This window comes from Atractosteus spatula, chromosome 1 (genome assembly GCF_055471065.1).
Source record: "Atractosteus spatula isolate fAtrSpa1 chromosome 1, fAtrSpa1.hap1, whole genome shotgun sequence".
Classification (NCBI taxonomy): Eukaryota; Metazoa; Chordata; class Actinopteri; order Semionotiformes; family Lepisosteidae; genus Atractosteus; species Atractosteus spatula.
This window is the reverse complement of record NC_142706.1, coordinates 6,923,972-7,065,123: the sequence shown is the minus strand read 5'-3', so window position 1 is coordinate 7,065,123 and position 141,152 is coordinate 6,923,972. Positions and strand designations below refer to the sequence as shown.

Genomic DNA, 141,152 nt, shown 5'->3' with positions numbered 1-141,152 from the left:
CCTTCTTTAAAGTGTAAAGGGTGATTGTCCTTATAGATTATTTTTAAGAGAACGATATTACAGGGGGTAGTACGGATATCATTGACCAACAGTTCCTCCTTTAGTTTAGCAGGTATTGTATGAGCAGGCAGAGGAGATGTCAAGTGTCAGGGAGGGAGACACACCTTCAGAAATATGCACTGAGCTAAAGGAACTGGAAAAACTGCATGATCACTGTGGGGAGTGTGAAGACAATAAGGGATGGTGATCCATTTCTATACAGAACAATTTTTTTTCATATTTAACCTATTGAATGCCAAGACTGGTGAAAATCAAGAGTCAGCACACTGCTCAGGCATAGTAAAACATTACAGGCAAACCAGTTCCCATCACTGATAGAGGACATGCAACCACACCTCTGGAAGATCGTTATATCATCACTGAAAGTGGGATGATCTGAGCGGTCTAGTCACTTCACTAGGAATAACAGCACCCAAGAATTAAGTGTATTGAAAGGTTAAGGTAAAGGACAATAATAATAATAATAATAATAATAATAATAATAATAATTGCTTACACTTATAGAGTGCTTTCCTGGACACTCCACTCAAAGCGCTTTACAGGTAATGGGGACTCCCCTCCACCACCACCAATGTGCAACCCCACCTGGATGATGCGACTGCAGCCACAGTGGGTAGACCGCTCACCACACACCAGCTATCAGTGGGGAGGAGAGCAAAGTAATGAAGCCAATTCATAGGTGGGGATTATTAAGAGGCCATGATTGGTAAGGGCCAATCGGAAATTTTGCCAGGACGCTGGGGTCCTCACTCTGCACAAGGAGGAAGGGACCCTTGTGCAGAGTGAGAAGGGACCAAGGGGCAGAGGTGGGGTGCAAAAGAGAACGAGGATAATGTAAAGTATTTATTACGTTTTAGGTGAGGAAGTAATGTCAGAAGGGATTCCGTATGACTGACGGCCGAGGCTTATTGAGCTTGGTTGTTGTCCTCCCTCCTGAACGTTCCTTAGAAACTGCATTTGAAATGACTGTTGGCAACCGTACTGCATGGTGCTACATTGCCAAGTCCTGGGATCGCACTCGCTGCACCTTCCTGCAGGCCCGTTCCGACCTGGCAACATTCCGGCAGGGCGACACGCAGCCTGATGCTGCCGGCTTCCCTGCAACATGAGAAATCGCGATGGGACAATTATGTTGTGCATGTCCTACTTCCATATTGAACATTTGTTGGATGAGCTGGGATGATGTGGCATCAAGGGCAGAGTGACCAGTGGACAGGCATACAGTATGCTTGTCCGGATTGCACATGCGGAATGGGAGAGAATCCCCCAGGACAGCACCTGAAATCCGATACACAGTGTGCGACACAGATGATAAGCTCATATTGCTTCCAGTGGTGCTCATACATGCTACTACTCTGTGACTTTCACAGTAGAACTCTTGTTGATCAGCTCTGTTTGTGGTAAATGTTAATCAGCATGATGTGTTTCCCTATGCTGCGTCTGTCCAAGACAATCTGTTTGCCCCTGCTATTAAAACAAGAACATCTTCATGATAGCAAGTGTGAAGATGCCAGAGAGGGGATGACGTCATTCTGTGACTTGCTCAGCGTACTGAGCTATGTTAGATTTTCTTCTGACAGATAAAACATATTGGCTGGTCCATAACTGTGCCTTTGTTCCTCATGCTTTTGACAGCAGTTTCATGTAATAGGCATCTTTAGTGCCAAGTTCCAGATCTTGGTCTGAAAGGTGTACAGAGAAATTGTTGTGCCACAGATATGTAAACGAAGATGTCATAAATGTTTGATATAATTTTTTGGGAATTATTCCTGCAAAGGCAATCAATGAAAAAGTGATGAGATTTTAAATTACATTACAAGATTACAATTACAAGATTTTAAATAAGTAAAAAATACGTATTAGCTTTTCACAACAGGCAGTGTTCCCCTACACATCAGTCAGGATCCCTGATCCCGTGGTATTATTAAAATATACGGTATATATTCTGAAATAAAAAGTAAGTTAGAATAAACATGACCGTCTTGATTTGCGTTTGTCTTGCGAAAGTAAATATGTAAACAAAAATGTTCCAGACACAGTACACACTGACATCATCACATATTGTACAGCTTGGTGTCATTTTTTATTTACTAAGACGTACACAAAATACGGCGCAGATAAAATCACCTTTCCCACGTGAAACGTACGCTTTCTATTTAGCGTTTGCGTTACATTGTGGTTAACACAGCAAGAGAGTAGCGATGTGAGAGAGCAGCCTTCTGTCAGTGGTTCATTGGTTCTGCCTGCGCTTCCTGGTAACGCAGTGTTGTCTGTCAGAGAAAGCAAACAGACGCCTTAAGAACAAAACAACAGGACTCAAAGGACGTTTCAGAAAGGGCATTAAACATATAACTGATGGATATTGGAATCAATGGCATTTGTAGTTTTTTGAACGCTTCTTAATATTAAATCCCCAAAACATACACTCTCTTGTAGCTTTGAACTCTTTACGGACCTGATGGAAATCGGGATACAATTAGAAACCTTGAAGGTATTTTCTTATGCACAGCATAAGACATTATTAAAATAATTTAAAAAGGCATTTAAATAAGGAAAGTGAGTCGCATCAGAGGGTGGTCTCGGCGATTTGCCCCTGTCCTTAAATAAATTTGCCTAAATCAAAAGCCATCAGAGACGTTATCTAGTCTTGTCCCCCCCCCCCCGAGGTCACAAGCGTGTAGCGTGGGCTGTTTCAGTGTTGTAACCTGCGGATCTGACACCTGAAACGCTGCACTGCCTGAATAGACTGACATCGCCCCTATTCAAGTATCAGATTCCGCAGTGTCTTCGGCGTCAGTGCTTTATTCTCTGGTCTCATCACGAATCCCCTGTGTCAGCCGTCCTTACCCCCTTGCTGAAATCATGATTCCCTTTCGTCTTTTGTGGACAGATTGGGACTTGGGGTTCATAAATATTAACTTTGTTTTGTTAATACAAGTTATTTTTAAGCACAGCCTGTACTTGTTTCAGGTTACATTGTCCGTCGACATGATCGATAGTAATCCAGAGATGAAAAATAAATCACATTTCTTACGGAAGACACGATTGTTTTCTAAGTTATTTTGTTTTTCTTAACCTTACGATATCTGTTTTTCTCAGTTTTGTGTCAAAGATGGTTTACTGAAGTTGGATTGTGAGGCTGGGGGTGAGTAACCCTTTTAGAGATGTCCCTCAGTCAAAAATCTCCCATTCGTTATTTCCTCAATACCCAAGGGTCACTAAGGTGAGTCTCTCCCAAGAACTGGGACAGGGATAGCTCTGGCACCTTCCTTGAACTTGCCTGCACACACAGAACACAGAGGCCAGAAAAAAAAGCCTCCCTGAAATTTTAATACTATTTTATTGATAAAAGAAAATTGTTATTTGCCTACTGATGTACCCACTGAATGTGCACATTCACTGATAAAACAAAAACAAAAATTATATCCACAATACAGGTGCACCAGTACCGGCAGGTGTTTGTGGAATAGTATTACTCTGATTGTCTCTTTTATCTCTTCCCTCTCCCTGGCCTGTGATTGGCGAGCTTCACAAAGGGGTTGCCCCGAGATACGATAGACGCAGTGCAGGAAGCTGGTTTTCCATAGAAACCAGGCACTTGGGCGCAGCTAATGCAATTCAAATAGAGGCCTAGAAATAATTTCCCTCATTCAGGTAAAACAAAAGCTTCCATAACATAGTGAAGAGAAAATATTCTCTCTCTCTTTCCTTTTTGAAATAAATAATTAGAGAAACCTTTCTGAGGAATGTTCAGGCTCCCTTTCTTGCTCATCTCCCTCTTCATGAACACATTTTGTCGTACATTAGGACATTTTATCCACAACTCCACTTTTGAGGAACACATTATTGGTGATTTAAAAGGGAAAAAAATATCAATTTATGATATTCAATTGCAGAAATAGGCTACTGGTGCTTTCAATTCTTTACAACCTAAAGAGCAACAATGGCTCTTTCTTGGTCTTGATCAGAGCTTTATTATGAAAGACTATGTTTTTATTATAGCAGAGAGGCAAATTGCGATCGAAGTAGATACACTATACTGAATAGTCACTGTGTGACTGAAGGAATAATTCTTAATTTGTTCCTTGGGGTATTCCAGAGATCTTGCCATTTGAGTATGTATTTAATACAATTACTTTTAGTCCAGAATGGTTTATAATACATTACATACACAATATATTATGTCAACTATTTCAGCTTGACCAGAATTAACAAAGGTTCAACTAAATTTAGTTTAACACGATTCCAGTCATATTCTTTGGACCTGCATGGATAATTGTGAGACACAATTAAGGTAATTACTTTCAGGATGACTTAGATTTCCGCCACTAAGAGTAGTCAGAATTTCTGTGCCACCTCTGTCATGACCAATGCCACCCCCTGAGAAACTGAAGTGGCGTTGTAGGTGGTACAGACCCAGGAGTGAAGGCACAGCAGTCCAGGGGGAGTTTTTGGCTTATCTTACCATGGACGTCTGTCACTAACACCCCATTCGTTAATTATTAAGAAGTAATCATCTCTGACTGGAAGATCTAATACGGGGTTTGGACATTAATCCACAGAATAGAAACATGGTCACCCAAGGTTCAGATTCCAGTTCGGGGATCAATAGCAGGTCATAGTGCAAAGGACATGTAAGAATATACAAAGATAGTTTATCTGCTTTATAGATCATTATACATTTAGCAAGGAGTCAACCCATTTACACCTTTGTATGGTGCAATATGGTGTTGTGAAATTGGGGGTGAGAAATCACACACTCATGATTTCTTAGATACCAAAGTGCCAGTGAGATCTCTCCCAAGACTTGGGACAGGGGTGTCTTTAGATCATTCCTCAAACTTGTCTCCCTATATATTTAGTAAGGAGACAAACTATTTACACCTTTAAAGGTGATCCAGCAGTACGCTGAATTTCTGAAATCCAGTGCAAGAAAACTCAAACTGGGTCGTTACGTTCATGTATTTTATTTAATATCTGAGCAGCAGAGTTTTGAACATGTTGCAACTTTTTAAGAACATGTTTGAATATACAATCAAGCAAGCACTGCATTACAATAACCATTTCGGATAAACGAAATGTATGCAGATTTTAGTATGAGTAATGTTACAAAAAGACACCTTCACAAAAATGATAATGTGAATTTCAAATACAAGTCTCAGATCTAAAAATGACCCCAAGATTCTTGAAATAAGTACCTGCACTGATTCTAACACCATCAATTGAATACCAATATAATCAAACTTAAATTTCTAGTTATGAAGTTGACAATGAGAGACAATCAGAACTTTGTTTTTTATTGGAGTTACAATGTATAAAAACAGTTGGCCCCATTTTTAATTATGTGAAGAACACTCACCTTAAAGAGGAAAAAGGAACATTTAATTATGATTGGAGAACGAAAACAGCACAACATATATTCATTTTCCCATTTTGTTACATCAGAGAAACATATTTCAGGAGATTTAAAAAAATACTGATCAGTTTTTAGAAAATGAAAGTAAGGTAGAAAGATATTTACTCTCACAGTTAAAATCCGGTCAGTTATTTCAAAATGTAAATTTATTGAAGGCACTCACAGTTTCTAATTCTGGATCATAGAGTAAACATTACCATAAAGCTTTGAACTATTTCTGCTTTTTTTCTCAAACGCAGTGTTCAAAGAGGACTGTGCAATCAAGCACCTACTGTCTGTTTCCCGGAAATTAAGACCCAAGGGCAATACATTGTAATAGATAATTGTCATCACCCAGCCTATTGGCATTTTATTAGCACTGTATCTGATTTTTAAAAAAAAATATTTTTTGCATTTTGTGTAGTAGAAATTGCATGTGTAGAAAATACAGATAAACATCACTCAGCCAGTAGAAAGCTGTACTAGCACAATGATGTAGAATGTGTCAGTTTGGACAGACTTTTCTTCATTTCCCAAATCTATTTAACTACCCCCCTTTCTTCCCTCTTGTTAATTTCTAGCACACTTCTCATCTGATTCTATTACTCTATTTTTACGTTGCATTCAAAAAAGTTTAATTAACTTTTGTCTGGAAAAGAAAAAAATGACCCAGTAAATTGGGGAATTTTGTGCACTGGATTTCCCCCCCATCATTTCCTGTATAGGTTCGGCGTAAAACCAGCTCGTCTGATTAGTGTAATTAATTCAGACCAGTAATGTATCATCTACATCACAGGACAGGTTGGAAAGCCCAGTGTTTGACAACACCTACTGCCTCAGTACTACAGGGGGCTTTGCGTTCCCATCCGCTGGTCTACCGTCTGTCGAGATGAGCACCGTTTCCTGTGTTTAATTAAGTGTTGACAGTGATTCCAAGACATTTCCCAGTGGAGTGGAGACCTCCAGCACCAGAGATGCCCACCAGTGCTACTAAAACCGAACGGTTCGGGAAGTGGAAAAAAACGTCTCGCCCAACGACACTTGACCGTCACGCCCGAAAGGCCCACCACCTAAGGGTTAACGTCACAGGTGACGCAGGTGACGCCCAGGAGCTCCTCTCAGGCCTTCACGATGGCCTTTCCCGTGTTCTCTCCTTTCAGCATGCCCATGAAGGCTCTGGGCATGTTGGCGAAGCCTGCGGTGATATGCTCCCGGTACTTCAGCTTGCCCTGCAAATGAAATAAGGAAGAGACATCTTTGTGTTGTCCACAGGTCCTCTGCTGTATTTAACAGACAATCACAATCAAGGCACAGCCCTGCACAGGGTCCGCTAACGTTCTGACTCCCCTTACAGCAAGCGTTCACTCCTGAATTAGAAAGATCTACAGCGGGTTTCTCAACCTGTGGACTGTGGGTTTGTTATAGGGGGTCTGCGGCAGGCACAAATATCAGTGATATAATCAAGCAGATGGAAATTTGATCTATGTTATATGCTTCACTTTTAAATTCATAATAAACTGAAAATATAACTACAGCCTGTGGATGTCTTGCGCCGTCGTCATGACTAGACGGCACATCTTTCAGGAAGTGGTGTCTAAACGCAGTATCGTTCACAAAATAGCGTCTGCAGTGCCGATACTCAGTACTCCCTCAGTCTCGATCCTGAGTCAGCATTGTATCTAATTACACAACAAAACTGAATGTCTCGTTGTCTATTTGTGAAGTAATTTGTATGTACTTATGATAAGCCTAAAGTGTAAGAATCAGTCATTTAAAATTAACTCTGATATTGACCAGTGGCTTCAAACTAGACCTTTGAAACAAAAACACAATGCTAATTTTAAAGATTGGATTTTAGTTGAGAAATCAGTGATGTTGAAATGGAAAGACCTACTACAAGTTCTGAATGAGCCAAATACTGTGAAGAAGATAGTCAGGAGGTATGATGACAAATATATAAAATTAGGCTTTACATGGAATGAAATCAAAAGAGAACCTAAATCCTAATGTGTTTTGTGCTACGATGTTTTGGCAATTGAAAGCTTGAAACCTGCAAATTCGCTTTGCCATTCAGAATCAAAACACCCCGATTTCAAAAAGAAACCCCAAGATGTTTTTAAAAGAAAACTAGGCAAATTCATGAATGTATGTTTTGTTTACGAATGTATTTATGTACAGTAGGTATAAAATGTTCTGATGGCTGAATTTTGCTTTCTTTTAAAATGACCCATAGTTTTTGCCAGCCAGCGGTGCGATGAGAATTTTTTTCTGGGGTGGTGGTGGGGGAGAGGAGTGTGAGAGATGGAGAAAAAAAGGTTGTAAAACTGACAACCAAAAAATTCCCAAAACGTTCCCACGAAAACAAAACGAAACTCCCCTCAGTGGCCTGGGAAGGGGATCGATCTCCCCGTCTGTCCCGCTCACAGCTGAGCTGATGCTTCCTGATGCTGTGTGCTCCACGGGCAGTAAAGGAATACTTAAGGTGTCCATTGGCATCGAAAGGTTGAGAACCTCTGGTCTATTGTATTCGCTGAACTTCAGCCAGTTTTCTTGCACCATAAATTCATGACAAGGGGTCATTCTGCAGGCTCGAATGCACAATATTGCTTTTGAAATCACTACCAACAATCTAATGCTATCAAAGGGATAGTTTTCAAAAGCTAAGATATCCCCAGGCACTGCAGGATAAGAATACCAAGTGGTATTCTGTGGTATACCTGAACAAAATTCCACCACCAAAACCTACTGGAATCCAAGACAATCTCGCCAAACACTAAAAAGAAGTTTTTTCATTGCGTAATCTTGCCCAGTTCCCAAAGTTCACTCCTCCCTTGCCTGTCCAGCATGAAACTTTCAATCTCCTTACCTCTTTCACCCAGGTCATAAGCTGCTTGAGAGATTCCCCGTTTTTGTGCTTCCATCTGTAGACAAGGAATCCTTCCATGCGGAGCTGTTTGAAGAGCAACTGGGGGTGGACATATGGGCCTGAACATCAAACAACAAGGAGTAAAAACACAGACAGCACAAGGGAATTCAAGTCCAATAAAAGCAACAGTGCAGTGCAGTATGCATATTTTTCTCCTTTCATTTACAGCCAATATAAGTCACACTCTTGACCTTGCTTTAATATTGTCAAAAAAGGTAAAAATTATTTCTAAGCTACAAAATGTTAACAATATAAATGGGTCTTAAAACTCTCTACAGAGAAGAGTAGAGTCAAATTCAGTTTTTATCAAAGATTAGATACTGGGTCTGAGAGCTTGGCACGAATCTAGTAATTAGCTAAATATTGCCCTCTAGTGGTAACAAGGAAAGGTGAAAACCTATACATACAGTATGTTAAAACCTGAAACCCCTGTGAAAGCTTGGAAAAGGATGTTTTCACATCACATCACAAGAAGATACGAGGGTTCTGTTCCCTTTTTGCCATCTATAAGTAGCAACTATGAGAAAGCACATACAGCATAACAAAAAAACGACACTGACACCAATGTCAGCATCAGCTCTACATGTACTAGCGCAGTAATGCTTGTACCAGCATAGTATGGTCTACGTGCGTCTAGGACCACCTTCACGTACTAGTTCGCTGTCAGACCTTAGCCCAACTCGTGGGATGAGCTGGACAGACCAAGCTCCAGTGAGCTTTCAAGCACAAAGTCTCTACTGGGCTTTGACATGTCAGGCCTGCACATTGGTTAATAATACTTTATAGAGCGCCTTTCACGAGACCATCTTAGGATGCTTCACAATAAAACAAGAGACACTTACACACACACACACACACACACACACACACACACACACACACACACACACACGGAAAACCAAGCAAAACTAAAAGCGACATTACAGAAGTCAGTCATACAACCGGATTTAAAAGTGCTAACAGACGTGCGAGATCTACCAGTAGGTAACTCTGGGGATCTGGAGTAACGGATCAGGACATCACACCAAAGCCTCCCCGTGGGAAAGTGAAAGAAGGGAACTGGAACACGAGGCCACAGTGACAGGCAGTGCACAGAGTGCTAATAGTTCACTAAGTCAGGGGCCCTTGAAGATGAGCAGCAGTATTACGAGTCTTAATTAACAGGACCTGTGTTTGAACCAACACTGGACACAGAAGGTACTGATCACTTGCACAAGGGCAATGGATCAAATGTACTGTGTGACCCCCATCAAAAGCGGGTTTTAACAACCTTATATTTTTATTTATTTTATTTTGTATTGCTGTACTTATTTTAATTTCAGTCTATTCTCATGTCTGTCATCTTGGGCTGGGCTGTGGTAACACCTGAATTTCCCTGCGGGATCAATAAAGTCTTATCCCTCATTAACACGTACACAAACGTGAAAATTTTAACACAGCAAAAAGTGAACACATCCAGGTTTATCCCCTATCTGGTTCATCTTTTAACCAGTGAGGTATGCGAGTACAAAAAAAACATGAAATTAGGATGTTATTAGAACACTAAATGTTGAATTAGTTAAGATTTTGAATACATCTGTGTAGATAGATATCGAACACAAGGGAGCACCTACCTGTTTGTGGAGTTACGTCATTATACACTGAGATGCAACCACACACTGCAATCCTTCCAAATGGTTTCATTTGTTCAAGTGCAACAGTTGAGAATTGCCCTCCAACCTAAAGTTGACAGAATAAAACTGTTTTAACATTTCTAACACTCTGTAAGGTTTCTCTAACAACACTATTCTGTTCAGTGTTTTATCAACATATTAAAGTTGATCCATGCATTTACAATTGGAGAACTGTCTTTGTTAACAGAAAGTGACACTTGGAAAATTTCTGAACGCTTTATGGCTGGTGTTTTTAAAGTGCAAAATCTTCATGAGGAGAGCACATGTTTTATTTTTGTCAGCATCAATTGTTGACCTACCTTGAGATAAAATAAATGGGCTTATTGAACACTTATGATATTTTTCATGATACTCAGACTGCATCTGTTCAGAGTGTGCTTACTGCATTCTTGAAATGAAAAGATGTGTTTATAATAGCCCTCATAAAACTACTGTATTATAGAATAAAACCTATGTAGGTTCCTCCAAATTTGTTTAAATCACAGTATGATCACAGAATATGCAGGGCATGACATGGGTGAGGTGTGGTATCCATTATCTGCTAACAACTCCACTGCACCTCAGATCAGAGCACAGTTGTGTTATTTCTCTCAAAAAACAAATCCTCGGTTTGCCATCTTAAATCAGTAAATAAGAAACCCTACTTTTGTGCATTCCACTGTGGAAAAAAAGCATCAATTTCTTAATCCAAGTTTGGATTAAGCACTCTACCTGGCATGTGAAGAAGTACTCTCACAAATTCACTCCAGTTACATTAGCCAATAATTGTGGACAGTCTATTTTTATGAAGACTCGAGGAAATCTCATATGAGCCGAAAAACATCCTTTGGATATTATATAGGAACAACAGGAACTTCTAACAGATCACTCACATTGTATCGTCAATAAAACCCCTTGCCACAGTTCTTTTTAATTGCTTAATCGTGTTCATAATAACCTTGCAGAAAAACAACTTACATTTTCAAAGAAGCAGTCGTAACCTTCCGGAGATGCTTTCTTCAATGCTTCCTCTAAAGAGCTCACTGTTTTGTAGTTGAAAGCTTCATCAAACCCCATTTCTTTTAAGTAGGCAACCTTTGAATCAGATCCAGCACAGCCAACTGCTTTACAGCCCTGAAACAATGAGTGAAATTAAAAGGAAAATAAAATGAATAGGAGGAAATAAAAAAGAAAAGAAAATGAAAACTTCAAATTTAATGACGGTATTAAAGTAAATACTGAAAGGCACGCCTTAGACTGCAGCAGATACAGAACACAGGAAAAAATGTAAGTCTTTCTGGAGTGTCTGCCTGAAAAGACAGTTCTTTCAAAACAGACACGCACAGGGCAGCAGCATAATTAGTGCCTTAATTATGTTCAAGCAAGCAGACCTCCAGATGGAAGCAATGTAATGCAATCCTGCGTTACGAAGGAACCACACTCTGTGGAAACATCAGGTTCACACCAACCTTAATTTTGGCAATCTGCCCCACCACTGAGCCAACAGCCCCCGCGGCAGCGTTAACCAGGACCACATCTCCAGGTTTAATCTGGCAGACTTCCGTCAGGCCGTACAGAGCCGTCAACCTGAAACATGCGAAAGGAAAAGGCTCAGGCCAGGTGGGACTTGAGGGCTCTTCGGTTACACTCCGGCTATTGGTTGGCATATTACAACAAGCTCACACCTGAAGAAGGCTCCACGGCCGAAACGTTGTGTTCTCTTTCTTCTTTTTTTCAGCATGGAATAAACCTATTACTTGTTCCTTTGCATATTACAACATAGGTCAGGTGGGTAGCTGCTGCGTCAGCATGCGTAGGCTGCAAAGGAACAATAGGTTTATTCCATGCTAAAAAAAAGAAGAAAGAAAACACAACGTTTCAGCCGTGGAGCCTTCTTCAGGTGTGAGTATATTACTACATATACATACTGTACAGTATTACTACCGATATGACCATTGATGCTCTCAGTCATTCACAGCCCAAGGCAGCAGATGTGCTGCGGTTTGTACCATCTACACTGTAAGATGAAGCAGCTTTTCTATTGCTGTAGGCGTTATACTCATTCAGATTTTAATTTTGTTTTTGCCGTTAACACCGATGGAAAACCAACACATAATAAGCAAACGACCCACTCTTGCCTGTAGACCTCTGTAGCTGGCCTGTAAATTGCCCTGTGCTCCTGTGAGCTGACAGCATGATCTGATTAAGATCATTGGGAGAACGGAGCTAACGATCCCACTGTGCTTTGTGTTTATCAAGATCACAATTTATCCAACATATACTGTAGTTGTATATACTGGTTACAATGTCAATCGTAAAAGCAGACCAGCTACAGTACTATAGATCACGTCTTGCACCTTCTGTACACCACATGTCTCAAGACCCCACTGTGAGAATCCGCCTCTTTCAATTTCTGTTTTAAAATGGTAAAAGAATTTGGTAAAAGACTGCAAAAGCTCATCATTTCCCAGACTTATTTAAATATGAAATTTAACTGACCAGCTCTTAGGCTTGACACCTCCTGACATGGAAGAGAACGTAACTTTCAACTAATTAAATCGCGCTGTCTCCGTCATCTAAAGCAAAATAATGTCTTCTCAGTTTGCCATGGTTAATCCTTCATTTCAGAAGAACCGACCATGAAAAGGAGCAAGCCTGTTGTCACTTTTATTAAACCACGCAGCTGTGCTTAGTCCTTATTTTTCAATAAAGTCTTGGCTCGAAACCGGTCCATTCACCACACTTACAGCCACAGCAACGGCATCCCCTGCAGAGCTGGGAAGCTGGTTCATACTTTACCCTGGCATCCCAACGGTGCCCAGCGCCAAGGACCTGGGGATGTTTTCCGGCCAGTCGGAGAGAAGTGCTTCCAGCTGATCTCCCGTACAGATCGAGTGAGTCCTCCAGCCACAGTTGGAAACCACATAGCTGCCAACAGGGAATCGGGGATCTTTGCTCTCAAGCACCCTAGGGGAAAAAAAAGATGCTTTAGGGTTCTAGTTCTTCTTTCAACAAGCAGACAAACTTACATTAACAAAAACTAAAAGCTGTGCACTGTGGAGCGCTAAAACTTGGCACATACTGTAAATGTGACCATGAGTGTCCACCAGAGGGCGCACAGCGCCTAGCAAGGGTATGACATCTAGTTTTACTGGATGTTGGCACCCTGTGACCCTGTGATTATACCAGGAATTAAGCAAAAGAACAGAAATGAACAGAAGCAATGTCTGCTTGTGAGTGGATACTACTCACAGATAACCTTAAATATCATTGCAGTGTGAATGACAGGTGTGAGCACTGAAATGTGGTTCTCTTTATAGGAATATCAGAATATCTGTAGTTCCCTTTAGCTGTACAAAACCCTACTTAAAATCAGAGGTTAAGGAATGACCATGGTTGAAGTTAAAGTTAAGGACGTGCAATGAAACATCCAGGAGCCCTCAGCATGTTCTTGTAGACTTTGTAAATGGACAAATTATCATCAAGGTGTTAGACGGTTCAGGTACTGAAAGCAAATACAGTGTTTGTATAAAAATAGAACAAATCATAACATAACACTTTAAAGCAATTAAAGGTCAGCAGATATGCGATTTGAAAAGAGCGCACCCAAAATAAAAACTTGTGTACAGGCATTGATTATCTTGATGGATTTCTTGCATTTTAAAAGAAAATATGGATTTTTTTACATTTTAAAATTAAATAAGCAATCTCTGCTACACGATTTCACTTTCTGTAAAACAAATGTAGGAAATCACAAAAACGGCCCTTTTTTGATACCACAAACTGTCATTACCTAAAATATTTAGATATCTTTATTGGCAAGTCTGTAGCATTAGAACATTCAAAGTACAGATGCAGCCATTCAAAGTGCGCGGCACAGACGCGTACCGGAGGTAATCGGCTACGGCCTCGTGCATCATGACGCACGTTGACGATAAAATACCGCGGTACGTGATTGGTTGACTGACAGGGGCACTCGTGGCGCGTTGGTCGGTCGTAGGAAGATTTAAATGTCTTTACTGTGCCCGTTTTAGTATTGAATATTTATATGGAATTTTACCACTGAAGGGAAATCTTAGTAGCTGAGCATAAAAAGAATAGGAGCATACATGTGGGAGTCAGGAACCTAACCCACAGCGCCACCGGCAAGGTCACATGAGGAGTGTTGAAAAAGCCCTACAAAACATTATCAACAGACATCGCACAGCGTGTACAATTCTTGTGTTGCGGTACATGAATATAATTATATCGTTATTCATTTCTTTAGATACGCAATTCCATATTATATTCCCTTTTAATCAAATTCTAAAAGTATGCTTGTTGACTCCGGTATCACGTTAGTTAAAGACTTCGATGCTTAAAATGTTTAGGGAGAAATGGAATACTGGTGTGTATGTTTTCTTTAAAGTACCGAGACCAGCCATATACTGTATGTTTATGTTCCAAAATTAATATCGTTTATGGCCTTCACACGCGTTACAGTATGCTCCTATTCTTTTTATGCTCAGCTACTAAGATTTCCCTTCAGTGGTAAAATTCCATATAAATATTCAATACTTAAACGGGCACAGTAAAGACATTAAATATACATATACATACTGTATACAGTACAGTTTGCATACAGTAATATGTTTATGTTCCTAAATCAATCTCTTTTATGAGCATGTGAAAGGCATGGTGAACCGGAGATTCTCAAAAATGACTGTACTTTGCATGATTGGAAACAAATGCGTGATTAAGAAATGCTGTGGTGTTACTTTTACAAAGACGGTCAATGAAAAAAAGAATGTGGACCAGGGCAATACTTTGAGTTTACAGCTTGTCCAAGGTCATTCATTATTAATACTATTATTAATATCTTCGTTAAAGACTTTGATGGCGACAGCTCAAATATGAGAGGTCGAGCTTTATTAGCTCCACCTTGCGGAAATTCCGGATACTATTATTTTACTTGCGGTACTATACGAGAATTTACGGTAACTCGCGGTAGACTGCGTAAAGCGTACCGCAAAATAATGCGGTATCGCCCGCTTGTTTTGAATGGCTGCATCTGTATGAAACAGGATACATAGTTTAGCAATCAGGTTTTCAGATCTTACTTGGCAACTTGACTTCCAATCATCACATCTCCCTCCTTCATCTGTACTCTACTGTATGGCCTAGAAAGAAAAATGAAAGGACAGAATTATTAGCATGACCCATCACCTAGTGCAGGCTGTAACATAGTGTTTTTCCATATCTCAGCTCTGTTTCCTACTACCACTGTAACTGAATTGAAAGCTATGGTACATGAGGCTTCTGATTGAGTTCATGGGCTGAACAGCAATGTAGAATCTCTTTGGACAGGGCAAATGAGGGCTGCCTTCTATCCACATGGACTTCAGCAAGACCTGCTAACTGTTCTGTTCTGATTCTCTTCTTGTTGAGATGCACAGTTGTTTGGGTCTTTCTGGAGTGACTGGAAAGCCAACCAAGTGAATGTCAATACAGTTTCTGTATCAGGACGTGTGTAGACTCTTCTCATTTTCGCATTTGTACCTCATATAGGGATCCACACTGAGGAAAACTGCCTCAAGCAGGACTTCTAAAACAGAACAAAAAATAAAACGTTAATGTATCCACTTTTAACCTGCTTTTGATTATTAATTTCCAGTAGTGACAGAGTAAAAAATATTTTAGAAATAATGCTGACTACCCAAGAGACTTGCTTTGATCTTGTGAAAGTCAAGTCTCGAGAACAAGTGCAGTCTTTAATATTTAGCTGAAATGGAATCTAAAAAAAATGAACACAGGCTTGTTTTCTTCAATTTCTGGTTTCGTTTCTGAAAAGAAACAACTGGAAACAACTCAGAAAACAACATTTATTGTACAATGCAGGATGAGAAGAAAGTTAGAAAGACAGGTGAAATGGCTGCTTCTTGTATCTTGTGTGGTTACAAGTAGCAACTTGATCTAAGGATCTCATCCATCCCCTTCTTGAAAGGCGTCAGGGTGTCAGGTTTGACAGCATGGCAGTATTGCACAATTTTATACACAATGTCTTGATCTTCATGAACAGACAGGTTCCACTTTAAAATATATGTAAATATACTGAGGCCCTAATCAATTCATAAAAGCAGCTCCATATCTCCTTTCTCTCCTATGAAAGCGTTAGACCTCAGAAGAGTGGGTGTTGTCTGCCTAATCAATTGCAATGGCAATCCTGAATACTGTTGTTTCAGCCAGTACAAGGTCTTCTCTTAGAGGAAGTGCAACTTGCTATCAACTATATAAAAGATGTATATTTTTTCCTCACATAACACATTAAAATTGCAACATTACGAAACACTGCTGAAAGGTAGTTAGTTTAAAACACCATTTCAGCAGATTTTTTACCATGTAACTGCAATATTTTTCCAAATGTTTGGGGCAGGCTGTTTGCATAACAGACATAACTCGGTTTGCCTTGTTCTAAACACTTTTACATGACGCCTTTCAAGAATACATTACTTGGAAATACACAAAAACGCAAATGCAAAAACTCCCAAACTGACAAGCAAACAAAGCATTTCAGTTGCACTGCTGTTAAGTTACATTTTGGACACAATAACATGTGAAAACAACATTTCACCCACATCCCCTGGAAGTTGCACTGGTCTACGGCCAAAGTCAGCTGCTTGTACTAACATACGGGCAGGAAATCGAGCACAAATGAAACACAAACTGCAGATCACCCAGGCTCGGAATGGCAAGAAAAGACACAAATATGTTGCAACATAAATGAGATGACAATGAGACTAATGTGTTCGAGCACAAATAGCTATTGACTTTTTTTAAATGAGACAATGGACATGGAAAAGGGCAAGCCATAACATGAACATCAGATTATTCAACAAAGAAGCAGCTGAATTAAATCCCAAGGGACCTGAAAACAAAAACAAAAAAGACTTCCAGTGAAGTGTCAAGATGATATCAGTAATTTTGCAAGAACAAGCTGGATGAGGAATAAAAGAATGCGGAAAGGACTGATAAAGGCTGATGAGGACATATTGCTTTAAAGTCCCCAGAATTTGTAATATTTTAAGTTGAAAGGCTGAACTATATGCTTGCCATCTAAGACTGAATAATTTTACACTGACACAAATCTGCTGATATAATCACTTGCTTCAATAAAATGATCTGTCTAAACTGTTTTGAACAGCTATGACTCTGCAACCTCCCACGCCATTTCTGAAAACTTGTTTCCCATATTGTTTTCTGTGACTCATATGTTAAATAAGACGTGTTAATTTCCTTTCTCAGGTTTTCACTGAATGCTTCCCTGCTCTCCAGATCACTATAGGTCACCTGTCTACATTTGGGGTGTGCAGTCTGGTACCTCCGGTATTTTGTTACTTTGCATAACATAAATCTGATGGAAACCTTTGTACCAGGAAGTTGAATATCACTCACACCCATATAACACACAAACTAAGATGAGATAAGAGAGAGATTGGATCGCTTTATTAGCCATATACAATTTCTTGCATTAGGAATTTGTCTTTTCAAATTTTCCCTTTTCTCTCCGTTTTCAAAGGGAGAGAAGCTTGGGGTCAGAGCGCAGGGTCAGCCATTTACACGGCAGCTGGGGTTAAGGGCCTTGCTCGGGGGCCCAACAGAGTAACAGGTTTGATTTAAGGAAAAATGTAAGACGTTTTGCCACAACAGCAACTCTCTACTTGCTGTCCAATACATGTGATAAAGCTATTGATAGTTTACTTGTAGTTTTAATTTTGACCTTATAAAGAGGGCACCTTCCCACACATGGGATATACAACCTGCTCAGCTTTCTCTGCCGAGTGTGAAATCAAGCAGATGCATAACATCACAAGCAGCTCCAAAAAGCAATGGAGACTCGTCACAGTGAGTACTTAATTGGTTCTGATTAACATGTCCCTGCCATGAAAGCGACAGTATCGGACGCCCATGAGAGCAGCACCCGACGAAACGCAAAACAAACAGAGGACATGATGTCTTTACACAGCACCTCCATCCTTCGGTTCAGGCAGCTCTTGTTCCTTCAGCTCAAAGTCACTGTCCTGGGGAAACCCCTCAAAGTGCTTGCGGAGTGTCCAGGTCTTTGCTCGGACCATGTTCCTTTCACCTCTGGGGAAAGAAATCACAAAGATGTCTTAAGTTTGCTCTCTAACCACAGCTACCCAAAGAGGACTGGCACAGACAGGAGTCGGTAAAATTACTGGCAAATGCGTTTTCGACGAACCAGCTAGCAGCGACAACCCCCAGGGGCCAGACGCACAGGGCAGAACGAGGTAGGCAGGCAGGCTCCTCCAGCACACCAAGTGTGGAGCCATTTGCCCTTTTATACACATTACGAGCCCCTCAGACAGGCTCAGATATGGGTACCCCTGCGTCAAAGAGACCGAACAACCGTGATGGCTAGGAAAACAAAAACCCTGACCAGGACCTTCAAATCTTTACTGTAAGGAAGAGTTTCTTCCAAGAGTTAGTGAAGTTCCTAAAAGACTGCCTGACGAAGGCTAACAGAACTGTGGACTTTGTACATTATGTTGAATCGATTGTTATTGCCATGAATCGCCAGTTACATGCTGGTTAATTGCAATTAAGTTACATACTGGTGTTATTACAAATGGATACTGTATAATATACTGCTGGTGATTGAGGTATGATATAGTGTCAAGGGTGGGAGCTTGTACGGTATCACGTGACCTGGGGGGGGGGTTAAGAGACGCTGGGCTGAGCTCACCATAAAGAAAGTTAACAATCACCTGGTCGTGTGTCCTATACATGCATCGCAACAGCTTCCACCAAAATTTCTGCTGGTTTAAGAAAAACCAACCAAATGATCACTCAGCCTGCCCCGCACTAGGTTTAGTAAATGTATTATACTCTATGACTAAATCCGGTTATACAGGTGAACACTGGCGGGCGCACAAAACATTCCCTGCCCTTATCAGCGTGTATTAGCCCAAGAAACAATTAGATGGAAAACGAAAAATAAATAATCGTCTTTATTCTATACACGCCGTGTTACATGCAACATATACAGTAACATGAGATTGTGTACGATACCTACAACATGTAGCTGGGTTAAAACTGCAAACAACTAATAGGAAACGTCAGAAATGGTTAGCAAAAAAAAAAGCGACAGGCCAAGTCACAAGGCACTGTACTCTGCCAGCAAACAATGCGCAAAGAACAAGGAAGAAAGCAATGTCTATCCTTTCTATTTCCTCAATTTTTAGTATTATTAAGGTAATGCTGGCTTTCACATATGCAGAAAGCTCTGTCATATTAACGCTCTCGATTTCCGACTGCAATCGTTGTACAGCATCGTAAAGATCTGCGGTCAAGCTTCGTGCGCCCACATTAACCTCTCTAGCAAAGTGAATAATACATTATATGCACCGCATATACGGCACACGGCTTACTATATATTGAATACGCTGGGTTTAAAAGAGATGCAAACATTTGAAAAACAAATTAACCCAGGTGCAGGTGGATCGGATCCCAGTGCTACACACACAAGATAGTTCGCAACAAACATAAAGCAAGTACTCTGTTTATTTAGTGTTGCGTATATAGGTTTTAAACTTGTCGGATTCTGATTTAGCGTCCAGTCCTATTCCCAGATGGTAGCTACGCTACTTTAAAGATAAAAGATAGTAGTCAATAGTACTTACTGCGAAATATAATAGTTAAGGGGCCGGGAAAAAAAATGTTCTTCCTCTCAAAGGTTTCGCAAATGATTAAGACTAGACTCGCTCAACGCAGCGCAAAGAGCACGGTCCCGATGGCTGGGTTTGCCAAATGTATTGTGCAAGAAATACTGTATGAGAAAGGAAGCCAAGGTCCGGGCGGAAGGAATAGGCAGTGGAAAAAGTCTTGCTTATACGAATCCAAAATGAGGAAGTTTCACCACCAGAGCAGTGATCTTATCTGGCGTTTGGCAAAGCCTCGTTCCGCTTTTCAGATACCAATGTGGTCTCTGCCTTACTTCGACCTTACCTTAATGATCGCAATAGCAGCCCACGTTAATATAGCTCGTAATCAAATTTTGATTTTCCCCGTCAACTTTTTTTTCTGGATTTGGCAGAATCTCTGATGGTGTGGTGCACCTACTGCGTGGTACCTCGACACGTACTTCACATACTGTATGAATATTTTCAGGCAGCCTCGCTCGCTCGGGAAGTGAAACTACCTCCATACCGTCAGTCTTTCACTGCATCAATACAACGGGTACACAGCGGGAGACACCTTAGAGGGGACACGAGTCCATCGCTTTTTTTAATTGTGACATCCCGTATAAGACTCATGTGGTTTCAATCTGCCTTTTATACATACAGTATGCATATGGTGAATTGAATTGTAAATGTGTAGATGTACAGTACGTGAATGCATGTGAAATGTATAGTGAGTATATGTATGGCCGATGCAACAAGCACATGTTGAACAGTATGAATATGGATCAGTAAAGCCATGCTTCAGGTGCTTAATGAGAGCTTTATTCACCTTTAGACGGGCAAAATCAAAAGTGATTTGCTGTTTGCCCGCGTAATCATGATGCCCTGAAACAAAGTCTTCTGACAAGATATGCTGCATTTTAAAAGTCTCTTTTAAAAAAGATTCCTGATAAAAAAATAAAAGCTTCCATTTCCAAAACTGCATCAATATCCTCCTGGCAACAGGTTCTTTAATATATATTATAAGGAACTCTCTGTTTTGTAGATAGGAGCTACTTCAAAACCAGTTTCCTTTTAATTAAGCAGCTATTCACAGACCGACATAGCCAATTACTTTACAGCCCTAAAAAAAACAAGAAATAAAAAACATGTAATGGTTTTACAGCATAATTTTATTTATATCTTAGATACAATCAAGATTGATAATACGTGCATGTTACGATCATCAACAATTCTAACCCACCTCTATTGTTTCCGGCAATTATTGCTATTCTTTGAAAGTTATCACGTAGCTTAGAGTGGGACAGAAAAAGACAAACCTGTATTTTAACCATCTTTATTTCTCACTAATCACAATCTTCAAAACATGATCACAACTAATCAAGGATATCAAACTACAGTATGTCGCTGCCTGATTAAGCACATTGAATAGAAAACCTTCTAGACGTTTGCACAGTAGCGCATATGCATTCCATCATTAGCTCTTGATCTTAGAAGCTACATAAAACAGGTTAGATTGTGAACGTACATGTAGCTTTAATTTTTTTCACATTGATTAAGAGCTGCTCTTACCGTTTCTAAAAGTCTCTTTAGAGTCATGTATACTCTACTCAGAACATCTGAGCAAATAAACCTCAATAACATCAGGAGCGTGTTTTCTAATGAAACAGGGACTGAAGATATACAGTACATATATATACAGTATTACTTTCTCACAGGCTTTCAGGTTGTTAAAAGCATTGACCTAGCTCTAACCTCTATTGTGGGATTGCACTTGATGCGAAAGGAATGCTATAAATACATATTACTATCATTAGAAATAAAACCATTGGCTGCTCCTCAGGAAAATAAGTATTTCACCTCTAGTCTTGAACTTTAATGATGCGAATGGAGATTGTTTGCTGGAAACTGGAATGAATTCAAGCCTTTATTCAAAACAAATAATATGACTTTGGAAAAGAATAACAATGTTTTGGTATTACAGCAACACGGAAAGTGTTGAGCACATTTAATTTGTTTATATAAGTCTTGGCAATGAAGGGCAAAATTTTAAAGACAGTTTCTTAAAAGAAAATAAGAAAGAGAATGTATATATTTTATACACATGCGTTAGATGCCACTTTTGTAACTGAAGTGGAAATTACAGCATAAACTTTTAGACAATGGCCAAAAAACTCAAGTTATACTAATTTACTTTCTCAAAACCTTGGAGGTAATTTGATTTTATTTTTAATGGCTTCTTAATTTCTCAGCCTTGCTGACATCTTATCACACATGACTATGTGTTTTTTGCTGTTAATATTTAACCCTAATTACATGTGTGATGCATGAAAGTTATCAGTAATAGCCATTAAGCTACCTAGTGTAATGGTTTCCTAGTATTTTGACAGTGATTTGTGAATGTGCTTAGTCATAATGACCAATCACTTTAGTTTCATTATCATCTGAATGAGATTACAATCAACAAGATGTTAGAATACCCCATACTTAATCAAGATTAAAACAGGGCAGCAGTGTTGCAAGAATATATTAGTATATATCCCATGTAGTCTGTTAGCAAGGTGTGTCTTTTCAATAAAGGTTTGCAAAGTAAAAGAAAGCTGATATTGTTAAAGAAGGCGTTCCTGAGTTTATGTATTGCTCCGATATCAACACTTCTTCAAAACGACGAACTATTTTTTCTGAGGCTCTAGGAACAAAACAACAAAGTGCAATCAAATGTCAGTGTTTTTAAAGATAATAAGAAATCTGGTCAGTGCTGCTGAAAAGTACTACAGCAGTGTCTTGTTGGGATTTTGAACCCAGAATTGTGTGCTGTTTGTTTTGCATTTTTGTGAAAGAATGAAAGAATGGAGCTGAACAGCTGGCAGTTTCCTGGTGTTCGACCTTGACACAAATGGAGATAATCGTTTTTTTTTAATCTGTGGTAGAATTAAGTACAAATGGGGACGTGAACTCTTTCTGAAACAGCTTCACGCAGATGTGCGCGGCGTAGCTTCGCGTGTGCACGTTTATGAAGGACTTGATTGGCAGTGACCACACCGAACGGCAAAACAGCACCCCCTGCTGTGCACTACCATGGCGCTGCACAGTCATATAACCTCCGCAGACAGCTGCTGAGTATTATATGCTATGCAGCTGTTTTGCAGTACCTGTTAGAACATGTGGACCTGACGACTCTTTCGTCTCTCTAAAAAACGATTGACCAGATACCTACAATAAATGGTTTGAAGCTTGTTTGCCATTACTTTGGAGAGAAAAATCTACCAGACTCAAATATTCTATCACCTCATTTGACAAATTGTCATGAGTCACATGACATGGATGCCGTTAGCAGCTCACAGTTTAACTCGTTTGGTACCCAATGATTACCAATTTCCACACCATGACTGAGTAGCTTGTTCCATGCTCCCACAGTCCTTTGGGTAAAGTAGAGCCTCCTATTCTCTGTTTTTGTCACACCAACAAAACGGTGCCTTTCCTTTTTGCAGCGTGTGAATTATATCTGAAAAGGAGGAGTATGACACGACTCTTTCTTAAATAACCGCCGTTATTAAGAAATGATCAAGAAATTAAGAAATGTTTAACCTTTTCACCTTAGGAAAAAACAACACCTCAAATTAAAATACCTAATTGTTGGTCCGTTGTGGAATAATAATGATAAAAGACGACTACCCGTTTTTACTTCTGAGGTCCTACGCGGGTCGTGATACCAGGGGCAGGTCATTCAAATTTAAACGTCTTAATTCAAACAAGGTGTGAATTTCGAGATACCCAAACTGATACGTATCATTATATTGAAAAAAAAATAAACAAAACAAAGAACTGTCCCATGCTTCTTGTCTCTCGGGTAGGTGATTGAGGATCGGGTAGATAGGTGACTGATTTTGCTTTCACGCATCTCGCTGTAATTGAACTGTGTCCAAAGTGCGCATCTCTGACAGCGCTTCTCCTGCGCTGGAACAGGCGCATGCCCTGAGCTGCGCTTCGCTTTTTCTGCTAAAAAGCGAGCACAGGTTCTGTCTGTCTATAGGGAACGATACACATAACCTCTCTCCGACGTCAGTGCTTGGTTTTAAATTCAGAACAGCTACAGATAGATCATGCAGTGCTTAAAGTCTCATGAATTATTTTCATTGGTAAGTACTGTTGGCAAACATTGTTTCTTCTTTTTCTTGTTTTTTTTTCCTCCTTTGGTTTAGGAGCAAATATTCCTCGATTTTGATTGTAGCCTTCTAAGTACTGAGAATTCACAGATTTAAAGGGTTTTCATGGTCTCAAGCCATCTTTCTGTCGTGTTTCTTGAGGTAAACTTATTTTTTTCATTATTTCACTGGCAGTTGCTTCTGATCACAGCTGTTACAGCCTGGCATGATTTGGACAACAGCGAGTATGACTGCTGGCCTTTAGAAAAACCCGACGAATTTAATATGATTGATTGTGGAGGTAAGCCTTTTTATTGATGAATGTATTGATTTACCACGTTAAAATCTTCCTATTATTCGTGTCCTATTCTTTCATGTCTTAAAAAGTCGTGAAGTTATAGACAAAGCTACTGTAAATGTTCGTGTTTTTATATATTTACATCATATTTTTTCAGTATGTCAGTATGTCATCAACACATAACAGCATCACTTTCGGTAGGCATTTAACATAAATAAATGGCGTGTTTAATGATGATTTAAAACGTTTTTAATTAAACTAAAGCTACTGTTCCTTCTCCGCAGAATTATTATATTAAAGATTTGGTCCATGATGTTAGGACATCAGGACGGTTTTCGCTTTTAAAAGCTTAAAAGTCCTACATGAATGAATGAATAAGAGGAAATTATATTTTCGGAACATAAATTATATATGATATTAGTATGTGATTGTGTAAGAGTGATCCTCAGTAAAAAGGTTTGTATGATTGATACCTGTTCTGGCAAAAACACTATTATTGGGTTTGTTTTTAGAATTAGTTCTGAAACTGAGCTAGTTTTTTTTTCGTTGATCGTGCTTTTCATCTTAATTATTATTTCATTTGTAAGTTTTTTTAAAAAAGAACATCTGAATTTGTTATTTATATTCAAAATGTCTGTCGGTGCGCTAACTTTCTAAACGCATGATTTTAAAAATCGGAACAAAAGCTGTAAGCTTCTGAGAAGATACAGAGGATGGAAAGCCTATCGCGGAAGACAGAGCTGAAACTATTGATTTTACAGACTGTACATTCTGCTTTGTTTACACACAAAAACACCTATATATATATATTAATCGTGGTGCGTGACTTTGGAAAGCTGGATATTTCACGATATTATGGATTTTCTCTCATTTAAAATATATTTAACTTAGTGACGATTCCTCCTTGTTTTCTAGTGAAATTTAACATGAAATATGCTATGATATCTAGTAATTTTCTACTTTCTGAAAAAACATCATGGAAATTTCTGAGTTTATTTAATTTATTACAAAAAACTAGAGGTGGAAAGTTAAAAAAAAGATACGTAGCATTGGCTTAGAAATAAGGCAGCTCTTGAACAGATTTGTGATAAGTTGTCATGATTTGTCATGAATTATAATAATATTCTCCTTTATCAAAAGCCCGTTTGTCCGACTGCACTGACAAACTCTTTGTAGAACGGTATTCTTTTAGCGCAATTTCTCAACCTGGTGTTACTTCATTTGTCCACTAGGTGGCAGCTATATTTTCTTCCCGCTCTGAACTATCATTCTCAACTGATAATTGTGCCTATAATCTGCCTATAATCTTGATGAACGTCAAGAATTTGAATATTATATAACAGCACTAATCAGCTCCTCACATGATGCACAGTGGGGTTCAAAGTAACTACTTTGATTGTTTTGTTAAATATAATTTAAAGAAAAAAAACAACAACAACATCATTACCATAACCTACCCCCAGATTGGTGGCAATTCAAAGTAATGAGTAATATGACAAGGCAGCAAGTTTTCTGTGATAAATGCCTAATGCAACTGCCACAAGAAACAGCACATCTCGATAAAGGCTGCGTGTGGCTCTCCGCAGGCCACAAGCACGGTATGTGTTAGGAGGAGCCAGGGTCATTTTTTGGATAAGGCCTTTCTCAAGGCCATGTGGAGTCCGGGGTGGTCTGTCACCTTTGCCAGCTCTTTCCAGCTGAGTGCTTGCCCCCCGGCCCCTGCAGTGACTTGTTCCCCCACTGTGCAGGACTCGAGATGGCCTGGGTGCACAGGCCTCCGGAGAAGGTGGTCACCGGGGAGGAGTTCAACGTCACCTATGCGGCCGTCGCTCCGGACAGCTTCTATGAGTGGGCTGTGAAGAATGATATCCTCTCCCACAGGTGTCCTGTCCCTTATCTTTGTAATGTACCCCCGGGGTATGAAACGGGCCGGGCAGGTAGACGGCCGGCCTTTGTTGAATTAAAATTAACGTTTATATTGGGATCAGAGTTTGTTTTAGAAATAGAGGGACAGCCATTAGGCCACACAGATACTTAACGAAGTTGTGTGAAATGGGGAGGCCAGATGGCCGGCACAGTGGTTGGCATTGCTGCCTCACAGCGCTGGGGCTCTGGGTTCAATTCCAGACCTGGGGTTCTGTCTGTGGTGGAGTTTGCATGTTCTTCTCATGTTCGTGTGGGTTTCCTCCAGGTGCTCCAGTTTCCTCCCATAGTCCAAAGACATGCTGGAAGGTTAATTGTCCCTAGTGTGAGTGTGTGCTTGTGTGTGTTTGTGTGTGCCCTGTGATGGACTGGCATCCTGCCCAGGGTGTACCCCAGCTTGTGCCTGTTACTTGCCAGGATAGGCTCTAGCTCACAGGTGACCCTAATTTGGAAGAAGGGGTTAGAAAGTGGATGGATAGATGGATGGGGAGGCCAGATAATGAGGAGAGCCGAGCACACCTGAGGTTAAGACCAAGGGTGAAACACTTTGTGTGTGCCGTTTTTTTCCCCCTATGATCATCAGCAATGCCTCAGCTGCCAAAGAGTTTTGTGAAGGACACGAGTGCCCGCCGAACTGGAAAGATGCCAATGGGGAAAACTGCTGCGTTCATCATGCCAACATCCACTCCTGCCCCCTGGCGTTCATGGTACGAAAGAGCCACTGAAGTAGTGTGAGAGAAGTAGCCAACACTTTCCAATTTTCTGTATAATGTGCTTTCAAAAATTGCTTTGTCTAAACTACTTCCACTGTTATGCAGAAAATAGCAGATGAAAATCCCAAACTTTGGGACTGGAATGAAAATAATGCCATATGTTCTTTGGGAACATCATTCCCAAGACCAGTAATGAAAATCGAACTTTGTTGTTGTAGACAGAAAAGTTTGTAACTGTCTTTAAGAAAGATACAGTAGGTCAAGTGCCGTTTTCTTGTTTTTTCATATTTGTGTTCTGCCTCTGTTTTCTCTAAAACAGGTGAAAGGGGGGATTTGTGGTCCCTGGATTCCAGATGATGGCCGGATTTTCACCCACACTCTGTCTGCTGCTGGCAAAATGACTCAGACCAACTGGACTGCTAAGGTACCTCTGTGTAAATAACACAATAGATACAATAGATAAAAGCCCCTGAGTCAAATTCAGACAACACGGCCTTTTAAAGTTTATTGTTCAGACAGGAGAATGTAAGTTCTCTGATTCTGCCTCAGAATGTGTGGATTATCTCTAATGAGCAGTCATACAATTCGACTTCCTTGAATGGGTCTCAGCAAATAGCGTTAACCTGATGTTTTTAGTTAAAATACAATCAGAAAACACATTATTGAGGCTTAATGCAGAATATTCCTGTAAATGTGTTTAGTTGTCTGTTTTTTTTGCCTTTTAGGTATTTATAAACTAAGTTACAGAACTGGATGATTTTTAGAGGGGAGATTCTTAAAATACCATTTTTTTGCATTTTATTATGTGGTCTCCTTGTATTTTGACTGTATTACTCATGAATGATGAAGCCTTTGTGTTGCTGTGTTTGCAGGTGGTGCTGATTCATGTGGGGGTCACCTCACTGATTGCTCATATCCGAGTGGGAAAGATGCAGGTGGCTTTAGAAGCCAAGACCACAGTCTTGCCAGCTATAGGTACTGTCGAAAAGAGCAGCCAATTCCCCACTCCCCTTCCACCTTTCACAAGAGGCAGCCCTGACCTCTCTGAGTGTCTGTGCAGTGAGCAGACATTCATACACAGAACTGGCACTTCTAGGGATTTTATTTCTTCCCGTTATTGAGAAAGAAAGACTTGTAAAGACAGAAAACATATAATAGAACTTGAAAATCTCGATGCTGTCTAAATGAAATAAATCTTTGCCTAGGGTGAAATATTCAAAGAGAGATAATGAATGATTTACTGTATACATTACAACAAATGTCTGATATAGGAAAGCATGATGATAATATCAAAACCTGGGTGTGCCTGCATGAACTTCTAGAAAATACGTGAACACAGGCTTTGTTAAATGCTCTGACAGATGTTTAATTTTCTTGATTTTTTTCACTTTTAAAACATCTAAGATTAATTGGGATCAAACCTTACTTGAGAAACAGCTGTTGTACATTAGGGCAAGGCAATTCACATAAATAAATGATGTTATTAGTTAGGATTTTGGTCCATTACAGCAAAGAAGCACAACTTTCTTGGTGTGTTTTATAAAACAGTAGACCAGTACAGACCAAGATGCTGTTACTCTGTTGGGCATAAAATGGGCATTCATAGTTGAGGACCATTAGAAGAGGGAATTAAATTCAAGGATATTCAAGTTGTTGTTATGTGTTGCTTTTTGTAAACACGAAGGATATTTACTTTTTTGCTACTTAACGAAATCAAGATTTCATTAACAGTTAACCATGAACTCCAGCTTTGAGCCATTCAACACTTTAGTAGGACCGCAGAAAATGCAGGAGGCCAGTCTGTGACCGTGCCTGTGTCCCCCTGCAGTCTGTGGAGACGGCGTGTGTGAGGAGGAAGAGATCTGCTCCACCTGTCCGGCAGACTGTGGGGAATGTCCCATGACCGCGTCCATCAAGGTTGCAATTTGTCTCCCCATCGCATTCATTTTTGTGGGCTTTATCTTCATAGCTGTGGTGAGTGGCCTTATTTTGGAAATAACGTTTCACCTCGGTCTGGCCTTTTCTGACTTACCATGTGTTTGCCTCATATTCTGCTTGGAAGGCATATCAAGAATTCAGCTGCCCCCTAATGAATATTAGCATGAAACAGAATATAGAAATATTTAATGACTTTATTCATATGGTAATCCATAACCAAATAATACATTTTATTATACTTGCAAAGGAAAACAGTGCTGTTTATCCATTTTGTTGTTTTATAATGACATTAAGTTCGAATTCCTCCCTTAGCATGTAATAACAGTGTATACTGTATGTTTAAATTTATACAATTGTCTTTTCCCTTTTTCAAATTTTTGTTTACATATAAAAATTGTGTTCTAACATCTATAATGATCAATATGTTGACACATATATCACAACACTTTCTTTACTGAAATTTTGTCTGAACCAGAATAATTTGCCTTGGTTGCTTTTACTGATCGTTTGGGAAAGATGTGCAGATGCTTGTCTTTTTACTTTCAACTCCAGTGGTTTCAGTATCAAAAGCAAAAGATGTTTTGGGATGAAAGCTGGATTATTGACTTCAGTCAGATCAAACAAGGTATGGAGCTATTTTCCCCTTTTTTGTTTTTTGGTGGGGGTGGTAGGAGGATGCAGGAGGAAGGACACATTTTACACATCTAGGTGTCTATTAAATTGACAAGTGGTCTAACATTAGACAACCCAGAACTTCGTCCACATGATTCACATCCCTGATTATTTTACTGTACACTTAATTAGAGCAACGATTTGCTTGATTAACCCCTGCGATTGAACTGCGATCCAAAAAACGTTCATAGTTCCAAGGTAGCTTATGAATTTTAACTTGGCAAACAGACATCTTCATCTTTTCACAAAATAAAGCGGTTAACAAGGTTTAAGTAGCAAACAGACAGTCCTGATTCATGGTCTGATCAATTAGCTAGCTGATTCATGAATTAATTGAGGTGTCAGTCACTGGATCCCCAAGGACCAGGAATAAGGGACACTGTTCTAATGGACTGTCTTCTTTTCATGCCTTATTCCCTATTATATTGTATGTCTTCTTTTGCTCCAACCAATTGAACCAATGTTAACTAATTTCCCTATTAAACTTACAATTAAGCAAAGACCTCAATTTGGCAAAAGGCTGAAATAGAAAAATAGCCACTTTGATGAAGTGTGCATAATTTTAGGAAAATTGTTCTACATTAATTAAATTGTCCAAACTCTACTCTTTTTACATTTCAGCAGATATGGAGATGCGTATGTGCAGTCATAATTCTCTCCACTTAAAGGAACTGTCTCACTGATGACCTTTAAAACACCTGCTTCTCTTTCCAAGGGAATGTGGAAGTGGGAATTAGGCATTGGGAAGTGGGAACAGCTGATTGCCTCTGATTACTTAAATGAATGCCTGGAGGAAAAGAGGTTTTCTAATTGCAGCAATACAGCATCTTTTAGAAAGGTCTTGATTGCTTTGCTAGCCCTTAAACTAATTGAGCCCTTTGTTAGAGTTAAGGACTGTCTTTGAAGTGGGGAAAACTAAAAGGATGAGCTGAGCAGAAATGTAATTGCATTTTACAATATGTCTAGGTTACTACTGTACCTGGACAAACGGCAAGATACTTTTTCTCCTATTTACATTTGTTTTATAAAAGAATGTAGAGCTCTTATTTTTTCATTCTTTCTGTTTTTGCAGTGCTATGTTCTACTATGAATACCTTAAACAAATGAAGGGACCAGTGTTTATATTTGGAATGTTTTATAAAGTGCTTTCATGGCTCTCAGGATGTAGAAATAGCATGTAGCACATTTCACCACCTTTGTAACCTGATTTATACTATTTATCAATTTATTCCATTGAATGCGACTGAATAAAATTGAATACTTCCTTCCTCAATCTCAGAAAAGACTCAGAAAAAAGTAAAACAAAGGCAAATCCTTTAGAAGCAGAAGAGGTTACTGATTAAATGTCAGTTACTAACAAAGAGAGAGACCAAAAACTCACATAATTGCTATGGAGTTTATCCTACAGCCCAACAAAGACCTGTAAATGAAACACCACAGCACTATGTACACTCTAGGTGCATTGTAGGAACAGATGTTGTGCATTTGCAGGAAACTGAATCTTGTACACTTCCTAGAGCATAATAAATGTTTTCCCTCTAAATCTATTCCTCACAGGAGGATTGCATGTTTTTGAGCTCATCTATTTACTTGTGAACTTTTTACAAAGCTTCCAAACTGACACACTAGCAGTATTGCAGACAGTGTGCCATTTCACCCCCCATAGGAGGAATTCTCCCTGAGAGGCTCTTCTCTAAGCAGTGCTGGATAAGCACAGCAAAAGCACATCGCCCCTCTGCCCACATGCCAGCTAGTTCATGCTGCCTGTAGGAGTGGTAGTCTGGGGTATCTTCCTGTAGAGAGTGGAACTGCAGGAGTGAGAGTGTCTTCTCCCCCCCCCCCCCTCAGACCAGGTGGCGCGGACCACCATGGGCAGCATCATGAGCGTGCCCCACGCCAACAGCGACTCCAACGCCAGCTGCATGACCGCCCTGAGCTCGTGCACGGGGGGCCCGAACCCGTCCCGCAAGCAGCACTTCACTCTGACTGGCGTTTAGTAAGTGTCCGCCGCACGCCTTCCTCTGCAGGCCCAGACAGCACAGGCGGTAGCTGCAGTCCCAGCGGACCAGTCAATGCCAGGTCTCTAGATCTGAGAGATCTGCATTCAACCTATTCCGAGTAAACAGAAAATGTAGCCTGCAAATTTATTTTATTTCATAAACTCTGCATCCGGGAAGTATGCATGAAAAATATTTGTATAATGTATTCTAAATATCTAAAGTATTTATGCAAAACCATGGCAAAATGAACAGGAGAGAACAGGAGACAAAGGGTTGTGGAACAAGCTGCCCAGCCGTGTTGTTGAACCCAAACAACTTTTAAGATGAATTGGCTATTGAAGGGGACCTGCCATGCTATGTTTCGTATTTCAGAGTTCGAAAGAATCAGCATTGATGGTTGCATTTCAAACTGCAATAAAAGTAAAATGTACACTTAACTTCTAAAACCTCCAATTTGCATCACAAAATAGACCACATTTCCAGGCATGCGCAATGATTTGCTCTGTTATTCAGAACGAGGCAACAAAACGTCCAGTGACGCGTGCAGCCCTACGACACTGTAAACAAGCAGGCTTGTGAATACAGCTCTTTTAATCCAAAAGAAATCTTGCTTGCGATTTCTAGATGGTTTTGCCAACAAATACTACTTACCTGTTAACCCTGTATGCAGATCACGTTGGGACATTTCTGCAGTGAAGTGCCTGCTGCATAACCTGTCTTTTACCATTAGTAATAACCATTAGTCTTTACAGAGACTAGAGAGCAGGAAGGGCCACATCATGTAATCATGTGAACTTAAACGCCAATTTGCGACAACACGGCGACTTACAGTACTTTCACGAAGTTCACAATTTTGTGCTTAATTAGAAATTTGTAATTTTTTTCTATAAGATCAATGAATTAATTTTGTTACTGAGAAATTGGAACTTTAGCTCCCCTTTAAAGGTCACACTAACTAGATGTGATGTGAAATGATATGACATCTCACTGGTTATCGTTCTTGTATTCCTGTTATAATATAATGTTTATATTTTGTATTATATACTTGTAATCACTTTTGTTGTCTTATCTGAATATGATAACAGTCTACCTGGACCATATTACCTCTCTAGGTGTTTCATGTAGCCTGCATGCTGTCTCTTAATGAGGGCTTGGTTCGGTTAGAGTAATAATCATTAGGTCAACTAAAACTGATGATTTATAAAGGCATATACTGTACAGTAAATCCTGTTTATTTCCGGCCCTCAAGGACGGAGACATTTTATTAACGTCAAATAGAGAAATGAGGGTAAAGAAATGTACATTTCAATTCCCGATTCCTGTTAACCAGTTAAAAATGGTCTATTTCAGCGATGGACGCACAGTTGCCATTAAAAAAATAAAAAAGAAGACATTTTCCCTTACAAAGACTCTCCGAAGGGAAGTGAAACAAGTAAGGTAGGGAAAACAGACGAATACAAGAGGACTTTTTTGTTTTGTTATTTTGGTCTTATTTTGATAATGAGTGATGCAGTGGTGAGAAATGACTTACAAGAACAATGACTTTGACTAGAGAGAGACAATTAAATCACAGTATTTCTTGTACTGTAATGTGTACCCTTAAATTAATGTTTTCACACAATGCAATCAAGTGTTTCTTGTGAGTGGAAAAGCATTTGTAAATGTGTTACACTTTAAATCTTTTGTAAGAATTTTAGGATATTTTACAATTTTTTAAATTTAATTTCTAAATGGTCCTAAACATTGGAAATTGTAACTATAAATATTTTATGTATATTTCCAAATTAAGTTACATATACATTTTTAATTATATTTACATTTGGAAAAGTACAACTTTCTTAAAAAAGGCTAACCAGTGACCATTAAAACTAAATATGAAATGGCATTATAGACATTTATAAATAAGTCTGCTATATATTACATTTTAATTATAAGTACAGTGCCTTGCAAAAGTATACACTCATTCAAATAATAGAAAATACACATTTTTAAATATAAATATTTAAAATATATAAACATATTTTTGTTTTTGTTTTTTCTTTGAAGTTTCTTCTGCCATTGAATGACTTGGTTCAGTTGTTCAGTTTGAATGTTCACATTTTGATTAAAAATACTCACTTTAAAAATGTGTGTAAATCAATTATAACTGAACATTTTCTGCTGCTGTGCCAGAGAACTGGATCATCCAAACCTGTGCAAATTCGTTGGAGGCTGTCTGGAGGTGCCGAATGTGGCCATTGTAACGGAGTACTGTCCAAAAGGCAGTCTTAATGATGTCCTTCTCAATGAGGAAATTCCTCTCAACTGGGGGTTCAGGTAAATGTAGACGTTATTACACAGTACTGGGCACTCTCTCACAAAGTTTTAACCTGTGTTTCGGAACTAACTTCAGATATCTTAAAAGGTTTTGTACAAACATGGATAAATGTAAACTACTTAATAAGCTGAGGAAAAAGTCTCCAGTTGCTACAGTTAGACTTCTCCATAGGGTTAAAATGGGCTTTCTTTGTTTTCACATTTCCTACTAAGTGAAGGCTGTTTAAATTAGTAGCTAGGAACAGTAAAAAAAAACTTAAAATATATTTGGAAAACCTTATTACCTGCTTTTGCTGTCTTCATATTTTTGGCTGTGTAAACCAAATGAAGTTAGATTTTTTGGACACCTACTTGAACTATGAGCCGGGTGATGTTCCAGGTTCAAATGACATGCAGATTGTGCCTTCTGTGGCTTGCAGATTTTCCTTTGCTACTGATATTGCCCGAGGGATATCATACCTCCACCAGCACAAGATTTGTCACGGAAGACTGAAGTCCACGAACTGCGTCATTGACGATCGCTGGGTCTGCAAAATCACAGGTAGAGAGAGCAGACGGGGGCAGATGATACTGTACATGCACCTCTGTTCTCGAGATGTGAAAAAATCACAATTCTCCTGCAATTGACGAATTGGATGATTAAGTTAGAGGAGCAAATCTGAGAGGGTTTCTGTCCTGCAGCCTGTATCGAGAGTCCTGTATATAGGGACTTCAGTGCTAAGTACAATCCGCTCTAGGTCCAGCTGAAAATCACATACTGTAGTTTTGGTAATAGTCCTACCAGCCTGGAAAGTATTGTGGAAACGCAGGGCTCCAGGCAGTGCCACACCCTGTATGGAAGATAAGTCTCTGGCAGAGCACAGACACACACGGTTTAGAGACGACACCTTAGCCAGAGTGTCTTTGGAAAGTTGGGGAGAAAAGAAGCACCTGGTGAAAACGCAGACGAAACATCCAGGGTTCAGAATCCTAGCAGTCCAAGCCCCAAGAGAGGCAGAAACCAACACACCACAGTGCCATCCCTGATTTTTTATCTGCCTTTTAATTATTCATTGAGGCCGTGTTTTGTTTTTGTGTAACAAAAGAGGATGACTCGTGTGCATGTCGACCATTTCTGCCTTTGTACCCCTGCAGATTACTGCCTAGGAACATACCGCAGAGAGGACTCTGGTGAAGCCCCAAGCACATACCAGCAGAGGCTGAAGGAGGTTTATATGCCACCAGAAGCACAGTCATCAAACTTTGAGCCCACACTTGCAGGAGATGTGTTCAGGCAATTAAATAATACCCGAAACAGACATTTGACAGTGAATACAGTTAGGATTTTTCATACATAGTAGTAGCCTGTTTCTAGTGCAGGACCATACTGTGTTTACTATTTGTACAGTAAAGCAGAGGGCACTATGTATAAGAGCATTTTAAAATCAGAACAGGATGCACCTGTTTACGCAAAGGGTTGTGGGAGTATGGAACAAGTTATCCAGCCATGTTTTGAAGCCAGCACCCTGGCTTCTTTCAAGAATAGATTAGGTCTTTGGATTAAATAACTATTAGCAAACAAAAGGGCTAGACAGGCTGAATGACCTCCTCTTGTTTGTAACCTGTTGTATGTTCTTATGTTCTTATTTTGTCATTGGCATCCACCTGAAACAGCAAATCACCAATAAATGGTAACTGGGAGTGTGAATAACAATACGAGGAGTAAACGTGTGCTGGATGCCCATCCACCTGACTGCTTCAAAGCCGATGGTGTATCAAAACAGTCCTGAATTTATATAAAACACAGTTTTGATTCAGGTTAACCTAATTTTAATAGGATTTTATTCCAGCTGGTCACCATGTTTTATAAAGTACCTTCAGCTGAATTAAATGATTTTGTTAATTTGTTAAAATAAATGTGTTTCTTATTAAACAAACAGACTATTTTCAGAAGTATTTTGACCCACGTATAATTGTTTTTTTTGCAGTTATTCTATTATATTACTGGAAATAGCGACTCGAAGTGATCCTGTCCCAGTAAGTACATCCTTCTTCCCCATCTGTATTTTTTCGGCATTTCCGTTTAATGAGTATGTTTTTTCACAAACTAATCAAACTGTGGTATGTGTCACCAAATGATTAAATGTTTTGTTTTTTTTAAATTCCTATTTACATGCCAGTTTATTGCCAAATAGCCAAAGAGAAGACAAATCAAAGCTGATTTCCAGAGAGTCATCAAGCAGTGGAAATCAAATCACTTAAACATCTGATCTCCGACATGATGCTAGCAGTATTTAAAACTGTTACTGTTACATTAGTGCTTCACAAATCTAATATAGCTTTGGGTAATCATAATAATTTTCATCCCAAATCATCTTTTCTTCAGAAAATGTCAGAATGCACCGTTGCAGTGTTATATCACTGTAAAAAAAATATTTATACTTCTTCTATCTGACTTTAAACAGTTATTACTGAAACTACCTTTGCTAATAATCTTTCATGGCAGCTGGATGCACTATTTTAATTCACTTTGATCTCAGCACTGTATTCAGTACTGTAAAAAATTATATCATAAAAGTGTGCTGGAAGTCTCTGAGATATAAATTATTCTTGTGTCTTAATTATTAGACTGAAGTCACTAATTCTGTTCCTCTCATCAGTTACTTATAACCAGGACTCTGCTTGGGTTTTTTTTTTATCCTGAATTGACATTCGAACCTCATGTGTGGAATATTAGAAAGCTCTTATTTTTCCATGTTGTCAAATTGCATTCTATGCTATCTTTGTAGTGGAAAAACCGGAACATGAGTTCTGATTTACAGGGCTAAATTACTATAATGCTCTATGTGTAAGGAGTCTTTAAAAATGACAAGCATCAATAAGTTCAGAAATTCAGAACTCGGTATTTAAAGCCTGGCTAGGTCACACATGAGAAATGATGTCACTCTTGTCTTAGAGTCTCTGTACTGGTTTCCTGTCACATTTTAAGTTGATTTGAAATTCTTCTGCTTGCTTTTAAGACTCTACGTGGCTTGGTAACCTTATTCTAGCTGATATGATGATACTAATGATATGCTTACTGACTTTCATACAACCCTCACCCACACCTGATAGGTGCACAGGCCTTATGTTTTGTACCCCAAAGTTCTGGAGACTACCAGAAGGGCCTTCTAGGAATGCTTGATCTGTATCTACTTTGCGCTCATGCATCGCTTTGTATTTTTAATTCTAATTTTCTGGTGGTGATATGTGCTTTTCATCTATTGTGCACTTTGATTTGCTGTAATGTAAAGCTCAACTTCAAACAGCTGTTTCGCTTTCGACCAGTGTACTATTTTTCTCATTGAGTCTGCCCCCCAGATTCAGTGTCACATTTAACAAAATGCCTTCACTTCACATAAATGGTGCAAGGGGAGTTCATCAGCATCTATTATCCCTTTCACTGACTAACATCATGTTTCTGCCTTCTTCAGGCAGAAGACAGTTCCCTAGAATGCGCATGGTGTCCACCTCTGCCCGAGCTCATTACAGGCAAAGCAGAAAACACCTGTCCCTGCCCCTCAGAGTATGTGGAGGTAAGATCTGGAAAGAGTTCTTCAGTTGTACGTGTGGAGCAATATTGAACATAAAAACCAGAATCAGACTGTACTGCAGCAGGGAGTGAAAACTGTCTGAACTCTTAACGTACAGCTTCTTTACCTTTCACAAAATTAGATTTTTGTACGATGGAAATCAGAGCACAAAACATATAAAATAAAATGAACTAAGAGTGGCAGATGGATGTTACACACTCAAAAAACACCATCAAGACTCCTCTCAGCTCCCCTCCATCAAGCAGCAGTGGTGTGTGTATTACGTGTGTGTGTTTGACAGTCAAACTCTTCTAAACCTGAGTTTGTCCCTCAACAGCTCATTAGAAGATGTCGGTCCCATAATCCAGCCCACCGGCCAACCTTTGACCAAATAAAGAAGTTTGTGCATAAAATCAACCCGAACAAAGTCAGCCCTGTGGATATGATGATGAACCTGGTAAATTATGCTTCATTGTGTTAGGCTATTAGCTTATGGTGTTTTTTTTCAGATGCGTTTTCTCACAATGGGTCAGAAAGAAAAAGCTTGGAGGATTTTTCAGTTCAAATCTCAATAGCTTAAATAAAGAAATCCATAATGTATCTGCGGTCTGTTTGTAAATGTGCAGGAGGATAGCATACCTGGCACCCTGGCCCCTTCAAAAAAATGTTTTCTCCTTTTGATTCTTTTATGAATGTGAACTTGTAGTTCATGTATCAAATAACAGACAATATCCTATCCAAGACAACAAAGAAAAACCATAAAGTGTTCCAAAGGCTTTTTATTTACGTGGTCATTGTCTTTGCTGTGCAGATGGAGAAATACAGCAAACACCTGGAGGTGCTTGTAGCTGAAAGGACGCAGGACTTGGTACATGAAAAACAGAAGACCGACCGTCTTTTATACAGTAAGCCCTCAACTCGGAACAGTGAACTGCTTTGTTTTTTGTCATTAGCTCTTCCCTGCACAAAGTCCTGACCATGTCCTTCAGAGACTTTTGTGCTGTTATTTGTCATTGTAACACTTTCCTAACTCTTTTCCGCCACCTTACAAACACCTTGCCAAATAAACGTGTGCATTTGCTTTTCAGCATGACTAAAACAACATTATTTTAATTGCTTCTCAAAATATCGCAAATGCGATAGATCTCCAATATACTCTAAACAAAACCATTAAGTTCATTTTCACAGCAGCTAAACTATTCTGTAATAAACAAATCAACAGCAGAATACTGACAACAGCACTTCAGACAGAGATTGCAAAACGAGTGTTATAAATGTTTCTACCAGCAAAACCAAAACAGACTAGACATCACAAGACACAAGACAATCTAAGTTTTTCAACAGTTTGTTTCGTAACCAGATACAAAAGCATAATGCAAATGTTTTTTTCTTATAGGTATATTTATGTAACGTTGCAGTTTAGAGAAGCTCCATTGATGATTATCAATTCTCCAGCAAAATACAAAGTCAAAACCAAAAATACACCAAAATACAGTACATAAAAACAAGTGTCCCTTACCTTGACAAATGCAAATTTTCAGAGTACAAGTTTGCCCGTGTGCCAAGGAAGCAAACAAAAGTAGAAATGGCTGCCTAATAGAAAAAGCTGACCTAATAGGTAGAAATAGTTGTCATTCAGCGAATTCTGACCATTCAGTTATTATTATCCAGAGTATACAGAAGGGACGGTTCTTAGGGTTGGGTTGTTCTTCCAATTGCCTGTGCGTTTTTTTGTTATGTGAAGATCACATACTGTAGCTTCTTGTCAATCTATTATAAATACAAACCAGAAGTGTTAAAAAATGTACAAAAAAACACCTTTTTCCACCAGCAATAGTCTCTCTAGCACTGCCAGACGTTAATGCAATAGAAAAACAGAATGAATAATTTAGACTGTTCAAATGATTTTTTGTTTACCTCGTATTTATCCACCTAATCTAAAGGTGAAGGAGAAGTCCCACAGCCCAGGCGGCCAAGCTCCCTGTTATGCGCAGGGGCGTATTCGTTACGACATAATGAACTTCAGTTTCTGGAACATGAGGTTCCCTACAAAAGTGTGCAATAACATAAAGCAGATCCAAGTGGGTATGATTTCCGTGCCAGGGCATGAATCATCTTAGCTGTTGTTTGATTGCAGGCATGCTTCCCAAGCAGGTGGCGGATGACCTCCGACAGGGAAAGCCATCCCAGGCTCAGAGCTATGTAAGCGCCACCATCTTCTTCAGGTAATCTGAAACAGGTTAGGTATTCAACCACGTGTGTCTTCACGTGTGCATCATAGTGGGATACATTTAATCTCTGAGAACATGATACAGTGACAGCAACATATCTGCCTCATCTCATCCAAAACAATTCACATTTTTTGCAAAATTAAGTGAACATTAAAGATACTAAAGGTAACTACAGCTTACAGTGAATAAATAGATGCATATCCAGATTTTCCTTATCTGACACTTCCTTTTCAACCACCACTTCTTGATATTTCATTAGAATATTGTTAACAACGTATTTTACAGGCTTTTAAATATCACCTAAAAAATTAATAAGCATTTAGTCAGGAATATTTTTTAGATATTTCTAAAGCATTTAAGGAAATGATCATGTTTAAAAGACAGGCATCAATTGATAATATTGCCCATTTAATTCTTGCCATGTAAATCTTTTTTTTTCATTGTTTTTTTCATTATTTCTCTAATAGCGACATTGTGGGATTCACTCAGCTGTCAAGCACGAGCACACCATATCAAGTAGTGGAGTTCTTAAACAAACTCTATACAACGTTTGATGAAATTATTGACAATTATGATGTTTACAAAGTTGAGACCATTGGAGATGCTTGTAAGTGCTTTCTTTTCTTTGACAGTTATAGGCCATTTATTAGATACTCGGTATTAAGTCAGTTCCAGGTTGAGCTCTTAATAAACCAATTGATTAATTAAGTCAGTGGTTCTCAGTCCTCATTCAGCTGGACCAGTGTGTCTGCTGTCCCCTAAAAGAACTAGTGTGTATTTATGCTTGTAACTGATCAGATCGCTTGTTTAGACGTGTTTTTGACGGTTTAGCGAGATGTTCAGAAAAGCAAGAGTCAACAGTCATTAATGTGTTACTTGTAGAGTTTATGGATGAAACCTGAAAACATGGAGACAGCTGCCAAGGATAATAGCATAACATAAACCCATCCAGGTCGCCTTGGTGATGCCCTTGACCTGGTGGTAGAAAATGAATGTTGAAAGAACGAGCCTTCAGATTGGAAAAAAATCAACTAGTCCAGTAAGTGGGTAGTTCCCAGGATCCAGCAGTCTGTACTTCTTAAATGTACAGTATTTTAAGAACCACAAGACCATCATATGGAATGAAAGGATATAGAGAGGTGATGTCCATGGTTAAGATGAAACATGCCAGACCCTGAAATTGAAGGTCATCAAGTAGCTGGAGAGCATGGCTCATATCCTTAATTCATGACAGATGACCTGCAAAAACTGGTTGACAAGGAGCACAGAGATCTGAGTAGTTATCAGCAAACTTCATCAGGCATCCTGAGGTGTCAGGTTTGTGGAACTGAAATACTGTACTTCTGGATGTTTAAAAATAGAATGGGAAGTGAATGGATCAACTGAGATCAATGAATAGTTGATGAAGCATTTGGAATTAACAAAGTAATAGAGAACTGTATGCATATTCCTTGAAGGGAACCTATCAGGGCAATGAGGCTCAAAGATTTTTCCAAGATGACAGTCCTCTATTTTACCCCTTTTGAACATGATGACACAGATCTTTCTGTCTGTAACTGAGGCAGTCCTTCCCTAAAAAGGAGTCTGATACTACTGCAGATTTTGCTCAAATGTTTTAACCTGGTTAGTCAATTTGTTTGACAGTTGGATTGTGCTTCCATTTATCTAACGGTATTGAATTAACATTTATTTCAGACATGGTTGTTTCTGGAGTTCCAAAGGAAAATGGAATTCTCCATGCTAGTGAGATAGCCAGCATGGCCCTGGATCTGGTTGCTGTTTGTAAAACCTTCCGAATTCCACACAAGCCTAACACACTGCTACAGATACGAGCTGGGATCCACTCAGGTACAGAGTAACCCGTTGAAAGGTAATGACACTGTTGTGCCCTCTGGACTCTGGATTGCATGAGAGGGTATATTTTTCCACTTTTAATTATGTAACGTTCAAATGAAAGTCAAGTCCTCACTCACACCTAGTGGCTCATCGGACCAAAGGATATCTCATTTTTTTAGTTGGGATGCCAGTCCATTGCAGGCTGGCCACCAGCAGTACTGGTACCCATCCAGGTGAACTGGAGGGATTAGGGTAAGGTAATATTTCTCCTCCGGTACAGTATTGTCCACATTGGACACATGCGCTGAGGACGCCGCCCTCCAGCTAAGGTTGTAGATTGTAGGTAATCACAGGTCTAAAGATCTAAAGAGATTGCGTTTCCTTGTTTCAGGTCCGGTTGTAGCAGGCGTGGTCGGGACGAAGATGCCTCGGTACTGCTTGTTTGGTGATACCGTGAACACAGCTTCGAGAATGGAATCCACCAGTGAAGGTGCTGTTCTGGAACACCCTTCCCTCTGCGGTGTAGTTTATAGACTCTAGCCTTGACAAAGCTTTCTTTTTTCCAGGAAACCCCAGTGTGCAATTAAATGTGTGAAACGGTTATTTAGGCAGTGCTGCATTCTCTAATGATGTTTTAACTAAATGTGAATGCTGATGTCATGGTGGAGACCTCCATTCATTTGTAACCTTTGTTATTTTCCTCCAGCCCTGAAGATACAGTGCAGCTCTGGAACCTTTTACCTGCTGGAGGAGATTGGTGGTTATATTTTAACCTGTCGGGGATCACTACAGGTCAAGGTGAGGCATTACGATTTTCAGCAGAGTCGAGCACACACCAGGGGAATTTCAAAATAAAAAGAAATATTAAATTCATATTAAATATTAATAATAATTAAATTATCCATGAATTATTGCTATCAAGAAAGAATATACATACAACAGTTGTCATGTTTGCTTTTTGAGAACAACAGGTCTCCTTTCATTTCTTTAACACTTTGTTCGATCAATCAAGTTGCTGAACCATGTTCACTGTGGGGTACCATTATTTTGTAAGATAAATAAAATATAAATGTCCTTTTTTCTCCATTTTGTTCCATGAAGTGTAAGCTGAAGAAGTCTACTGGATTTGTTTCTAGTTATTTCTATTTTAATACGTGATAGGTAGCAGATTAAGGACATCTAGAAAACCACCCAGTTAAGAAATTTAAAAATTTGGAATCTTTTGGCTTTTTAAAAAAAGCTTTAATACTGTATTTTTGGTAAAGTTCAGTGCTCAGCTAGTCACCTCTACACTGAATATCTTCTCCTTGCTGACAGGGAAAGGGAGATATGGTCACCTACTGGCTAGAGGGGAAAGAGGCTGCACCTGTTAATAAGGAAACTGCCAAGACAACTCCTGCTGTCCTAGAAATTGAGAAAGACCATTACCCTTCCATCCCAGGGTGCCTCAATAATGACCTTCACTTCAATCCCGTCTAACACCGTGTTACTGCAGAGGTATTATTTTATCAGCCTGCCTTTTGGGGTCAAAGTGGTCCTCTCATTGTTTTCTATAGCAGAGGTTTTTTTGTTATCTACTTTCATGAACGTTACAGGGAATACTTCCATGTAGATATTACAGTGAGGATTTCGACATGAAAAGTGAGGTATTTGAAATTAGTCTGAAGATTACAATGAAACTTCTTATTTTTCACAACTGGGAAAATTCCAGCAGAGATATATTTTGTCATAAAGGCTTTCTCTATACCTCTATTTCTCTATAATTCAACATAACAGCATGGGGTACAAGCAGCCGGTTTCGTCAACATTGGTCCATCAAGAACTCCACAGGGCAGGATGCCAGGTACCTGGCAATGCACTGCGAGTCCAGTGTGCAATGAGTACAGTACCAGCAATAAGCTATCAAGCAGCGGACAAAACGTGATGCGGTCAGATTATTCATCTTTCACCACATTCTCAACAAATAGCCAAGTGCACATGTGGAGTCATCCTCAAGAATTCTACAGCCATGAGTGCTTGATTCCAACAGTGAAGGGCTCTCTGGGGTTCTGTAATGCTGTGGGGCACATTTTCCTGGCACAGTTTGGGGGCACTTATTCCCTTTGCAGTCAAGGTCAATTCGAATCACTACTTAAAGATACTGAGTGATCATGCTCACCCCATGTTGCAGCATTTGTATCCCATCAGAAGACGGACAGAGCATGTGTGATCACCCAGTGATTTGATAAGCCGGGCAGGACACTGATGTTCTCCATACATCACAGCCTTGTCAGGCACCAGAACTCAAGCCAATCAAAAATGTGTGGGATTGTCTGGAATAATGAATACGACAACGTTTTCCACCTTCCTCAACCAGGCATGAGTTGATTGACTTTCTAATGGAAGAATGGTGCTGCTTCACTCCTGCAGAATTCCAGGTAGACACCGGCAGACTCTGTGCCACTGCATGTTGACCATACCGGTTGCCCAACACCCTGTTAAGTGACTTTACATTGGTGTTTCCATTTTTTGTCCACGACCTGTATGTTAAGACATAAGTTGATAAACTTGGAATATTTAGTTGACTCTTACACAAGTATTAAATCTGGAAGGATAATTAGTAATTCCTAGGAAAACATTTCCTTGAACTAATGCAAACAAGTTGTTTGTTTATTTTTACCATATTTCAGAATGAAAAGACTCAGCTGTAATCAGCTGTGGCTCTGGTCTTTAACCCAGAAAGGAATGTGAAAAAGAGTAATATATCTGTCCACACGAGTAATTTATTATTGTTGTTATTGTTATTGTTATTATGGTTGTTGTTGATATTGTTAATCCGCTTTGCTGACACTCATATCTTACATTGGATAAGCAACAGTCATGTGTGCACAAGAAGTTAATTAAATGAAAACTAAGACTAGTACAAGCTAGAAATGCCATGTAAACACTGTGCTAACATTTATCTTTGTCCTTCCAAACCAGCAAGATCGTATAAAATTAAATACTCATGTGTTGTTAAGTATTGTGTAGTGCCATTTTAATAAGGATATATGTATTGATTTAACCTATTTTCTTTTATTTAATTTTTTAACAAGTACAATAGCACACATTAAGAATGCCACTCTTTTCAATCCTGTTTCAATTTTGTACTTATTAAAGCCTCCTCCTTGAATGGCACATAAGCTAATTAGACTAGACTAGAGCTGATTAAAGGACCCCTAATTAAATCTGAACTTCAACCTAACCACAAGTCACAGATTTTCAAAACATTGATTGTTGGTGTGCTCTTTTGGTTAACAAGAAACCTCTGGCAGGCTGAAAGGTTCTGACATGTTCAGAACAGTATAGGTTCAAGGATTTACTGTATATGGAAGCTGAAATAGCCTGACCAACTGGTGTGACTGTGTGAAAATAAACTTGCCCCGACTCCAGCATTACAGTCGTACTTCTGCTTTTGTATTTTTTTAAAGCATCTGATTAAAAGAGAAGGCAGAAAAAAAGAGTTTTGTAAGCCTAGAATGTGATATTTTCAGCATGTTCTGTTAAAGTGGCGTGAAGTTGGTCCTCTTTTTTAAACTGTTTTGCGTTTTGTTAGTAAATGTTACAAGGCAGGGTATTCTAGCACACTGGTTCTGGAGTACTCCTGTGTCTGCTGATTTTTGGATCTAGTTACTCAGAGTATTTTATACCTACTTTAAAATCTCCAACTATTTAGAAGCAGAAAATTAGTTTAAAAAGTGCTAAGTAAGCACTCAATGGAATATTGAGTCCAATGGTCCTTCTGTTGCTTGTTCAAACCTTCATTTATTGTTAATTACAGTAGGTGACCGAGCCTAGAAGTCTTGAGGCATACGATTGGCCAGGGGCTTTGTGTGCTGGGTTTGCCTGTGTAGGACATGGGATTCTCAGTTTTTAATTTGGCAGCCATTGCTGAGACTGCTGGATGCCTATGGGTTTGCAGCTTATTGTCAAGGAGTGAAGCATCAATTGTCCAATCAGTGCTGACTCTATTTTAAGGCAGTATGGAGCTTACAGGGTGTCAAATGTCAAGCCAGTCTCCCAGCTGTGCAGACTGGAATGGTTTGTAAGCATGTCTTCGGCCTCCCTAGGATAGAGGGGTTGGACAGGTACAACTAACTGATTGACAATCAGCGTTTCCAGATGGGTCAGGTATAATAACAGAAGAAATAACTACTGGTTCCAATATCTAAGAAAAAAAATAGTTAAGCAAATTCATAGTTGAGATGTGGCAACAGCTATATACCTGAGAGTTCAGCTGCAATGAGAAACAGAAGAAAGTTGAAAAAAAAAATTACCTCATTTATTATTCATTTATGAATTTGTAATGTGTGTAAATAAAAACACTGCTGTTACCTACAGTATAATAAGGGGAAAGATGGCTTTTTTAAAAAATAGCTAAACAGTGTTAAAAATACTGAGAGCTTTAGAAACACAGTGGAAACAAATTTTGGAAAAAAACATTTTCTTCCAGTAAAGTGTTCATCAGGTGGCCTGTTCTACTCTTTAGATACTTTCTGTGCCAGAGGAGTGACCAGCTTGCTGCAGTACAAGCATAGATATAGTGTACATAAGAAAACGTGAAAAAAAACAGACAGTTTAAATGAGAACTTGGACCGTGCACATACAAGTGGACAAAGGTTGTAAGGGATTAATTACAACAAATTACAGCTGGAGCAGTTGTATTGTACTAATTTAATATATGTTGGAATTAATTGTTGTAAACATTTATATTTATAATATATACAGTACAGATATGTTTGGATATAGGTTTGGTACTCCTGGTACTGTAGGTTGTGTAGTGAAATTCACCTTTATTTTTCACCCAGTCCTTAACAAACTATGACTGAAGTCCCACATTTAAATTTGACCTTTGTGATTAACACATTGTCATGCTTCATTGACTGCTGAAAGGTTGGTTGTTCTACTTAAAACAAAAGTGCTGTACTGCATGTGACTATAAAATAATAATAAAGGATTTTAAATAACCCAGTGTCTTCCTCTTGTAGTATAACTTAGTCTGGAAAGTCGAAAGGCTAAGACGATAGCCTTCTCTAGAACTAAACTGCTCTCTCAAAAGGATGCAAAACTATTTCCCCGTTCTAAAATAATGCATCACTATCCAAAGAGAGGTGTTGTTTAGCCTTTGGATTCCACAGATAAGAAATCAGAAAAACAAAAATATTAGACAGCAAGTTCCTTTCTAAAAGCCCGTCCCAGTGCTGAGATTACTTGGACATATTCTGGTCTCTTCTGCAGAAGGAAGTGTGTCTCTCATGACCTGGATACGTCTCCTCTAATCTTCCTTCTCTTTTCACTCCTTCACTCTTTGTAGTGTTTCTGTTTATTCTGTGTCCTATTTATCCTGATTTAAGGCCCAGTTCATCCTATCCCAAGAGGACTGGCTTAATGACCTCACTAAGAATCAATATTAAATATGTTTAAATATGTACCACTTGTTTTCTTATCTGACTCTGTGGCTGTTGTGACTGCTTCAAGTGCAATAATCAGATAAAAGGGACAGTCTACACAAATTCTTGAACAACACCCCATTGTATCTTTATCTTATAATGGTGGGCTGCCTCCAACCTTTTAGCTGCACCTAAAACCACAATACTTACAGTACGTATTCACAAGGCACGGTACAAAGGAAAAAACAGATTTGTAACACAGATAATGGAACACATGGCTCATAAGAAAACAAATCAAGAAAATGTGTCAAGTAAAATTACAAGACAAAGGCCAAAGTAAACTAAACTGGGTTAGTCTGACTGGTCTGTCAACTCTTTGATAAACTTTCTTGTATAAGATGTTAGTTGCATATGAGACTACTGTCCAAGGTTTTTTAAAAATATCTCCATCTGGTCCACTACTTCTATAAAGAGCCACTTGTACATCTGGGATTCGTGTATCTTTCTTGAATATATTCTAAGTTTTTTTTCTCATATTTTGAGGGATTTGCTTTGGACATTTATCTAAAACGTTTTTAGTTTTAACTGTAGATCCTGATAGTCCATTGTGCTTCCAAAACCACCACCAGTCTAAAGAATGTCAATGAAGTGGCCCAGTAATCTGTCTTTAGGCAAAACCTCAGAATTTCTTGGTAAAATAAACAGAAAAATGTGACAGGTGTACAGTATGTTTTAATAGTTTTTATTTTTAAAATGAGTACTTGAAAAATCTCAACCCACATCCTCAAATAGAAACCAAATGAATATTGCGACACAATGATATTGTGATGCTAGTAATATTTGTTGTATGCTATGCTCTAATGTCTAAATGGAAAAAAAATCAATTTAAAAAGCTTAAACCTGTTGGTGCATTTATCCTAACTGTAACTTAGCTATTATATAGTCAATCAGTGTTCCAGAGTTCTTCATAATTCTATACTTTCTAAACACACTTAACACCGTTAAATTTAAATGGAAATGCAACCCCTGTAATGTTACAAACAAGAAGATGGAATATCTTTAAAATGCCACATGCAAGGCTGGATAAGTTATCAACAAAAAGTATGCCAGCAAGGCTATTTATAAAGCATACTTAGAAATGGGAAAGAAAGCAAATGTAATTTATTAAGGGTGCTTTAATGAAAAATCTTTGTATTTGTTTCTTTTCACTTTCATAGGACTATGTTTTATTTTTAGAATTTGCTCAGGTTTGGAAATATAAATACATTTTTTATACAAAAATAATAAAACCTCTTTTAAAAATCATTAAGTTAAGACTTAAGACTTTGGATGTTACTTAAAGCTCTGATTGTATTTTTGCATTATTGAAAATCTCGCATGCAATTATTTTGTTAAAAAGTTCCTGAAGTGAATTTGTCAATTCTAATGAAGTGATTTTTAAATATATAACTAGCTTACAATTTTGTTCTCAGTATCTTTCCCATTTTAATTAAACTTAAGTAATAAAAGGAAAATCATTTTCACACTCACCCTGATTTTGAAGTTAGTCAACAAAATGCTGGAAACTATGACACATTTTTACTAGTTTGTTTTTCCCTGAGAAACAGAGCACAGCATTTTCAACAGCGAAATAACTTAAGAAAAGCTTCTGATTTTGGACAAAAACATTCTTACATTTACTTTTTCATTTCCTCTTAGGAAAATAACATATTCATATACATCTTAATTGTACCCAAACCTAAATGGCTTGTCTCTTTACTTAGATTCATGGTTCTGGAAAAAAACAAAAAACAAAACAATGATAGCACTCTTTCTAAGGCTCCTTCACACTTTCCAGGGCTAAACAAAAGTTGAGCAACAGGACAAAATTATCCTCTCTCAGCTTCACTTTGGTAAACCCATTAAAGACTGGGAAGTACAGTACATTTTTTCTTGACTGCCTCAGAACATATTAACCATATCCAAGTGCAATATGCCAGACTTTCTTTTTGTTACTGATTTCCAAAGAACGGATCCTTCTAGAAGAGTAACACTCATACAGACTCTGTGCACAATACTTGCCAGCTTCTCCCTAATGTGTCCCTTAGTCCCCTACTGACTGGAAAAGAGACAGACACAGCGTGTGCGTAAAAGAAAAGATCCCCATTCCTTAGTCTCACACATGCTAAAAAAAGCACAGGTAAGTGTTAGGGCTTATTTACCAATCCCTATGATCAGACTACAGTCTCTTGGCCCCATCGGAAATCCCCGGGATTGATGTAGCAGCAGTAGGCACCGTAAGGGCTGCTGTCCCTGCGGGAGTAGACCACAATGCTGTCTCTGGGCAGGTACATCACGCTGCTATGAGCAGTGCTGTAGGCGACACTTTCCCTGAGGGCGCGCTTGTGGTCGAAGACGCAGTAGGAGCTGACATCCCGGACTCCCATGAACACGGTGGAGGGGTAGCAAGCCTGGAGGTACCTGATCACCTCATCTTGGTCCACCTGGCGGATCAGGCTCCTGGCCTCCCCGACAGTAGTGGTGGAGGACACCGAGTCTTCCCCCGACCTCGGGGCTCTGTCCTTGTGCAGCCTCCCCAGCTCCCCACAGCTCCCTTTGCCTGAGCCCAGGTCCCAGGGACTCCGCAGGAGCTGGGAGGCTTCTTTTTGCCTTTGTCTTCGGCAGCGACCCGGGCACCTGGTACAGCCGTTGGTTTTCTTGGCCAGAATTATGGCAGCCACCCCCGGCAGGCAGATGGCAGGCCCGATAGCAATTAGAGGGACGTCCCCCAAAGTTTCTCCTTTGACTCCCGACACAGTGAACATGAACCCAAACACTAAAAAGACGCTGCACAGGGCCACCACCAGTCCGGTGCGGGGATTGATATCATCCGGTCTCATGATAGCACCATCCAGACGAGCGCTCCCTCTCCCCGGCAAGTTTCAGTCTGGCCAGTGCTGTGACGAGGTTTCTTTTTAAATTAGCCCTTAACACAGTTGAAAGGATGATGATAAAACGGTTTAATATTACCTGTTTTATCGTTTTCCATGTTTTTCGGCAGTGTTGCCTTCTTCCAATGAAAAATGTGTTCTTTGGCCAATTAGTAAAAAACCCACAGATCAGTTGTATTCCTTTGTCTTCATTATAATTTTCTCCTTTATTAGTGTTTTTTGTAAAACCCTACTGTATGTCGGTGGTTAAGTCATCAGCTTTTTCGGACTTCGCTGTAATTCTTTGCCGAGCTAAAATCATGACGCCCAGGCAGGTTCGCTCCGTTGAATCGTTTTCCAACAGCGACTTGAAGAAGGGTTAAGCAGCACTTTTGGGAGAAGTGGAAAGTGGAGGAGAACTGTGTGGGCTTTGTGAAGACGCTGCCTTTATAGTGACCCTGCCACAGCCTGGTAAATAAAAGTGTAGAAATATGAGATGAGTCAGAAGGCAGCTGGAAGCAATCCAGGAGCTTCCCTAAGTACATACGGCCTATCACGATGGATTCAAATGGCAGAGAGTACCCAATTATGGCAATTTTGAAACAATCAACAGTGGCTTTAAGTGTTAATCAGCCAAAAAGATCCACTTCTAATTGTCTAAATCAGATGTAGAATGTTTGCTGCTTGTACACTTCTGTTTAAGTTTGTTTAATTTCATACATTATACAGTCGGCAACAAATACTATCGGCAACAAAATGTAGCCGCCAAGGTTATGAACTGTAACAGGACATTTTCATTGGGAATAAACTGTACTAATTTTATAATGCTATAAAATACAGGATGCATTATTTGATGTTAACCTACAATGACAGATTAATGATATTATTAGATAAATTACAAATTAAACATCATTTACAATCACAATCACACCAATTCTGTGGGTACTTCTACTTTCCTTTTTCTTCTTTAAAATAAATTCTCTTAACAAATTAATAAAAATACATATATTCTAACAGTAGACATGAATGCTCTTCCATAAAATTTAGTCATATGTGTAAGTCTTAAGCCTAGTGTAAAATAATTTGAATTTCCAATCTGTAAAAAACTAAGACAGGAGAAACAGAAATAAATCAAACAACCCAAATCACCTTAACACACTTAATGTTCGGCGAATAATTCATATGAAAAGGATGACACAACATATGAGACCTACAATTAAAAATAAAGATTTTTATTTGCTTTACTATCTTGATTCTGACAAGTCCTGTAAGCTTTGAAAAGACAGGTGCAAATATATTGTGAAACAAATTTAGGAATTTCTCAGAGTCCTTGAAATATCATGTTTAGTTGATGATATCAAGTGAGTGCTAATAGCCTTTTTATTTGCAAAAATAACATCGTCTGTGAACTGCAGTTTGTCTGAGAACTTCACAAAAAACGTTTTGACAATATTTTTCACTTAAAAACCAGGAAAGAACTATTTGACAGAATATTTTCCACTAAAACAAAAAAAGTAAATCTGTGATCATTTGCATTTCCTGAATAAACCCATGAATAAAATATTGCATACAGAAATAAAGATCCTAGACCTTTTTTTCAATTGCTCTGTGTTAATGGGTTTATGAATGGCTGTCCTGTTTCTCGTTATCCATTTAAAGACCTTTAGCAGTTTTAGTTGCTGCTATGTTGGAATGGGCTCAACATATCACCAGCAGAATCCGTGCTATCCTGAACACTTCCGTCACTAAATCCAGCTCGGAGACGATGTGTGCTAACCCACACGACAGATAAATATAGAAGAGAGGAGCGCTCCCAGCTTCCCCAGATGGGAAGTGAGATACCTTCTAGGAACTGCGATTCAGGCCTTCTCAGTTCACGGCAGACCTGAGGCTTTACAGTGCCCTGGGTGGTGGCAAATGCATTGTGGGTCACTTTTCTCACTCTCTGGGCCTTTCACATAACCCCTGGCTGCACTCCCCAGTACTTAAGAAGGCCTTCTCAGATTTGTCATGGCAAAGCCAAGGGTCACATAACAACACATGTTGAAGTGTGTGTTGTTCGTATGCATTATGCATGCTTTTTATAGCTGTAAGCACCTCAAACTGATTGGTGAATAATCCTCAGTTACAGAACCCATCCCTGTGTTATGATAACTAAGGAGACATGCCACTGCAGAAGTGGTACTACCATACAGTACTTGTGTGGAGCCCTGTGGGGGTCTAGCTCTCTCGACCTGTTTGTTACTGCCAGTCCCCTAAGACCAGGAATCCTCTAAGCCAGGCTGTAATATCCCTTCAGTGTTATGTTGACCCAAACTGAACACAATATTGTAAATGAGGTCTTACTCATTGTAGAGCTTAACTTCACTAGAATTAAATCCACACTTTTTGCTATGTACTTTTTGCTTTTTTATTGCCTCCCTATATTGCCTTCATAAGGGCATTGAAGGATCTACACAAACATCCAGATCCCTTTCATGTGTAACTTCCTGCAGCTCAGAAGCAATCTGATATGTTTAGTTTGTGTAGATCACAGTGCACTGATCATCTGGGCAGGTGTCTTCAGAACTGTACCATTGGCTTTCTGACTAACAAACTGGGTAATGTTTCCATTGCCCAGCCTGCCAGGGTCTCTATTAATTAAATATTGTTCACTACTTATTAGTAATACATTATTGTTAATAATAATAAAAGTAGTAATAAAAGTAAAGTAGTAATTTAACTCAGCTAACATGGTTTAATTATGCTAATTTAATTATTAGAAGACAGTCCCAAAATGCAAAAGCAGGTAGCAAGTTTTCATATACATTTTGGCTTTGGCAATCCACTTGTTACATCATAATTGGGTGAATCATCATGTAATTGGGCCTAATTCAAGTTAGGGATGCATCTTAACATATTTTACAGAACCTTGTATCGTAGGTACGATGGCCTCATCCAAATGACATTTTAAAGGAAAATAAAATATAAATGTGGATTCATAAAGTGAACTCTTTGAATTTCCTGAAAACAGAATAATAAAGAACTGTGGTGTTACTGTTTTAAAAGAAAAGAAAATGACAAAACAACATTCTCCCGCTCGATCAAGCTCTCATTTTGCAAGTCACATGGTTTGTGTTTTTATAATTTTTACAAGCAGAGCTGTTTCAATTGGGCAATAGAAGAAGATGCAAATCTGCACTCAATCAGTGCAACAATTCATGTTGTAGTGAACACTCACAATAATCGTTCTGACGAAGCAGTACACCAATATATTTTTAAGTCCTTTCTCGCAGTGGTGAACTGAATCGGTGGGAGTCTGATCAAACTGAGTCCTGAATCAAAAATCGGTTCTCTCGGACATCGTGGTGAGTGGACATCTCTAACATCCATGTTTAAAGCCTGGCAGCTGGAGCACAACTGAAGCCTTCTGCCCATTGGGAAATCTGACGAACGGGTTTTGAATCTAAGGTTCCAGGCTGCCGCAGGCTTGTCCTTTTCCTTTTGATGTGCAGTGGAGGACTCCGAATCCGGGTAATTGGTAGGGCAGGTTTTCTGTTTCTGAAAGAAGACCTGCGACGCGCTGCACCTGTCAGTGGTTTGCTGGAATGCATGTCGGGCCGCTGCCATTTCCTGTACAAGACAGCTCTTTCAGATACTGTTCCACTGGCGACTGTAAGTCCAAGCTTGGAATCCCAGTCCACAACTCAAATTTCATGGCACAGGGTGTTCCTAGGGCTTTGCTTTATCCTATTTATAAACTCTTATAGCAGTAATACTTTTACACAAGTCAGTGAGGCTCACTGTGTTGTTTCTTAGTATAACGGTGAACTTTACATGTATCCTGATGGACACACATGGAGAAACTTAGGAAACAGTCCTGAAGATGATAACAGTAGTTACCGACATCAGTGTAATGCCTTAATCTTACAACATGATGGTGCTCCTCTGTGAATGTCAGGGGTCACTCAAAACACTCACTCTCTGGGCTTAAGGTCGTGGACTGGCTCACCTTATTGCTAGATCTCAGCCAAACTGAGCACATGTGGGACACATTGGGCAGACACTTATCACTAGAATGATATGCTGGTTTTAATGGAATGCTTTTTTCCATTATCTTGAATAAATTAATACTTAGTTTATTGTCCCAGATAGGAAATTTGCTTTGCAGGCAGGTAAAAGACATAACACATTACGCAATACATCTAACAGACAACATATCACACAATACATACTGTACAATACATTCAATTGATGTATGGTGAGAAAGGACATAAAAATAAAATAAAAATATATAAAGTAAATGTACAGTCAATTGTTCAAATTGAGGTTGATAGCTGTGGGAATAAAAGGTGACTTACTGTAGTTCTATTACTCTTGAATCTAGGCAGTCTAACTCGACACCTAATGACAGGAATACTGAAATAGGGAACTTGGCACCTCAAATTACTAAAACAAATAAAGTTTACATTTATTAATATAACTTATTAAAATCAGGGCTGTTTAATAAGCAAGGTTGTTTAATAATTCACCAGGGGTGGATAAGTATTTGAATGTTGCTGCATGATGGCCTCATAATCCCTTCATGGCTGATAGACAAGACGTTATAATCATGTGCATAGTGCTTTATAGGGACCTGCATGCTATGCGTTTATGACATAACATGCATAAAAGGCCATGGCATTTGCTTAAGCATCATTTCTAGCACTTGGTACGATCCAAGCTAAAAACTATCCTAAAATGAATGTCACAACCTCTTATACACGTTACAGTGTGTCATTTGTGGTCACGCATGTCCTTTTAAAGCATGTGATTATAACATCATATGCAGCAGTATGAAGTATGATTATGCAGCAACATCCAAATAAAGCTTTACTTATTTTTGTCCTTATTAGTGATGCATCTATTTATCAAATAGCTAATAATGGCAGCAGCAGGAGAATGTTATTGTACCATACCCCTAGTTTTGTTAAAACATTACCTATATTGCTTACACTTCCATGGGAAGCAATAGGGGATTGACAGATTTTCACATCTGACCTATTTTAAAGATTTCACAGTGCTTTTATTGCATCATTTGCAGCTTAATTTATCGTCTCTTTAACTCTTAAGACCTGTTGTGTTATGTTTTGAAATTTCTTTTGAAGACATTGTATAGTGGAAAGTCATCTTAAAGCGCCAGTCCATCAAATGTGGATTGGCCCACTTGCCTGTGTTCTGCAGAGACATTCTACAGACTCCCTCCTTGGACATCAAGCTAGCCAAATGCTCAGAATAAAGTTCAGTCTGGGCAAGGAAGTTGGCTGTCTGTAACATAAGTGCAGAACTAATATAACAAAGTGGTTTGCAGGAGTTTAAGAGTACTTTACAGTTTATTTTGGAAGATTTATTTTTAGTTTTCATAGTGAGAACATTCACAGTGTCACAAGCAGAATCACACGTGAGCTGTCAATTCGAGAGAGGGAGTAACAGCTCTTTACAGTAATATGCAATGCAATGCATTACAGATCATATCATAATATGCTCTTTTAAAGCATGCATGTAGCCTATATCAATTATATATCCATTTATTTGAAATATAATTTAACTACACATTTTAAATAAAAAGCACAAATCTTAACATCCACAAGGCATGGATCCTTTTCTCCATGAGCTTCAAAATGTCTTTTTGTGGGTCTTCAACTGACTGCTCTATTTTGCAATAAGACTTTGTGATGAAGTGAAGAGCGAATGTTAAAGCCACTGTCCTTCAGTTCTTACAACGTACCTCAAACCCACACAAGCACTTTGACAGATTAAGTTAATTCAGTCTATCCTGCAAAGAGCAAACTGAGTCTGAAGAAGCCTCCAGGTCTCCACAGTCCCAGAGGAAACCAGGCAAAAAACTAACCAGCAAAATTCAATTCTGGGAAGTAGAAGAAAGTTTGCTTTGGGTGAAGAACCTTCTTCACACCTAACACGAGGCTTAACAGCCGAAACTATTGGCCAACACCAGTGGGTTCAGGGTACAAGATGTGCTCTCTGCATGTGTCTTGTTTTCTTTAATTACTGTGGGGGGGAGGGGTTCAGTGTCTGATTGTGTGGGAAAACACCTGATGAATCCAAAGTATTTTGATTCAAAGGAAAATTATTTTGTATTTTTTATTATGCAACCACCTCACTGAAAGAGAAATCATATTCTGTCAGATGTCTGTGAAAATGATCAAAACGGAAGTCCTACTGAAAAACTAGAAAATATTTTTAAAATGAAAGTTTATTTTAGCTTATAATATTAAGTTAAAAATAGAAATAACAAACACTGCAAAGGCTCAGCATGCCCCTGATATTCTGAATACAGAAGGTGCAGAGGGATGATTCCGATGATCTTGCAGAGAATTAAGTCCTGATAATACTGTACTGGACTTAATAGTATGTCTTTTTCTTGGATTACTGTAGAATGCTGAAAGACCTACTGCTAATACTCATCTTTCAGAACAGCGGTGTTGTAAACATGTTCAAGAGGGAATCTAGCGACATGTGCAGATACATTATATCACACCGTCTTATGTCTGCGCGAAATATCAATGCCTTAATTTGAACTGAAACTGAGCAACGCAACGCCAACAGTAAACACTCAGGAAAACGATAGAGTGTCAAAACACAAGTAGATGACCCTGCAAGCTGATGACAAGTACTAATTCAATGAGGTCCACGCAGGGGAAAATTTCTTACCATTCATCTATATATGATCTACTTGCAACTTTTACAGTATGCAGTAAATTAGATCTGTATAACGTCCTGTGAAACATGAGCTTTGCAGATATGTGTATTCATCTTATTTTAGGACACTTAGCATAGGAACTCAGCCTTATCCCAGTAGATTTATACATATAAAAATTACAAGCTTGCCTGAGTAAGTACCTAGTCATCACAGACAGGTAAAAGGCAAAAAATATTATTTGATTTTTTTGTGACTAGCTGGCTGTGAAATGTTCCACCAATTTAAAATTGTGATCCCTTCCTCAGAAACTACAATTTCCCCTCCACTGATTTTTGTCTGTGGGAAGTAGATGATCAATCTACATTGAAACAGAACATTGTAACATAAAACTCACAGGGGTAATCCAATGTTTTGAAATGCAACAGACGTTTGACAATTTTATGGCAAATAGACGATACTTTAAATAATATTAGATACCCTGAGTGAAGTTCAACAAGGCTGTTATTTTTCCTGCAAGCATATAATTTTAATTGCATAATATTTTAATATGCAACTGATTGCATGAGCAGCACAGAAAACTATTTTAGTGATCAATTTAGTCTTCTTATTGATTTAGTCATTCATTACAGAATTAAAATGTATAAATTAAAATGATAACTTTATACATAAATTAATTGTGTCAAGTTAACATTTGAGTTTTTAGACACAAGAAATTGTTTTAAATTCTGTAGCTTCAGATACAGAAGAAGAAGAAATTGTTTATGAATAATAACCATTATAAATTCCAATATTATACAGTATATAAAATCCAAATGCAAAATGCAGGTTTTTTATATGTACTGTTTAAGCCAATTTAAAATTAATACCAGTATTATAATTTAGTTTTATAAATCTACGCATTATTAAAAAAAAAGTATGCTGGCATGGATATTTGTCTGTTTCATATTATAATAAAATGTCTTGGTCTATAAAGAAAGCAAATAAAACAATGGGTACATCTAGTTTAGGAACTGGCAGCTGTTTTAGAAAACATTTTTAAAAACTACAGTAAATACTTAAAGACAGCACGTTTTCTAAATGAGGGCTCGTTGATATATTGATGTATGTTACCTTGGGCATTATTTAAAAACATTTTAAATGTATTAAGATTAATGCTTCTGGGGATTTGTGCTGTATGGATATCACAGTATTTAAATTTTGAACTAATAGCACATTGCCTTTCTAACACCTCTCAGTCTTTCTGTTCTCATTACTGCATGCAAACAAATGAAGACACTGAATTATTTTTAATGTTGGGACAATAGGTTCAAAATGGGAAACGCCATCCCATCAATGGCAAAATAAAACAATGTTCTATATGGAGTCGTTTTAAATTAACTGATTATGTGATGGTCAGCATTATGTATTTAAAGGTTTAGTTGAATTGATTAACAAAAAATATAATATATATAAATATATAAAAATATTTTGTTAAGTTCACAGTTTTTATGAAGAAGTTATTTTATTGCAGAGTAAAGTTTAAAATGCTCTGGCACCCAGGGCTAATTTTCAGGATGAGATTTCAAAACACTGTGAGAGCAAATCCGACAGTATTCAAAAACGAAATGTTTCTCCAAAAAAAATAATTTGCACTGCGATGGATACGATAATACTATTTTCTGCGGGATGGCGACACTCGCATTCTTTCTCTTATTGTGCTAACGTTGAAAAAATAGGCAGTCAAAACAAAATTAACGTCAGTAAAAGTAACAGATATTGCAAGGTATGCAAGTTTGTAGTATTGCATTCAGAGACACATACTTAAATTAATCTATGACCACACCCCCTGGTAATTGATGGTAATGTTTATTTCTGCCTGTTCTCCTTTTACATTGATGAGCACAGATAAATTTAGCCCCTCTGTGAAGTGTCTTCTGCTTCCTAGGAAACAGAATCAGAGATGTTGCTGAAGGGGTTGGGCAGAACTACAGTATACTGTACACACACGGTGATAGCCCCCCTTAAATGCACAACAGAAACTATTTGATGCAGTGACTAATTATGGTAACTCAAACGTTACCAATAACGTCCTCAAACTGTTGAATAATTTGCTCACAAGATACAAAAGTTGTCATCCAAAGAATATTGTCTTCATGGATGACAGAATTCTCAGGGAAGCACTCTGCTTCACTGCAGTTTGCCAATGCAAGGTGAAAAGAATTCCTTATATTCATCAACAAGCCACAGTGGAATTCTTCTTAATAATAAAATATTTGACAGGCAAACTAAAACTGAACATGGTGAAACCAAGCTTGGGCTTTCCTATACATTACGTTTTGGTTTGGGAACATGTCAAAATCCGATGCCTGGTGAGGTTCAGACATAGATTGCAGAAAGGCTCATTTGAAACCCCAGCTAGTTTTAGGGTAAGAATTCACACACTGTTCAGTGTGGTTTTACGCTCAGACAGTTTTTACGCTCAGCGCTGGATTTAGGGGCAAAAGCCAGCTTTAGGATGAGAGATTTTTTGCTCCAATCAGATTTTTTTGTTTAGTGACTTTTTGGTGCTTGGATGGCGCAGCACATCACTCGGTAATTGTATCCCAAAAGTGACTTGGTCGGATCAAAAGTTGTAAACAAAGATGATTGAATGTAATACATTTGCAACAGCTGTTATCAATTGTTTTGATTGTTTCACACTCATAGTTTTTGGTTTGGGGAACATGTCAAAATCCGATGATTGCTGAGGTCCAGATATAAATTGAGAAACTGCTCATTCGAAACCCCAGCTACGGTTAGGGTTAACATTCACTTACTACAGTACTTAGAAAGTTTTTCCGCTCAGTGCTGGATTTTGGGTCCCAAGACAGCTTTAGGACGTGTGATTTTTTGCTCCTATCTGAAATTTTTTTTCAGAGACCTTTTTGGTACTTGAATGGCGCAGTGCATCGCTCAGTAATTGTATCCCAAAACTGACTCAGTCGAATCAAAAGTTGTAAACAAACATGATTTAATCTATAACATTTTCAACAGCTTTTATCAAAAGTGTTGATTGCTTCACACTCATACAGTATTTTCACTCTCCTTTCAAACAAAAAAGCAAAATACTGTACTTCAGCAGCTACCCACCTACAGTACTGTACAGTCTGTTCTAGGGACGTATGTAAATTATGATCAATACTGTTTATTTACTTGGTAAACACATTTAATGGGTAAGCAGGAGGAGCAATGGTGCAAATACAATAAGGTAAAAATAAAATCAATCAATAAAATGACAACAAGACTAGTTTTGGAAATGGTGCTCCAGCCTATTCAGCATTGTGTTTGACCTAACAACAACGTAATCTGTCAGAAGTAAGTTAGATTTGCTTGGTTCTTTCCCTTGCTCCTCTTCACTGGTGAAATTATAGCACATTTCCACAGAAAGGACTAAACAGTTAAATGTGTTTCATAAAATTAGACTCAGGGGATCAGGGTGTAACAAAGCTTTCATGACAAGATATTCTACAACTCGCACTTGAAATTATCTATCTTTCTGGTACTACCCTCCTTCAGCAAAGCCACAAATTAGGAAATCCAGTTTCATTTTAAGGACACCCCGATCCTTCAGAAGAAGGACAGGGAAGACGTTTTTGAGAACTCTCTTGAGAAAGAGTTGGACTGCAATGACGGCTCAGGTGGGCAAAGTGACCTGGTTTTATTGATAGGATTTATAAGAATTTCGCACCACCTGAGCCTCTGAGTCAGTTCTGCATTTCCACAGAAGCACCTTCTTCCCTGAAATGTCAGGTGGCATAAAAAAAAGCTCTTGTGAATTCAGGGATGAGAGGAAAACAAAGTCCTTAAGAGATAGACGACAATGCTCTCTCCTGAGAAACTGTAATTCCAGGAAGTGCTGGCTGTGTCTTCAATTTAGAGATCCTGGTCAAGGCACACGAAAGGAAAAACACTCAAATACAACTTTTGAAGACCACACAGTTTGGCAGTACAATCTAGAACCTGCGATTTTTAGTACTATTTTTAACTTCAATCATCTTATTGCATTTATAAGCACTGCGAATATCCTTAGAGTTCAATTCTTGCCCACAGGAAACAGGTATTTTGAGTTTTTATTTGGGAATGAAAGCTTAAATGAATTACTTATTTATAGAGTTTCTCTTTTGTTTAGGTATTCTTCTTTCCTGACACGTGTGTTAGAAAAATAGAAAACAGACGACTAAGATACTGAAGAAAAGACGTTTTTCAGTATGAGCCCAAATAGTTGTTATTCCAGTTGAACTGTAAGAGAAGCTGTAGACAAATATACCATATTGTTGTGTTAGTGTTTTAGTTGTATCATCAGAAGTCTTGATAATTATCAATTTAGAAAATATTTCTAGAAAAATGTCCTCCATTTCAATTATAAATAGAACTGTAAGCAAGCTGGACCTCTAATCAGTTTAATTCATTAGGTGCGGTGTCCAGTTCTATGATAATGGTAATGAGCTGTGGTGTTTTAGTCCCTTCAGTGGGGCTCAGAATGGTTTCCCACTGTTTTCAGCTGAGTCAATGGGAGCTGACTGACACAGCTGATGCCTGGCAGCTGGACAGATTCCTGTTGTGAAAGTGGGCAAAGATGCCCAGATTCGGTCCCCTTATGGATAAGGAAGAAAGGTTTTTGAAAGCCGCAAAAGGTAGTAACGGATAGAGACAAAATATAAAACTGCATGGCAGTACTAGAAGCATGTTTTTTTAAGAAAAAAGAAAAATAGGATTCAGAACCAGATGAATTGAATTCACTGAAAATTCACACTGAGTCAGTGTAATTCCTGAGAGACGATTACAAAAGTGCAGCCTGCCATTTCAACATGGCCCTGTATTGAATCTTTCTTTCCAGCTGCTCAAAGGAGAAGACATTTCAGACAAATGGCTTTCTGTCGTACCAGCCTTTTCTAAATAGCTGATGGAGACCTTTAGTCTGAACCAAATCCCAGTTCATCTGCCACTAATAACTAAGGATTTCCTCTTATAATGGCACAAAGCTGCTAACGTATATTCCCTACTACATCAATTACTTTGGAATGTACTGTAAAAGCTATATATGTGTTAAATTAATTCTGAGATTTATGGCACTTTTGACAGACCAAGATTAAATCAAAACTTTAACTCTCCAATCATTTACAGATTGCAGCCCTTACACTTGGTGTCATGAGGGGTGGAGGTTGTCTTTAATATGGGGACTAGATTTGTGAAAAGAAACAATCTGTCACTGTCTCCCTTCAAAAAGACCTCTTAGAACCTCTTTCTGCATCTGATGCATCCAAAAAAGCTGGTACTCAGTATACAGACTAGGTCTAGGTAACATTTTTGTCTTAAAATTCCTTTTTACATCCATTCTTACTTTTTTGCAAGCCCAATATGATGTTCAATATTAATATCAATTAAATGCAATTCAACAATTCCCCCACAAGATAATTAAGAAGAGAATTTCAATTTATGTGATATTAGTTTATTTTGATGGACATTCACTAAATTGAATCCTTTTAAGTATCCAGCTGCAGAATTCACTGCTTGCTCTGTTTTCCATGTATATTCCTAATTAATCATATATAATCAAGGCAGCGAGGACTCAGTAAAATACAATAAATTTTAAATCCCCTTGAAATCATTATGCAAACTACATTTATAAGCACAGAATGCAGTACAAAAGGACCCCTCTACCATCCCATCACCCATATCATTAACATTTGTAAAAGAGGCCACACAAGCACAATAATTAATTGAAAAACATCAAAGACTAGAATCTGAAGTGTACTGCTTAGAAGCAACTGAAAACAACATGGCTGAGATCATAGTATAACATTATTGTAAAACATTATTTTTAAAGAGCTCAGCAGGGAGGTTTCTGTGTGAATTCTGCAAGATCAATATATATTCTGTCTCACTCTTTCCTGTACTGTATGTGCAGAAGACTTGAATTTTGCCATATTATCACCACGAAGAGTTTTGGATTTATCTCTGTGCTCTCGGATTGAATTGTGTGAATTATGAGATGGAAATGAACAACAGCAGCATTTTTGTTTTATCTTTTACAGTATAAAGGTTGAAAGGTCATTTTAATTACTTAGAAACAGGAAGAAGCTGAACACTATGCCGAGAGACCTTGCTTTAAATGAAATTACAAGTAAAAGCTAACTGGAATCTGTGCTTTGCAATGAGATTTAAAATGTTCCAAAATACTCTGTCACCAGTGAGCTTGGCATTACAATGCTGAACAGAATAATGTTTTGCTACCTTCTGTTCAATGTACTCTACATTATGTGAAGGGAGACGCTCGAAACAGATCTCCGATAAAGGAGGTTGTACTATTCCATGATTTGTTAGTGAGTAATAAGATTTTCCTAGAAAAGTTTACATTTTAGTGGTAAACAAAAAGATGGGGTTAGAAATGTAGAAATTAGGGCATGCTCTTGGGAGACTATGCTTCGAGAGGCTGGTCATGAAGCACATTAAGGACACCATCCCAAACACAGTGGACCCGTACCAGTTTGCCTACCGGTCCAACAGATCCACAGATGACGCAATCTCCATTGCCACACACACGGCCCTATCTCATCTGGACAAAAAGAACACATACACAAGACTACTATTCATCAACTTCAGCTCAGCTTTTAACACTATCATCCCAGAGAAACTAGTCAAGAAACTCAGTGCACTGGGTCTCAACACCACCCTCTGCCTCTTCTTTCTTACCAAAAACCCAAACACACATTGAAAATCTACCTCTACCATACATGTCAAAGGCTCACTCCCCATAATTTCTATCCCTTTATTTCATTCTGTTGATGCATATTTTTGCACATAACCTGTTACCTTTTTGTTGTTTTGCACATTGCCTGTTGTTGTTTTTTGCACATTGCCTGTTGTTGTTTTTTTGCACATTGCCTGTTGCTGTTTTTGCACATCGTCTGTTGTTGTTTTTTTGCACACTGCCTGTTGTCTCTGTCTTTCTTTTGTTACACAATTGTATTGTTGTTGTTGTTTTTTTTCTTCTTTGTACTACTTATGTCCGAGAGCTAGCTAAATAGCATTTCGTTATGCCATATACCATGTATATGAGTATAATGACAATAAACTCGAACTTGAACTTGAACTATGAGCAGTAGCTTTCTGCGTGAACTAGGAATGCCCCAGAACATTGCTGGGAATAGAGCAGCTGATTGCCTTGCACTAATTCATTCAGGAAGTAATCACTGTATGTCCTGACCTTTTGAATGGATTTCATAACCATGAATAATGAGACGTGTTTTTCTGTCCTGTGCTCTGTTGATACTGATGTGATGTCTGTCTGATTATAGTTTTTAAATGTTGGTAATAAAAAAGTTCTGGTTCTCAATGTATTTCCAGTAGCAAGCTGGTATAGCAAGTCTTTTTCTTAGCTAGCTAATTTGCTCTAAAGATCCAAATAACTTTAGCCAGACCAAAAAAAAATGTTTTTTAGAAAGTATTACAGGTTGTGCTTATTTTTCTTATTAAAACTTTTGGTGTCACCAACCCTTTTTCTATTAAACCTCCTTAATATGCAATTGCCAATTTCCAATCTATTTTCTCTCCACCACAACCCTCATAAATTGGAATAATGAATACAACGTGCAGATCGCTCCTGTCATATGCACTGCTGAGCCATCCGCCTCTTTCCAGACAGCAACTTCCACCACATCTACAACAGAGATTACGCATCGAGTGAGAGCATGTGAATGTGAACGGCTCTCATCAATAACAATGCAAACTCGCGGTTGCCCATCAGAGAATGTGGTGTCATCTGACAAGCTTTGAGATGACCTGGCAAACACAAACGCACTTGGACTCAGCTGATTCGAACCTGGACGCGGAAGGAGAGGGTTCCCTCCAGGTTGTGTTGTAACCAGCAAAATAAATCTATCACCTCACCTTTGCAGACAGTTTAAACTCATTTACACTTGGTTATTGGGATTACAGCAATGTACTTAGTTTTGAGGGTTTAGAACTAGAAGAAAATGTCCACTCATATGTCCGTTATTACTGTAAATGATTAGTGACTGTACTGTATAAGCAGACTTTAAGTTCAACCTGTACATCAGGTTACATTTATTGTTTGTCAGATAAATTGTTAATTAAACCTGTTTGTGTTATATCACAGCCATTGCAGCCTGGACCTCCACTTGCAGCAGTTGCTGTAGGTCCCCACACACCTCTTCTGATTTGTCTGCTGTCACATTTATTAGGACAGTTGTCAAAAACACACGAAAGCCTCTCAAGGTCACGGGCTAACTAGACCCCCCCTGAAGTGTTCATCAAGGAATGATTGAAAGGGAGAGGAAAGGAGAGGGCTCCTGGAAACAGGACCCCTAGAGAGCCAGGATAGTGAAAATACCTCCTGTCATGAAGCGCCTGCAGTTTTCAGCACAAGGTGTCGTGAGGGAATGTACGAGTCCATAATGGTTCTGGTAAAAGGGCTGTCTCACAAGAACACTATCGCAGCTCAGGGCCATAAAGCATGCACATTACTCTACTACAACACTACAACAGCACATTGCTTTGGGATTGCAAAATGTGGGTCATTAACGGAGGTACTGTATCTTATGTACTATATAAAGAAGATTATGACTAACATAAATCAAGGTACAACCATATTTTTACTAAACACAATTTATGTTTCTCACTGCTAAAAACATCCCAATGTCTCTCAGTCTGTTTGGGGTCCTCAGACTCTAACATGTCCCTGAAAAGCTAACAACTTTCTGGAATGCAAGGCCTTAGGTCAGTATGTATAGAATGCATAGTGTGTGCCTTTACGTAATGTGCTTCAAGAGCTGCACAGCAAATTGGTTTCATTGCTACAGTACAAGAAATGATATGTCCTAGCTTTGAAATTCCAAATGTATAATGTCTCTTTGTAGTGGGATTCATATATTTTTAGATTTATTTTATTGGTGAATTTCAAAATACAGTTCAGTCCTGAATGAAAGGATGTGCTGGAGAATGAAAGATGGAATTCATTCTAGCAAAAATAGTGGATCAGCTAAGTTTTTCTAAGGGTTTACTACTATGTAGAAGCCTTGCATGTGACCACTTTGCTAAGGCAACAGTAATTCTGTTTAGATGCTAAAATAATAGTTTGAAAGATCACAAACTTAGTCTGTGTAATCAAAGTAGCTTGACTTGACTTTAGAGTAAACGCGTTTGTCTCTGTAAATTCCCTCAGATACTGAAATATAAGCTTCACATACTGTAGCAATATCAAAAATCAAGCCATGAAGACAAAGAAGCTTTCAAAACATAGGAATGAAGTGCTGGAGATAGGGAGTAGGTTACTTATCCTTGTAAGTGCATGTCATAACAATAGAGTAAGAAGTGCAAAGTGCATCAAGCCATGCAGGCTCTTCAAATATAAGCAGGGGAGCAAGAAGGAAGCTGCTTAGGGCTGCCAATATGAAGTCAACAGTGACTTTGAAAGATCTGCAAAGAGTCACTGTTCATACAATCAACAGTATACCAGCCCCCACACAAACCTGACTGTATGAGTGAGAAGCAAGAAAAAAACATTACTGAAGTCCATCTGAAATCTCATCTGGGATATATTGCAGATATATGGCTGGAGGTCAGACGAGACAAAAAAATGAACTTATTGTTCGAAATGTAAAATGTTGCAACTGGTGCAAGAGTTTGTTCAATGTGGATTTAGAAACCCCAGCGAGTAGAGCGTTACAGTAGTCAATTCAGGAGGAGACAGATGTGTTGATCAGCTTTTCAGCCACAGTTAGCGATAACATGGGATGTAGTCTAGCAATAGCTTTGAGGTGAAAGAAAGATGTTTTGATAATACGTTCCACATGTGGGTCAAATGTCAAGCCTGAATCATATATCACCCCCATGTTTTCAATTTAGACTGAAGTTCAAGTACAGTGCCATCCACAGATAGGGTTACAGTATTGGCTTTACAAAACTTACACCATTTTTGACATTTAATGTTTTGTTATTTTATTTTGACCATACACACCAATTAAAGTTTTGTCAGCTTTCAGATTTCAGACTTCTCTTTTATTGAACAGGCCCAGTGTAATATCTGATCGGGAGTTTGAAGATTACCACTTGGTCCCCTGGCAGCTGGGTGGAGCTTTGCTGGAAGATTTTCTTTCATGTCTGAGTCCAAATTACATTAATATGTTCTATTTCTTTCCTTAGCACTAAAATATGTCGACTGCCCTGCTACCGGAATCAGCATGAAGATGTGTAACTTAAGAAGTGGACTGAAGATTGTTTTTAGATTCTCTCAAACACTTGGCTACACAGAGTACATTTCGTGCCAAGAGCAAAGTTACTTTCTTTTCATTCAGAGATAACCATGCTACTTTTTCAGTCAAATTCACTATGAACAATTTGAAACTTTAAATATAAGGATTGTATATGTGAATTACTTTAGCCTAGAATTGGGTAATTATTCAGTTTTAACTGTTGTGGTTACAGCCAAAAAAGAAAACTTTTCTTCTCCTTTCTACTTTCCAATATGGCAACAAATAATTTGTCACTTCTCTGAAAATGTTGAATACTGTATGTCTAACATCTTTATGGACACAAACATGTACAAGTGGAAATTGTGTATCCCACTCAAGATACTGCCTCATTTGATTTTACAATCAACAAAGAGAAATGATACTCATCTCCTGAGCCACTGCTCAAAGATTTGACGAAAGACCTGAAGGTAGCACTCCACGCAGTTCTTGTTTTTACCGAAACCAGATGTAAAAGTGGATGATAACGTCTCCTATCTTATGATATGAATGATGTGGTTTCTAGTTAAGGTTGGGATACAGTACCATGGATCCACTGATGTGCAGCCCCCACGTGGCTGACATGCACCAGTGGCATCACAACACAGCAGAACAGGCAGAGAAAAGAGAAACTGATTTACAGTACCAATTGAGATAAGAGATAAGGAAGAACTTTAGGCCAGAGAGGAACATTAGCTGGGACACAGCTTCTCTTTGAAAAGGGCAATAAAATCCTTAATGATCAAGCAGTTACGACCTCACTTTAACATCTCATCCTAAGTTGTTATACAGCAGTCACCATACTGGGGCATGGGTTTTGGAAGTTCTGCTCCAGAAGGAAGTGTGGAACCTACACCACCAACTCCACTTCCAACAGCAATTGTTTTTTTCCTTGGAGGTCTTCCATTCCAGTACTGACCAGGCCCACATTGCTTAGCTTCTGACATCTGATGGATTTAGACTACAGGCCGGCAACACGGGTGTCAATAATAAGATCATGTATAAAACTGTAACGATATACTTTTAAAAAATAATCCCTTTTTAACTTTTTGTAAATGTTATTTTTTATATAGATAAAAGTTCTTTTTTTGTCCACATATGAACACCATGCAAAGATGGCAGATGAAAAGCAGAGTCATTCTCACCTAAGTATTTTTTAGCGCCTCTATCTGCAACACTTTAATTTATTAAGAGAAACTTCCTGGTTCTTTATATGATATCATTTCAGAAGAGGAAAGTGTACTCTCGGTAGAGGTAAGGGCTACAGCAGGAAGGTTCTGGTTTATTAAGTTTAACATATTGCCATCTTCTTGTAATTATTGTTACTACAGGTGGCTCAATGAGAGGCTCAATTAGAGACTACCTAGACAGGACGTGCCTTCTGAGTCTTTGAGGTCTTAATAATAATAATAAGAAGAAGAAAAATAATTCCATTTATATAGCACTCTTCTGGACAATCCACTCAAAGCACTTTACAGGTAATGGGCACTCCCCTCCACCACCACCAATGTGCAGCTCCCTGCTGGCCCCACTAACACCTCTTCCAGCAGCAGCCTCAGTTTTCCCAGGAGGTCTCCCATCCAGGTACTGACCTTCTTAACTTCAGTGGGTTGTCAGTTGTGAGTTGCAGGGTGATATGACTGCTGGTCTTGTAGTAGCTGATCCGAGAAAATGTTTATGTAAGAAGCAGATAATTAGCACTATTTAAGGAAGCACGAAAATTAAAATAATTGGAAACTCCAAGACAATATTATACTAATACCTAACAACTCAAAAGAGCCGTGCACCCCAGCCGGGCGCTCTTCGGCCGCAACGCCAGGCGAGGGTGCTACAGCCTATAAGGAATCTTTGTAAACCCCATCTTATCCCACCTTGTCTATCTTTTTGGAATGCAATGTTGGAAAATATAAATTGGAAATTAGTTTGGACAACTCCTGATATATATTGTATTACAAATAAAGTTAAAGAGATATCGTTTAAAATTGTTAAAAAGTTTTATCAAGTTAAATTAGTACTCTCTAAATTTAGGCAGGAGCAGGATGATTTGTGTTTTTTGTCGGGCTGAAAGGGAATCTTTGGTACATTTTTTTGTAAGGTGTTTGTGAAGTTGTTTTGGATGGACTTGTAGAGTTTTGTTTGTAGGCATTCAAAGGTGTTTTTTAGATTTAATTTAGATTTAAGGATTTTGATATTTTGTTGTACTGTGTAAGAGAAAATGTGGAAAAAGAGAATGTATTTAAATATATTAATCATTCTGGGTAAATTTCACATTCATAAATCAAAATGGTCCAATAATACTCAATTTTTAGTACTTTTGAGATGGAGTTGAAACAATTTAAATTCTATTAAAAATTTTGAAAAATGCTAAAGCCAGGAAAACATTTGATATATGTAAAAATATATAATTTGGTCACATAATAATCTACTTCATTACCTCTGGCAGTTAATTGTTTTTTTTTTCTGTTTCTGTTTTTTTCTCTTGTATCTGTTTCTGCTCCTCTAATTGTATTTGTATTTGTAAATTCTTTATACAGTTGATAAAAATTTTAAAGGCTCGTCACTTGACCTGAGACAGTCACACGATCCCAGAAAGACACAAGACATACTTTCCGACTTTCGATCGCTAACAGAAATTGGCATAAAACATTTGTTGAATGATGAATTCTGAGTATTTTTGCCTTCGCATTTTTTATTTTTTTCCTTACCCTAATCAAATGCAAAAAGCCTTAAAGACATGAAGTCGCACTATCAAGGCTGCGGAAAAGCGATGCTTGCGAGAGGCAGTCAGCATTTTCCATTACATCTGAATTGCATATGCTTTCAAGTTGGACAGGCAAAATGTGACATACAGTTGTTGCTCAATTCCGTTCAACGAAATCTTAAGTCTTAAACTGTCCTCAATAAATTCCTTTCACAAGACATGAACCTGCCTTCCTTCTCTTTGAAGGGTTTGTGTGTTTCCCTCCACGCCTGTAGGCGTCTCTCTCACCCAACACCGAGACGAGCAAGAGCGACGGCGTGATGTCATCTCCAGGCGACAGCGCTGCTCAGCTGTCCTCTGTCTTCTTCGTGTAAGGTCGGTGTTCTTACTAGAATTTGCGGGGTGATCGTACGAGCTTCAGGATGTTGGGTTACACTACGGACCAGAGGCTTCGCATGCAGCAGCTGGTGAAGCTGCGGCGACAGTGGCTGAAGGACCAGGAGCTGAGCCCTCGAGAACCCGTCCTGCCCCCCACAAAACCGGGACTTGTGGAGAAATTCTGGTTACGGTTTCTGGAGCCCAGAAGCCTGTGGAGGCTTTACGTGAGTAGATACGAATGAACGCTGCTGTTCAGTTGAACCCCGTGTGCTTGCTTTTCGGGGTTACCTTGCTTACGTCCCATCTAGGCCGATTACTCGTCTTGCTCTGTGTGTGCTCCCTAGTGGTTTAACTTTCCCCTGCAGATTTCCGACAGGGGGATGACATTGTCTTACACTGTGCATCAGTATTGCATTCGCGTCCTGACCTGTTGAAGGCATTTACCTTCTCAGTGGGCATATAAAAAAACTGTCTGTCCGCCCAGTTAAAGCTTGATGCCTTTGTTCATTGAGAACCGTTTCATGAATTGTGACGAGAATCGAAGTACGCCTAATAATGACTGTTCTCGTCTTAAAAACAACAACAACAACAACAATAATAATATATAACTTAAATACAGCTACAGCTTATTAGATCCGAGAACAGGAGGCATTTTTAAACTAAAGCGTTTCAGGAGATTGGAACAAGCTGTCCAGCCATATTGGTAAAGCTGAAGCTGATATGCCCTGGACTCTTGCAAGAAAGGTCTGCATGATATCCGTACAACAGTTAGCCAATATCTGCTGGACTGGCTGAATGGCCTCCGCCTTTGTAAACTTTATGTTCGCAGGCAAATGAAGAGGAAAGTCTAGTGACGGGATGCACAGTTTTACACTTGCTGCTGTAGGCCTCGTGGATAATCCCAGAAGATTCTCAGATGTGTGGTGGAGGACTGTCGCTGGCAATACATGTCTTTAATTCAGTAATGTGGCTCGGGTTTGAGTCACTTGAGTTCTGCCTGAGCAATGTTGTTGAATGCTGTTTTGTGTCATGGTATTGTATCATTGCTGTATTGTATTATTGTCATAGTAATGTTATATGAATATGAGCTGTTGATGTACAAAATGTCCTTAGGGGCAGTAAAGACTAATTCAGTTCATTTCAAGGCCTTACTCCCACAGATATAAAACAGTCCTGACATGTTGTTGTGCACCCTGACAGAATTTGTGTCATAGAATCGTCTTGATATACGCATGCAATTTAATAAACTTGTCTTAATTATTTTGTTAAACACTGAAATGTATCGGCAAGCCTGTGATAGGTTGGTCAGCTTATTAAAGAACACAGAAAATCATCATTTCCCCTACATTTCCCCTCTACTTGATTTTGCTAAATGGTGCAATGAGTTCTCTTTGAAGTTAAGTCAAAATCTTGAAACAAGTAATTGATTTTAGGGAAAATGCAACAACCCTGGCTCTGTGGCTCAGGATCTGCGCCTGTGGCTGGAAGGTTGCCGGTTCAAATCCCGCAGCCGGCAGAGGAATCCTACTTTGTTGGGCCCCTGAGCAAGGCCCTTAACCCCAACTGCTCCAGGGATGCCATATAAATGGCTGACCCTGCGCTCTGACCCCAAGCTTCTCTCCCTGTCTGCGTGTTTTATGGAGAGCAAGTTGGGGGTCTGTGAAAAGACAAATTCCTAATACAAGAACTTGTATATGGCCAATAAAGTGATCGTATCTTACGTGCTGTAATTAATGGTCTGTGGAAAAAATTGTCAGTGACTACCAAGTACCTGGGAGTGGATTTGCAGATAAAAACCTAAGAACCTAAGACAAATGTGACACCATTTATAAAAAGACCAACAGAGACTCTTTTTTTTCCTTCAGAAACTCAGCTATTTCTAGAACAATTTTAAGAACTAGAAATATTTTTAAAACTATTTAACACTTTTTTTTATAAAACATTTATTGAAAGTGTCTTATCACACTGTCTCAGTTGTTGGTTTGGCAGCATTAGTGTCATTAAATTAATTGAGTTGGGGGAAAATTAGTGAAAATAAGTAGCAAAATAATTTTTGGCAAATCAAATTAGATATCCTCTACAAACAAAAAGATGTACAGAAGGCCAAGAGCATTATAAGGTGTGTGTCTCACCCCCTCCATTCTGAATTTACACTTGTCACATCTGGGAGATGCCTCTGTGTCCTCGGGTGTAAAAGGAATCTCCTGTAAAAGTATTGACTGTCTTCCTTATTCTTATTGTTGTACTGCGGTGTGTCATAACATAATTTTCCCCAGAGGATAATAAAGCTTGAATTGAATTATTTTTAACACAAGCCTTTCTTTTCAGACTTATAAAGCCTACCGGGTTGGAAAATGGTCCTTAATTCAGCTGTTAATTCCTGCTTGGATTTGTCATTATTATGTCAAGTATCATGTTGCGGTAAGTTTGGGATGTACTAAATACAAATATAAACTGCCATCACAATTGGCAGATGAGTAGCAGCACAAAGACATTTTTATTTTAGAATATATTATAGTATTTAACTATGTATTGGCTTACCTGTGTATTAAATTATTTTAGAATAAGAACCACATTTAATTTTAATACAGCTTTGCATGCAGTTTCTACCATTGAGTTATGGACTCTAATGATCCGTTTTTAATTTGTTCTCTATTCTAGATGAAACCATATGGTATCGTAGAGGCGAAACCAAGGCTGTTCCCTGTAAGTATTATTTACCTTGTCTAGTATCCCATGTCTTATGTAGGGCTTAATAGTGTTTGAATAATGAAAATCTGCATATGGAAGACGACTCCGTTGTGCTTTCACTTTCATCTCCAAATTCATTGACAACAATGCGTGTGAACTAGGATGTCAGCCAAATAAGGTTCCTAAGGAAATTAATGCTGAAGGCAGTTCAGCGTGTTGAAGTTAGTTATTCTGGAGGAAGCAGGTATGAACATGTTGAGCAATCCCGTGTGATTCCTGTCGCTTGATTTATTTTAGGGGGACACAATCATGGAAACTGGAGAGGTCCTTCCTCCCTTCCCGGAAATGGAAAGCTTTGGACACCACTGAACAAGTTCCTAAAAGAAAGAAAAAGCCACATGTACTTTTCTGAGGTTAAAACTATTTTATTTAACAATAAAACTAATTTACCAATGCCACCTTCATGTTGTTTTTCCATTTTCTGTTTTGACTCATGCACAGTTGATCTGTTTGAGTTGAAATCCTACAAATAATGTTTTGAAGAGGCAGCAAATCCTAACCTTAACAGATCGCGTGGCGGTAAAACATCAGAAATACAGCGATTGTACTTCTCTCACCTGAGTTTATTTACCTAAGGATTTTAAATTTTCAGAAATGTTAATTCAGGGTATTTTCAATGCCTACTTAGAAGTTACACAAACTGTATGATCAATCTTGAGCCTTTACAATGTCAATTACTCCCAGCAGTTAGGTTAGGATATAAAGTATAGGATTGTCTTATCTAAACAGGCATTAAGATACTTTTCCCAAGTTAAGTACTAAAACCCATTATCACTGCCTGAATAATACATTGTTCAAACTTAAAAGCTACTCTTCAGCTTTCTCTCTTTTAGCTTTGGTCTTAATTGCCTATTTAATGGGGTATCTTGATGGCTGGGTAAGGGCTTGAAAAAAGTATGAAAGTCCAAATTGATTGTCCTGCAATGAAGTAGAGAAGGCATACTTTTAACACGCATAAGGGTCACAAAGTTCTAAATAATCACTATATGGATTCTTTTTAAACCACAATGAAGCATATTAAGAACATTCTGTGTTGATCTTCAGTGGTGCACAAGTACTTTGAGCTACAAATACTTTGGATCCCAGAGGGACATCGTGGATATAGCTATCGTTTAGGAGGATTTTGCTGGTCTACAGAGATGTGCGTGGAGTACTGACATACAGAAGACATGATGGATGGTTAATACCCTCATTCATTTCCTTTTTTTTTATTATATAATGTTAGCATGCCCTAAGGGGTTGGGCAGCCAGTTGACCTTGGACCCCTAGAGGTTTTTTTTTTCTGCTTACTAAGGCGTTTTTGGTTCCTCTCCTCCGTTGTCTTCTGTTCTGTATTCACAAAATGTGTGGTTACTTGCATTGTTAAGTGCCTTGGGGCCACCTTGTTGTGAAAGGCGCTATGTAAACATAAATTGAATTGAATACAGTTCATTCCATCTCACAGAAAGTTTATTTATCCATAAGGTTCATCTTCCTTTTGCAGGTTGGTCTGGGTGGTAAATTTAACTCCCTTCATCCACATGCCTCAGTTCGTCAGGGACTTCAGTTATTGATCTTGAATTGCTTTTCCAGTTGCCACTGTGCTGCTATTCTCGTTCCGTATATGACGTATCCCCAGGACAGGAGTACCACTGCCAGGAGTACCTTAGAAATAAAACCATTAAAACTTCAACATAAGTCTTTTAATGAATGTGTATGAAAATGTTTGCTGTATAAATCACACTGAAAATTAAATCTCTTGCCCCCTGAATAATCACTAATAAGAGTTTAATGCTTTTTCCATAATTTGAAAAAACAATACTGGAAACTATGAACAATAATTTGCCATAACCTGCTTTTTAAAGTTATGTTTTTTTTTTACAATATTACAAATAGTATTTAAAAGATAAATTTATAATATGTCTGAACAGCAAAATCTGCACACAGTTTTGCCGGAACTTCACGGGAGTAGATCGTTTTTTAAAAAAAATATTTGATTTCCATTGATTTGAACCTCAGACTAATTTGTTGAGAATCGTAAAAATAAAAGGCTCAGAACGGACTTTCTGAAGATACTGAACACTGAAATACATCCATCCGTTTTACTAAATGTTAAGGCTTGAGGTTCTCCCCCCCCCCCAATAGTTGGTTTTAAGCCACTTAAAGTAGGAAACATAAAAAATATATATTTGTGCATTAGGGTAAGACGCTTACAGTTTGAATGTATAACAACACGGGGAATTTGAATGATCAGAGCTCACATACATACCCACAGGGCAAAAAAAAACAACATCGCAGCAGTACTGATCAACTCCACAGATTAAAACCGCAGAGCCCTGCACCCCGTCCTTTTTAAATGGTGCAATTTTACAGATGCAAACCTAAAAACTATATTCTCGGTTTCATTACGTACATTATGAAGGACAGGTTTGTCGGTCACTTACGAGTGAGTACATCCTGTCGAGAGCTCTGTCGCTGACATGAATCATGTTGTCTCACATCAGGAAAACCTTGTACCCGCCTGGCACCTCCGGAGAGCTTCTGTCTAATAAATTTTCACCAGTAGCAACAGCCTTTGTCTAAAAAAACGACACCATCAACTCACTGCGGGTTAGTCCGAGTAAACACCGCCTTGCTTTGCGGAAAGCCGACGGATTTCCAAAGATACTTCACCCACAGCGCCACCGGGCGTCAGCTATTTTAATGCCCAAATCTTTTTTTTTTACACATATGAATCCGCAAATGCAAGATTTATCCAATTATTTAGCTCGTTGAAGCTACGAACATTATTCACTGTCGATATTTAATATTTGGAATACACAAATAAAACCATTTTTGAACAATATTCAAAGGGTAGGATAATGCCTTAAGTTGAGATTCATTCATAAAACCCTTTATGTTGTTATAATTAGATAAGTAATAGTCAGCATGACTGTAAATAAACAAAACAGGTCGCACTGCCACTAACACGATTTGTTTTACTTCCACATTTTTTCGCTTATGCTCTCCGTATAGATGTAGACTCCGTCGCTTTTCCGCGTGGGAGACGTCAGTGCAATCGTACACTGTGTCTTAAGAGTAAACTCCTGAGAGAGAAATCATATTGTCACCCATACTTATGTGCGTATGAATGAGCGTTCTCATATTGTCGCTGCTGACGAATAAGCAGATGACAGCGACTCAAACCGCGCGGTCACGGGTGGGTGACCCCCACCAGCGGCCCTGTACGCGTTGGCTCCTCCGGGCCGCCAGGGGGCAGGAGCGCCACAGCCTCCCCTTCGCTAACCGAGCCCTCCCTCCCCATCTCGCAGCGCAGGCCTAGGACTGCAAGCTCGCTGTGGGGAGAAACTGTTGTACCCATAGCACGGAGATCGGCGATTTTTGGTCATCTTGGTAGGTGATAATGACGTTTAACTTTGAAGTCTGTCCTACATGACGTTTGATTGTGATGTCTGTGACAGGTGACCGTTTCCTCTGACGCACCGTGCCCGCGAAAGACCGGTGCAGTGGAATAAAAAAGCAAAACTTAAAAGAGCCTCTCAGCTGCTCTTGGTAGGTAAGAAACCTTTTGCTCTGCCTATTCTTTCTTGTATATCTTTCATATCATTTGCTAATTCAGTTTTAAGGAACTATGGTGGGCTAACGAGTTGTGTATTGATACGTTTTGGTTATCTAGTTCTTAGGCGGGGTTAAGACTACAAGATGCTATTTCGGGAAATAACCCGGTCACTAAGGCCTCTACAGTGCGAAAGGAGGGGTTACTTGGTTATTATGTACCAGCAGTATTTCAGTAGATATTTAGTATTTCAGTAGATATTTAGCCAATGTGTGCATAGAGGTATCTACCATGTTTAACCAGGTCGGGGGAGAAGTGGCAGTCTAATCAAAATGTCTTCCAGTACTTGTTCCCAGGTCTTTCCAGAGGGGAGGGGGGTGCAGATAGGAAAATGACAATCGATAGTTTTTAGTTGCGTGTGGTTCCTAGATTTCAACACGCAATCACGTTTGTGGACGGCGACGCCTGCACTGTGTTGGTTATCGAGAGTCAGCCGGGATGTCACTTTCAAGTGTCAGTTCCGCTGTCTCGCTGTCCAGCCTGCTTTCGCTGTAATACTAGTTTGTAAGGAATAATAGAGGCAGCCTGCTTAAAGTTCGCAGTACTGTATTTATTTTTAGCTGTGTTCATTGTATTTGAGCATATTTTCTGGCAAACATACGTTTACCCATAAACGTACTGTACAGTTGTGTAGTTTATTTTACAATGGGAGACTTTATGCCTGTGGGGTTTGATGAACGTTTGTTGTTTTGGTGACAACAAAACGGTCTAGTAAAAAAAAAAATAGCAGTTTTTCAATTTTGCCAAAGTATTTATTGAACGGCATCTATAGAATGCTTAAAATATTAACAGGTTTGTTCAAGTCGTCGTATCGTTTATATAACCAAAATAAGCCTGGTTCGTAGGAGAAGGAGACATGGCGAAATTTCAGTGACGTCTGGATACGTCAGACTCTCTGTATTTCTGCATTTACTGTAAAAATATGGACCAGAAATGATAAAACGATTTGTATGCTCGTCCAAAACAAGTACATTTTTTTCTTACTGAGGAGTTACATAAAGGAATCCTAATTATTTCGTTAATACATAACTGCAAATAATCCACTTTTTGGCACACAGCTGTTTTAAGTAGTAGTGTCTTTTGCCGTTCTTGTCTGTGAGCCTCAGTCACTGGGACAGTTTCAACAGCATCAGGTGCCACACTGGGATATACCCTTTTCTAGTGGCATATAATACAGAAGTTATGTTATCCAAGACGATAGCCTCATTGTTTCTAGTTGAATTCTTGTCAGACTGTATAATACTTAGTTTTGTGCAAAGTAAAATGTCTAAGGATAGGCCTATTTAATTAAATGTTTTGGTCACACAAACCCAATATTTGAGGTGTGAAAGGTATTCATACTTTTCAGACGGTTAATCTGTGAGATAGAGTGAATTAGAACATAAGAAATGTGTTCAAACAAATCAGGAGATGTCATTCAACCTATCTTTCTTCTTTGGTTTCTAATAGCTTAATGAACTAAATGTACTTGGACTCTGAGGCTTTCATGATTGTTTATTGGAATTATTTATGTATTTATTTATACTACCAACATCTTAATTAAGTAGGAACAGAACTTTTCTTTTTAATTAATTGTCATCATTATCGAATACAACAAAGTTGTGGCATTGTTCTTCAATTTGCAGGGTTTCAAGATCTTTTTTCCTTGATTTGTAAGCCTTTTGGCTGACTGCTAAAAGCTGAGACATCTACAAATGCACTGATAAGTGCATGCATTGTTGATGTCCCTTTTATTTCTAAACGCCTATATTTCAATCTAGTATTTTAAGAATGATTTCACTCCAGCTAATACCTGTTTTAATTATTATTGCACTTTATGACGTTTTATTGTGGTTTGAAATTCTCTGTCATTTTTAAGACATTGAAAAAAGACTGCACAACACTGGGGTATATTATAGTGTTGAAATATACTTTATAAATTGTAACACGCTTTTGTTTTTTTATTTTTGAGGTGATGGCATCTACCAAGAAGAAGTTGAGGATGCGCAAAAAGTTTTCCCCCAAGGATGGAGCCGGCAAAGTGTCACAGACTGTATTGGTGGAAGCATCTCCAGACTCCAAATGCCCCATCTGCCTGGACAAATTCAACAACATGGCACACTTGGACCGCTGCCTTCACAAGTTCTGCTTCCGGTGCATACACGAGTGGTCCAAAAACAAAGCAGAGTGCCCGCTATGCAAGCAGCCTTTCAACTCCATCTTCCACACCGTAAAAGCCGAGGACGACTTCAAGGAATTCGTCCTGCGTCCGACGGAAAACGGCTCTTTTGGCAGCCCAGACGGGCATCGGTTCAGGTACCGCACCACCTTGACAAGAGAGCGCAGGCAGTTCAATCCCCCGAGGAGGACATCGCCACCCCCAGACAATGGGGTGATGTTTGAAAGCCTGAGCAGTGCCTCTGCGCAGCAGCACAACAGAGGAATTCACCGCATGATGCTGAGGCTGGCTGCAAGGAGGAGAGCCCAGATTGAGGGAAGGTCTGTGCGCCACATGCGGGAGCAAGAGATGATCAACTTCAGGCGGGCTCTGTATCGCACTGGTGTGCGGGTAAGGAGTGTCCGAGACGGGGGGCGCTATCGGGACATCTCTGCTGAATTCTTCCAGAGGAACCCAGCTTGTCTACACCGTCTCGTGCCCTGGCTGAAAAGGGAGCTGACTGTGCTCTATGGTGCTCATGGCTCTCTGGTGAACATTGTGCAACACATCATCATGTCCCGCATCACTAGATACAACATGGAAGACCAAGCCATCCAGGATGAGCTGCGGCCCTTCTTGCTGACTCGCACTGACCACTTCCTACATGAGTTTATCAGCTTTGCACGGTCCCCTTACAATATGGATGCCTATGACCAGCATGCCATTTATGACTGCCCTGCACCGTCTTATGAAGAAGGCAGCAGCTCGGACTCATCAGTCATCACCATTTCGGCCGATGAAGCTGATTCTGGAGAGCGGAATCGCCCTTCCCTCAGTGTGGCAGGCAGTGGCTTGAGCCAAGCACCATGGGATGATGAAACTCCTGGCCCATCTTACTCAACAGTGGAACAGGTACAGCTGCCCTCACGGTCTGTCAGTGAATCAGAGTCTGAGAGCAGCAGAGAGGAAGAAAGGGCACCTGGGCCTTCTCTGCAACAGAGCAATCAAGTAAAAACTGATCCAGCCAGCAATGAAGGTGGCAATGCCTCTTCAGGTGAAGAAGACTGTGTGATTGTGGGTTATGTCAAGCCAATGGCTGAAAGGACACCTGAACTTGTCCAGCTGTCCTCTGATTCTGAAGAGTCTGTCAATAATGAAACTGCAGAGGTACCAGAACAACCTGTACACATTAGATTCTGTAGCATTAGTCCACCGTCTACTGTATGCTCCTCACTGTCTAAAGACAAATCTCCAGACAGATGTGATCAATCCAGCAAGAGGTCGGAGAGGAAAGACCAAGATCGGACATCATTTGGTGAAACAGAAAGGCATCCTTCTGAACGCAGGAGTTCACCTTCAGCAGACAGAGAGAGGGCTTCGAGGGAGAAAGACAGAAGCAGTTCAAAACATTACAGCAAAGACAGACATGCTTATGAGGATGACCGAAGGCGACACAGGCAAAACAGGTCAAGAGAGAGAACAAGGTCAAGGAGCAAAGAAAGGTCTCGTCATAGGAGCAGGAGGAGATCTCGAAGCAGAGAACGGAGCTGGTCAGTAAGGAGCCCAACCATATCAATAAACAGCGATAGCACGCTTTCAAGAAGCAGGCAGCATTCAAGATCACGCAGTAGAGACTATCCTTCCTCTAGGGATGCTATATGGCCCATAAGTCGGGACAAGGACTACAGCTACTCTAGACACAACCATGAGAAATCTTATTCATACCACTGGGACTCCTACAGTCGCTACAGCAGAGACAGAGATAACAGCGATTCATTGTATGTGCAGAACAGGTCCTATTACACAAGTTACTGCATGAGCCCAGGCTATGGCGCCTGTTCTCGCTCCAGAAGTAGAAGCCGCAGCAGTCACAGGGATTCCCACCACCGCCGGGAAAGGAGGCGTTCAAGAACTTTGTCCAGCACAAGTTCCCGGGAATCCCATGGAGCTCACCGAAGATCAAGGCTTGAAAAACCAAGTGGGAAAAGGAAATACAAGACTCGCCATTTGGAGGCAAACTCCAAAGACAAAGCATCCAAGCCGCACGTCTCTTCCTCATCCAGCCTCCGAGAGAGGAAGGAGAACAGCGAAAGACATCACAAGAAGTCTCGAAGGAAGAGCCGGAGCCCCAGTGTGGAGATCATATACGAGGGGAAGGCCACGGGAGAGAGCCGGCGGCACCACAAGAAGAAGAAGAAACACAAAAAGAAAAGCAGGAAGCACAGGAGCAAGGACAGAGCACCGCAGAGATCACCGACTGTTATCACCATCGACAGTGACAGTGACGGCAGTGTGAAAGGCAAAGATTGCCAGATCAATGAAAATGAGGTTTCTACCACTACTGGCAGCTGTACTGAGACCACTGTGCTTGAAACTAGCTTGCAAGTCACTGAGGAGCGAGAGCTGTCAGCTCCACTTGAGCTGCCAGTTGATCAAGACAGTCATGGGGACGTTGTAAAGACCGAGGCAGCCTCTGTAATAGATGGTCTAATCAGTGACAAGTGTGACATTGTGTGTAGTGTAATTGCACAGACATCCATTGCCTTGGAGGGTGATGCAAGTAGCTCAAGCCCTTCGAATGCCAGGGAACGCATCTCTTTGGAACAGAGGGATTCGGGAAACTCCACAGAAGCAGAGGCTGTGCCCTTGGCTACTGGTTCTCAGACTGAATGCCAAAATGAGAGCCCTCACCTGGACCATGCTTTCACCCCCCCTCCTTAGACGTTCCACCCTTTGCGGGTACATGGACAACATGAATTGAACTGCCAATTAAGCAAAAGTGCATACAAGAATAAAATTGTTCAGAGATCAAATTCTCTTTTTTTTAACACAGTCATTTCAGGTGCATCTTATGAAAGTATCTTTATGTAATCGGTAATATTCCCTCAAAAACACCCGGATGTAAAGTTTAGTGATTTTTATCCATTTTATCCTTTCACTCTAGACTTGAGAATATGTAAATTTTACACTTCACCGTTTACACGTTATTGAGCCTGTGACTTGATAACTGAAGGTGGACAAACCATTCCAGTCACTTTTAGAAGTTGTACAGTGTACAGTCATTCTCAGGGAAAAGGCTCGACAAATAGCTGCTTTTCACAATGGCGATAGTGACCTTAAAGCATTATTGTTGAGGTAATGCGAAATGGAGCAGTCGTGGATTTTGTTTAAATACTGTGTGTACCACATTTTAGTCGCATAAAGACTTAAGTTTTGGACTGAGGGCAGTTGAACTTCCACCTTGCAAGAATTGTTATAAAAGAAATAAATGTTTAAAACAAGTCTTTTTTTTAAGTTTTAATGTATCCAGAGCTTTGCTTTTGCTGTGGTCAGTGAGCGTGCTCAGCCCTCAGTCGAGGGATGTCTTAGAAACAGCTGCAGGCAGCCAGCCTCCTTCTTACAGTTCTTCTCTTTTTTTTGTCCCATTACAAAATACTAATTTTTATTCAGATTGTAGCAAAATGACATGATTTTGTTTATTTAAAAGGTTTATTTTAGACTTTTTATTTCTATCCCAATAAGCTTCCTTTCCTTTTTTCTTTGTTTACGAGAACCACTTTTGCTGCAGAACCAAATTTTTTTTTAAATGCAAACATATCTCCAGCCTGGCTGGTTATTTGGATTAAATGGTTATGATCAAATGAATAAGAATTGGACAAATTGACATAACGGGGGACTAGACACTCAAGTGAAGCATCGATTTTTATTCTGTCGACAAAAAATTAAAAAGTTCCAGAGATGATTGTGTTCACCCCACAGGCTCAACTGAGGGGATACTACACCCAAATAAATGAGTAGAAAGCCTGGAAAAAGCTAAGGTTACAGCGATTTATGGGACTGTTATAAACTGTTTTTCGAAGCGATTAATAGCATGATTTATCGCAAATAAGAAGATACATTTGATTGTTATCTCCCTTTTAATCCTTCATCTGACTTGGTGTTTCTTGAAGAACGGTTTTTATATAAACTGCACGTTCTTAATTTTAAATTTGAATTTCATCTGCCCCCTTTCTTACAACCCTACTGTACATCACCTTGCTTCCAGTGTCAGTGGGAGGAAGTGGGTGTATCATGGTGTTTTCAGATACAAGTGTCAAGGTGACAAGCCTGAGAATAGCAGTGGAACGTGATGCGATTTGTGGTGTGAATTGATAATCCTATAAGTACCTGTTATTTTTTATTTACTTTTTAGATTTTTCAAGTTTTATCTTTCAATAAGTGTTTCTTTGGGGGATGTAGATAAATATAAATGAGGGACAATTTCTAAAATGTACTGTAGATTAATATATTGACTTATAAGTGATGTTGTTTACAATTTTTGCTATTAGAATTCTGTCCATAAAATGAATAGATTTTGCAGTAGTTATAGCCCTAGGTCCTTATTCACAGATATTTGTTCTCCAGGTGTGCTGTACATGTACATCTCAGCTAGAGCTGCCCTTGCACGTATGAGCTGTGCCACTCAATACAGGGCAGCCCACATTCGCGTTAAAAAGTTAGTTTCAGGATGTTTTTTTCGAGTTAAAAGTATTCTGTTCTATAGCGAACACCAGAAATACTGTTAAACACTGGATTTGATTAACACGGGGTGCTTTCTCTTGATTATGTTATAGGTTTCGGGCAGATTTTAGTTGCTGCTGCCTACCACAGTGACAAGAAACATGCCGTGTAACTCGGTTCCCTCGGCAGCTGCAGTCACATCTCCTAGAAAAACTGATTCACTCCCCTCTTCCTCTGGAAGAGCTGACATCACGGGGAGACCAAGCTCCCCCGAGGGGCTGCAGTAAGGAAAGCCCCTATCTCTAGAAAACAGTTCAGGATGAAAAAGACTGAAGACACTTCATTCATAAAACAGCAGCCCTTTATTCCTGACTGTCAGCTCAAAATACCGATAAAATAGGAACCAAAATTATATAACAGAATATTACAGGCTGGATAGTCTTTCACTTAAAAAAAAACGAGTTATGTTGGAATGTGATCATGATAGTATTGCAAAGAACAAAGTCGTATTTGTCATAATTGAGATCCAGAAAATTAATGCGACATTTATTTACTTCTCTGTTTATTCCATTAATAAAATTCCGCAAAGTAAAAAGAGGTGGTAGCAGGTGTTAAGTAGCAGCATTTACTGTATCATCGTGGTTGGGATCGGGGGGCTCTTTGAAGACTGCAAGCAAATGGTCCTTGACCTACCTTACCGTGTTGGTGAAGCTGATACACTGGCTTCTTTGAAAAAAAAAAAGAAGCCAGTGCTATATGAGAAACTGTATTTGGATCAGTTACAGTAGGTACTAGAATGGCCACATTACCTTCTCCTGTTTCTTGACATCCTTATGTTCTGTTTTCAGCTTTCGTTTTCCAGGAAACCGGACGTCCCCCGGCTTAAAAATGGTACTGTACAAGTGGGGTCTAAAATCCTTCTCAAACAGTTAACTCTGAGCTCCATGAGCCCCCCCTACATCAGCACGATGACGTCCTGCGCATTTGCTTAACTGCGAACCGGAGACTGAAAGCTGAAACTGAATCGTGAGATTTAAAACTGCGTGTACGGAGCTGTGAAAATATTAAAAGTGTTAAGCATATTAATTGTGGGTTACAAACCTCTACATTAATTTTTTTAAGGCTACCCCTTTTACTAATGTTGCGCTGTGTCAAAAAAAATAATCAACAACGCTCATGTCTCCGGTTTCATTAAATTTTTGTCTACAGTTTCGTTTCTGTTCCAGCTCAGCTTGCACAACACGTCATTAACTTGAAGCGAAACTAGGAGGGGTTTGTGTAAGGTCTCAACAGGCTTTTTATCGAGAGTGCAGCTTCTTGTTTTATCGTCTGATTCTGCAGAAGGACTAAACTAAAAATGTATGAATTAGAAAAGGAAAACTTAAAGAGGTTCAACAGTTACATTGTCAAGATACTCCGCCCTTCCTACATCAAGGAATTTATGGTGGATTATCTCCGTCCAGGTATGTCAAGTTATTATTTATCGCAATGCTGCAAAGAGGGCCTGATCTGTTATTTCATTAAAAAACGTTAGAGTCTGACAGTAACAGGTTGAAATTGTAGATTTGACACAATTCAACTTACAAACTCAAAGACCCATTATCTCCTGAAGACTATGGTTTATGCCCTACAGAGAAAGCAGAGCAGATTATATCAGAAGAGGGTATATCTGTCACAAGCGCTGCAGAAATGCTCATGAGGAGCCTGTGGACACTGGACCAGGATGGGTGGTTTGTGGCCTTTCTGAATACACTGAGGGCAGAAGGTAGGTTTAAACAGTTGCAAATAAAGACCTGCATTTTATCATTTTGCATTGGAGAAGTGGACTAGGGGTGGCATGGTGGTACAATGGTTAGCATTGTTGCTTTGGAGCACTGAGGTCTTGGGTTCAATTCTGGAGCTGTGGTACTGTCTGTGTGGAGTTTGCATGGTTTCCCTGTGTTTGTGTGGGTTTCCTCCAGGTGCTCCGGGTTCCTCCCACAGTCCAAAGACATGCTGGTAGGTTAATTGGCTTCTGGGAAACTTAGCCCTGGTGTGAGTGCGGGCGTATTCACGTTCGTCTGCCCTGCGATGGACTGCTGTTCTGTTCAGTGTGTATCATGCCTTGCACCCGTTGTTTGCCAGGATAGGCTCCGACTCCCCTGTGACCCTGAACTGAACTGGAGGAAGCTCACTGATAGCCAAAATCCATATACTCTAATTTTCTGAAAAGTCACCTGCACAAATAGTGGTTTCATTTGATGTTCAGTATTTTAGTTTAATATTTCTTAGACTTAGAATCAACATTAAAAACTTAACACTTCCTAACGTGACAAATGTGCCTTTGTCCTTTTCGTTTGAAGGTTACACTGGACTTTATGAGGCGATTAAAGAATGGGACTTTAAAAACATTGACAATATGGAACCTTATAAGCATCTGTTGGATCGTATTGAACAGTCTTTCACTAAACAAATAAAGCCAGCAGAAATTATAAACCACATGAAGGACTGCCTCCTTGACCGTGAATGTGAGGAGATCATGGCAGTAGGTGGAAATTGGTGTCTTACTTTTCTTTTTAGAGTGTGTCCTTACGGAATTTTGTTAAATCTCTGGTTTTCTATAAAGCTGGGAAAATATCCGTTGGACTTCGAATATGACTAGTTGTTAAGTTGTCTTCCCATTTTGCGTTGCTAAAATAATGTTGGAAGGAAATGAAGGAAAGCTTTGGAATAGCTTGGGTTATGGAAACCCTGAGATGAGCTTTTGGTCTAGGTAACAACAGATTGATTACCCCTGTGTTCTAGTAAGTCCCTTCAGTCATCCTTACTCTTCCCATCATACCTTGGGGTGTTGATGTGAGTTCAGGAAAAGTTCCTTATGGAAATTTGGAATACTGGCCACATTCAGGATCACTCACCATTCACATTTGCAACCAGCAGTCTCAAGGCCTTGGTGTTTATCCTGTACAAATCAAAGGATGTATTTTTCGTGGGACAATTATCATTTGAACAGATAAATATTTACAGGTAGCTTCTCCTTTTCAGCATTGACGTTTCAGCTGGTGCATGGATTGACAGGATGAGATCAGGTTTAATATAAGCCTTATTTTGTTCTTGGTCAAGAAACCTTAAGTGGGGATGTAAAGAAAGTACACATATCAGAAACACAGTACAGGGCATTATACGATCTCACTATGATCTACATTTACATCAATGGAGGCCTGAATGCATTGTTTGGTGTTCATTAATGATGCTAGTGCCCTGAGGTGTCCTGTCATTTTCCATGAGAGGATACACTTCTTGGTTCCATTTAGTTCCACATTTCATTGCTTTGTGTTCATTTCATTCCACATGTTTCGTAGGGAAGGGGCTGAATAACTTTATAAGTGCCCTGAATATGTCACACTGTGACTAATAATAGTGTTTTTCTCAGATCAGTCTTCAAAAAGGAAACATTGCTGGAGCTCAAAAGTTTACTGAATGCTTGAAAAGGTCAGACAAATCCAACTGGTACAAGATCCTGACGCTAGCGCTGCAAAACTGCAATTATATGGTTGCCCACGAGTTACTAGATGATACAGGTATGTATTTAATTTTCTGCTGTTGGCTCCTTCATCAGTAGCTTTCTGGTTCTGCCATTTGAGTCCCTGCTCATGCAGAGCTTGGCAGGTTAAGTTTCTACAAGAACAAAAACTGTTGAGGTGTCGATTTTTATTAATAATAAAGCAGCACAGTACAGGTTTAGTAAATTATTTCAATTTTTCCTGGGAATGGTGAATAAAATATCGAGGAGAATGGTTTAAAAATCTAAAAAGGCATTAAATTGTATTAATATTCAATTCACGCTGGTTAAGGGCCCCTGCAGAGCAAATTATTGTTAACAATAATATCATTAGCTCCAGGCTGGGGTGAATGACTAGTGTGACTCATCCTTGTTTTGGAATTCTTCCTGTAGAAAATGAAAAGGCAGCAGATGACAGTGAGGCAAATGAAGGTGAAGCCACCGTTCGCTTTGAGTACAGAGAAGAAGCTGATGTGGACTGCTTTAGTGGAAACTTTAATGGACAGCCAGGTATTACACATTTAAAAAATAGCGACAATGTCATCAAATAGTGTGCGCTCAAAACACAGAAATATTTTACATTTTAAAAATGCCCAAGATGTTGTTGTTTGTTGTTTTGGCTATTTCAAATTGGATGAGCAAAATGTACAGCAAAAATAAGTGGCAATTATTTGTTTTTATTATATGTTTTAAAGGTTTTGCAATACTCATTTGTAAGCATATGAATATGTGATAGTACGAATGTACTATCGTGCCATTGTCATGGGTATAGATACTGAATTCCCCTGCCTTAGTGATGGAACTGGGCTCGTTTAGTCAGAACACTGACTGGGGAGTTGCACTGCTTATCAGTCACGTCATGTTCTTTTTATTAATTCTCATTCATCAGCACTCAATCTATTAGATACCATTTCAAGCGCTTGAGGCCCACACTTTCGTATTTCACACTAAAGGCCCAGATTCACAGTTTCTGTGGCAGCAGCCACACCTGTAACGTAATCATACACATGTTCTTTCTGTTTCAAAAGACTTAATTCATGACAGTTTTCAAATTTTACTTTATAACCCCTATTCACGTTAAAAAATGTGTTTTGGGTCTCTTTCCTAAATCGCTGCTGAGCATGTTTAAATGTTTTGCTGCAGGAACGAGTAACAGCAGCTCCCTGGCTGAATCCCGTGCAAGGAGGAAGCTGAGGAAGTACCAGGAGGAGCTGGCAGTGCCGGCTTTTAACGGGGAAAATACAATCATCTGCGCTCCAACAGGTACCGTACAGTAAGAGACCTAAGACCAGGTCTGTCCCTGTGAGACACTGAAAAATCCTTCTTCTCCCATTTTTGTGGAGAATAATGTATTTTTAATAAAATTGTTATTCCAGATATTTAGGTAAGGGAGGAAAAAAGGAGACATTTCTTTCAGGTGATTGAATATAATGACAAAAATGTGTTGTGTAAATTTAAAATGGGTGTGGGAATATAAACACCAATTACTAATATTTCTGCTCCTCTCCTACTTTTTGGAAGAAGTGAATGATAGTGTGAGTTTAAAAATGATGTTTGTTTTCTTTGTAGGCTGTGGAAAGACAGTTGTGGCTCTTGCCATCTGTGAAAATCACCTGAAAGCTAAACATGAACGGAAGCCTAAGATTGTCTTCATGGCCACAAAGGTGGATGTGTATGAACAGCAATACGCACTGTTCCGCAGTCATTTTATGGATGGAAATGAAGACGTTCAGTAAGCACATATTTTAGACAATTTTCTGTCACGCCCTCTGCAGCCAGAGGGCGCTCCTTCTCTGTCCTGTCTCTCTCACGGTTTTCTGCTGTCCTTCCGGTGTGTGCAGTTCTTGTTAATAGCATGTTATTGCAAAGTTACAAGACGTCAGCGATGTCGTTTTTAAACTGTAGGATGATTTGATGAATCCTTGTTCACAAAAAATAAGAACATTTGCAAATGAATAGAGGTCATCCTGAAAGAATAATAACTTTACTTCTGCTATCTGCCTTGAGCTCACTTGTTTTCACAGAAGTTCTATAGGTTAAAAGGTTTGTTCCTTAAGCCTTCCTTTTTGGTGATTCAATTAATTTTTTTTCTGTATGATCGCTGAAGCAGGAATATGGTGTATTAAAAACGTAAAGGATTTTCTTCAATATAAATTAATGTTTGGGAGACCCTCTAAAACGACATCGCTGACGTTTGAATGTTTTATGTAGGGTTGCAGGTCTCTGCGGTGACACAGGAGATCATATTCCCGTGGGAATGATTATACAAAACAATGACATCATTGTACTGACGCCCCAGATTTTGGTAAATGCTATTAAAACTAGAGAGGTGCCATCACTGTCTCTCTTCACTCTCCTGATATTTGATGAATGCCACAATACCACTGGAAAGCATGCCTACAATATCCTTATGACCAACTACCTGGACTGCAAAATAGATAAAAAGAATGGATCGTTGCCTCAGGTACAGTAAACGGACCTTTTTCAAACATATTCCAGGCTTCCATTTCCTGAACTTCCCAATTCAGAGCCTGTGTCATGTATGAAGAGCAAAGTTCACTTAGAGATACTGTGTGTGTGACAGAACACCAGTCTCAATCACAGTAGTGTAAGATGTCTTGGCCTGTGTCCTAATGCAGGATCCAGGCCAGAGACTCCTGCAAAGGTTTGATATTTACTCCAGGATTGGTGATGAAGGAGACTGTTCTTTTTTCACTGCAATTCCTATGTGTTAATATGCCTTGTTGAATACATGGCAGCTCCTCTTTATATTATTCTACAGTAGTCTAAAATGTTCTTCATTTACAGCAAGAAAGATGAGTGAAATTGCCTTTCTTAGGGTTTAGGTTTATTAAAATACAGTATATAATTTTCTCTATACACACAGCTGCTTTTTTCACATTAGCGTGAAGCATAGTGTTACCTGAAGTCTAAGGAACCCTTCAAAATATGCAATCTCAAATGATTCTTCAGGCTTTGTCAGGAGTCATACGGCTTTCCAAGTATAAGGAGGTGGACAAATATGGCTGTTCTCCACTTTTGAGACAACATCCTTATCAATGGCTGTAAAACACTTTTAACTGAGGAGAAAGCAGTCCAGTATATTTATATACAGGTATCTGAATATATGTGTATTCAGGCAACTATGAAATACACATTCTCCAACAGTTGTACAAAAGTTATGTCTTCAGGAATGCAAATATATGAGTAAAACTATTGGAAGAAGAATTTAGGAATTTATTGTTCTTTACAAGATAACTTTCAATTCCAGTTTTATCTCTAATGCGAAATCTGCTCCATTTGATCAAATACTACAAACACTACAGATGTTTTCCTGGAGATGCTTTACCTTTAATTTTTTTTTTCAAATTTTGCAACTTTGAAAATGGCCCTACTAATATTACAGTAAACCCATAAACATCTCATGAACATCTGATCTGTGAGTATCTAATAATAGACAACAGTTTGAGTCTTTCACTAGTTTACAATGTAACTCTTTGTTAATAAAAAAGAGCTTATTTTTGAGAACAAGTTCACTTGATCAGAGTTTCTAATTGTTTACTCTCGGCAGAACAAAACTAAATGAAACCGTGAAAAACAAAGTTAACTTCACAGTTTTGTTATTCCCTCTGTTATTATTATTGTTTATTTGATGATTAGATTGTTGGGCTGACAGCTTCAGTTGGAATAGGAAGTTTCAAGGATGAAGATGAAGCAGCTCATAATATATGTCAGCTGTGTGCAAACCTGGATGTGAGGGTTATTTCAACTGTGAAGGAAAACCAGGAGGAACTTACATCATTTGTAAATATCCCTGAAAAAGGTAACAATAAGAATTTGTAGAAAAATGTAGTCTTATATACTCAACGAGTATAGAGTTTTTGTGCACTCGGCTTCAGATTGTTTCCTTGTGACCCCCTGTTTTCACCCAAGGAGACCTAAGGTGGAATGGGGAAAATGGTCTTGTATTGTGTCCACTGAATTTCTGTGCTAGTGAAAGCATGACAGTAACTGAAATACTCGCATGGTTACGGTGGATGGGCAATCAATGTCAGTTTCCACTGCTGTCTGCCCAGAAGTGTCCATAACATCAAAGACATACACTTAAGTTTCCTCGTTCATCAAGGTTCCAATTAAATTCTTATTCAACACATCATTTACAATTTCTGCAATTTTCTGTTCTTTCAGTACACTATAAATAGAGGTCAAATGCATTTTTATACTTCACCCCTCTTGCCCTGTAGTGCTTATAATCTTAATTGGGGGCTCCTTTGCTCCTTTGGCAAGGTCCTTAGTGGATAAAGGCTTTGGCTTTTCTATTTCTACTGTTTCTAACCTGGTAAGGTTTTGCAGACACAGTCCATCAGTGATAGACCATGATCTGGTAGATTATGAGTTACAATACAACACTTCGCCAATGACACATCATCGTGCTCCACATTCTTGATAGTTTTAATTCTCCCAGTTTCTCTGCTTCCGATAGCAGTAGGCCCCACCTGCTTCAAGACAACCACAATCATCCCAATGCCGTAGAAAACCACAGTGACATGCCTTAATGACTACCGCCCAGTGGCACTAACTTCTGTCATCATGAAGTGCTTAGAGAGGCTGGTCATGGGGGACATTAAGGACACCATTCCAGACACATTGGACCCATACCAGTTTGCCTACTGGTCCAACAGATCCACAGATGACACAATTTCCATTGCCATACACACTACCCTATCCCATCTGGATAAAAAGAACATATACGCAAGACTACTATTCATTGACTTCAGCTCAGCTTTTAACACCATCGTTCCAGAGAAGCGAGTAAAGAAACTCAGTGCACTGGGTCTCAACACCACCCTCTGCAACTGGATTCTGGACCCCAGGCTGTTAGGCTTGGAGACCACATCTCGGCACACTAACTCTGAACACTGGGGTCCCCCAGGGTTGTGTGCTTAGTCCATTGCTCTACTCCTTCTACACCCACGACTGTAAGGCCAAACATAACACCAACTCCATCATCACGTTTGCCGATGACACCACAGTTGTAGGTCTGATCACAGACGATGATATGCAAGTACTAGCCAACAGTGGTCCCAAAAACCTCTGTAGAGATGAGGCCATGTGTTGTGTAGACCAACTTGATGGATGTCAGTGAGTGTGGTGCAAATGTGCAGAACGATACCCAACAGACTAATCAATGGGGAGATCCATGTCGGATGGTCGGGCCCAGTGTGTCTGATCATCACAGAACTTGACATGAAGTGATTGGTGTCAGCTTGACTGTCTGGTGCTACAGCCTTCAAGTCCTGGGATCTCTCCTGCTGCCCTTCCTCCTAATTATAGCAGCTCAATGCATGTCTGTGTGCTGCCTGTGGAACAACCGCATTCTTTAAATTAAGGGAATGTGACAGTTATGCCATGGACACTGTACATGCTAGACTTGTGACATCTTGTGGACAGTGGACAGGCACACTTCCGTCCTGACTCTGTGAGAGGAATGGGATAGATTTTCACATGGTGGAATCAGCTACAGTACATGGTCCAAAACATGTCTCACAGATGTACAGCTTGTGTTGCTTCCAAAGGTGGCCACACACTCCTATGTGTCCCATGTGATTTAACATTGTGATGTTATGTTATAATGGATGACTTTCTTCTTCTTTTCTTTTGAAGTTTTTTTCCAAGTGGAAAAACGGACCAGTGATCCCTTCATTTCCATCATTTGTAGAATAATGTCTAAGATCGAAGGCCTTGCCAGGAATCTTTATAACATAGGTAACTACAGTACTTCCTGTGTCATATTCTAAAGTTCTAAATCCTCTGCTTGCACCACAAGCACAGAAAGCCATATGTTGGTTTTTTTACAGAACTCTAAAATGTGTGTGTATCGTTTCTCCTCAGACTCCCTGTCAAACATTCAGACCCGGGATTATGGGACACAGAAGTACGAACAGTGGATCGTAGATGTGCAGAAAAGGTGTAAAGTTCTGCAGCTGTCGGACAAAAAGGAAGAGAGCAGAGTTTGCCGAGCTCTTTTCAATTACACTGAACACTTAAGGGTGAGTCCAGAAGCCATGCAAGTGCCATGGTTCATGTGACAGTGTGAACAGGAATCTGAAATGGGGCAAAATAAATTCATCAATTTCTCCAAACTAAAGAGAACCTCATCAATAGAAGTAATATACTCACAGTATGTTCACAAGGTTTGCCCATTGTAACTGCCCAAGACTCTGACATGACAGACTTTAAAAATTAGCCTATATCAGTATGACACAATGAAAGCAGAAACCTGGTCTTTACCAGATGTTACATCACCATAGATGTTTTCAAGACTTTTGTTTTATAAAACAAGATACAGAGCATGCAAATTATTTCTGATATTGCAAAACATAATTTAACGCTAATTTACCATGAACATATTACGAAGATATTTCTTACATAATGATTCATTGCTTAAATCCCATAGTGTTGAGTTGCAATAATTTGCTTCTCACTATCAGAGAAATACACAGTTAATATAAAAACAAAACAAAGGGTTTTATTATCATGTAAAATCATGTACAATGTATTGAATCCATTAAAAATGTCTCAGAACTTTGTCTATCTAGATATTTTGGTGATAAAATCAACATTTTGTTGAGTGTAAATGGTTCTTGATGCAGATCATTAAATGTAAAGAACATCACTAATCAGCAGACACTGTATCTTTTAACAGCTAAAAGAAGACACAGTCGGCTAGAAAATGAATGAGCACCTCTTCTTACATTTTGAAGAACGTTAACTTCTGAATGTCACGGCTGTACAGATCAGTTATTGCTGAGTAGTTACAACAGCACGCAGCTAGAAAATGTGTGTGAAAGGCCTGTATTCGTAATCTATAAGTGTGAATGGATTCCATAGCTGACCGTTGTTATAATGGTGTCCCAGTGGAGAAAAAAAATAACATATTTTACACTTGACAGTGTTTTGCTTAGAAGAGACTTTCTTAAAAAAGTGGTTTTTTGTTTAATTTTGAGAAGAAAATGTTCCCTTTTTCTCTTTACAGAAATATAATGATGCCCTTATCATTAATGAAGATGCACGGACAAAAGATGCACTGGTTTACTTGGAAGCGTTTTTTGACCAAGTCAGGAATGCAGGATTTGATGAAACAGAGCAGAAGATAACGGCTTTTTTTGATGGTATGTACAGTACAATGTGTAACCTGTATATGCACTAAATTAAATCGAGTTTTTCCACACTGTAATGTACAGTATATACGAATACTGTTTATATGAAAATACTGTATGTGCTGCCTTTCTCCTTTACAGTGGTTACAGCTCACAAGCGCAGGGCCTTTGCAGGTTCTAGTACTCTGTTTTATGAGGGCCAAACATAGTGAAGATTTTTATGTGATGTTTTATGTGAGTAGTGTTTTTTCATGAGTTTTTCAGCCAGTGCAAAACAAAGTAAGGTTAGGTTTAGGTAATTTAGGTTAAGCACCTAAATGTAATTAATGGAACTCATGTAGATTATAAGGCTGATGAATGTTGAAAAAGCAAGAACTATATACGAGGAATCTCGCTCTTGTCTTCTTACAATGTTTGAGAGCACAAACACTTTTCATGAAGAACATGAGGAGTTTTGTTCTAGTATGTCAGCATTGCTAGGATAAAAACGTAAGAAGCAGCACTCACATATCAAACCTAGACTTCAGGCAGGAAGTGTTTTCTCTAGGCAATTACAGATGTGCTTGAATTGTCTTACAGCTGAGCACAAACATCTGGTCCAGCTCTCGAACTGCGAACATGAAGAGAATCCCAAGCTGAAGGAGCTGAAGTACATCCTGGATGAGGAATACAGGAACAATGATCAAACACGGACGGTGCTCTTTGTCCGGACTAGAGCGCTGGCAGAAGTAAGAACAATTTTGTGGGTCTGGTTGCACATGCGCCTGAACGGAGAGAGACGTTCACTGAGAGTTCACTTCCTGTGACAGCACTCAGTGGTGAATGTGCACTGTGCTTTTTATATCCTCTTACATGAGGCAGAATATTCTTTTTGTAATCACTGAACCTGCCTTCCTTTATTTTCCTCTGATATGCATGTGCTCATGTGCTCAAGCTTCCTTGTTCTCAGAGAAGCAGGGAGTAAAATTCTGATTGTCTTCATGTTTTCTCTCTCGAAGTCTGTGTTAGTTTTCCGTTACTGTGGCATCCTCAGAGAGTTGAGCTGAGCCGGAACCAGACCCCGGAGTCCAGCAGGGTGCCAGATGGGATAACGCTCTAGATGAGATGCCAGTCCATCAGTGTAATGTCGAAATGCACATTCCTTTGCCTGATCGGAATTCTATTGTTTCTTGGGACAGGCTTTGAAAAACTGGATCGATGAAAACGACACTTTGAAGTTCTTGAAACCAGGAGTGTTAATAGGCCGCGGAAGGAGATCTCAGCAAACAGGTCCGTACTGTAGATGAAAGTGTGAAGAAATGAGTTTACAGGTTCATCTGTTTCTAAATGCACGGACTGGTTGTTTGGAAGTTTTTAGCGGGTTTCCTTTGGGAAGTCATCGCAACCCCATATCTTCAACCAAGTAATGTGCACATATTCCTAAGTCATTACTTCAAATTACAGCTTTTGCAAAGTCAGGTACTGTAACTGCAGTTCATTGTGACACATTAAGATTCACAGCCCAGCCACAGAAAAGCAAATCTGCTAGATCATGCTTTGTTTTTGACCACAAAATGACTCCCTTTCCTAAACAGGACATGTTTCAACTGAGAACCTGTAAAACAATTAACTTCAATTGTGCATTTCTACAGCATTGAAAATGATTAGCACTTACCTTACCAGTTTATATGTGGCTTGGGGGCATGGTTTTGGCTGTGAATCTGTGTTTTTCTAGATATGTCTAAAATGTATCTTTTTAGTTGTCTCAAGGAAACATTCAGTACAGTGTAGAAACATACAGTTCAATTTAATCTTAATGTTTTTATCTGAAATCTAGTATCTAATACTAGTTACTTCATTGCAAACATTATCACAACATCCTGTCAAAATCATTGGAAACCAGGTGTTGCTGTATAGACTCTAATGTTTTGTTCTCTAAGAAAAATAAATTCTGTCTAATTATGCTTAGATACAGTTATATTGCTGAAAATCAGCAGGGTGCTTAAATGAAAGTTGTTTTTTTTAAAGGACATATTTTCTGTTCTTTCTGTTATCTCCAATAACAGTGATACACCCCAAATTGGTAAATTGTCTCATTTCTCTTGAAAAAATAAATGATCCCTTCAGATTTAGTGTTTTATCCTTGTCTTAGCCAGGTGGAAAATAAGAAATTGTGATCAGATTCAATCTAGTTTTGATTTTTTTCACTCCATTTGTGTTTTTCATTAGTATGGAAAGACAAATACATTTCATGAAAGATTTAAACTAAATTAATAAATACTGTTTTTCAATTTCCCTCGGCAGTTCAGAGATACAGTGTTGGGATCATTCTTAGTGTGTATCAGTTGCAGAGGTTTTCAAGGAGACTGTTGGCTTTCAGATGATTGTTCAATATCTTTTAACTCCCTTTGGGAAAGTTGTAGGAGTCACAGTTAGCACAAAGCATTGCATTCAGAAAGTTTTTTTTTTTACTGTTACTGTAATGAAGTAAGCAATTACAATGTAGAATTAAACTCTAAACAGAAAACGCCAACAGAAACATACTGTATGCAAACAACATAAAACAGGACTAGAAATCAATGTGTGCTTGTTTGTGTCTGCCCTGCGATGGACTGGTGTCCCATCCAGGGTGTACCCTGCCTAACAGGGATAGGCTCGGGCTCCCTGTGAGCCTGAATCTGAAAGACGCGGTGGCTAGAAAATGGATGAAATTTTGAGTCTTTTCATTTCTTTTTCTAGGGATGACATTGACATCCAAGAAAGGGCTTCTGGATTCCTTTAAAAGTTCTGATCAAAGTAAGGTACTGATCGCCACCTCCGTAGCCGATGAAGGGATTGATATTCCACAGTGCAATCTGGTACTCATGTATGAGTATGTTGGCAATGTGGTCAAGATGGTTCAAGTCAGAGGTAAGAGCTTCAGTTGTTTTGCACAAAATATAATAGTGATTTTTAGCGGAATGACCACAAATGCAGCTTTATTTCCTGCTCATACACTCCAATACATTCACTACATTTTGTTCAGGGATTCTAGAATTTCACAAATAACTCTTTCAAAAAGTAGGGAGCCACTGTAATGTCCATTCTGTTATGGAAAAAAGATACTCTTATATTTTTAAATGCCTTCATTTAACAAACCCTGTTGTGTGAAAGTGTTTTTTTTTTCTTCTAAAAATGCCATACTCACACTATGTATGTTCCAATTCTGCTTCCCTGGCATCTATAGATAAATTAGCATTTTTTTCACAAGATGATTGTACAGAATATAGGTGTACCATGATGACAAGGGGGAAGGTTTCCAAATAGTATCAGTAAGCACATCTGAAGTCTCTGTAACACAAGTGAGCTTCCTTAGTCTGAAATTAACCTTTGACGTTTTAATGTTGGCAGTCACATAAGGCTCTGATTCTGAAAAAGTGTTGACAGTTTTACATGCTTATTGAAAACCTAATCTCATATAACTTGCCCTTACAATTCATTTTCTGTCTCTGCTTGCATTGGTATGTGTAATAGATATAGATAAGATACTGTGTGTTCTGATTAAAGGTCATCAAGAAACTATTTTATGGTGTAGACACTATAAATATTTTAAATTCCCTGTGAAGGTTAGCATACAAGCGCTAATTGAGAACCCCTGTGTGAATTCTAATGCTTATATAATGTATTTTGTTTGAGATCTGCTGTATTGAATTTCTAGAATCTGGCTTGTAACCCTTTTGACCACAAGGTGGCAGAGTTGATCACGTCTCACCCTGCAGGTGTGATCTATAAAACGTGGATGTAAAAGGTGGCTGGCCAGATTAGTTCACATCTAGCCATTAGCTTCCAAGCCAAGATTGAAAATTGGACAATTGTGAGTCTTATGACAGGCTGAGGAAGTAACTTCCTTCTCACCTCCTAAAGGAATTGCTTAAGCAAAGGTGATGGTGATAGGAGTTTAGGATTCACACACATTGCTGGTGTTTGTAAAGCTTAGATTCATGGGTTTGTGTGTTCTTCAGAAGACTTTGATTTCAATTCCTGTTTTGACTGAGCTGTTGGATATTATTACTAAATCATATTTCTATAATTAATGACCAGTAAGGAACTAATTTCTGTAATAAATCCTAATGCAATGCATATCCTTATGGTGTGCAATATAGTAACACATGGCTTACTGGTTACATGGAGCCTTAATAATAATATTTTAATGTTAACTGTGCTTTTGATTACAAATTCTAGGTCGTGGAAGAGCACAGGGCAGCAAGTGTATCCTTGTTTCAAGTGAAAAAGCACGCATCGAGAAGGAAAAGTTAAATATACTCCGGGAAAAGATTATGGACAAAGCTGTCAATAACTTACAGCTATCTAGAGAGGCCATGCTTCGTAAGGTACCAGTTTTCCAGTACATTAATATTGTTTGCTGTTTATTGTGATACCCATGTATGTGGTTCGATATTGCATTGGTTATGTATATAGACCTGGATTTATGCACTCATTTACCTCTGATTTCCACTCCAGTGTTTCATACTTTATTGCCGTTATTGTTTGCTTTTTAATTTGATACACAGTTAAGAGTTTGCAAAACATTTAAAAAGTTACAGTCTTTAACTGAATGAGTAATTGCTGTTTATTTTTTGTAAGATTTATAATCAATTCTTTGTGTCCTGTCTTAACTCTCCATCAGTGCCTGTCACACTTACAGCTTATACATTTATACTATAGTATATCATCATTCTTTGAAGGAAAATATACTGTATCTATATAATAAAGAGATGTTATTATTATCATCTGTATTATTATGATGGTGGTGTATTCAAAGAACACTGCTCTATATTCTTCCTCATTAATTAGCTGCACTGTGTTCTATGTAATGAATTCTCTGTGTTGAAGGAGACTATAGCACTGTCAGACTCACTCACCTGTAGTATTTTTGTACTGGTGGTTATAAGCAACAGTGATGGAAAGCAGATGCAAAATATAAAATATTAAATATATTAAACCTAAAGGATTGCTACTGTAACTGACATTTTTAGATGTCTGGTAAGAATGTTTCTTCACCATTTCAAGTGACCAAAAAAAGAGGCAGTTTTTGGTTGATAAAAAAATTCACAGATTTGTTATAGTTCTTGCATCCTGTTTCAGATTGATATTCTTCAAAGAGAAGACAAGAAAATACGGGATTATATCAATTCAGCCCCACAAATGCCCAGAACAAGTGAAAGCTTTGAACTCCTTTGCTCCAAATGCAAGAGCATGATGTGTTTTTCTGATGATTTGAGAGTACTACGGGTAAGGAATAATGAGAGGATTAAAATGATTTAAAATTAATACTTAACATTGTTATTGGACTAATGCACTTTATATAAACAGTAGCATAGAAAAATAACGATTTTCAGTGGAACATATTTATTAAAAGTCATTGTGTGTAGTTCAGTGTCTCTTTTAATTTTATTGATTTTTATTTTGTTAAATTTATAATTCTCCATTTTCGATTTATGACAACAACCAGCAATTTTAATGTGCCATGAACAGAAATTCTATGAACCGTGCATATGCCATGTATGGTACTGAATCTGTACACGTTAGTTTATGAAGCCATTTATAAATGCACACATCTACTGACCCCCCCCCCCGTCAGACATCTCTTTATCAGGAGCTTTTGTTGCTGAGCTCAGCTCAGTTTTCAGTTCATCAGGAATCAGGGGGCACATTTGCCGGACAACATTAACTAAACTAAGGCCTGCATGTAAGAAAGTATAGTTCCAACCATTATCAGGGCAGTTGTTTGTGTGCGCTTGCAAACTGTGGGGGGCTAGATGAACTAGCTGGACCTTTGTAAAAAATGCGTAGTGTCCACATGATGTTATTACTCATTTAATCCATCAATCCATTTTCTAAGCGCTTCTTCCACTGAGGGGTCATGGGAGACCGGAGGCATATCTCTGAAAAAAAAACAGGCACAGGGCAGGACACACCCTGGACAGGATGCCAGTCCATCGCAGGGCATACCCAGGCACAGACACGCACTCACATCAGGGCCAGAGGCTAGTTAACTTATCAGTATCTCTTTGGAGAGTGGGAAGAAACTGGAGCGCTCGAGTGGAAAACCCACATGAAAACAGGGAGAACATGCAAGCTCCACACAGACCGCACCCCAGGTCTGGAATACAACTTAAGGTCTCAGCCCTGTGAGGCAGCAATGCTAAACATTGTGCCACCATGCTGCCCTACTCCTTTATGATATTTGTTATTCTTTCCAGATGTATGAAAAGTAATCTTTCTACTGTTTGTCTCTAGGAGTCACACCACTTAGTTCTGGACAAAAGATTTTTTGAACGGTGCATCACAAAGCCCCACGACAAGCCCAAGACCTACGACGGATTTAGTAAGAAGATGAAGATGTTCTGCAGGAATTGCAAGTTTGACTGGGGCATAGTCGGCTCCTACATGCACATCAACGACCTGCCTGTCATCAAAATAGAAAGCTTTGTGGCTAAAAACTGTGTGACAAATCGGCAGTTTTGTTTCAGAAAATGGAGGGATGTCACATTCAGAATGAAAGAATTTGATCTATCAGAAATACATCCTGACCACTTGTCATTAATGAGTAACTTGCAGTTATAGACATCAAATCATGAAAGCAAAGTTGTGAAGGAGCCTTGAACCTGGAAGTAGCATGGAATTATACATTTTATGATAGGTAATGCCATTGAATCTTGATTGACATCACATTTGAATTCACACTACAAAGCATTATTTAACACATTTTGCACACAGATTGCTTTTCACCTGCGTTGTGTGCGTTACTGTTTTGCACATGCTAGAAGTTGTTGTTGTTCTTGTAACAAATAATGGTAGCACTTAAAAAACACATACAGTACAGAAAAAGACACAGCACAATGAAGGCTCTTTGAACCTAACCTATCTCTGAACGATTGCCTTATCCTTGTCTAGTGCAGGGTATTCTCCATTACAGATTGTGACTGAGGCTATGTAATGTCCTTAAATGATTTGTTTATTTCTGGCATTTTTTGTGAATAGATGTATTTACATTACTTTCTGCATTTAGATTCTGAATATATATGGTATACTGAAGTTCTGACTGCAGAAATGCAAGATAACCATAACTGAACAGTTCACTGGTCATCTTCTATATGACAACTTGCGTATTGATCCCTGTTCTTGATTTCTGAGGTGCTTAATATTTCTGTACATCTGTACTTAGTAGCCACACAAGTGCCACACTGCTGAGAGACCTTAAACATGCTTTGGGGTTGTTTAAAATGTATCATTGGAAATCCTGCATGATTAAACTTCATGTTGAAATATACATTAAAAGTCTAAACTCTCTTCCATCTTGTTTGTGTTTCCTGATCATAAAATTGTTGGTAGTTTACATTTTGTTAAATGTATCAATATTTTTTTTTTGGCAATCGGCAAATTAGAAAATATATTGAGAACTGTCTTATTTTAAAATGTGGCAAATTCACGGAATGCTTTAGTTTGCAATTCAGTTTGTAGTTCACACAATAAAAATTAGAAAAATATTAAGGTCAGATCTGCTTAATTTCACTCCTGTTGAAACATTGAAATGTTCAGGTCAGAATGTGATGGCAGCATCTTTAGATAAAGCATTCTTCTCGATACCTCTTGCAAATCTTGATTATTGTATCGATTAGGATTTCTTTACAAAGACTAAGATTTACCATACTTGAGGAATAAACAGTTTCCTCTCTACCTGTAAATGTTATTTCTTAAGAACAAAAGGGCCAATATTGATATGTTCTCCAGCCGATAAGCTGATATTTCTGTACAACATCTTACTTTACTGTAAGTATTACAACCAAGGGAGGTGGTAAAATTAATACAATGGTGGTAAAAAATACAAATTTTGTGTGCTTTAAATGAACAACCTAACAAGAACAGGGGAATCTTTGGGAAAACTTTCCTGTCATCAAAATATTCATAAGCAACGGGAGCATGGCAGGATAGATTAGGACATCAGTCTTTACAAAGGGCAGACCCACTCTCACCCACGGGACAGTTAGCTACCAGTGTGTTTTCCTATCCCAATCGTTAGCACTTTACAATAAGGTTGCGATATTAAGGGTTTATAAATGCTCTTAATACTAAACTAACAAGGATTCACAGTTTATTGAAAATGGACAAAGTATGAATTAAGGATTAACAAAGGAGTTCTTAGGCCTTTATTAACTGTGATTTTCAATCTTTGTTAAATCCTATTCCTGGTACAGTGCTCATCCTTTAGTATTTAGTGTTAAAAATAGGACTGAAGATTTTTTTTTTAACGTAGCAAGTGCCTTAAACTTTACTCTTGTAACAACATGATCCAGAACAGGTTGAACGTGGGAAATCCAGCAAAACGAAACTTGGCTTCGAATCAGCTGTGCATTCTTCGGGAAGAACAGTCCAATTGTACTCTCGGTTTACTTTGCGGGGTTAAATATATGACTGAAAAAAAAACATACCAACGTTATTATCATGAAAAAGAAAGGGAAAAAATGATTTTAAAGAAATACAAAAGGAGGGGGGCATTTAATTCGATCAGATAATTAGTATCAGTATCTAGGAATACGTTACAAACCATAAAATAATGCTTCGACAGCATTTCACAAAAAAAGTGTCTCGATTGTGTCCAATTAAATGATACTAAAAAGCTCAACAACATCTTTTATGTGTATTATTTTCTCTCGTGATTGTAATGAATGAGCGAATATAACCAGATGCTTTTATCTTTTGACGGTGTTTTTTCAGTGAGTTTTCGAACCTTGTGCAACAGACACGGGTAAAATATATATATATATCAGAATATTCAACGATTATAAAAAAGCAGGATACACATAAGGCGGAGACGACAAGTAAAGAGCTACAAGTATCTGCTTGACAAGAAAATGTTTCTGATTTCGTACTTGCTTTGTGTGTCGCAAGTACCCGGCTTCATTTCAGGATGAGCGCCCCTTACAAATCTAGCCTCTGATACGGGAGGAACCGGTGTTTAAAGCAACACGACTAAGAAACTTAGAAAGCGTTTCCCATTTTTTTTTGGAGAACTAACAAGAAACGATAAGAAGTGCGTCTACTGTAAATACCGCGCTGAACTCAATAAACCGCAAATTTGCTTTCCGCAACACAGGAAGGAAGTAAAAGTTCAACAAGCGTTTGCTTCTCGGGAGAAATGGCTGCAGGCGTGCAGGAGGTTAAGGTAATGTGCTTCTGCTTTTGTCCAGGAATTGCATGTCTTTCCAGGCTACAAAAGGAAAGCTACACGGAGCAAAATGTGATGTGAACGCTCGCGTGATTAAACGACATCCGCGAAGACTGTTACCCACGCTACAAGCAAAACGGTTTAGACATAGATGCTGTTTTAATCACTTTTGGCTCTGGGATTTCTTCTTCTTTTTTTTTTTTTGTTATGGTTGTTATAGCACAGAAAAAAGCTGCAGGCACTCACATCGGTCGCCGTTGCAGTTAGCCCTATGGGTGCAGTCAGTGCGGTAGACTAAGGTGTAACGTGCAATTACTTGAATAAAAAAAAAATGACTCAGTGCTTTTTTTTTTTCCTGAAAGAGGTGGAAGGCGCATCTTTACACGCGTTTAGGTTAGCTTGTGACAGATAATGATAATGTTTGCCGGACAAAAAAAATAATTCCGTTGTCCATTTCCGTCCGGCTCTGCAGTGCTGCTAAGGTCTTGTTGGTTTGTACTGTAATCTCTTTCTCAGGAAGAGCTTCTTTTCCGCTTCGTGCTCTTGGTAATTGCAGGTGGACTAAACAAAGCATGCTGAAAAACGTTATTGCCCATGCTTTACAACTTAACGCATTTTAGGCGTCCGTCAGTCTGTTCGCTTCTCAGTCGGGTACAAGCAAGAGTTGGGAAGGCCGGGACTTACAAGGATCATACATCTATGGGAAGCGTTAAAAAACTACATCCTTGTTTTAGGTTTTTCACGTTGTGTAAATAATGTAAATCTTCTGAGGCCTGGACATGCGGTGCCCTCATACTAGGCCTCAACTCGGGTTTTGCATTGGGTTTTTTTTAAATGTAGTCATCCAATCGCGACATCCACGGGCGCCGCGATTTGTACACTACCTGTACAACAATACTTTAGTTTTATGGTATTTTATTTTCAAGGGCTACACAGTATCACCTTACTATTAAACAACCTGCTGTTTTATTTATCATCTAGAATGCAAGTTTGTTTTACAGGAGTTGTTGTGGAGAGGGGGGAATCGGTGCCATTCACCCATGTGTATGAAAGCATTGTGGACCTTTATTGCAAGTTTACTAGCAGTTTCGTAGGTGTGATTTTACAGCCAGTCTCCAGTGATAATCGGCTGTTGTAGCAAAACAAAAAGCGAACCACAGCTGTCTGGGACGAAGTGCTACATGCCTGAGAGGCAAACGGAGAATTTGCTCAACCCCATGCTTATTTACTGATGCTGATAATTACGCATGGATCCTGCCCTTAGTTCTTTATACACCTCGATAATTACCCGTTGATTTGGGTTTTCCCGTGTTTGACTAATTTAACATCTACTGTACCTTAGTGTGTCATCAGTCACCGCCTTGGTAACCCTGTAGCTCAAGGGTTTACCTTTCGCGTTACCTTTGCCAGAAATATCTGTAAATTGAAGGATTCGTATTTTATGACAGAAGTCAATGAGACGTTTGCCCCCCTCCCCCAAGCCTTAAAAAGAAAGATTCTATTATTGCATTACTTTTTACTAACAGGTTTAATGAAATAAATCAAAATATAAACTAACATTTTTAAATGTTGTTTCCTACTTTTACAATATACAAAGGATTTACATTGGCCGTGTGATAAGATCCACGGTTATATTTGCTATGGCACCTGATTTTGTATGCGCAGTTAACTTTGAAAAGAGCCCGTAGAAGATGATGTTTTTCAAAGCTGCCAGATTAAGGAATGCATTAAAGCATGACTTGACATATGTGAATCATTCACAGTGCGCAGTGCTGCTTCTTTATAATTGTACCTTGGGATTGCTGCCAAATATTACCTACAAGAAACCAAAACGGAATAAAAGACACGTTCTTTGGGTTCAAATGTTGGTGATAAACTGGTGCTTATTGGAATAATTCCAGGTTCCTGTGGTCTACTTTTAGGAGGTGTATTAATAAAAGGCTTTTTATTAAGTAAAGATTTAAGAGGAAATTCTGTTATTGAATTCTCTTCAAATGTTTAAAATACATTCACCTCCAAGGATATCCTGTGTACTTGTATTTGAGACCTAAAGCACGCCACTGAGTAATTATCTTTTTATTATATGACTGGTTAAATGTCAGGTTCTGCTTATAGGGCCAGAGGTCCTGTATTGCTAAGTGAATGGAGAACACAAGACAGTTTCTACTCTTCACTGTAGCTGTTTTGCGTTTAAGGGTGTAATTGAGGGTGTGATGGCATTTTCCATGTTAGGGATTGTAATCCATTACTGACATTCATGGGACTGACACCAACACTATGATTTCATTTTGCGGTATCTCCTTCCAAATTTATGTGCCCTAAGATAGTTTTGTTTGTTCAAAATGAACAGATGTTTTTAATGGGCCTTTAAGGAAGTTTTACTGTTTGAATCTGCATGATTCCTTTATTCCAATTGTACAGTCTTCAACTTTGCCTCCTTATTTAAAGTGATGGAAATTTGGGGGCCAAGACGAGATGAAGGCAAAATGATAGTTGCTGTCAGTGCTGTGTGTTTTGAGAGATTTTCTTCTATCACTATATGTATGTTTGTTTTAGGCAAGCATGAGTCACTGTAGTAGTGGCTTCCTTTCCCAGATTTGCAAAATCAGATTTCCAGGGCAAGAGGCTGTGTTCACCTCTTTCTGCCAGGTACCAGCCTATCCACCTGTTTTTTCACCTGAAGTGAATCAAGTAAGCTTCATTTTAGACACACCTGACTTTCACTCACCTTGACATTTTTTAGCACCTTAGCTGAAAGCAAGCTGCAGGTTATTTCAAAGGGCGGGCAGCTTCTGCTAAATGGGTGCTTTTCAAGAACTCTCCTTAAGGTAAAAGCTGCCGTCTCAAGTACATTGTGGAACAGGAAGTTTAGAACAAGTGTTTTATAACCACAGACACGAATATTGGTAGCCTCTGTCCCATATTATTCACTATTTCTTTAAGCATAATGTCACATCCCTTAAAACTGCAACAGATTTATAAAGTGATTCATAAAGTTATTACCAGGAATTAACCTGTTTTTTTGGCAGGTAGGCTGACATTTTATTGAGCAGAGATGACATGGTTAAATCCGTTGTGCTGCTTAGCTTTTGTCGTCAATACGGATGATCAACAGGGCACCTGTTGTAAAAGTCACAGTAGATCAATAGTGTAGTAGAGTGTATGGCTGCTGTTGAAAGCAGTATAAGCTGTATATACAGTGTAGAGTAAAGGTAAGTCCATCCCCTTGAGATTTCATGGTTGAACATATTAGACATATTTGACCTTCACCGGATTGTCAGTAAGTCTTAATAGTAGATAACCACATTTCACAAATGACACAAATAATTCTACTTTGTACTTTTTTTTTTAATCATCCAGCTTGTGGCTTCCCCTTTTGCAACAATATCTTGAATTAAATGTTCCCTGTAGGAGCTGATCAGGCTTTCACGTGGCCTGGGAAGAATTCTGGCCCAGTCGTCCTTTACAGAACTGCTCCAGCTCTGTGATGTTGGAGGGCTGTCTTTTAGGCACAGATCTCTTTCAGTCTCGGTGCAGCACCTCTATGAGGCTTAGGTCTCAGCTTGGACTTGGCTGTTGCAAAATCCTACATTTCTTCTTTTTGGGATGTTATGTCATAGATTTGCTTCTGTGTTTTGGCTCATTTTTCTCCTGTTGCATGATCTAGTTTCGGATCAGCTTTAGCTAGCGATAGGATAGTCTGACATTTTCCTCTGAAATACTCTAGTATAGTATGGAATTTGTGGTAGACTCAATGATAGCAAGGCATCCAGCCCACAAGGCAGTAAAGCAGGCCCAAACCCCCGTCTACTTAATTATTGGTATAAGATCCTTCTGTCAGAGTTCTTGGCAGTGTTTGTTTTTTGCCAAATACGATATTTTAAACCACAAAATCTTAAAGAGAATGTGTCTGCTGTCGTGAGGATTTGACACAAGCAGTTCATTGTGAAGTATCTTTGGCTGCCCTCCACTTGACTGGCTTTTATCAAACCAGGTTTTGGTGTGGGAAGCTGCATTCAAGCTCCCTACCTATCTCATGCCACAGCTGTGTCTGTGGTGACAGTTATCCAAGACATTAAATCATTACACTGAGATTCCCCACTATCTAAAAAGACCTTGCAGATTGTTTCTTTTTCCTCTTGGAATTGTATAATTTTGATTAGGAAAGAAAGAAATTATTGTGTGGTTTGTGCTTTCAGAACATTAAATGCAGTCATATGTGACATCCAAGTTTGTGAGTATTAGCTGAAGTATCAGAATGAGGACTCAGGAACACTGACATAAAATGTCTTAAACCTTATTCGTCCGCTGTTCATTTGGCTGTGCTTTCTGTTCTAAGCTGAATCAGGTCTTTGTTAATGATCACAACAGGCCCTTAAATCCCAGTGGACCATTCCTGGTAGTAGTTGGAAAGAGATCTGCATTTGTTTGTCTTTATTCCAGAACTTTCCTCTGCAATTTCCAGACTTTCCATGTGACCTTATTACATACGGGGATGAACACTATCGTTAAGCATGCATAAAAGAAAATACATCAAGTTATTCTTTCTGCATGAAGCACCTGAAAGAGGTACACACTTTACAGGCCTTTGCTTGAAGTGATAGAATGGCTTGTCCCTCTGAAATCATGTTATTCTTGGCGTCATATTCTTAGGCTCTGTTTGTTCTTGAGGGTTTTTGAAGTTAATGTCGCTAACATTTGATTTTCATATGAGTGTCACCTTTCAGTCATTGTCAGGTTGGAGTGTTTACTTTTCTGCAGACATTTGTTTTAAACTTGCAGGGGGGTGTTAGGATTCACCCATGTAAAGATGGATTCCAAGGAACCACATATGCAAAACATAGTAGACCCCCTGATGTATTTCACAGTGGGTGAGAGTGAAATACAGCCCCACATTTTTTAACGTTTTTTTCCCAAACCTGATACACTTACATTTTTTCCCTTTAGATTCATGCTACATCGTCTACAATATCACTGTGTTTAAAAGTTTGGAGCTAAAAAATAAATTAGTTAAAAATAAAATCCCGAAAAATCTTCATTGGAAAAATATACACCCCCCTTAGCATTCAGTCCTCAGTCCTTAAGCTCTGCCTCAACCTTCAAAATTGGTGATTTGACAATATGTCGATTGGAATCCACCTGTGTCCAATTAAAGTGGAAGACCATTTAGATTGAACATGCATGTCTTTATAAGGTTAAATACACCTGTCTGTGTGACAGGCACTCGTCAGGTGAGGGATATAAAATATTTCAAAAGCACTGAGTATCCCACAGAGCACTGTTAAATCAATTATCAGGAAGTGAAGGAAACTGAAAAAACTGCTCAGAATCTTCGACAGCCAGGTCATCCGCCAAATCTCAGCAGCTGGGCAAGAAGGACTTTGGTCAGAGAAGCAATCAGGAAACCAAAAACAACCCTCAAAGATCTGCAGTGTCTCATAATTGAGATGGGAGGAACTATGAGTGAGTCAACGAGAGCTCATGGACTCCACAAACCTGGGTTGTATGGTAGAGGGATGAGGATGAAGCTGTATTTGAGAAAAGCTCACACAAAGTCCTGTCCTGAGCCTCCGTAGCAATGTGGAAATATTTTGTGGCCTGATGAGACAGAAATTGAGTTATTTGGTCTAAATGCCAAAATAAGAGCACGGCTTGTCAAAATAGAAAGCAGGTCCTGGAGCAAAACCAGGACCGTCTGCAAAAGACATGTAACTGAGACGGAGAATCGTATTTCAGCAGGCCAGTGACCTCAAACATAAAAGCCCAGGCAACCCTTGAGTAGCTTGAAAAGAAGAAGGTGGAAGTCCTTGAGTGTCCTAGTCAAAGTTCAGACTCAAAAACCCACAGGAAATCTGTGGGAGGAACTCAAGGCTGCTGAACACCAGCTCTCCCCCAGTAACATGCAACAGCTGGAGAGATTCTGCAGGGAAGACAGGTTGACAGTTTAAACCGGCAAGATGTGAAAAGCTGGTTACAACACACCGCAGAAGACTTGAGGCTGTAATTGCTGTATAAGGGGAAGCAATTAAATATTAAATGCATTAGGTCTCAGGGGGGTGCATACTTGTCCAAGTTGGATTTTTCAGTTTTCTGTTTTACGCTCCATCAAAATGTTAAGTATGTTTTTTTTTAATCGTACAGAAAAAAATCCTGTTTAAATGTGTTGCAATTTGAGGTTTTAACAGAGATAAATTGGTAGAAGTCCAAGGGGTATCAATACTTTCTACACCTACTGCATGTGAAACATATGAACTTACTTTGCTTTTTGCTCCTTAAACTAAATGTTTTTTTTTTAATACCCAGCATTTCTTTTATTTAGGATTCTGTGTGGGTTTTTATTATTATTTCTTGGTAAATTCTTTTTCAGGCCAAAGTAGTTCCTTGGAAGACTTCAAAACTTGACTTTAAGGCAGTGTGCTGATGGTGTTTTTCCACGAAACAAGTTGGAAAGCCCATTTTTGCCAATTTGATCTAAAGGTTTTCAAGTCTTGGATTAATCCCTGATGGTAATAGCAAACATGTATTTTGTATTAATTCAAGAAGGCAGCTGCGTCAGCATGTGTAGGCTGCAAAGGAACAAGTCAAGGTTTATTCCACACTGGAAGGAGAAGAAGAGAAACAAAAAAGTTTATTTTCTTCTCTTTTCAGCGTGTGTTTTGTATGCTCTTCTGCTTATTCAAGTATTTGAACCCACCATAGAACTGTGATCTTAAATATCCAGGAGTGCAGAAAATTTCCAGTTCAGAGTTTATTCTATTTCAAGGTCTCGTTGATGAAGTGTTTCTGTACAATTTGTTTCAACAGATTGGAATTATCGGAGGTTCTGGACTGGATGATCCAGATATCCTGGAGGGCAGAATTGAGAAGTATGTCGACACACCCTATGGAAAGGTATATTGTATTGTTTTTTTAAGCATCTAAAATGTTCTCAAGTTCTGCGATACAAAGGACAACTCAGTTTAGAAATTTAGAGATTTCTGTCACTTGTAAAACTTTCGTGTATTTATAAAACTTTATGAGGAGTCTGTTTATAGATGTGTTTACAGGCTTGTCTGCCTTAGAGTTCCTTCTGAAATATATAATGCTTTATTATATCCAAAACTTAGAGTTCCTTCTGAAATATATAATGCTTTATTATTCAAGTCACTGATATGCGAGAAAACAAATTCTGATAACAATTTTGATCAAGTGCGAAGAGCTAGGAAGATCTGAGGTGATGAAATATTTAATATATTTGTTTGGCTTATAGGCTTGGTTTCTTGAGGATACCATTAAAAGACAAAGGTATGACAACCTTCACAGAAGCAGAAGAGTGGCAAATTTGCATTGTACTTATTGACCATATACTTATAATGCTATTTTTAAACATCGGAATTTGCCTTTAAGAACTTGCAGCACACTTTGTAAAGAAACTTATGACGGGCTCCCCTTCAAACTGTTTTTGCAAAAGAATGTGGGAATTTGATATTTATCTATAACTCACTCAGTAACCAATCTCAGCATAAGGGATTGATTTAGACTTTTTGATGTTGAAGAAAATAATAAAAAATAGAAGATATTTTAAACTCCAAAAGGAAAAATGCTTTCGCAAATGTGAAGCAGGGTTCATAAAACCAAACTGCACAACATGTTTGTTATTCATACCTACTTTAAAGAAGTGTTACGTAAACAACTGATAAATCTGAGATTGTAGAATATTGGCTGTGACAAGTGTTTTTCAGATAACTTGTGAGGTGTTTTTTAATTTCATTCAAGTGAGACAGATATGGTTGCAGATTTGGTACTGTTATCTTACTTAAAAGGTTCAGTTTTGTTTACCTGTCAGGGAATGTTCTACACGGACAGCTTAAAGGAATTAAACATTTTTAGTCTTGAACAGAGAAGATTATTTGGCAATCCTTTGGCATTAAAAATGTAGTTTAACTCCAATTTATTATTTTTATCTTAAATAAATTTAGCCCTTCTTGTTATTTGGTACTCCTAAACAGTCCTGAACCCAAGCGCGCTAACAAATTAATGAATAAACATAGAAGAAGTCAGAATAGTTTAATGTAGTTGATTGTTTTGAAGAAACACCATTGGAGAAACGTGTCTAAAAAACTGAGATTGGGGTGTTAACAAGTTTGAGATTCACTTAGTTTGAAGTCTTTCTTTAATGTTAAATAACTTCTGATGGTGGAGTGTATTAGGGATTGGATGCTAGGCTGTTTTTCTCTGCAGTTCATGTTAAATTACTTGAAAAGTGTCCTGTGGTTTTGGTGTGAGATCATCTTCACATTTTAAAAGGCCAGAAAAGCAGGAATAAAACACAAAATCTAGTTTTAACCTTTTGCCTTCAAAGTTACCACTCATTGCTAGGCTGCGATAATTTCCTGACTGGACCCACGGTGAATCTTCTTCAAGCGTAATTAGTTTAATAGCTGTAACACAAGCTTGCTCATGCAAGTCCAGTTTTTGGGGATTTGATTTGGATTTGAGTGTCACCAATGTCAACTCCCCAACAGTGTATTTACTTGATTTCTAATAATACATTAAGTATTTCATAATGCAAAAGGGTAATTTCAGAAATAGCTTTCAGTTCCATTTCAGAATAGCCTTTTTTTGTGAACCCTTTAGAATTTTCTGAATTTCTGCATAAATTTGACCTAAAATGTTAACAGATCTTCATCTAAGTCATAAAAATAGATAAAGAGAACCCAATAAAACAAATAACACACAAAAGGATATACTTTTTCATTAATTTATTGATCAAAATGATCCAACATTGAATGTCGGAAAAACTATGTGAACCTGTACACATACCTACAACCTACAAACTTTCTAGCACCACTGTATGTGGGATTATATTGCACCATTGAGCTTCAGGCATGGATTGGGTGGAGTTCGTAACTGAAGAATCAAGCATCATTAGTAATAGAGCTGGTGATAGCTTTGGTGCTTGACTAAGATCTTGCAGCTGGGTGTAGCAGCATTTTACAATAAATGTGTTTAATGCAGCAGCATAATAACAGCACATCACTTCCAAGGTGCTCCCACTGACAATGCATCACCAACTGCTGCTGCAGAGTCTCTTACAGTAGGTTACGTTTGGCCCGAAGTTGAATATAGGGAAACAGATTGGCGAATCTAAAATACAAAAATAGTTGACGGTCTTTTTTTTTATACCCAGGTGTTATCACACCTTGGCTCACAGCTATGAACCCTGCAACCGCACAAGGGAGAATGACAAAGTGTGGGGCAACGCCTCTGATCCCACCTACGTTTGAGCCACTCCCCTTTCAGTACTTCACAGGCAACAAAGCAGCAACACTAGAGATTCTGCACTGATCATGTGAAAGACGCGTCCCTCGTCGACTGCATTGCGAATCTGTACGTTTCCGGGAGCCCAGAGGGATCTCAGTGTGTCCCCCAGAGAGGTCTGGCTGACTAACCCCAACCCTCTTTGGCACTGAGACTTTGTGCCAATACGTAGGGAATCCTACGTTCATAGGACCCAACCTCTATTCTGGCAAGTCCCTTTATCGCTTGAGCAACCCTTGAGACCCCATCTTTTTTTCCATATTTGGGTACTGATTCTTCCCAGTGATTAGTACTGAAGTCCCTAGGTGATGTTAGCCAGGTTCAATAAGGGAAAACAGCACATACTGTACGATGGCAAGACTAAAGAAAGATGGGTTTTAGAGCAGTAAATGTATTAAAATAATATGACTTCAGAGTATTTTCTGTGATTGTATGTAGAAGGGGGAATATTGATGGACGTCACTGGAAATGTTGACTGCACAATTGGAAGAAATGAGAATTAGTTAGAGGGGGATCAATGTGACTTTCCTCTGTTTTTCAGCCATCAGATGCTCTCATAGTAGGGAAGATTAAACATGTGGACTGTGTGCTGCTTGCAAGGTAAGAAACTTTGGATTACCAATAATGATATTAAATTATTACAGTTACAGGGCTTGTTTAGCTGTATTTGTGAACGGAAGGTGTGAAGATATAGATTCTATTCCTAGACAAATCAGTTTAATATTTTCTCTGCAACAGATATATACTGAAAACACCATTAATGCCACAGCCGATTAGCTGTGTTTTCTATACTTTTTCCAGTTCTTTGGCTCTCAGCGCCCCCTTGTGGTGTATATAGGGAACTTGCACGTCCGGTTAAAGTCCTTTTACTGTGAGATTTGAGCGAGCAGGTTGGACTTTAGGCTCACAGGCGCAGGAATATGACGTACATAACAGGGTTTCCACTGCCCAACACAAAGTTAGTGTCAACATTTCATCACGTCTGTGTCCTCTTTGGTTAACTGAATCAATTTACAGCTACTATGTACTCTTATTACTGTTTGTAATACATGCTAGTCACACAGTATTTGCAGTTTTACATGTGGGTTTCCCTTTAAAGGCATGGCAGGCAGCACACCATCATGCCGACTGACATCAATTACCGAGCGAACGTCTGGGCACTGAAAGAAGAGGGCTGCACTCACCTGTTGGTGACCACAGCCTGTGGGTCACTCAGAGAGGAGATCCAGCCTGGGGACATTGTCATTCTTGACCAGTTCATTGACAGGTAGGCCACACAGCCATAGGGTTTACAGTACTAACTTCTTTATAAGCATCTGTGAATCTCCCGGGCGAAATTGTAAGAATCTTGGGAGTGCTGGGACAGAGACAACATCAGCAGGCAGTGACACACCGGAGATGTTTAATGGAAGACGTTTTGATAAATGCTTCTGACATCTCATAGGTAGTGTTGGTGTCTGCTGCTCATATGTAGGGATCGTTCTAAATGAGCTTTTCTAGTATATTTTATTGGGGATCAAATGTCTCCTATTGGCCATTTTTAGAAGAATCTCAAAGGTGAGCTGGAAGAATCGGGGTCTCATCCAAGACTCTGCCCAGATCGTAGATTTAGTTCTGTCACAGCCTGGAGGCTGAGCTGCTCACTGCTTGCTGCTGAGCCAGTGTCTGACCGTCCCGTCCTCAGGCTGGTTCATGGACTTCGGTTTTACCAGGTTGCACAGTCTGGCAGGAGAAGGAATGGTCAGAAACTAGTTTTCGGTGGGAGTGTGCAGGTATTGCCTCTCCTGTGTTACAGGTCCCAGTGACATTAGCTTGGGATTACCATAACACTGTGATTGCTTGCCCCTTAATAATTTAAATAAAGAGCGCAGCATAGTCTTACAGACAAAATAAACTAACCTCTTCTAACATGACATCGTATTTGTACCTGAAACAAAGTTAACATGCGCAACTGAGAATTGTCATTGTTACCAGCTGTGCCTCTACATAAAGTCAGTCTTCACGTCTCTTCTTATATAATATAAAACACTCCAAGATCACATCTCTCTCTTATCCTAGCGTTAATCCCGTATCAGCAGGGTCCGCTTGTCGGCACGCCCGTCTCCATTTGGTGGTTTGAACCAAATCTTTGAGCTGACGTTGCCATTAAATGCGACCGAAAATACTCCAACCGGCGAAAACACTCCAACATCACATATAACAGTTTAATGAACTCCTAGATTTTAACAAGAATTTAATGTTATGCACAGCAAATAAATTATTACTCAGCTGTAAATAAAAAGTATTAAGAGGAGACAATTAAGTAACTTAAGTGTTTTTATTGAGCCTTGTTTATTTAAACAGAGCATAGCTTAGTAACCAATCTTCTGTCTGCTTCCCTAACTGAAACTTTTCAGTCTCCAGCTGCTCCATAGAAAATAGAAGGAAGGGCTGAATAACCAGCATTACGATACCATGAATCAGATCTCAGCTACTCCTTACACCAGGCTGTTGCAGAAATGTTTTGGTGAGAAATACTTAAACACTTGCCTCTTCTTAAGAATTTCTGAAACGTTTCAGGTATCTACTGCCCTAGTCAGGCTGCTGAGGTCAGAAGGAACAACATAACCAGTCATGCCACAATTCAATTCACTTCAAAGACAAGCTGTACTGGTCTTAAATATTAGCAAAACTTTGTGTTTGCAGTACAGGAAAATAAAATGTGACACCAACAATTACAATTAAGAAATTCCCAGGACACACCTCAAATTACAACAAAGAAGATCTCGTCCCATACTAGAAATGCAGAATATCTGCCTGCTAATTATGAAGTTGAGGTAAACATATAGTCTGCCTGTTTAAAAGTGTTTTCTAGTACAGACTCAGAAGAAGAAATTCAACTGTTGAACATGAACAACACCTCACATCTGGAGAAGGCTCTACGGCCTTTCTTCTTTTTTTCAGCAGGGAATAAACAAATTATTAGTTCCATATAAAAAATGGCCTACTGATATACTCTGTGACCTAGCAGATGTTTGATATTTTCACACATAACCTCCTGGCACAAAAATACAGACTATATACAACAGCACACATCTGTGTAACTATAAAATAATGATCTAGGTTAAATGAAATGCGGTTTTCCTCCCACATGTTCTGGGTTTTTGCCAGGTGCTCCGAGCTGGTAGGTTAATTGGCTTCTGGTAAGATTGACCCTGGTGCAGGTGTCTGCCTGTGATGAACTGGAATGTTGACCGGGGGTGTCCCATGCCTTGGTTCTCCTGTTGCTTGCTGGGATAGACTCTGGCTTCCTGTGGCCTTGAATCGGCTGAAGTGGATAAAAATGCACGAATGGGTCTTCTTTTTCTTCTCTTATACAAACATTTTTTTTTCATCTTAATATTTGCTGACCTGACCTGGATTGTAATTACAGCTTTTTGTTAGAAAAACATTTTAAAATCCTGCCACCTCTGGCGTACTCCAAAAACTACTTTTCTTCACTTATTTTTTCCCAATGGTGGAGAAGACTGCTAGGAAGGGCTCAATTGAATATGTAATTATGTTTTTACTGTCTTTTGGTCAAAATATGCACACCTTGAATCCAAAAAGAAAATACATTGTAAATTAAGGAAAGAGGTGATGTTGTGATCAGGAAGTTGTTCTCACTTAAGAAGTGAAAGAATATCTTATCCATCTTATCTTATTATCTTTAAAAGATCCATCCTGGCACAATGTTTAGGTAAAAGAAATTCTTCAGCTGCGTGATCACGACACTGGTGCCTTATCTCAATGGTCCTTTATGGTAAAATAAGACACCCCCAGTGTTCATCAGCAGGAAAGGTTACAGCTGGTGTGTTGGAAAAATATTTGTAGTATGTGGACCCATTTTCAATAGCCTTGTAGAAGTATGTAAATCTACCGGTCTGTTTTAAGACACAGGTTTCACAAAAATGCAGATTCGATTGTTTTTTCCCTGGCTATATTTGACTTGCAAACACATACCACCGGGTGAATCATGCAAGATGCATCCAGATAATCCAGATATTCTTCTCTATCCTGTCTATCCACAGTGCCCGGCTCTGCTCTTGAGTTCCCTGTTAAGACTTAGTGTGGTTTTTGGGACTGGGCAAATTAACTCTTACTGGTAACCACACCCAACCAAGTCTAGGAAGCGGCCTTCTGAGGAAAGCACCACCAGAAATGGATGATTTTTTAATCATTGGAAAGGTTTTCAGTTCTCTTGGCCCACATCTGGCATGTATGGAGGAAGGAATTCTTAGAAGGACAGATTGCTACTTGTCACCTGCGATCTGCATTCCAGTTGCCAGTCCTAAATAATTTTGCACGTAAAAATCGGAACACCAGTGTAAATTAGTCAACAGGGCAGTGGGCCACTACAGGACCTGGAATTCACCTACCGGTCTACCAGCAGTTGGAGTTCTGCAGCACTATTGCCCATCGATTCACAAACAGTGTCTAAAGCATCATTCCAAAACTGTCCCATGAATGCTCAATTGAGTTCAGATCCAGTGGCTGAGAAAGCCGTGACGTGCGGAGAACATCAGTCTCGGCTCTTTGTGGGCACACATGCTCCTGGGAGACACCCCTCCTGACAGGAAAGACATGCTGCAGCAGGGGGTGAAGATGATCACTCGATACCAGATAGTAGTGACTAGAACTGACACTGCATACTAAAGGAATTTGTGCACCCAAACCAATCCAGGAAAATGAGCCCTACAGCATTACACAACCCTTTACTATCGGAACCAAGCACAGAGGGTTATAGAGGTCTCTAGTTTGGCACCACACATCCACTTGTCCAGTTCGATTTTTTTTTAACGACCTTACTTTTTTTATTGGTGCTTTAGGTTTCTGCAAGGTTTGGGTTTCTCTTTCTGTACGCAGAAGGTTGAAGCAGGGAAAATGAAACGGAAACCTGTAAATGGTGACCTTCAGCAGCACAGGTGTTCTATAAGGCTGTCAGGTGTGATGACTAAACGAGAAAGCTATGTAAACAGCTGTTCGGGTTCCGCCTTCAGGTGAGCTTTGTTTAAACCTCCCTCACGCTTGCTCTCCTGCACGTGCTCCATCAGCCGTGTGGTCTGTGTCCTTGTACTTTTTTCTGTCTTCTTTTCTTCTCTCTTCTTTACAGTACAGATAATTGAATATTGGGCTGAGGTCAAATTAAGAGCTTTGGCTGTTCCTTTAATACATCAGACCATTTGTCCATGTGACTCTAGGCCTCCGAGGTCACTGGGTTCTGTGTAGTTTCTTGATTACGAATGAATCGCGTATAATTAAGGAAGCTTCAAAATCCCCGTGAGGAACCAAATACCACGGAAGTTGCATCTGCCATTCTTCCCTGAATTGTTATTAATAACCTTCTCGGTGCAAAAATGTTGTATATTAATAATGTAGGGCCGCATGGTGGCGCAGTGGTTGGCGTTGCTGCCTTGCGTTCTGGACCTAAGGTGCATGTTCTCCCTGTTTTTGTGTGCCCTTGCTCCAGGCGCTCTAGTGTCCCCCTACAGTCCAAAGACATACCGGTAGGTTAAGTGACTTCTGTGAAAATTGGAGCTGGTGTGAGTGAGTGTCAGTGTCTGTGGCTCTGTCCTGCGATGGTCCCGTGCAGGGTGTACCCGCCTGTTCCCGACTGGAATAGGCTCTGGCTCCCCCGTGATCCCGAATTGAACGGAGCAGTTAGAAAGCGGACAGATTCATAATGTAATACGGACTATACTCGTGTCAGAATCCTAATGGACTAGCTTAGAGGGGGGGGTAAGTGCTCTTGCCCTAAACGATTTACAAAATTAATTTAGTTTTCAATATGAAGAGGCGGTCGTCAGAACACACCTAGCATTTGATTTAAATTTCTCCGCCTGATCAAATGGCTGCCATCCTTTGGAATGAAGAGGATCAACTGTAGTCAGGTGTCATTCATCCTGACAATATTCATTATAAAGACAAATGCATCATTCCAGTTTACTTCTCCTTATTGCTCCTTATTATCTAACTCATCTTGAGCAGTACTTTCCCATATGTTCATGTAAATTGTATGATTGGTCATATTTGTACCCACATTCTAAATAAATATGTGCTTTGTTGTTTAAGAGCCCTAACATTTGAGTCAGTGAACATCTTTTGCATTATTATGGTTTGGTTTGAGAAAGACGTTGAAATGTTCACGAGCTACTGACTACCTATGAATATTTTTCTCGGTGTGTGCAAGTTTTATTTCTCCAAAACAATGGAAATGTTTCAATTCCATTTTCTGTTCTGTGATGATGTGTTTGGGCCCCAGTACTGACAGTAAGTGGAGAAGGCTTGTTGTTCTCTGTGACAAGCTGCCAAATGTTTGAGTAGAGATGCCACCATCTAGGTGCATCATGTAGGGATTTTGAAGAGCTTTGTGAATGAAAGACCTCTGGTGATGTGACGGACAAAACCATTACAATAAGCTGTACTATAAAACTGATAAGGCACTGATAAACGGTATTAGAATAGTAAAATGCTGTATGTTGAATAAGCTTTTTTCTAATATATTTTCCTTTAAAACAATGTCAAAGTGCATAGAAAGTCTTCTTGCCAGTCCATGAGTTCATCAGAGAGGTAAACACAGTACTTCAATCTATCCGTTTATGCAGCATAGAAAGTGAAACTGAACAACAAGGGGAAAAGTGTATAGTTAGCAGCTGTTTGACCCTATGATGGCCAGCGAACAGAAGCTGACTGAAAAAATAAAGGAAGAAATATTTCCTTTAAGCATCAGTGCTGATTTAGGAAAGCATTCTGTTGTTTGCCTCTGTTTGTGTTGGTTTCAGTTGCTATTACAAGCCGTGACAAGCATTGCGCAGCTCGCAGTGGAGCTACATGTTGGGACTTGTTCTGACTTGCTGCACTGCGTGTGACTGCATATTTGTTCAGGGTTAGCGAGTGGTGTGATTTCACGTCAGGCTGGTTCCTTCCATCTGTGTTTTTTTTATAAAGACGGCCTTGTGTTGCAGCACCCTTTCATTGGACCGATTTTATATGAAGAATTCCAAGTTTAAAATCCCACAAAGTCTTGATGCTACGCTTTTGTACGGTTGGGTACTCTCCCAGTCAGGAGTTTTACTCAGATGTGGTTTAGGCTGCCTCGGTACATACAGGTGTTGGAACGTCACGTGTACTTTGATGTTCAAAGACATGTATTGGCGTTTTAGAATCTAGCATGAGAATCCAGCCTGCTGAGCCACATCACTGTGATACACTTTTGGTGATATGTTTGAGTCTGTGTAGTGCAGAGCCTTGAAATAGACACTTTCAACTGTTGTAAACAAATTCAGTGGGCTTGGATGCATAACCGCTGAGCAAGGTTTGTGCCACATGTGTTACAGACCAACAACCTTGCATCATAGTGTGAACTGAATATTTCTTTGGATCGCTGATATTACACTTGTTACAAGTCTTGCAGGTTATTATTACTGCATTGTTGTAGGCTGTGGAAAGAATGTAGGTAAATTTACCTTGTACACTTACCCTGTCTAGATACTGTATATGGTTATGAGTTTTTTAACACGCTCACGGTGGAAGGGGTGGGTATGGTTAGGGCTGTGGTTCTCTGCTGCTTCCCTTTGTCTTCCTCAGGACCGTATCTACACAGTGAAGCTGCCTCTGAGAATCTTTGTGTCCCTGTACAAACTCAGTAGCCTGAACTGGAGTGAATCTGGGCGTGCCAGGCACTAACCGGTCAGACGCGTGTGTGTGGTAAAAGACGGGTGTTGCCGAGTGCTCTCGCCTGTTGCACCTCTTGTTAAGCTTTGGGATTTTTTCCGTCTGCCTCTCTCGGCCTTCAGCCCTTGAACTAAAAATACCAGGAATCACGGCAACTTTACTGGAAACAATGCAGCAGCGTGGATTCAGGATGTCCCCAACTAGGAAGCATTTTCGACACTACCTCACTCACATATTTTTGTCTCTTTTTTCAGTTGCCTTAAGAGGAAATAAAAGATGGGCTGAAAAAGATTTTAAAATGGCAGGGTTCATGTCAACAAGCAAGGCTTCCTGCACATGACTGTATGTACGCTGAAAGTCCCTTTGAGATCAAAGTCTCTTTTTCAAGAGAGACCTGGTCAAAAAGGTGGTTTGAATACAGTTGCACCACATACACTGAAGTTAACTCAAAAATAATACAGTAAATAATGACTACATGAATCAATATGATATTTTATACTGGCTTTCTGATTAGATAAAAACGAAAATTTTGATTTTGGTGGACAAACATGAAGAGAAATGGTTATTCGGAAAGTCTGCGTAGAAATTACCTTTCAGAACTGAATATCATGAAGCATTATTCTTCTCTCCTTCCATAAACTGGAACTTTTTCTCCCTGTACATTCTTTTTCCCTTTGTATAATCCGTCTTACTGCCCCGATCATGTAATGTCATGAGAGGAAGACTGTTTTAGATGTTGAACGTGAGCTTGGGACCACCTGATAAGGAAGGTTTTTACAGAGGCATGAGCTGCCCTTCAATCATATGTCTAACAGAGTTCTACACTTCATTAAATATTTACTGACATTAACATTTTTTTTTCCAACCAGGGACAGAAATTTAATGAAATTCCCAATATTTTTTGAGAGCCCTAATGCCGGTTTAGTTTGTGATTTCTCTGCCTTTGGAAAGTATTAAATGAGTATACCCCACCTTGTTTTGGACATATTCATTCTTTGCCCTGCCACAATACTGTGATTTGGGCTTCGGACGTGTTCACGGTTCACAAGCTCATACTGGAACAGCTGTCTTCATTTACTCTCAATTCCCGTTAAACTTCATATTTGTTTCCTCATGCGTGTAAAACCTTATTCACACCTCACGGTTGACCACTTTGTTTAATGGATTTTTAGAATGAGTCATTAAGATGTTTTTGGCTTTCAGATTCCAGGTGGAGGTTAAAAGACTCTCTGTGCGAATTATTCCCAGCCCCTCGCATGGATACCACGGGAATTAGACTGCAGCCCTTTTGAGCATTAATGAAGGTGGCCACAAACCTGGTGGCCAGTTAGTGAACCTGGCCTTGTTTACCGACCTGGAACCTGAGGATTTGACATGACTGTTATTTTAAAAACTGCCACCACAAGTCACATTACTTTTCTTTGCAGAACCACAAAGAGGCCTCAAACCTTTTATGACGGAAGGCCCACGAGCCCTCCAGGAGTCTGCCATATCCCAATGGCAGACCCTTTCTGCACCAAAACACGGCAGGTGAGTGCCGTCCTAATGCTCGTAAGAGTGTTTATTTTGATACTTGTTCCAAAACCACTGTCATTCGCAACCTGTAACTATGTCATCTACATTTTATACTTTCGGGCCTTGGATAACTTTGTTTTTTTTTTACCCAAGGGACAAGAACAAGCTGGCTATTTTGGTATATCTTTATGGTGTAAGACAGAAATTTGAGAAAAGATCGATGATATTCTTTAAATTCTGCTGTATCCCGTTGGGCGTCAGGTGCTGCTCGAGGTGGCAAGGAACCTGGGAGTGAAAATCCACCCAAAGGGCACGGTGCTGACGATCGAGGGGCCCCGTTTCTCCTCCAGAGCCGAGAGCCTCATGTTCCGACTGTGGGGCGCCGACGTCATCAACATGACCTCAGTCCCCGAGGTGGTGCTGGCCAGGGAGGCGGGCCTGTGCTATGCCAGCATCGCCATGGCAACAGACTACGACTGCTGGAGAGAGCACGAAGAGGCCGTGAGTACAGCTCTCCGTTACAGCGACCTGCCCGTCTGTGGTTTACTTCCTGGGCCGTGCTCCAGTGTCCACCCTTGCAGTCGCGAGGCCTACATTCGCGCATTCCCAATCCCAGTCCTGAGGGCCCCCCGCACCTGCTGGTTTTCGTTTCCAGCTGAGCTTCCTTACTGGAGTGAAGCCTTAACTGAATTGATAAACTGCTTGACTGGAGCATTTGCAGTTACTTCTGCGACTGGAGAGTTTGGGATTTGATTTTAATTGGGGGAAATGCGGTAGTGAAAAGGCTCCCTCCAGAAGGCTGGCAAATCTGAAAGCATTTGCACAGTTCAAATTAATCCTGTTTTTTAGTCAATTAGAAATTCAGTGGTGTAAAGGCAACCCCACTGAGCCCTTTATGCTTCTTTCTCTGATGTCCACAACGGAGCAGGGAATTACCCCAAATACCTTGCAAAATGGTGACGTTTGATATTTTAACGTATCGAAGCGGAGTGATGTTTCCATGGAGAAGAAAATATTCACGTGTCAGAAACATTTAGCTTCTTTAAAGTTTAAAAACTCCCGATATTTTATGGAAAAACAAACAATTTCATTGAGCTGCTTTCAATTCACATGTATTCTAGGTTTGAAGTGTTGACATAAAGCTATTATTTTACCAAACGACTACCCTGTTTCGACTGAGCAATTTTCATTTACTCTGGTGTGTTTTGTATAAGGAGAGACTTTATTAAAGACCAGTATTTAATAGTACAAAGTTTGAATGAACAGAAAGGTTAAACCTAACCCAATGAGTGATGTAATTCAGGGGTATCCGAAGACCCTAAAAATGCCTGGACCCCTTAAGTCCACACCTGCTCTACATCACAAAAGTGCAGTCCTGGAGAAAGCGCTTTGTGTGAGTTCTGGGACACGGTAATATGTAATAATCAAAGTGCTTGTTTGTTTAATTAAGTTGGGCTGGGCAATAGTCCGGTTTCAGAGGCATTGGCACTGGCAAAGGCATCTCCTAAGCTGCCTTTTTTAAAACTATTTTTAGTTGGGGTTCCCTCCCCGCCCCAGCCCACCAGAAAGAGACAAGAGACTGTTAAGCAGTTCATTTAATGTCATCAACAGAATTGAGCCTCTTGTCTGAGGCAATATGAAATTAAAACATAAAGAAATGCCAAACAAAATGCGCACATGAAGTATTTTTTAGTTGTCTGGGCTGATTCTTTGCTTTTCACACACACTGTAGGGAGATTGCCTGACTACAGTAGTTCATTTATCACAGTGTGGGCCCACTGTTGGCTCACAGGAAAAGGACGATTGGGTCCTGATGCCCTGTAGCTTATTTTAAAATATTATTTTTTTTTTGCAAACGTTCAAAATGCACCTCTTGCCTTTTGCCTGGAAAAGCACTGTGCTTTGTGGTTTTTTATTTAGTAAAGTTTTAATAAACCAGGTGTGCATGCTTGAAATGTCACATGCCTAGCAATGAGAAAATGTATCAGTTGTAGCTGTGCACATTTGTTTTTCCTCCTCCGTTTGGTGGAAACAACCAACTTTCATGGACTTTTAAAATAATAGAAATGTTCACTTCCTGATTTTGCACGTTGAGTATTTTTTGTATGTTCTGACTGACATTGTGATTACATGTGCATTGCACTCAGTGTCAAAATGTTTGAATTATTGGTAGCCAGCTTTGAAGTGGGTTTTCAGCTGATCCCACAGTCTTGGGGCATTACCTAACTGTTGATAGAGGGAATCTGTACCAAATCGGTAACATCCATTCTATCGAGGTACTCTGGGCATTTTTATGTAGGGATGGCAGTGATGCTGGGAGTGTCCGTGTGTCCGCAATAACAGGATTCTGCCCATATTAGCAAAACAGGGTGGCTGGCTCTGCCTTTTTCTGTCCATCCTGCTTCATCCACTCCTCCAGTTCGAATTTGCCTCATCGTCATTGTAGTTGAAAACGGGAAAATAAATGGAACAAGAGGACAGAAAATAACAAAACCAATTTGAATGTTACCCAAACACACTTCAACAGCACCCTCATTCCAAAAGAAACTGTGCTTCGTTTAGTTAGAGAAGCATGGTGTATAACATTAATGATAACATGTGGCAGTAAGCAGTGTTAGGGATAAATGTTTGTGCTCTTGTGGTCTCATTTAATGTTGGAGCCATGCCGCCTAGCTCAAGAGGTACTCTTACATTCACTTGAAGTGTACAGATTACTGTACGTTCCAATGAAACTACTACAGAGTAATGTTTTCCTGTAGTTGTCGATGCATTTTGTTCATTTTAATTCAACCCTTTTGTAGATTAGTCTGGAGCTTCTGCTTTTCTTTGGCTTCTGGATCTCCATTCTGTCTGCTGTGCAGGGCTGAGAATTCAAACAAAAACAAAAACAATTCCTGCACCTTCTGGTAGCTGGTGCCAGCAGAGCCTGAGTCACTACACAGCTATCCAGCTATATGAAGCCAGCGTCCAGTCTGGCAGAAGACCAACCTTACTATTACAAAGAAATTACTGTGTGCTGGTGACTCCAGTAATATTAGAATGTGAAAATTAAAAACAATATATCAGTGTCTTTGGGGGAAAAAAACAACTGATTTTATCTTCTAAAAGATTGAAGGATGTTAAGTTTGCAAATTTTGAGAGACTCCGGCTTTGTTTTCTGAACTTTAGGTACTTGTTTATAAAAATGTTTATATTAAAACAGGGGTTATGTTTAAGTAACTACTGTAATATTGCCATTTTAATGCCATCTTTCTCAACATCAGCCCTTGCTGCCAGTTTTTAGGATCAATATTTGAAGTTCTTTTGTTGTCTGCAGAGCTGGGCTGTCTGTCTTGGCTGGCTGAGTGGTTAGTGCCACCAGCAAACACCTCTGTCTGTATCATTCTGCTCCACAGACTTCATCCTGATCTTCCTGAGTGGTGATTGTAAAAAGTGGACAACAGGTCCTCTTGTTAGAAGCTTAAATGAACTACCTCCCAGACTCAATGAGATAGTCTTCAGCTGTATCTGTTTTCCCATCCCAACACAAAGCTTTCTCTCTTTAATGTTTGGTTTTCCCTCTGCAACGTGCCTTGAGGTCACCCTTTCTCTAAAGGGTCTGTATCACTCTGTACAGTAAAGTATGGTGTTTGAGTGTACAACGTAACTCTCTCATCAGACTCACTTCCATGCCCCTCTGCCACTTAAAGAAGTTCCTCGGCTTCACTCTCTGTCCCAGCTTTGAGTTTTTTTTTTCTGCTGAATACAATTACGAGTATCTACTGGTGCCTGTTGGGGACAGGTCATCCGTTTGTATATTCCCCTTGTCGCCAAGCCATTCTGAGGTCTTATTCACACTGTTTGTGTTTCGGGACTGGATTAATTTGGTTTGTTTGGTTAGGATAACTTTTAGCCAGCGAATGAACTGTGAGTTTTTTTTTAATTCCCTGCTGCTGGCACGTTCTTATGAACATTAATATGAAGAAACAAAGTGAGTGTTAGACTTTGGGAAAGTAAAAATGTTAGATTTTTGGAATATTCTATATTTGAATAAGTGGAAGTTTGTGAATCCATGTGTAAAATTAGGTGATCTTGGGAAGAAGGAATGGCTGGCTGGAATTATGTACTGTATGTTGCAAAATATTTTACGGTCTCTTTCACTTCTGCGTTCTTTTGTTGTTCGTAACAAATTTGATCATTGCGAAAACTTTGAAAGTTTCACGCAATGTATATGCAGCCCTCCAGAAGTTTTGAGTTATTTCATTCCAATCTCCCGTTTTCAGGTCTGCGTTGACAATGTGCTAAAAACAATGAAGGAAAACGCAAACAAGGCAGCCAGCATTTTACTAACTGCGATACCACACATTTCCAAAACTGACTGGTCCCAAACTATGAAGTGCATGAAGGTAAGTAGACACAGTGATCTGGCTAACAAGCACCAGAAGCCATTGGGATCTAAAACTACTGTGTGCTGTATTAGCATTTGAAACCATTTTTAGTTGCCAAAGACAGAATTTTCCAGGCTTTTTTATTGGTTTTTTGAAAGCCTTGTCAGGAGCACTTGGGTCAACTATAGTGCAGTAATTTAAATGAACAAATCTTTTTTTTTTTCTTGAACATAACAATCAAAGCCGATGATATTTAAGAACAACTTGACAGTCTTGCATTTACCAGTGTCTTCAAATACTTAACTTAATTACAAAGGATTTAACATTTTGTCTGTAGAAAAACTGAAACTGGAACCTGTATGGACCACAATATGAATAGTAAATTGACAAGTTATATAGAAGCCGTGGACTAAGATGAGTGTTACACAGTGTTACACAGATTTGAGTGTTACACAGCACAGGACATTCAATTCAAATACATGATTCATCCCCAGAGATGAATATGAATATAGAAATTGTATAAGGCCCTTTGCAGTTTGTTCCAAATGGGCAGAGTTGAGCAAAAAACGGACTAATTAATCCCTATATTTGACAACATCTCAGATTGACACCTCTGAGATCGTCTTGATAAATCTTATTCATGTAACTGCATTGCCAAACATGAACACAATTACATTACTGGATATCTCACAGAATTGAGGGAGTGATTGTGCTGAGTCTTTCACTGGATTACTTTGACAATTTAAGGTTTGGAACTGTAGCTCATGTTGTGCATGTCTTACTAATTCATTTATGACTTTTCAGGAACCAAGAGACAGCAATATTAAAGAAAAAAGCTAAATAAAAAACAGTACAGTACAGTGATGATGTTCTGGCATCATACTGTATTTCAAAGAGCAAACAAAGTAAAAATATAGAGATTTATACTAAAAAAAATTCTTTTTAATCCTGTGGAATTCTATTTTCTTCAATCTAATGAACTATGATATGCTAATATATGTTAATGTAATATAAAACTGGTTTGTAAAATAATTATTTTAATTATTATTTTTCAGGCTTCTGTGCAGTGTTCAATAATGCTACCCAAGCACTGAAGTGCTCATTGAAGAACTCACTGAAGGACCATTTTCTGCTGTAATCACTGTACAGCAGAATTAACACAAAATAATAACCTCAGAAGTGTGCAGGGTATATGTATTCTTCTTGAGTCGTTTATCAGTAAACTGTAAGCAAAGTGCCTGAATTGCACATTTTATGATTGTGCATCTTTCATTTTAATGTATAATCTTTAGCACTTTTCTTTATTTTTTATGTGAAACATTGAACTTTTAAACTGATTGCATGAAACATTATCATTGCACAATAACTTGTGCATGAGTATGAGAAATTTTATTGAAAATTGGTTGTTAGCGAAAAGGTTAGTAAGGTTAGCAATAAATATCCAGACGTAAATAACTCATGTTCGAATCTCAGTTTGAATAATTAAAAGTCATTCCAATGACTATTGAGAAGCCAACATAGGTATTTACAGCAGGTCACGTTGACAGGTCAAATTGACTCAGTAATGGAGAGTTGGTGTTATCAACAACTTTTTAAATTGCCACTCAGGTTATGGGAAGAGACCACAGATCTTCCTCTTGGAGTTCAACTGACAATTTCTGTTTCGTTTTTTTGAAATACTTGATTTTACAAATAAAGAAGTGTGGCACTGCCAAGTGTTTGTAAGGTCTACAGCTGATTCTGTGCGTGTGTGTGTGTGATACAAGATTTTTCGCAGGGTACTAGATGCCTAATTGAGTTTGACATGTCAGTAGAGTAATGTTCTTAAAAAATGTGTGGTTGGTAAACGAGATTTTATGGGTAAAAATAGGGTTAGGGGAACTGAACTCACAATTCAACTTATTAAAATCCCTCCAACATTATTCCTTACCTTTATTGCTGTAATGACCCCATGTGGATCAGGTCATTTGGCACGTGTGAGACTAATCAATGTCACTTTTCCACTTATTACACTCACTCTCACAGCTTTTTCGTTTTCCCTTATTATGTGAAATTAAGATTTGCTTATGCCAAACAAATGACCAGAGGCACCATTACTTAGTCCTTCAAGCAACTTATAAAGCTCTTTAATTTTTTCTACATTCTGAAAATAAATTAATATTCTAACAGTAAAATGCCTTATTTGGATAAGTGAACACCCCCCCTTACAATGGCATTTGTTAACTTGCTCAGGTATAACCAGTCACCTTACAGATCAAACAACAACCTAACTGGCTCCCATCTGTGATCCATTGGGGTGATTTTGTTTGTTTGGTTCAGAATAAAAGCAGCTGTTTCTAGTGGATTCCACTGCTTGGAGGTGCATTTCAGAGCAAAGACTCTACTATGGGCGGAAAGGTGCTTTCAAAAGAACTTCGAGATGAAGTTGTGGAAAGGCACAAATCAGGAGATGGTATAAAAAGATTTCAAAGGCTTGAAGTATCCCAGGGAGCACAGTCAAGACCATCATTAAGAAGTGGAAAGTGTGTGGGACCACCCAGACCTTGCCTAGATCAGGCCGTCCCTCCAAACTGGACGACCGAGTGAGAAGGAGACTGATCAGAGAGGCTACCAAGAGGCCGATGGCAACTTTGACTGAGCTACAGGCCTTTATGGCAAAGACTGGTCATTGTGTGCATGTGACAACAATATCACAAGCGCTCCACATATCTGGCCTGTATGAGGGGTGGCAAGAAAAAAGCCACTCCTTGAAAAATGCCATGTATAGTCTTGTTTATGCTTTGCTAAAAAGCACCTTAAAGATGCTCTGGCCAGGTGGACTGAAATTGAACTTTTTGGCCAGAATGTGAAACGGTACATCTGGTGAAAACCCAACACATCTTACCATCCAAAGAACACCATTCCTACAGTAAAGCACGGTGGTGGCAGCATCCTGTTGTGGGGGTGTTTCTCTTCAGCTGGGACTGGGGCACTTGTCAGGATAGAAGGGAAGATGGATAGTGCAAAATACAGCCAAATTCTTGAAGAAAACCTGCAGCCCTCAGCCAGGAAGTTGAAAATGGGAAGATGGTTCACCTTTCAACACTACAATGACCCAAAGCACACTGCCAAAGCAACTGTACAGTGGCTGATGGACAGGAAGGTGAATGTCCTTGAGTGGCCTAAGTCAGAGCCTCAACCTAAATCCCTTTGAAAATCTTTGGAATGAAGAGGGCAAGGCTGTAATTCAAGCAAACCACCAAGTATTAACTCAGGGGGTGTTCTCTTATCCAACCCAGTTATTCTACTTTTTTATTTATTTTTTTTCAAAAGTTTTGCTTTCTTTTTTTCACTTGGATGTTGCAAGATATAATTTGTAAATAAAAGTGGAAAGGATCTGATTTTATTGTCTTTTTGGGCTTTAGGGAAAGAAAAGGTGAACATTTTGGAAGGGGGTGGTGACTTTCTATACCCACTGTATAAAGCAAATAGGTGCCTTTATACTGTTCAATTTTTTTGTCGGTGAGTAAATGGCACATTTAGCAAGAAAAATTCAGTTCCATTTTGCCATGTAGCACAATCTTCATTTTGTCCTTATATCAAGAGTGCACTTCTTCATATACATTACTATTATTGACCATCTTCAGAAGAGCTGTTAATATTTGACACAATTTCCTTAGGTTCCAAGTACAACAGGACCAAAGATGTTAATCTCAGTTACAGTAGGTAAATCAGCAAGGTAGTATCAAAGTATCAACATAAAATACATTCCTCTGTAGTTCCAGTAAACAGTATATTGTGCTTAAGTTCTATAATTATAACATGATTCACAGTCATCACGAGGACTTTGGGAATAACTTGCAGTTCTCTAAAAGCTTCCAGAGTTCATTCAGTCAGGTTTAAAGATCAGTTCCCTTCACCGATAAGCATACATCACTTGTTCAATTTCTCCCTGTGGCTTTCAGAATACGTGTCAAAGCACTGCTGCTCACCTGTAAAGACTTGGGAGCCTCCTGTATACACTACAGGACATTTGTGAACTTTGGACTTTTGTAGTTCCCAATACCTGAATCCAAGCACTGGGCGACTGTGCCTTCTGTTGTGTTGCTCCCAGACTGTGGAGTGATCTCCCGGCCCATATCTGATCTTGAAAGACCCCCCTCAGCAAATTCTTAGCACTCTCTTTTTCACTTTTAATTTGGCTTAATTTACTTCCTTTCTTGTTTTATTGGTTTATTGTGCAGTGCCTTGAGATGGTGTGCTATGAAAGGTGCTATATACAATAAAAAGGGTAAAAGTCCATAGCAGAGACACACCAGCTCATTGGGTCAGAGCGCATTCTGGTTAGTTTAGTGTTAGGTGGACTACAAAGCCCATCAATAGCACAGCAGTCAAACACATGAATTAACCCCCAGGAAATGCTGGTCCCCATTTAGGTGGGGTGAACAGGAGCAAAACTGAGTACAGCTGCAGGGTCCACAGCAGAGATTCAGAACCACAACCTCATAGTCACATGTCCAGAGGCTTACCCACTATATAATACTACACTGCCTTGACTCCTTTCACGCTCTCTTCAACAGGAAAAAAGTACGGGCAACACCTTACATCAGCATTAGATAAATCATTTTAATAGCCATAATAAAGAGAAAAGCAGGTTTTGTATCATGAAATAAATGTCAGAATAGATTGTTTTCCTTTTCCAAAAAAATAATTTGTTCTTGTTTTGATTTTGAATTAAAAGTCACTTTGAATAGATGTCCTGCAATATATTAATAAATAAAAATAAATAATAGAGTATTCTGAATACATTATTGCTTGTTGCGCAGGTGTATGTAGAGGTCTAGATGTGATTGCCCACAAAGAATGTATACAAATCTTGCTCAAAATGAATCCCATCCTGAGACTAATATTAAAATGCAAGCCATGCATACTTGGAGGCGTTTGCCACAGATGGCCCAGCGATTGATCTTCTGTACTGTAAAAAGATGTTTTTCATGCCAATTAAAAAGACACCAGGTATGTGTCTATTCAGCCACTGGAACACAAGAGCCTGGTTCACAAAACCAGCCCAGTCAGCAGGCATGATCATTGCCAGAAATGGGAAGCTCTCTGTACTTTTCCAGAGATCTCTGGTCTTTGAGGTCTGTAGGTGTGCTGATGGCTTTAAGAAAGCATTAACGGAATTAGTTTAGCAGATTGCTTCAGAATGAACTGTGAGATACTAACCAGAGGGCACAAGCGGAAACTTTGTTAACATGCATTTAAAACCAAGAACAGGAGGCACTTCTTTAGACAAAGAGTTGTGGGAGTATGGAGCAAACTACCCAGCCTGTAGCCTGGTTTCTTTCAAGAAGTGGCTGGGTGGACCAAATGGCCTCCCCTCTTTCGTAATCCTTGTTATGTTTTGTTATGTAGTCATCAAAAAGGATTCAGAGACAGCTTCTGTCAGTAGTATTTATTGATCTAACTTGCTGCTAGCCGAGAGGGGTGAAAAATTGTTTCAAAGGTACCCCTCAACAATGTCTGTGAGACCCCCAAATGTCCCCGGGCCTCTGGTTGAAGCCCACAGGCTGAGGAAGTGTTAAGCTTGTCTGTTTATATCTTGCTCCTGCTCCTCGTGCACTTGCTGCAGCTCTGCTCCAGATGAGCTTTCAGGTTTACTGTGCAGTGATAAGACCCAGTGAGCTGGCCTCAAAGTCCAGTGCTATAACGCTATCCTGTCAGACAGGCATTACAATAAAGCTGCTTGATCACGTTCTCTTAATTGATGTTCTTTTCTTGATGTGCATCTGAATTCACTCAGGGATGGGAGTGGGTGAGCTGTGTTTCACTAGAGGGAAAACTGTCCGAGTGTAACTTTTATAAGAGTACATAAGACCAGGCAGCTGTAGGGCAACATTGTTAAAATGTCTAGAATTATTTTTTGTGTATTCTAGGAGGGCAAAGAACAGCTCAGCATTCATACATGAAACCGTCCACCATCACTGTCATTTATGGATATGTTCCCCCCACTCAGTGAACTCTCTCTGTATTGTATTCACTGCTGAAGTGTGTTGCACTAGTTTTGCTTTTGTATTTAGGACCCAGTTTCTTTACAGAACATGCAGGAAATGCATAGTGAAACAGGTGAGTGATCAGCAATAATGCATGTACAGTGTACAGTGCTACTTTGGACTTGCATTTTACATGCAACACTTCACTGACCTCAGTTTCAGTCGTTATGATGCCCTTTCACTCTCGCCAAGATTGAGTTCACCTTTAAGAAAAAACCACTGGTACTGTATGTACTGTAAATGAATCAGACCCCATCCGCTTTCAGGTTAGCTCAGTTAATTCAAACCAAAAACGTCACTTGTTTGTGGAAGAAATACGGCATGTTTACCTTTGGTCCTCTTAGGTGTATTCATTTAAAACAGAGTCAGGTCAGATAGAAGCTAACAAGCCATGCTGCCTCGTCAAATGATACTTTTGCCTTTTTTCCTGCTAGAGAGATTATAGGCAAATAAAATTTTGCATGTAAGCTCAAGTTCCCAGGCATCATCATTTTGGGTTTTTTTTAAAACTGAAACAATTTACTTTTCAAGTTAAAGCTACCAGTTAAAATATTCTGTCACTTTTCTGTTTCTACAGACCTAACAGACACCTAGTTAAACATGGTTGTGCCAAGACAACAACAGATCTTTGTTTATACAGGTGAATTCACGGTGAATGTGATTGATTGTGGTAGAGGAGTGTTCTTCCCTCTGTACCAAAGGGAAGTACACAGGACATTGACTTCCTACGTTTCAAACTAGTTTCATTTTAGAAAATAAATGCTTCAGTGTGTGGAGCTCTGTGAAGGACTCTGCAGGATTATGATGATGATCTCTTACACAATCTAGTACACAATGAAGATTCTTCCAGGAATATTTCCTTTGTTGGAAGATGGACTTTGACTTCCTACATTTTTAACTAGTTTCATTTTTAGTGCGGACAGAACACTCGGCCTCACTCTGTTACAAGTGCCATTTGTGATTAATAAAAATCTACAATACTTATTTATAAAAGAAGAAATGTTTTACTGGACGAAACTATACTGCCAAAATAAATTGTAAAAGATTCTTCGAGAAACGTGTTTGACATTTTTAAAAAGCTACCGAGATTCACATTTCTTCTAACTTGTAATGTTTCAGATGTTCTTATGCATGAACCTTGAATCTATACAGTTTAAAATATCGATTGCTGAAAGATGGTATAGCTCGTGAAGAAACCACGGTATAACTAGACATCTTTAGTCCCAGGAAAAAACGAAAATGAAATCGACCGAGGTACTGTACCTGCTCCTACCTCGTCTTTACTGAGAACGCCTTTGAAGAAAGGTGTGAGGACACTGTCAAAGTGCCATCCTAATACAGTAGGTGCCTGCAACATTTGTAGTCCAAAATAACTTTCCCCGTTTTCTTTTAATGTGGAGAACGATTGACTACTTTTGTATGAAATGTACAGTAAACCTTTATTAAAAATCCACCATGGCTTACGATTTTAAAAAGCCTCCTAGCTCTGGGGTATTGGATTTTGTTGCGGTTCTGAGATTGTGCTAACTTTATTGTGAAATGTGACCAACTCCCGATTTCATTGAGCAATGTTAAAATAATTTACCGCAACTGCCTCGCGTTTTAAGCACAAGGTTTCGCCTCTTGGTTTGAATTTGCTTACGCGATGAGATGAGATGTCACCCTATCGTGAGTAATATCAGGAATATGATCTTCATCAAGCATAACAACTGATTTTATGCATCGAGACGTTTTTGAAGCGCATTGGGTAACTGAAAGCCCCTCTCTTTTGGTGTTGTATGCTCTGTGTCTGGTTATCTGGACACTTGTTTTCAGCACTACTGAAAATATGCCAGGTTTTAAAATACGAAAATGCTTCTTTTCCTAATATACCGACTACAATTTTCACTAGTTCAGCTACTAGTATTGCCTTTATTGTATTTATTATACACAGATAGGTGAGGGATATTCTATAACAAAGGAAAAAGAGGAACCTGCTACATATTCATTCGTTTACTCTATCATTCGTATCTACAAATGAATCGAACCCCCCCTCCCAGTTTCTCTCAGTGGTTGACGTCACAAAAAGTCACGAGTTAGTGACAGTACCTATTAACCCTCAGTATCTATTGCGCAGTTATTTTTAGTAAAATTATGGAATCAAATGGCATATCTGTTTTATTTCCATCTGTTCAATAGCCTGTGTCAACTCCAAATAAAGGAGCAACATTTAAATACGAGTCTGAAACTGGTTTGACCTGGATTTTCCATCACCGCAAGCATGAAACACCGTAGTCCAAAAGTGGTGTCGCGACTGGCATTCTGTGATATAACACGTCAGAACACAATGAACACTATTGGGGATTGTTCGTTTGCTTGTTAATTAGTAATGTATCTACCTAGAAAATTATCATTAGACACGTCGGCGATTAAAAAAATACAATATCTGTATTTGATTCCTTGAAATCTAAATACATCAACATAAAAGGTTTGTGATCCTAAAAGTGACCAGAAAATCACAAAAAATCCTGTTTGCTTTTAATGCAAAAAATTGGTGTCCTTTCCAGCTGGTTGGCAAACGGAGCATCACACCTGAACAGCAGAGTTAAAGTGGCATAGCCCTATGAACGACTGTGCGATTAATCACGCCGTTATGCTGTTAACTTCCTATACAAATAATGCTGGTGGTCAAATCTTTTAAATTAAAATATGTACATTTAGTATTTCTCAGATACATGCTGACCCCTTTGGTGGTTTCCACAATTTGGTTACCTCTTCATAACGACGAGTTACTTTCGTATCTCCGGTTATGCTAACCGGGAATTCAGAGCCACATAAATGCTCTCAAGAGAAGACGGGAGAAGTGCCGTTAGCGGATTATGATTTTCACTCTTGAAAGAGGAACAGTCTACAAAGGATTAGATATCAAGATTTAAAAAAACAAAACAAACAACAATATCCAATTCAAAAGAATTAACGACCAGATTCGCGTCATCATTCTGGACACGATCCCACTGTGACTGCGAGTATTTTTCCTTCATATTCTCAAAAGTTAATCACAAAACCAAAGCTTTTGTAATACACTCCGTTCAAAACATGAATAAAAAAGTAACAGCTGACAGGATTCTTTGCCTGTGCAATTGGACCCGAAGACTTAAAAAAACAACTTCCGTATTATTTTTGAATCACGCAAATGAAAAGGTATCGTGTGATATGAATACCAAGTAGAGAACCACCTGACCAAAACTTTTTGTCTTTCGTTTGACAGTGAGTGTTGTTGTCCGACCTGTCCGACCAGGAATAGACGTCTTCCCGATAACGGCTGGATCTATTTATTTCTATTCTGTTCTTGAAGGGTATTGGGTATAGGTATTAAAATCAGACCATTTTTTCCCGACTCTGCATCACTAGATTAGAATTATAGTGATGGCAGTGACATTCTTTATCAATTTTGATGTGTGTGCATTTAAAAAAAATCATGGATTTTCACGAAAACCACGAAAATCACCCCTGTCTAAATTGAGTTGATCCACCCGGGGTCTTTTCTAAAACTGGATAGCATGAACTATGAATCAGTAAGAAAAGTACTTAATGTTTCCATTTGTTAGCTGATTAACAGTTTTCTATAATACTCAGCACAGGAAAGGAAATTAAACGTAACTACTAAAAGTAATCAATTTTCAAATGCCGCAAGTCTTATATAATATGAAGAGAGAAGGTTACCAATGAGAATAAGACGATAAGACGGTCTCTTTCCGTTACAGTTCATTACTGAATGGCAGTTTAAAATAATGGGTCTTTTCATTATTTTGTACCGGTTGACCAAAACTACGCTAATAATGAGCCATCTTCAAATCAATCGATTCTTATCAGTATTTTATTTTCATATAAATATCAAATTATTTAATAATGATGAAATATTAAATATGCATTGTTGAAATATGTTGGAAATTTCACAAAACGGAAACACCTAGTATTCCGAAACCTAAAAATAACCACAGACAGTTTTTATATTACTTTACACAGCACAATTTCTTCACACACAAAACATGAATTCTAAACAACTTGCAAATTCAAATTTGAATATTTATAAAAAACAATCGAATGGTTTTACAACGCGTCTTGGAGCAAGCCAAAGCTTATTTTGTGAAATAAATGCTATTTAATTTTTCTTATTTCCATCAGTGTAAGTCGGCTCCAGCAGTTTATAATATACTTCATATCAACGCATAAAAAAACTTTGAAACGCTATTTTTTAGTTCCTACTTTGAAAACTATTTACTAGCTATTTACGTCTACTGAATGATAACTACTGTATTTGGAACATAATTTAAAATATAAATATTTATATTTATATAATGTGCAATATATGTAAAATACAAACTTAACTATCTTCATTACTGGAGTAACGGGCTCACAGGAATTACAAAGCCTTTCAAGGTACAGTAGCTAAAATAATTGAACAATCCGTGCACTTCAAAAAATCAATCCAACATAAACTTAATAAAGAGTAAGAAATTGCCTTGAAAACATTAGAACAAATTTTAAAAAGTCTGGACTGTGCGGAGGTCCATAGATCTTTTTTAAACGAGAGAAAAAAAAACACCACAGCGTATAAAATATACTGTAATCTTATAATCATACATAAAACAATACTTCGACGCTTCTTTGCAGTTTTGTTTTCTAAAACCTAAAACCTTAAATTATAAATTAAATGTAAGTGATCGTGAAATTTACAGCTCTAAAAACGCTACGACGTCTTTGTGTCCATTTTCTCTGGCAAGATCAATGGGTAGCCGGTTGTTGTTATCCTTCACATCTCTGTCGGCGTTGTACTGGACTAACACCCTGACCGTGCACAGGAAGCCCTCTCTGGCCGCGTCGTGTAGCGGGGTGCTGAACGTGCTGCAGTCAGAGACGTTCGGGTCCGCTCCGTGAGACAGCAGCAGCTCCGCCACCATCGGGTTCCCCATCATCATAACCTGCACGGTGGTCAAACATAGTGAAGAATAATTTGAGTGACTTTTTTTTTTTTTACTGTCACTCAGAACGGTAAATGTTGCGGCAACAACAATAACGTTTGAAAATACGTTAGATTTCTGTGTCCAAACCGGCAGGAAAAAATGACTGCAAACAAGTTAATTGGCAATGCTTTTTGTGACAAAGTAAAAAAAAAAAGCACAACAAAATACACTTTGCATAAACCCTGCGATTAGAGCATATTTTTGTCTGCTGACTTTAACGTATAAACTTATCACACATTTGTGTTTTAGATACCAGATTTTGTAAATTACACACTGGTAATACAACGTGAAAAAATAGTAGATTCCTTAACATTTTATAAATCGTCTAATGACATTTTTCGATTCTTTATGTACTCACTTAAGAGTAAGGTACTCCATGAGGAAAAAATGAGAAATCGTTTAACTTCATTTTAAGAATAAGTCTAAACTTAATTTCCAATAGGCTAATGTCTTAGACTTGATAAAACAACAACGGGTTGTTTCTATTTGAACAACAATTTTTAATACTCAGTACCTAGTATATGCTAGTATAAGCTAATACAGATCTGTCTGTAGTTTACGTTAAAGAAGCCACTAATTTCTGAAAAAGTGAGTAAATATTACGACTGTTATTTTGTTTAAATAAAAAAAACGTTTACCTGCACTTCAAGACAATAATCTAGCCCTGTAATAAATGTTCAACAATTAAGTTGATTTATTATCTTGGTGCTTGTTCATTCTGCTCGCTGCTCTTAGAGATACTAATACCCGTTATGTTTTTAAGTATATTTACTGCTTTCGATAGAAAGTAGTGTACTGTATTTTCATATCTGCGCTACAGGTTGTTGGCTATCGATTAGTCACGTGTGAATTTACGATGAAGGACAAAAAATGTATGGGTTAAACATTTTCTAATAAATTGATTGTGACCACAAACAATAAATTGGTTGCTTCTCATTTTCAAAACATAAAACGTAAATACTTGTGTACTATATATGGAATCTTTCAATAATATTTCCCATTAATTTTTAAATAAATACATACAGTACTGTATATACCCGAGCAGGCGTAAACAAATGGAATTAATGAACAGTGAAAACTTGAACAGAATGAGACATGCTGTGGTTTTCCAAATGCAATAATTTTAATTACTAGAAAAGACATATTTTGAAAAATATGTCTAAATGTAAAATATTAAGAAGGATGTATCCTGTTTCCAACTACAAATTTGCTACGCAAGATATCTGGATGGTAATAAAGTGAAGTCAGTTACATATAAAGACGTTTGCTTTTAATCCGAGACTGCTCCCATTTAAAAAAAAAACCCGAAACACTTAACGATAATGTTAATACTCATCATTTCTAATAAGGTTAAAAATGTCAAAACCTAACAATTAAATTAACTTGAAAATTCTCATTATATTGGCCTTAGAAAATTAACCATTTTAGAGAAGACATTTCTGTGTTAATTTTCCTAATTTAAGAAATCTCAGTTGATGAATGTCGTATTGGTTGCCTGTTTTCATAAAAGGATTTAAAATCTTCGGTGTAAGATTTTTTCCCCCAAAGAGTTTAAACAGTACGTCCACATACTGTAAACTGTCATTTTACTGAAGACTAGAAAACTATACGCACACATATACGCTATGGATTATTGCATATGACATATACTATACTATAATTACTATATACTATATATACTATAATTTGCATTTTATTATTTTTTAAAACGTCAGTAGAGGCGTATTTCTATTAAAACCTTAGAGAACATAGGCCTATGGTCCTTATTAGCATACATGAATTTTGAAAAACAAATAAGCGTCATGTTCTGTCATGACAGGCGTCGTTTTTCTTATATCTATACCTGCCTCACATAAATGACCTCCTTATCCCACGCAACAACTACCAATACGCTATTTAATCTATAATTTCCGAATACAAGTTAACCTCCACAGCAGGCTGAAAATGTAATTTATTCAGTTCAGCCTATTATGACCTACCTGAAGAGGGGTCCGACCAAAGGCGTTAACATCATTGGGATCGATGCCGGCTTTCAGTAATTCTTCGACCAGAATAGTGTTGCCAGTGGCTGCGGCAGATGACAAGATATCTCCAGAGCTCATGGTGAACAAAAAAAAAATCGCGCAAGTCCTTTTTTCCAGAACCGGTACTAAAACTGATACTTCATTTGACAGGTCGTAGTTTCGCAAAGTGCATCGCGATGTAAAAACGCCTGAAGCAAATCCCGCATGAACGTCCAGTATTTCCGTTTCTGCTAGTGTCAGGTCTACAGATCATTTGCCATTAAACTGGCATCGTCGGGATTTCTTGTAGTGTCGCCACGGAGTTAAGAGGTATTTGTTCTGACTTGTCTTGTTTGAACTGCAGACGAGAGCTGCCAAACTCCTCCTATTGACAGTATCACTGCGCACGCCCGATGTCAAGTACACCAGGAAGAGGAAGGCCGGCTGATGGGGTTTTTTTTCCCCTTCATCATCCAATAATAAAGCCTCGTTCGACAAGAAACGGCATCTCTGGAAAGCAAAAGGTTGGCGGTTAAAAGAGAATGTTGTCCCATCCATGACGTACCGGGCAACAGGACAGACCGTGTAGCTCGGTACATTTTATTTGACCGAGCCGCCGCCTCCTTCAGCTCGGACACAGTTACACAGTTACACAGTACAGGGATACAGCTAGTCCCTTGATAGTACAGAGCATGCAGTACAGACATATTTCATGCAAGGCAACTGGACACGACCGCGTTACGCTCATCGCTCCCATGCCTGCGCTGTGATGCAGATGTTAGGTTTAGCTCCAGTAGTTTAATCCGCTCCAACCGAGACGGGAGCGTCTGGTTGCATTTCTTACGTTTCTTCACAGAGAAGGTTTTTGGTTGGCTACTGTCATTTATGAAAGGATTCCTCGCCATTCAATCTAAGTGATAGTGACATAAAAGACAGACCGGCGCAGAAAACGAGGCTTTTCTACGGATCTTTAGATGACATTTTTAAATACGACGAAAAACGGTTTTGATGCAGCCTAAATGTATGTTCAAATATGGAGAAGTTTTTTTTAGTTTTTCTTGGCACAATGCCATTTCTTCTTTATTAATATTCTGTGATAAAAGCATTGTTAGTAAACTACATTTGCGAGTTCAGATCGTGTGAATCGCCAATGAAGAGATTTCTAGAGTCTAAGATGTTTCTTTATCTCAATTGTCCCTTCAAATTATGTCTTCGTTCTCCACTAAAATGTTTCAGTTCTAATAGTTTTTCGAAATTTCTGGAGTCTGTGCAGTCTAATCATTCAAAGTAAATCCAGAAAATATCTAAAAGGAATAGTTCCATATCTGCCAGTCACACAATGTTGTTCAACTTGTAAATTAACCGCGAGAGGTTGTGACGTTTCTTGTTCAATCTAGGTTTATTTTAAATAATGGGAAAAAAATCCTAGCCTTTTGGAAATGTTGATGTCCTCACAAGAAACAATAATCATCTTAAATGTTGAATAACAACGTTTAATTTGAAATATCACACGCTGTATGTTTGATTGATCTTTTGGGCTTTTAAGAAATCAGTATATGAAAATTGCGCAACTTTTAGCTTCTAGCCCAATACGGTACCAATGACGGTAAATATTTAGCAATTTATTTAGCAAAGTATTGATTATTTTAAAATTTATCAAAAGGTGTCACAGAACATAAAGTTTCAAAATATCTTTAGATAAAACACTAAATACGTAATTAATAAAATGTAATGTTTTCTGTATTGAGTTAATTGAGTTAATCATATTAGAAATGTTCTTCTTACATGCATGTATTTATGCCAGAATGCTTTTGGAAAATTACGCTATCTACACTCAAGAATGAATGATAATAAGAACCCTAATTAAATTATTTATATATGCAGTTAAATACATTTAAAACATTAGACACGTAATAAGCTTCATTATTATGGAAATCTTTTGCAGTATTTGACTAAGGTTTTCAATATGTTCTAAAGATCGTATTTTATATTTTAGATACAGAAAATATATTTTTTAATAAAGACTTTTGTATTTAATGGATAAATCTGAATGTGTATATCGAATTAAACATCCAGAGGGCGCAAAAAAACCCAATAATGTCCAAAATGGTATTTGAGTCTAATCAAGTGGACACGCGTACATTGTTTGGTAAAATGTAAATAGCTGAATAATCGTGGATCTCTCGAATTCCCAGGAGATATGCACAGAAATATCTTTCTCCCAGATTTTGGTGTTTTTTCTTTGCCCCTAATCAGTCTGGCCTGATACAAGTGCTAGATAAAGCACATGTCCTAATGAATATATTCACATGTATTGATCCGCTAATTTCTGGGAGGTCTGTGATATCGAGCAAATAATGTCTTCACCTCGTGTATTAAACGGACACATTTATTAGACGCCTTTATTATGATTAGTGAACAAGTGCTAAATAAACTTTGAAGTGCTATATTATTTTCAGACAAGATTATACTTACGCACTAATCCCATTCAATAATAAATCAAGATTTATTTTGTTTCTGTTTTGGGTTAGGGTTAGTTTAATTAAAAAAAAATGTTTCATGTTTGAAACGTTCTCAATGTTTCAAAAATGTTGCTCTGGAGAGCAGCGCCACCCTGTGGCCCTCTCAGGAAGTGCTGTTGGACCTGAATGTAGTGGTGTTGCCGTTGGAAATCATTTGTATGATTTTCC

General features: G+C 39.0%; 8 protein-coding genes and 1 long non-coding RNA gene across 13 annotated transcripts; 5 read left to right on the top strand and 4 right to left on the bottom strand.

The window, feature by feature from the left end:
* Positions 1-5,336: 5,336 nt before the first annotated feature.
* LOC148840550 (prostaglandin reductase 1-like) lies at positions 5,337-20,042 on the bottom strand. The gene is made up of 10 exons (XM_088924162.1): positions 19,714-20,042; positions 18,039-18,157; positions 15,572-15,617; positions 15,133-15,192; positions 12,833-13,000; positions 11,503-11,620; positions 11,012-11,167; positions 9,995-10,100; positions 8,322-8,440; positions 5,337-6,684 (listed from the first exon to the last, which is right to left on the bottom strand). The coding sequence occupies exons 2-10, from the start codon at positions 18,142-18,144 to the stop codon at positions 6,574-6,576; spliced, it is 990 nt and encodes a 329-aa protein (XP_088780288.1). The 5' UTR covers positions 18,145-18,157; positions 19,714-20,042; the 3' UTR covers positions 5,337-6,573.
* A 3,503-nt stretch (positions 20,043-23,545) lies between these two features.
* On the top strand, positions 23,546-42,815 carry LOC148840549 (atrial natriuretic peptide receptor 2). The gene is made up of 23 exons (XM_088927532.1): positions 23,546-23,563; positions 24,054-24,159; positions 25,905-26,037; positions 26,663-26,786; positions 27,112-27,216; positions 27,665-27,767; positions 28,621-28,766; positions 29,283-29,355; positions 31,251-31,398; positions 32,753-32,839; positions 33,575-33,718; positions 34,138-34,259; positions 34,853-34,991; positions 35,686-35,734; positions 37,171-37,272; positions 37,607-37,726; positions 38,081-38,174; positions 39,407-39,494; positions 39,968-40,107; positions 41,196-41,348; positions 41,728-41,826; positions 42,043-42,134; positions 42,654-42,815. Exons 1-23 carry the CDS (start codon positions 23,546-23,548, stop codon positions 42,813-42,815), a joined length of 2,547 nt encoding a protein of 848 aa, XP_088783658.1.
* A 5,990-nt stretch (positions 42,816-48,805) lies between these two features.
* Positions 48,806-50,030, bottom strand: LOC148840548 (transmembrane protein 215-like). Its single transcript, XM_088922607.1, has one exon. It carries the CDS (start codon positions 49,621-49,623, stop codon positions 48,958-48,960), a length of 666 nt encoding a protein of 221 aa, XP_088778733.1. The 5' UTR covers positions 49,624-50,030; the 3' UTR covers positions 48,806-48,957.
* A 19,586-nt stretch (positions 50,031-69,616) lies between these two features.
* On the top strand, positions 69,617-72,827 carry ndufb6 (NADH:ubiquinone oxidoreductase subunit B). The gene is made up of 4 exons (XM_088913138.1): positions 69,617-69,903; positions 72,008-72,100; positions 72,341-72,385; positions 72,668-72,827. Exons 1-4 carry the CDS (start codon positions 69,724-69,726, stop codon positions 72,737-72,739), a joined length of 390 nt encoding a protein of 129 aa, XP_088769264.1. The 5' UTR covers positions 69,617-69,723; the 3' UTR covers positions 72,740-72,827.
* Positions 71,606-75,339, bottom strand: LOC148840546 (uncharacterized). Its single transcript, XR_016090935.1, has 3 exons — positions 74,854-75,339; positions 73,721-74,074; positions 71,606-72,747 (listed from the first exon to the last, which is right to left on the bottom strand). It is a non-coding gene; the product is annotated as an uncharacterized LOC148840546 (long non-coding RNA).
* Positions 75,340-75,707: 368 nt separating this feature from the next.
* Positions 75,708-81,443, top strand: toporsa (topoisomerase I binding, arginine/serine-rich a). Of its 4 annotated transcripts, none has more exons than XM_088922099.1 (2): positions 75,708-75,961; positions 77,977-81,443. In XM_088922099.1, exon 2 carries the CDS (start codon positions 77,980-77,982, stop codon positions 80,881-80,883), a length of 2,904 nt encoding a protein of 967 aa, XP_088778225.1. In that variant the 5' UTR covers positions 75,708-75,961; positions 77,977-77,979; the 3' UTR covers positions 80,884-81,443. The 4 variants fall into 4 exon arrangements, with proteins under 4 accessions (XP_088778225.1, XP_088778235.1, XP_088778243.1 ...); XM_088922109.1 differs by having other exon boundaries at positions 75,712-75,965; XM_088922117.1 differs by having other exon boundaries at positions 75,721-75,802.
* Positions 81,444-83,645: 2,202 nt separating this feature from the next.
* On the top strand, positions 83,646-100,676 carry rigi (RNA sensor RIG-I). 2 transcript variants are annotated; one of them, XM_088920015.1, is made up of 18 exons: positions 83,646-84,125; positions 84,296-84,427; positions 85,005-85,186; positions 86,075-86,222; positions 86,597-86,713; positions 87,347-87,466; positions 87,773-87,935; positions 88,415-88,667; positions 89,864-90,026; positions 91,868-91,969; positions 92,096-92,253; positions 93,240-93,375; positions 93,943-94,091; positions 94,542-94,632; positions 96,082-96,252; positions 97,564-97,712; positions 98,467-98,613; positions 99,622-100,676. In XM_088920015.1, the coding sequence occupies exons 1-18, from the start codon at positions 84,020-84,022 to the stop codon at positions 99,946-99,948; spliced, it is 2,814 nt and encodes a 937-aa protein (XP_088776141.1). In that variant the 5' UTR covers positions 83,646-84,019; the 3' UTR covers positions 99,949-100,676. The 2 variants fall into 2 exon arrangements, with proteins under 2 accessions (XP_088776141.1, XP_088776215.1); XM_088920089.1 differs by lacking the exon at positions 84,296-84,427 and having other exon boundaries at positions 83,936-84,125.
* A 1,608-nt stretch (positions 100,677-102,284) lies between these two features.
* mtap (methylthioadenosine phosphorylase) lies at positions 102,285-127,145 on the top strand. Its single transcript, XM_088920220.1, has 8 exons — positions 102,285-102,547; positions 109,355-109,441; positions 112,392-112,450; positions 112,950-113,117; positions 120,970-121,072; positions 121,319-121,558; positions 125,320-125,442; positions 126,480-127,145. Exons 1-8 carry the CDS (start codon positions 102,521-102,523, stop codon positions 126,516-126,518), a joined length of 846 nt encoding a protein of 281 aa, XP_088776346.1. The 5' UTR covers positions 102,285-102,520; the 3' UTR covers positions 126,519-127,145.
* An 8,149-nt stretch (positions 127,146-135,294) lies between these two features.
* Positions 135,295-138,824, bottom strand: LOC148840542 (cyclin-dependent kinase 4 inhibitor B-like). The gene is made up of 2 exons (XM_088919926.1): positions 138,439-138,824; positions 135,295-136,417 (listed from the first exon to the last, which is right to left on the bottom strand). The coding sequence occupies exons 1-2, from the start codon at positions 138,559-138,561 to the stop codon at positions 136,169-136,171; spliced, it is 372 nt and encodes a 123-aa protein (XP_088776052.1). The 5' UTR covers positions 138,562-138,824; the 3' UTR covers positions 135,295-136,168.
* Between the last annotated feature and the right edge of the window lie 2,328 nt (positions 138,825-141,152).

Excerpts from the sequence above, each read along its gene's own strand:
- mtap (XM_088920220.1), top strand. The coding sequence starts at position 102,521 with ATGGCTGCAGGCGTGCAGGAGGTTAAG. Across the intron at positions 112,451-112,949 it reads GACTGTGTGCTGCTTGCAAG|GCATGGCAGGCAGCACACCA; the intron begins GTAAGAAACTTT and ends TTCCCTTTAAAG. Across the intron at positions 121,559-125,319 it reads GGAGAGAGCACGAAGAGGCC|GTCTGCGTTGACAATGTGCT; the intron begins GTGAGTACAGCT and ends TCCCGTTTTCAG.
- LOC148840550 (XM_088924162.1), bottom strand. The coding sequence starts at position 18,144 with ATGGTCCGAGCAAAGACCTGGACACTCCGCAAGCACTTTGAGGGGTTT. Across the intron at positions 15,618-18,038 it reads GCCTGAACCGAAGGATGGAG|AAGTCCTGCTTGAGGCAGTT; the intron begins GTGCTGTGTAAA and ends GTTCTGTTTTAG. Across the intron at positions 11,168-11,502 it reads GGCAGATTGCCAAAATTAAG|GGCTGTAAAGCAGTTGGCTG; the intron begins GTTGGTGTGAAC and ends TCATTGTTTCAG.
- toporsa (XM_088922099.1), top strand. The coding sequence starts at position 77,980 with ATGGCATCTACCAAGAAGAAGTTGAGGATGCGCAAAAAGTTTTCCCCC.
- ndufb6 (XM_088913138.1), top strand. The coding sequence starts at position 69,724 with ATGTTGGGTTACACTACGGACCAGAGGCTTCGCATGCAGCAGCTGGTG. Across the intron at positions 69,904-72,007 it reads GAAGCCTGTGGAGGCTTTAC|ACTTATAAAGCCTACCGGGT; the intron begins GTGAGTAGATAC and ends CTTTCTTTTCAG. Across the intron at positions 72,386-72,667 it reads CGAAACCAAGGCTGTTCCCT|GGGGACACAATCATGGAAAC; the intron begins GTAAGTATTATT and ends GATTTATTTTAG.
- LOC148840548 (XM_088922607.1), bottom strand. The coding sequence starts at position 49,623 with ATGAGACCGGATGATATCAATCCCCGCACCGGACTGGTGGTGGCCCTG.
- LOC148840542 (XM_088919926.1), bottom strand. The coding sequence starts at position 138,561 with ATGAGCTCTGGAGATATCTTGTCATCTGCCGCAGCCACTGGCAACACT. Across the intron at positions 136,418-138,438 it reads TTGGTCGGACCCCTCTTCAG|GTTATGATGATGGGGAACCC; the intron begins GTAGGTCATAAT and ends ACCACCGTGCAG.
- LOC148840549 (XM_088927532.1), top strand. Across the intron at positions 26,787-27,111 it reads CCTGCCCCCTGGCGTTCATG|GTGAAAGGGGGGATTTGTGG; the intron begins GTACGAAAGAGC and ends TCTCTAAAACAG. Across the intron at positions 41,349-41,727 it reads ACGAGCTGGGATCCACTCAG|GTCCGGTTGTAGCAGGCGTG; the intron begins GTACAGAGTAAC and ends TCCTTGTTTCAG.
- rigi (XM_088920015.1), top strand. The coding sequence starts at position 84,020 with ATGTATGAATTAGAAAAGGAAAACTTAAAGAGGTTCAACAGTTACATT. Across the intron at positions 92,254-93,239 it reads ATTACACTGAACACTTAAGG|AAATATAATGATGCCCTTAT; the intron begins GTGAGTCCAGAA and ends TTCTCTTTACAG. Across the intron at positions 94,092-94,541 it reads GGACTAGAGCGCTGGCAGAA|GCTTTGAAAAACTGGATCGA; the intron begins GTAAGAACAATT and ends TTCTTGGGACAG.